The 140418-nt window shown below is 44.0% G+C and overlaps 6 protein-coding genes across 11 annotated transcripts; 4 read left to right on the top strand and 2 right to left on the bottom strand.

Annotated features, from left to right (window-relative positions):
- Positions 1-11519: 11519 nt before the first annotated feature.
- Positions 11520-15029, top strand: LOC135541218 (T-cell surface antigen CD2-like). The gene is made up of 5 exons (XM_064967318.1): positions 11520-11656; positions 12818-13096; positions 13188-13433; positions 13630-13788; positions 13922-15029. Exons 1-5 carry the CDS (start codon positions 11596-11598, stop codon positions 14218-14220), a joined length of 1044 nt encoding a protein of 347 aa, XP_064823390.1. The 5' UTR covers positions 11520-11595; the 3' UTR covers positions 14221-15029.
- A 6315-nt stretch (positions 15030-21344) lies between these two features.
- On the top strand, positions 21345-77187 carry LOC135542745 (prostaglandin F2 receptor negative regulator-like). Its single transcript, XM_064969918.1, has 11 exons — positions 21345-21668; positions 27045-27413; positions 32374-32784; positions 33960-34316; positions 41568-41887; positions 42008-42128; positions 49330-49549; positions 49663-49847; positions 50727-50834; positions 74335-74640; positions 74738-77187. Exons 1-11 carry the CDS (start codon positions 21629-21631, stop codon positions 74899-74901), a joined length of 2601 nt encoding a protein of 866 aa, XP_064825990.1. The 5' UTR covers positions 21345-21628; the 3' UTR covers positions 74902-77187.
- A 9424-nt stretch (positions 77188-86611) lies between these two features.
- Positions 86612-99414, top strand: LOC135542744 (sodium/myo-inositol cotransporter-like). Its single transcript, XM_064969917.1, has 2 exons — positions 86612-86693; positions 96242-99414. The coding sequence occupies exon 2, from the start codon at positions 96489-96491 to the stop codon at positions 98601-98603; it is 2115 nt and encodes a 704-aa protein (XP_064825989.1). The 5' UTR covers positions 86612-86693; positions 96242-96488; the 3' UTR covers positions 98604-99414.
- A 1852-nt stretch (positions 99415-101266) lies between these two features.
- Positions 101267-107979, bottom strand: LOC135542743 (integral membrane protein GPR180-like). The gene is made up of 9 exons (XM_064969916.1): positions 107714-107979; positions 107029-107178; positions 106549-106749; positions 105782-105962; positions 105569-105618; positions 105300-105457; positions 104609-104800; positions 103201-103278; positions 101267-103111 (listed from the first exon to the last, which is right to left on the bottom strand). The coding sequence occupies exons 1-9, from the start codon at positions 107850-107852 to the stop codon at positions 102959-102961; spliced, it is 1302 nt and encodes a 433-aa protein (XP_064825988.1). The 5' UTR covers positions 107853-107979; the 3' UTR covers positions 101267-102958.
- Positions 107980-108121: 142 nt separating this feature from the next.
- LOC135542742 (dTDP-D-glucose 4,6-dehydratase-like) lies at positions 108122-116827 on the top strand. Its single transcript, XM_064969914.1, has 12 exons — positions 108122-108513; positions 108678-108744; positions 109382-109450; positions 114600-114690; positions 114820-114962; positions 115130-115228; positions 115331-115390; positions 115619-115662; positions 115781-115946; positions 116068-116123; positions 116270-116367; positions 116469-116827. The coding sequence occupies exons 1-12, from the start codon at positions 108467-108469 to the stop codon at positions 116546-116548; spliced, it is 1020 nt and encodes a 339-aa protein (XP_064825986.1). The 5' UTR covers positions 108122-108466; the 3' UTR covers positions 116549-116827.
- Positions 116828-116857: 30 nt separating this feature from the next.
- Positions 116858-138534, bottom strand: LOC135542740 (ATP-dependent RNA helicase DDX3X-like). Of its 6 annotated transcripts, none has more exons than XM_064969908.1 (18): positions 138202-138534; positions 131498-131549; positions 129454-129504; positions 128844-128891; positions 127486-127810; positions 127242-127349; positions 126955-127054; positions 126577-126712; positions 126240-126436; positions 125747-125907; positions 124339-124483; positions 123953-124097; positions 121925-121975; positions 120927-121108; positions 120581-120698; positions 120315-120468; positions 120066-120196; positions 116858-119896 (listed from the first exon to the last, which is right to left on the bottom strand). In XM_064969908.1, the coding sequence occupies exons 1-18, from the start codon at positions 138244-138246 to the stop codon at positions 119700-119702; spliced, it is 2346 nt and encodes a 781-aa protein (XP_064825980.1). In that variant the 5' UTR covers positions 138247-138534; the 3' UTR covers positions 116858-119699. The 6 variants fall into 6 exon arrangements, with proteins under 6 accessions (XP_064825980.1, XP_064825981.1, XP_064825983.1 ...); XM_064969909.1 differs by having other exon boundaries at positions 128844-128888; positions 138202-138533; XM_064969911.1 differs by lacking the exon at positions 121925-121975 and having other exon boundaries at positions 138202-138533.
- Between the last annotated feature and the right edge of the window lie 1884 nt (positions 138535-140418).

Raw genomic sequence — 140418 nt, 5'->3', positions numbered from 1 at the left:
TGATGGACCCTCCACCTCCAAATCGATCCCGCTCCAGAGTACAGGCCTCAGTGTAACGCTCATTCCTTCGACTATAAATGTGAGTCGAAACTGTGACTCGTCAGTGAAGAGCACTTTTTGCCAGTCCTGTGTGGTCCATCAACCGTGGGTTTGTGCCCATAGGCGACGTTGTTGCCAGTGATGTCTGGTGAGGACCTGCCTTAAAACAGGCCTACAAGTCCTCAGTCCAGCCTCTCTCAGCCTATTGCTGACAGTCTGAGCACTTATGGAGGGATTGTCCTTTCCTGGTGTAACTCGGGCAGTTGTTGTTGCCATCCTGTACCTGTCCCGCAGGTGTGATGTTCGGATGTACCGATCCTGTGCTGGTGTTGTTACATGTGGTCTGCCACTGCGAGGACGATCAGCTGTCCAACCTGTCTCCCTGTAGCACTGTCTTGGGCGTCTCACAGTACAGACATGGCAATTTATTGCCCTGGCCACATCTGCAGTCCTCATGCCTCCTTGCAGCATGCATAAGGCATGTTCATGCAAATGAGCAGGGAGCCTGGACATCTATCTTTTGGTGTTTTTCAGAGTCAGTAGAAAGGCCTCTTTAGTGTCCTAAGTTTTCATAACTGTGACCTTAATTGCCTACCGTCTCTAAGCTTGTGCTAGTGTCCAACCGTTCCACAGGTGCATGTTCATTAATTGTTTATGGTTCATTGAACAAGCATGGGAAACGCATGTTCAAACCCTTTACAATGAAGATCTGTGAAGTGAATTGGAATTTTACAAATTATCGTTGAAAGAAAGGGTCCTGAAAAAGGGACATTTTTTTTCTTCTTTTATGAGGCCGGTTGCGGTTGTGAGGCCAGTACTGCCAAATTCTCTAAAATTATGTTTAAGGTGGCTTATGATAGAGAAATTAACATTAAATTATTTGGAAACAGCTCGGGTGGACATTCCTGCAGTCAGTATGCCAATTGCACGCTCCCTCAAAACTTGAGACATCTGTGGGATTGTGTTGTGTGACAAAACTGCACTTCTTCAAGTGGACTTTTATTATCCCAAGCACAAGGTGCACCTGTGTAATGAGCAGGCTGTTTAATCAGCTTCTTAATATGCCACACCTGTCAGGTGGATGGATTCTTTTGGCAAAGGAGACATGCTCACTAACAGAGATGTAAACTAATTGGTGCAAAGATTTTGTGAGAAATAAAGCTTTTTTTCTGGGATCTTTTATTTCAGCTCATGAAACATTGGACCAACATTGTACATGTTGCTTTTATATTTTGGTTCAGTATACATAGGTGAACATTATAGTAGCCTAGGCTTAACATGACAGGCCATACATGATAACCAAGAAGATGTATGAGTTTACTGAAGACAAACCTTCCCTGAAGAGAATCTAACTATTTGTCAAACAAACTATATATTCTACAAGTGCTTTTCAACTGGTTTCTTCTGGTACAGGGGCTGTAGCTGTACTGGTCTCTGTTGGTACAGAGGATTTACCTATACTTCCCTGTGAAGTAGACAAAGTATCTGAGCTACTCTCTATTGGTGTACATGCTGTATCTGAGCTGGTGTATACTGGTCTGGAGGGTGCACCTGAACTGTAGTTTACTGGAGTAGATAATGTATCTACATGCTGTGGCTCTGAGACCAGCTGACAATCCTGGACTGCTTCTATCTGGAGTGTCTGTACTCTCTGACACTGAGCTAGTGGGTCCTCAGACCTGATAGGCCAGGTGTTCCTCCCTCTCTGTCTACCTGACTACTGCTCCTCTGGGTTCCCATTGTTTCCAACACACTTCCTTGTTCTACACCCATATGATAGCCATGAGAGTGTCTTATACTTGATGATTTTGGGGCAAGAGGTTGTGGGGCGTTGTTTTAGGAGAAGTTGGGTCTTGATTTATGGAAATTTAGAATGGAGGTGTTTGTTTGGAATAAGTTAGGTTCTTTCACCTACTCTCTCTCTCTGGACGCTCCATCTTAGTCCATTCTCTGAGGGGTTGGTGGAGACCTCTGACCGTCAGTCTGGCTGTTCTGTGTGTTGCTCTGCTGGATTCCTCCTCTTGCTCCTCTGACCCTGGCTCCACCTCAGATAGGATGTCCTCCTGTTGTTGGTAGTCACCTTCTTATTTTCTATATCCCTCTTCTTCCCTTGCTTCCTTCTGTGTCTCATCGTCTTCCTTTTCCCACCTCGCTGCATATCATCTTCCCTCTGTCTCTCCCTCTCCCTCCCTCTCACCATTGACATCTCTCCTTTCCTCTCCATCTCTCTCCCTCTGTCTCTTCCTCCCTCTCTGCATCTTATCTTCCCTCTGTCTCTCCCTCCCTCTCTGCATCTTATCTTCCCTCTGTCTCTTCCTCCCTCTCTGCATATCATCTTCCCTCTGTCTCTCCCTCTCCCTCCCTCTCACCATTGACATCTCTCCTTTCCTCTCCATCTCTCTCCCTCTGTCTCTTCCTCCCTCTCTGCATCTTATCTTCCCTCTGTCTCTCCCTCCCTCTCTGCATCTTATCTTCCCTCTGTCTCTTCCTCCCTCTCTGCATATCATCTTCCCTCTGTCTCTCCCTCTCCCTCCCTCTCACCATCGACATCTCTCCTTTCCTCTCCATCTCTCTCCCTCTGTCTCTTCCTCCCTCTCTGCATCTTATCTTCCCTCTGTCTCTCCCTCTCTCTCTGCATCTTATCTTCCCTCTGTCTCTCCCTCCCTCTCTGCATCTTATCTTCCCTCTGTCTCTCCCTCCCTCTCACCATCGACATCTCTCCTTTCCTCTCCATCTCTCTCTCCCTCTGTCTCTGAGTCATTTCCTTTGTCACTTTCCTTATGTAACTCCTGGTCAGCATGGTTCCCCCACTGTTTATCCTGAACCTGTTGAGTGTTAGATTGTGGTTCAGACTGTACCCATCGCTGGCACAATACATCTGAGGGGTCTTTGGAAGGGGTGAGATGAGTCCCTCTTCTTCCTCTCCCTCACTTTCTTTCTTCGCTTTCCTCTCTCTCCCTCCCCCTCTCCGTCTTCACATTCCTTAGTGAGTGGTTTTATGCAAGGTACAGTATCTTGAAAGCATTTTGTGACAACTGCTGATGTAAAAAGTCTTTTAAAATATACATTTGAATAGAAAGGATTGACTTGGTCATTTGGCCTCCATATCCAACAGAAACATTTCCACCTGTACATGAAATACCGTGAGTGTTATTATCACCCAGTTAAAAGCCATTTTTGTTTAAGTGATTAGCAAATATAATGCCATATAAAAGGTGTTGAATCAATGGCTCATTTGTTTGGGGAAGAAAAGAAACAGTAAAAGTGTCAGAACCAGTCAGTTGGGGCCCACTGGGCAGCTGGGGTGCTTTTAATCTGAAGCATAGGAAACATAGCAAAGTCCCCCTCTGACCGGACCGTTCAAGTACATGACATTGCTAAGTGAGACTTACTGTTATAGGAGTGTTTAAACATACGTATTTTCCCCTGGCAGTAAGGACATTGGGGTACCTTAATAGAAGATGCATACAAGATGTGAGAAAATGTTAATGTGACATTAGTCAAGCCTCCACATTCTCTGTAAGGGCACAGCAAATTAAAAAATGCACTTCATATTTCATGAATAACAATTAAAAAGAGTTTCAGTGGTCATAGTAGTGGGAGTAACACCTATCGATTGCAATGTCAGCAGACATCCCTGGACAGTAAAATCTGTCCCCAATGGCCACCATGTCTTGTGGACTTTACAATGAGCCCCATGTGGGCTACTGTGAGAATCCACCTCAGGTATTCTGATCACTTTGGCCAGGTGTGGAGTCTTAGACCCGGGTGAACTTATAATGCAGTTCACCATCTGTTGAAATTCGCTTAACACCAGAGGGAAATTTTCACACAAAGTATGTTTATGGATAGTATTAAGCAAAGGGTTGCAATTAATCTTACCCTTCATCTCAAATGTTTTATTCCTCTGTGTAATGACAAACCGTTCTGTTTTAGTTGCATTGTCCGGGTATCTGCCGTGGACTTTAAAGTCCATAAAGAACCTATACAGCTCTGGATCCATTGTCTTACCTACTACTGCAACAACCTGCATCAATTATTTGCCCTTTTATAGAATACCCTTTTTTGCTAATGACTCAAAGGTGCGTGACCATTAACATTGGCTGCATATAGGTTTCTACCAAAGTGTGGACTTGCACATTTCTTCTCGTCTCAGGGTTTTAACAATGTTGTAAAGTAGCTCAAGCCAATGCTTACACCTATCTAATGCTTGGATATCCACGAGGAGAGGGATGGATAATTGGTATGCAGCCATTGATTTCAGGTGGCTTCATCAATTGGATTTTATTGAACCTTTATTTAACGAGGCAAGTCAGTTAAGAACAAATTCTTATTTACAATGATGGAAGACCCCAGCAAAACACAATCAACAGATGGAATGTGTTCTAAATTTTGACCAGGGCCCATAGACCTGTGACTATAATTAATGTAGTAAATTAATTTTCCTATTAATAACTATATTTGATAAACTTCCTTTATTATATAGGTGTGTGTTGCTTTTGAAGGTTGAATAAAACATGAATTCAGCCAAGAAATCCATATTTTCATTGATGGCATATTCAATAAACTGAACATTCATGTGCTAATGAGGTTAATTAGTTGCATTGCAGTTATGTATGGTGTTGTTGCTATTCAGCCTTGGTATGGAATAACTGATAACTGACAAAATACCTCAGCCTTAGGAAATGATTAGGGAAAGAAGTCATGGTTTGCACTAATCTTTATTTAACTTGCTGTAATACAGATATCAATCAATCAAATGTATTTACAAAGGCCTTTTTAAATCAGCTGATGTTAAAGTACAATACAAAAACCCAGGCTAAAACCCCAGACAGACTAGGAACCTAGGAAGAAACCTAAAGAGGAACCAGGCTCTGAAGGGTGGCCAGTCCTCTTCTGGCTATGCCGGGTGGAGATTATAACAGTACATGGCCATTAAGGCCAGATTCTTCTTCAAGATGTGCAAACGTTCATAGATGACCAGCAGGGTCAAATAATAATCACAGTGGTTGTAGACGGTGCAACAGGTCTTTACCTAAGTATTAAATGTCAGTCGAGACAGCAGGCGTGGTAGAGAGAGAGAGAGTCGTAAACAGCAGGTCCGGGACATGGTAGACGTCTGAACAGGTCAGGGTTCCATAGCCACAGGAGAATTACACCAGATATAACAGACTTACCCTAGCCCCCCGGCACATAGACTATTGCAGCATAGATACTGGAGGCTGAGACGGGGGGGGTCGGAGGTAACTGTGGCCCCATCCGACGATACCTCCGGACAGGGCCAACCAGGCAAGATATAACCCCACCCACTTTGCCAAAGCACAGCCCCCACACCACTAGAGTGATAGACCACCAACTTACTACCCTGAGACAAGGCTGAGTATAGCCCACAAAGATTTCCTCCACCACACGAGCCTGAGATACAGACTGTATAAAATCATTTTATCTATAACTTTGTCTTCAAGTATTTGGGTTTGTGGGGAGGGGTCAGTGACTTGAGGAGACAAAATCAGTGGAGGCAGTTAGAGGGGTCCAGGTGGCGTTGGGCCAGGCAGGCAGGTCCAGGTGTCGGTGTCCTCAGTCGCGGTCCGAGAGTCTCAGGCCGTCCCGAAGGGGAGACAAAGAGACAAGATGAGGGTTAGTGAGAGCATGGCTAAAACCATAGTACACCACATACACTGGGGGTAGAGAACAATCAATAGTGTTTCAGTGGACACTGGATAATCTGACTAACACACACACCATTTGACCTTGCTGTGATACTGTAGGACATTTATGTTACTTTTCTGAGTCTATTTGGGTAGCATTCAATATCCTGCATGTATTTTTGTTAACCATGGCAACCAGCATTGCACATATTTATTTTATTTTTATTTCACCTTCATTTAACCAGGTAGGCAAGTTGAGAACAAGTTCTCATTTACAATTGCGACCTGGCCAAGATAAAGCAAAGCAGTTCGACACATACAACAACACAGAGTTACACATGGAGTAAAACAAACATACAGTCAATAATACTGTATTAACAAGTCTATATATGAGGTGAGATAAAGGGAGGTAAAGGCAAAAAAGGCCAAAGAGGCAAAGTAATTACAATATAGCAAGTAAAACACTGGAATGGTAGATTTGCAGTGGAAGAATGTGCAAAGTAGAAATAAAAATAATGGGGTGCAAAGGAGCAAAATTAATAAATAAATAAAATAAATACAGTAGGGAAACAGGTAGTTGTTTGGGCTAAATTATAGGTGGGCTATGTACAGGTGCAGTAATCTGTGAGCTGCTCTGACAATTGGTGCTTAAAGCTAGTGAGGGAGATAAGTGTTTCCAGTTTCAGAGATATTTGTAGTTCGTTTCAGTTATTGTTAGCAGAGAACTGGAAGGAGAGGCGGCCAAAGAAAGAATTGGTTTTGGGGGTGAACAGAGAGATATACCTGCTGGAGCGCATGCTACAGGTGGGTGATGCTATGGTGACCAGCGAGCTGAGATAAGGGGGGACTTTACCTAGCAGGGTCTTGTCGATGACATGGAACCAGTGGGTTTGGCGACGAGTATGAAGCGAGGGCCAGCCAACGAGAGCGTACAGGTCGCAGTGGTGGATAGTATATGGGGCTTTGGTGACAAAACGGATTGCACTGTGATAGACTGCATCCAATTTGTTGAGTAGTGTATTGGAGGCTATTTTGTAAATGACATCGCCGAAGTCGAGGATTGGTAGGATGGTCAGTTTTACAAGGGTATGTTTGGCAGCATGAGTGAAGGATGCTTTGTTGCGAAATAGGAAGCCAATTCTAGATTTAACATTGGATTGGAGATGTTTGATGTGGGTCTGGAAGGAGAGTTTACAGTCTAACCAGACACCTAGGTATTTGTAGTTGTCCACGTATTCTAAGTCAGAGCCATCCAGAGTAGTGATGTTGGACAGGCGGGCAGGTGCAGGCAGCGATCGGTTGAAGAGCATGCATTTAGTTTTACTTGTATTTAAGAGCAATTGGAGGCCACGGAAGGAGAGTTGTATGGCATTAAAGCTTGCCTGGAGGGTTGTTAACACAGTGTCCAAAGAAGGGCCAGAAGTATACAGAATGGTGTCGTCTGCGTAGAGGTGGATCAGAGACTCACCAGCAGCAAGAGCGACATCATTGATGTATACAGAGAAGAGAGTCGGTCCAAGAATTGAACCCTGTGTCACCCCATAGAGACTGCCAGAGGTCCGGACAGCAGACCCTCCGATTTGACACACTGAACTCTATCAGAGAAGTAGTTGGTGAACCAGGCGAGGCAATCATTTGAGAAACCAAGGCTGTCGAGTCTGCCGATGAGGATGAGGTGATTTACAGAGTCGAAAGCCTTGGCCAGATCAATGAATACGGCTGCACAGTAATGTTTCTTATCGATGGCGGTTAAGATATCGTTTAGGACCTTGAGCGTGGCTGAGTTGTACCCATGACCAGCTCTGAAACCAGATTGCATAGCGGAGAAGGTATGGTGACATTCAAAATGGTCGGTAATCTGTTTGTTGACTTGGCTTTCGAAGACCTTACAATGGTAGGATAGATATAGGTCTGTAGCAGTTTGGGTCAAGAGTGTCCCCCCCTTTGAAGAGGGGGATGACCGCAGCTGCTTTCCAATCTTTGGGAATCTCAGATGACACGAAAGAGAGGTTGAACAGACTAGTAATAGGGGTGGCAACAATTTTGGCAGATAATGTTAGAAAGAAAGGGTCCAGATTGTCTAATCCAGCTGATTTGTAGGGGTCCAGATTTTGCAGCTCTTTCAGAACATCAGCTGACTGGATTTGGGAGAAGGAGAAATGGGGAAGGCTTGGGCAGGTTGTTGCAGTGCTGTTGCCCAGGTAGGAATAGCCAGGGGGAAAGCATGGCCTGCCGTAGAAAAATGCTTATTGAAATTCTCAATTATACTGGATTTATCAGTGGTGTCAGTGTTTCCTATCTTCAGTGCAATGGGCAGCTGGGAGGAGGTGTTCTTATTCTCTATGGACTTTACAGTGTCCCAGAAATTTTTTTAGTTAGTGTTGCAGGAAGCAAATTTCTGCTTGAAAAAGCTAGCCTTGACTTTTCTAACTGCCTGTGTATAATGGTTTCTAGTTTCCCTGAACAGCTGCATATCACGGGGGCTGTTCGATGCTAATGCAGAACGCCATAGGATGTTTTTGTGTTGGTTAAGGGCAGTCAGGTCTGGAGAGAACCAAGGGCTATATCTGTTCCTGGTTCTAAATTTCTTGAATGGGGCATGCTTATTTAAGATGGTTAGGAAGGCATTTTTAAAAAATAACCAGGAATCCTCTACTGACGGGATGAGATCAATATCCTTCCAGGATACCCCGGCCAGGTTGATTAGAAAGGCCTGCTCGCTGAAGTGTTTCAGGGAGCGTTTGACAGTGATGAGTGGAGGTCGTTTGACCGCTGACCCATTACGATTGAAGGCAATGATCGCTGAGATCTTGGTTGAAGACAGCAGAGGTGTATTTAGAGGGCAAGTTGGTTAGGATGATATCTATGAGGGTGCCCGTGTTTAAGGCTTTGGGGAGGTACCTGCTAGGTTCATTGATAATTTGTGTGAGATTGAGGGCATCAAGCTTAGATTGTAGGATGGCTGGGGTGTTAAGCATGTTCCAGTTTAGGTCGCCTAGCAGCACGAGCTCTGAAGATAGATGGGGGGCAATCAGTTCACATATAGTGTCCAGAGCACAGCTGGGGGCAGAGGGTGGTCTATAGCAGGTGGCAACGGTGAGAGACTTGTTTTTAGAGAGGTGGATTTTTAAAAGTAGAAGTTCAAATTGTTTGGGTACAGACCTGGATAGTAGGACAGAACTCTGCAGAGTATCTTTGCAGTAGATTGCAACACCGCCCCCTGAAAATGTTGTAGTTTGGGATGAACATTTCAGAATTGTTGGTGGTCTTCCTAAGCCAGGATTCAGACACAGCTAGAACATCCGGGTTAGCAGAGTGTGCTAAAGCAATGAATAAAACAAACTTAGGGAGGAGGCTTCTAATGTTAACATGCATGAAACCAAGGCTATTACAGTTACAGAAGTCATCAAAAGAGAGTGCCTGGGAAATAGGAGTGGAGCTAGGCACTGCAGGTCCTGGATTCACCTCTACATCGCCAGAGGAACAGAGGAGGAGTAGGATAAGGGTACGGCTAAAAGCAATAAGAATTGGTCGTCTAGAACGTCTGGAACAGAGAGCAAAAGGAGGTTTCTGGGGGCGATAAAATAGCTTCAAGGTATAATGTACAGACAAAGGTATGGTAGGATGTGAATACAGTGGAGGTAAACCTAGGTATTGAGTGATGATGAGAGAGATATTGTCTCTAGAAACATAATTGAAACCAGGAGATGTCATCGCATGTGTGGGTGGTGGAACTAATAGGTTGGATAAGGTATAGTGAGCAGGACGAGAGGTTCTACAGTGAAATAAGCCAATAAACACTAACCAGAACAGCAATGGACAATGCACATTGACATTAAGGAGATGCATGCTTAGTCGAGTGATCAAAAGGGTCCAGTGAGTAGTGAGGTTGATTGGGGTCACGGCGATTTAGACAGCTAGCCGGGCCATCGGTAGCAAGTTAGCATAGGATGGAGGTCTGTTATTAGCCACCTTGTGCGTTTCCGTCGGTAGGATTAGTGTGGTTCCGTGTGGTAGAGGGGATTAATCCAATTTGCAACAACAACAAAAATATATATATAGTTATAGAGGCCCAAGAAAAAGAAAAAAATATATAGATAACATAATAACAATAACATAAAGAGATGTGCAGAAATATAATCATCCTCTGTCTGTAGATCATTTTCCCTTCATGTATTTGTCATGTCAGCCAGGCCAATCTTTTCAAATTAACAATATCTAGTTGAGTAAAATAAGGAGTCTATGGCTTCATTCCTTGTTTCGTTTTAGACTTGTTACCTGGTAAATAACCAACAACCATCATGAGGAAACCGTCCATGTCAGGTGAGGAAACAGCCCATGTCAGCCTAGCGCATCTTTTTAAATAAACACAATTTTTGTTCTGATTAAAAGACCATACAGAAAATTGCTGTAAACAGTGCCACGCGCAGGCAGAAAACTCAATGTTCTATTCTATATCTATTTGAAAGCAATTAGTTTTGTTGTGGTCACCAGGAAATTCGAATAATTAAGGTAAATAACGCCACAGTAGGGCAGAAAAAACAGCATGTTCTATCAAAGTGAGTACAATTAGTTTCCATGGCTGTCACTTTGAAATACTATAACAGTAAATGAATAGGTGACATTCGACGCGATAAACCTTTCTCCAATACAATCGCATAGTTTACCGACCCACCGCGGGCCTTTGACAAATACATCTTCGTGTAAAAAGGCCCACCATGGCCTGTTTTGTCAACGAGCTCATCGTATAACCAGGTAACCAGATGACTCCAATAGTTAAGGTAGTAAACGATGGCATGCTCTATTGCGAACTGTCTGGGACTCGTTGTTGTTTCCCTGTTTACTACTCAAATATATTTTACGTATTAAGGCAAACGAAATTAACAAAAATACACTGGTCTAAAATATATTAGCTACACAGAACCATGGCGGACCGACTGTAACATTATAGGCTTTTTGTATTAAAATTCGTCCCCGTCCAACATGCCTGGCTCTGCCCACTATGGCGTGGTTTACGAAGCGCTCGCTGAAATAAGCGTTCGGATCGTCGTATTCCACTGGATCGAGTTATCTCATCACACCCGCAAGGTGTAAATTCTCTCGTAGCATAGGATGACTAAAACTACCGGTAAACTGACTGTTTCAAGTTGACAAAAGGCAATTGGAATTCCCAAAGTGCAGCGTGATGCAAGTAACACTAGATGTCAGCATAGTTCTACAATCCATGAAAATTGTTGTTCACTGGCTTGCCCTATTCCAAATCAAGCCCAGTCACCTACACCTGGGTACTTCTGGTAGATTGAGGAAAGGAAAGATATCAACACGTTCTGCCATATTGCTTTCATTTGTCCGATCCTTTCAGATCTACTCTCGAGCAGGTATATAGGGCTCAGTTTTGAATTGGTAAGTGACTACAGTGTATGAGCTTGCCACCTTTAAGCAAAGACCCAGGGTCCGTTTTGTACGGTGACCTAGCCTATAGGTTGAGTTAGGAAAAGCTGATCTGAAATCAGTATCATAAGTCAACTTATATGACTAATGTACTTATTTTTCTTACATCATCATAATTTATGAGAATGTCCTAATATGGAGTTTTGTGGCATTTTAATGCCACACAATGAATGTAGCCTAGATGTCTATTTTGGCAGATATTTTATAAGAGCGTTTTGTTATGTTTAGGATGTGCCTGAGAAAATGCCTGTGTTGATACTGATGAGAAGATGAAGAGTTTGTTTGAAGCTTATTTTAAGATATGGCATCTCTGCACTGCTGAGGGAGTAGATACACACAGGGCCTGCTGGTTGGATCATTTCCTCTTCTGAGACACACACAGTGAGACCAAGGAAAGAGTCTGACAACTAAACTGAAACCTATACATTTTTCTCACAGTACATGTAGTAACAACACAATGGCCTGTGCATTACCACTGGCAGTCCTTGTCCTTCATGGATTTCTCTCTCTTTCAGCAGGTAAGACTCTCTCCCTCTATCCCGCACAAGCCTGTGGATTGGCTGAGGATGTTTTGTTTAGTCTGTTTGTTTTTACAGTAAAAAAAGATGAGTAATTGTTGGATCAGTTATTTGAGAAGAGGATGTCTATTGATTTTAAATAGCATACTTTTCATTTAAATGATCATCAAATAGGGTCAATCTGGTAAATAAAAAGGTATTATCCATTGATTGTCACATTCATGGATTGCTATTGAATCTGTACATTTGATCACAATTGATTTGAGCAATGTTAGGGAGAAAATGAACAATGACATGGGCATGAAAAATGACTTTGAAAATGTATCTTCTGTGGTGCCTCTGTGTTATCTTGTAAATGTAACAATGTCATCTATTTTTTTAACAACTTCCTTTGCATGATTTGATATTGCAATTTTATCTCATTATGAGAATGATTTGTATGGATATTGTAAATGCTATTTAGATATTTTAAGATCAATATGTGGGACAATACTTATTTCTTTACTTAAGTGTTTTTTTCCATGCCAATGTAATTTATTTGACTTCAATTACCATTGATATATAAATGTATAAGATATCGGTCATTTGACCAAGATTAACATCCTATTTACTCAAGGAGAAGGCTTAATCTGACCATCTGTCTATGAGATTGTCCCCAGATCAGCCATTTGTTTTAAAGAGGTCCTGTTATTTTAGTATCTGTGGCCTTTCAGAGAGTTGTAATTTTAGACATGTTCTGTTTCAAACACCCAGTACACAAAAACAGGAAGAGTTAATAGAATGATCTGGGTTACTGTGGCTAACCCAACCAGTTGAACACATATTTTCATACAGTAGCATTATTTGAATTTGATCCAAGTTAAAAACACTTGGTAGAAGCTGTTTTAGAGCATATTTGCCAAGTAGTTGTCCTAACTGACAAATGATGAGAAACTAACAATGGACAATTGTACTTGAAATTAACTTATTTTACTTTGAAATGTAGCATGCATAATTGGTCATGTATAGTGTAAATGCATGCTTGACCAAAAATGTCAATAACAAGATTTGAATTAGATCACATTTTCTCACTCTTTATTGACCCCAAAACGTAATAAAAGTATGTTACCGTCAGCAACAACAGATAATTATTCTGATCTCTTTTCTTCTCTTCTATCACAGATTCATGCAATTATTATTTCCAACATGGATCTTTCTTCTCCATTCCTCTGAAATACACTGACTTGAGTTCGAAAGAAATAACCTGGAAACACAATGAAAAAGTTATATTAAAAAGAAAGAATGGAAAGTTCAAACCAGGCAAGCCTGAGGACATCTTAGATGATGGGTCTCTCCAACTCAAAGGCCTGGTGTCAGCAAACGAAGGTACTTACAAAGCAGAGGTGTTCAACAGCGACGGAAAAAGCATCAAAGAAGAGTCCTTCAGCCTGTGTATGAAGGGTAAGTCTCTTTCTCTCTTTCTTTCCAACCATACAAGTACTGTATCCTCTCCTTTAGGGACACTGATGGCGGCCATTTTGTTTCTCTCCAGAAAAAGTCTCCAAGCCCTCAGTGCAAATTACCTGTTCTGATAAGGACGTCACCTTTACCTGTTTCTTGACTAACACTGAGGGAGTGACTTTCAAGTGGAGCAAGAACAGACAGCCTTTAAATGGGGAAAAAACAACAACCTTGATCATCGGTCTGAAACAACTGAAAGAGCCGGACACCTTCACCTGCTCTGCAGTCAATGAGGTCAGCGCGGAGACAAGTGACATCATCAAACCAACATGCAATGGTACAGTATGTTTTGAAGGGCTCAATTGCAATTCTCTGCGAATCTCTGTCTTTCTTTTTCTCTCTATTTTCTTCTGTTTTCAGGAAAAAAGTGACTCATGTTTAATATTGGTGGCGCAACAAATAAAAAAGACAAAGAAAGTAAAACATCTCATTTGTCTCTCTGCTCCACCCCTCATCCCCCACCCTCCTCTCAGCTGTCTCAAAATTGGGTGATCTGCGTTCACTGTTTGGTTTGGATTTCTGGACCATGGTGGGCATCCTGGCCGGGGGAGGGGGCTTGGTACTCCTCCTCATCATCATCACCTTGGTGTGCTGTTGCCTCAGCCGACGCAAGAGCCAGATGCGCTTTGAAGGTAATCGCTTCAGACCAAAGCTCAAATGTCTATGGCTATTGTGTTGGTGTTCTGTGCACAGAAACATTTATGGTGTCTACAGTATCTTTATTTTGTTCCCTCCCTCATTTCATCTGTTCATTCTCCTTCACAGAGGAAAGAGAGTTGAGACTAGCCCCCCTGACCAAGACCCAGCATCCTTACCACCCAGAGGGCCAGACAAAGCATCCTTCTCACCCAGAAGGCCAGAAGCAAAGGCAGAGACCCCCCGGTGGGGCCCCACCTGGTTCCATGGGCCCCAGGCCCACAGCCAGAGCCTCCAGCCAGGCTGCGCCCCAACCCAGAGCCCAGGCTCGAGGGAAGCCTCCACAGACACCAATGGATGATGATGAGGAGCAGCCCCCACCACTACCCCAGCCTAGGAAGAAAGGCTCTCACCCCGCCAGGCAATGAGTCTGGAAACAGGTTTCGCCTGTATACTTTCTGATCCAAGGAAAGGAGTTCCAGCAGTCTACATGTTGTAGATGTTGAAAATGTTGTTACCTAAAGAATAGAAAAGGAAGGGAAAAATACCCACACAGTGTTCTTTTCTTCCAATGCCTTTTCAAAATTCTGTTTCATTGTTTTTATGTTCGGTAGGCTACAACTCATCTGTCCACCTCCTCTTGAAGTAGTGACCTTAACTTGATGTCTGTGTGGTTGTCAATAAAAACTAAATAACTGCAGGCACATAGTCATTGATGGGCAACATTATTTGAAAATACTCAAATACACAGGAAATAAGTATTTCAAATACAAATAATTAAAATGCATATGTATTCGAACCCAGGTCTGATAGCTAACAATTGAAAGATGATAATAATAGTGTAAATGTTTCCATTCACATCATTGTGCATTTGAGTCATTCTCTGTATTCACATCTCTGAGTAAAGCTCTCATGTAATGTCTTGTTTTCCTGTTACATCGCTGAGGCCTCTTGGCGGTGGTTTTGGCACGGCACCAACGAATAGCATGCAGGGAGCAAAGATGCTGAAAGGAACACTTAACTGAAGCCCTCGCTTCCACACATCTTACCTCCTTTTCCTGTGTGTGTGGGAGGGATGTGTGTGTGTGTGTGTGTGTGTGTGTGTGTGCACATTTGCGTTTGCTGAACTGCACATGACTGCTAACACAGGTTTTTGCACCCATTTTATTTACAAGCATTTCGCTACTCTCACATTAACATCTGCAAGCATGTGTATGTGACCAATAAAATGTTATTTGAAAAAACCTCTCCATCACACGCCTGTTCACTATATAAACCCTAGATGGCGCTTTGCTTCCATGTTCATTTAATCTGCTCGAATGACTATTCAACAGTAATAGTGGAAGTGGGTGGGCCAGGGACCTACTTGTGGGCCATTAACGTTTTCCTTTGAATCACATTTAAACGAGTTAGTTGACAGAAATCTGAATATGTTCCTGAAAGACTTTGGCTGGGTCACTGACAGCGAGTAAACGTTTGGGAACCAGTTTGATGACAGACCGACAGGAGTCACAATAAAGTTAACCGAACGTAGCAGGCGTAAGAGAAACGCCTGAACGGAGTTCCCACATCCAGATTTTCAGAGGAAAAGGAAGCTAGGTTGAAAATAGCTGTATCCCTGATACACACTGAGGCTACAGTAAACTCAGGTTTATCACTCAGAGCCATGCTCGACAGTCTGAACTCTGACCCCTAAACAAATCACTTCCCGTCCCTGGGTTAATTCATTGTGCCCTTAGGCACAGATCTAAGATCAACCTACTGCCTAAAACAAAGTGAAAAGGCTGTGGTTTGACCTTCAGTTTCCTGTCTGGGTTGTTAATATTGTACAGTCAGTCACTTTCAGTTCTTCACACTGAGGTACTAAGGCTTCAGCCTTCAGACAGAGACGTTATTCACACTGAGGTACTAAGGCTTCAGCCTTCAGACAGAGACGTTATTCACACTGAGGTACTAAGGCTTCAGCCTTCAGACAGAGACGTTATTCACACTGAGGTACTAAGGCTTCAGCCTTCAGACAGAGACGTTATTTACACTGAGGTACTAAGGATTCAGCCTTCAGACAGAGACGTTATTCACACTGAGGTACTAAGGCTTCAGCCTTCAGACAGACACACTGAGAGCCTTCAGACGTTATTCACACTGAGGTACTAAGGCTTCAGCCTTCAGACAGAGGTACTAAGGCTTCAGCCTTCAGACAGAGACGTTATTCACACTGAGGTACTAAGTTTCATTCACACTGAGGTACTAAGGCTTCAGCCTTCAGACAGAGACGTTATTCACACTGAGGTACTAAGGCTTCAGCCTTCAGACAGAGACGTTATTCACACTGAGGTACTAAGGCTTCAGCCTTCAGACAGAGACGTTATTCACACTGAGGTACTAAGGATTCAGCCTTCAGACAGAGACGTTATTCACACTGAGGTACTAAGGCTTCAGCCTTCAGACAGAGACGTTATTCACACTGAGGTACTAAGGCTTCAGCCTTCAGACAGAGACGTTATTCACACTGAGGTACTAAGGCTTCAGCCTTCAGACAGAGACATTCACACTGAGGTACTAAGGCTTCAGCCTTCATTCAGAGCTAAGGCTTCAGCCTTCAGACAGATTCACGTTATTCACACTGAGGTACTAAGGCTTCAGCCTTCAGACAGAGACGTTATTCACACTGAGGTACTAAGGCTTCAGCCTTCAGACAGAGACATTATTCACACTGAGGTACTAAGGCTTCAGCCTTCAGACAGAGACGTTATTCACACTGAGGTACTAAGGATTCAGCCTTCAGACAGAGACGTTATTCACACTGAGGTACTAAGGCTTCAGCCTTCAGACAGAGACGTTATTCACACTGAGGTACTAAGGCTTCAGCCTTCAGACAGAGACGTTATTCACACTGAGGTACTAAGGCTTCAGCCTTCAGACAGAGACGTTATTCACACTGAGGTACTAAGGCTTCAGCCTTCAGACAGAGACGTTATTCACACTGAGGTACTAAGGCTTCAGCCTTCAGAGACGTTATTCACACTGAGGTACTAAGGATTCAGCCTTCAGACAGAGACGTTATTCACACTGAGGTACTAAGGCTTCAGCCTTCAGAGACGTTATTCACACTGAGGTACTAAGGCTTCAGCCTTCAGACAGAGACGTTATTCACACTGAGGTACTAAGGCTTCAGCCTTCAGACAGAGACGTTATTCACACTGAGGTACTAAGGCTTCAGCCTTCAGACAGAGACGTTATTCACACTGAGGTACTAAGGCTTCAGCCTTCAGACAGAGACGTTATTCACACTGAGGTACTAAGGCTTCAGCCTTCAGACAGAGACGTTATTCACACTGAGGTACTAAGGCTTCAGCCTTCAGACAGAGACTTTATTCACACTGAGGTACTAAGGCTTCAGCCTTCAGACAGAGACGTTATTCACATGCATTCAATGTTTAAAGATAGGTAAGGAGAAAATGGGTCAGAAAGACAAGAGCCGTGTGTGGACAGTCACTCTGTTGTGTGGCCCAGTATAAATAGAGGTCTGGGTGACTGTGTGTGTGTGATGTGACCGTGAGCCGATACATCCACCATTTGGCTTTGGGCACCTGCCAGCCGTGCGCCTGTCCCCAACACACACACACTTGTTGCACACACTTAGACCCACAAACACACACCAACGCCCAAATCAAATGTTATTCATCACATTCTTCGTAAACAACGGGTGTAGACGAACATTGAAATGCTTAGTTACACACACATGCACACATACACACACACACACACACACACACACACACACACACACACACACACAGAGTCTTGTACAGCTAACCAAAAATTCAGTCCCATTCAAAATCCTATTTTCTCCAATCCTAAACCTAACCCGTACTCTTACCCACTAATTGTAACCTTAACCATAAACCCCCTAGAAATAGCATTTGACCTTGTGGGGACCAACAAAATGTCCCCAGTTGGTCAAATTTTTGTTCGTTTACTATTAATGTGGTCCCCCCCACACACAGAGGTAAAAATAAATGCATCTTAATGCAGAATCTTGCACCCATGTCCCATTCAACCACTGACACCCCCTTAACCCCAGTCCCCAGGGGTCATGAACCCTGACCTTTCACCAGCACTTCTGTCCACCCACTGGCTTTCCTAATACTCATTGGCATGTATGTGAGTGAGTGAGTGAGTGAGTGAGTGAGTGAGTGAGTGAGTGGAGTGAGTGAGTGAGTGAGTGAGTGAGTGTGTGTGTGTACATGTGTGACAGCCGTGAACTTTAACCCTTGCCCTCCCTCACACAGCGTGACTTTGTAAACTATACCTACAGCAAATACAGTGGCCAGTCTTCAGAGGTGTCAGGTTCTTCTGCAACCCAGTCCCAAAATCAATCCCCAGCACCAATCACTATTAATTTGGTCACACACACAACATTAAAAATATATGGATTTAACTAGGCAAGTGAGTTAAGAACAAATTCTTAGTTACAATGATGGCCTACCCCAGCCAAAACCTAACCCAAATGACACTGGGCCATTTGTGGGACTCCCAATCACAGCCAGTTGTGATGCAGCATGCAATCAAACCAGGGTCGCTAGTGACACCTCTAGGACTGAGATGCAGTGCCTTAGACAGCTGCACCACTCAGGAGCCCAAAACATACACACACATTTATACTGACTCTACACATACACACACTGACATACAATCATCATATACTTTGCTGCTACTCTGTTTATCATATTTCCTGATGCCTAGTCACCTTACCCCTATACATATCTACATCTATCATTCCAGTATCCCTGCACATTGTAAATATGGTATTGGAACTGACCCTGTATACTGTATAGGTTACTTACTTCTTGTTTTCTTATTTCACGTGTTTTTGGTATACCTTGTGTTATTTTTAACACTAAATTGATATTGATTACTGCATTTTGTGGTTTAGAGCTTGCAAGAAAGGCATTTTACTGTACTTGTGCATATGACATTAAAGGGGAATTTCACTCAGAAACAAACTTTTGATATTTTTTTCATTAGTCCACTGTTGATACGCTCCCAAAATGTTTTGCATGTGAGCAGTCAAGTTTTCAAGATATTGAACTTAAGAAAAAAAGTGTCTCCAGCCACATCATCATCCAACTTGGGGCAGCAGGTAGCCTAGTGGTTAGAGTGTTGGGCCAGTACTTGAAAGGTTGCTGGATCAAATCCCTGAGCTGACAAGGTAAAAATCTGTTGTTCTGCCCCTGAACAAGGCTGTTGAATCACTGTTCCCAATTAGGCTGTCATTGTCAATAAGATTTTGTTCTTAATTTTTTTTATTTCACCTTTATTTAACCAGGTAGACTAGTTGAGAAAAAGTTCTCATTTACAACTGCGACCTGGCCAAGATAAAGCATAGCAGTGTGAACAGACAACAACACAGAGTTACACATGGAGTAAACAATAAACAAGTCAATAACACAGTAGAAAGAAAAAAGAGTCTATATACATTGTGTGCAAAAGGCATGAGGATGTAGGCAAATAATTACAATTTTGCAGATTAACACTGGAGTGATGAATGATCAGATGGTCATGTGTAGGTAGAGATACTGGTGTGCAAAAGATCAGAAAAGTAAATAAATATAAACAGTATGGGGATGGGGTAGGTAAATTGGGTGGGCTTTTTACCGATGGACTATGTACAGCTGCAGCGACTGACTTGCCTAGACAAATAAAGGTTAAAATAAAAAATAATGAGGCATGCCAATATATCTTCCAAACACCAGCTTCGAGGGCATTATCACTTTTATACAATGGATTACCAACATATTCAAATAATCATTTACATATTTTAATAAAAAAATATATTTTGATTAATTTATTCATACTATTTCATCCTTCCATCCACAAGATATAGTCCCGACATAAATCCGGGGTTGCTACCCAAGCCGGCTGGTAGTTGCCAGAGACGGTAGTTGCCAGAGACGTGACCCAGTAGTTAAGTCTTTCTGTTCTGTATCTATGTACGTGACCCAGTCAATAGAAATACACAAGAATTATGCTGATTCGTGATTTCGACTGGCTGAGAAAAGGTGCCTGCCTGTCTGTCTCATCCCGACATGTTCCTTACTATGCGACAATTAGAGAACTAATTTCAACATTGAAACAATATTGCAAATGTCGGAGAGACAGACAGCAAGGTTTGTACAAATCTCCGCTGTTGATAACTAAATGTTAGTCTAAAAGAAATGTGAGATAATATCTATATGCTTTTTATAGTGGAGATCATCTTTATAAATTGCCTGGCTGGGCTAATGAGACAATGGATTGCGCAGTCAGATGGAACACAGTAAATAGGCACTTTAACATCATAGATGTAGCTTGTAGTAACTTGTGGAATAGACACCGGCTGGAATGCGGTTTTACCCAATCAGCATTCAGGATTAGACTCACCCTTGCATAATATCTTGACAACATGACTGCTGACATGCCAGAAATTTTAGGACTATATCAACAGTGGATTAATGAAAATGTCATTTTTGAGTTAAATTCCCTTTAAAACTTGAAACTACACACCTCTTAGTGGCCCCTTGTAGATGTGAAATGATCTGACAGCATAATTTCAATAGGCTAATACCCTGACTACACTGCTAGCTTTGCAAATAAATGTAAGAATCTATGTTAATCAATTATTGCACCCAGCGTCTGCAATGCCAAGGGCTAAAATAGAAGTCATTCCTATTTCTGACTCAGATCTTGCTGAAAGTCCGGCCTCTCCCATCTCCTCATTGGTTTATAGAAGTAGGTGCCTATGTGCCATCTCCTCATTGGTTATGGGGTGGCAGGGTAGCCTAGTGGTTAGAGCATTGGACTAGTAACCGGAAGGTTGGAAGTTCAAACCCCTGAACAGACAAGGTACAAATCTGTCCTTCTGCCCCTGAACAGGCAGTTAACCCACTGTTACTAGGCTGTCATTGATAATAAGAATTTGTTCCTAACTAACTTGCCTAGATAAATAACATAAATACCCACGTGGGTGAATTAAAAAATTTGCTGGTTGTCGTGGTAATACTATGAAAGTTTAGATGCAATCACTATATAAATTCAAAGATTGAAAAGCCTGGGAGGAGAGATGACTCGAAACGATTCGGTTGACTGTTTTATGTGTGGATTAATCCTCGGATTTCAGGTAAAATAACAACTCAATGTTTACATCCCAGGACAAATGAGCTTGCACCAGCAAGCTAGCTAAATAGGACAAATTGGCGAGCAAGTGCAAGCTAACTAGCTAAATTGCCATACATGTTTAATGCTTTTCGACCTGTCCCCAAATTAATGGCATTGGTTGAGTTTGTTTTGATATTATAACCTGCGTATCGTGATCGCGTTTGGTGTAGAGGGACAAAATAAATGTGTGCATGATAGCGCCTGCGCGCAGCCGGTTTGGGTTCCGTGTAACGTTACACATACTGTATCGATGATGATGATGATATTCTGTAGGCCTATTATTCAACTCTAAATAGCCACTACTAGTGAGACCACATGAGATGAGACTTGGGACAGAGCTACCTGTAAAAATCCCTCCGCTACTCCCCTCCTCCAAAAACTGACTTCCGGACACGGCAACGTTGTTCCCTCCCTCTCCAAAACCAAACCAGTGGACTTTCACTGTACGCACGTCCATTTAACGGATATCCGAACGTCTACTCGCAAGTGTCGGTTCTCGTAGACAGCGTTTTGGGGATTTCTGAGCGGTCGCCGGTGGTTGGGTTTTTGAACTGAAGGTCCGAGAGGACTCCTTTCACCCGTGGCTGATTTTAATGACAAAGGAAAGAACTGGGAGTTCGAAAGACGCGAATTTGCAGGATGGAACACCTATCTCTTCTACTCTTGTTTTTATCGATGGGTAAGTTATATTTGAAAAAGGGTTGTCAAACGGTCTGATAATATCGTCATAACGCGTGTGCTGTCGTTTAGTGGAACATATTAGACTGACATGTACACGCGGGCACGTTTTCACTTCACCTGAATCTCCATTGACAAAGCAATTAGTCAAATTAATTTAAAGGTAACGCTATCAACATATTTTTACTGATCATGCTGTTTCTCCTAAATTTAATGACATGACTGAGTTTTTTTCCAAAACGTACCTTTTTTAATATATGAATAGATTTTCCCACGCCCAACTTCCTAGTTACATGTAGGCTACCGTGGTTGGTCACAGATGAGGGTGTGTGGCAATTTTCCATTTCAGCTCTTGAGCCTTAAATCCCAGTCGAAACTTTTAATGGCTCAGTCGGTAGAGCATGGCGCTTGCAACGCCAAGCGTCGTGGGTTCGATTCCCGGTAGGGCCACCCATATGTAAAAGTAGTGGCCCCAGCCGACTTGTAAGTCGCTTTGGACAAAAGCGTCTGCTAAATGGGATTTATTATTATTATATTAATCGTTCAATCAAAGGAGAACAAGCGAGATAATTGATGTCATTAAATGAATCAAAAGAACCCTGACAATGGTCCAGTTACATGGAGGCAGTATAACGCGATGGGTAGCCGTCCAATTCGCATAGATCCCCTTGATCAGTAGACAATTTAACTAATGTAGTTGAATTTGGACTGGAGCACTGTCCACCACTGATGGACTTGTGCTAACCAATGACTAATAACAGATCTCCGTGATCAAGGCAGGAATATCCTTTTCGTTTAGTTGACCGGACCCATTTTATTTCACAACGGTGTCAGATTGTGTAGGATGGGGAGTGTGTGTCTGGCAACGTATACTCTGCGTCGCATAAGGAAGGCTTCCCTGTGCCATTGTTTGTGTGAGCGGCTAAATTTAAATTAGTGTGGTGCCTTGAGATTATCAAATGTCTCCAGTTAACATGTCTCCCACCTTCATGGAGCAGGGGTGTGTGCCCGTCCGCCCTTTCCTACGGCTTTAAAGGCTTCCGCATGGTTCCCAGCCGAAACCGTTCAGAAGAGTTCGTGCATATTATAACGATATTTTTTTCTTTCTTTTGGGATTTTTCTTGAGGCAAGCCGGAGTCTACGCCATTTCGTCGTGACTGGTCAGTATGGATTCTGCAGGAAAGTCTGTCATTCAAAGTGTATTCATACACTTTATTTTAACTGAAATACTGCACCAAACAGCGTAGTAATGTCGCGTTTACATTTTTGTTCAGTGTCCATGTAAAGTGTTGGCCCTATGTTTAATGATCAAAAATAAAAGATCCCAGAAATGTTCCATACACACACACCTTTTCTCTCAAATTTGGTGCACAAATTTGTTTCCATCCCTGTTAGAGAGCATTTCTCCTTTGCCAAGATAATCCATCCGCCTGACAGGTGTGGTATATCAAGAAGCTGATTAAACGCCATGATCATTACACAAGTGCACCTTGTGCTGGGAACAATAAAATGCCATTTTAAAATGTGACGTTTTGTCACACAACACAGGGCCACATATGTTTTGAGGGAGCGTGTAATTGCCATGCTGACTGCAGGGATGTCCACAAGAGCTGCTGCCAGAGAACTTAATGTTAATTTCTCTACCATAAGAGCCTATTTCTGCTGTGATGCAATTACGATGGCACACAGAGGCCAAATTGAGCTCGTACTGGCTTTCCGTGCACCACTCTGCGCTGTTCGGCGAACCGCAAGGAGTATGAATGCCCAGACTTCTGCAGAGGCCATATCACTGTAAATACTGCACGGCCAATGCAGATGGTGGATTGTCCATGCATCGAATTGCCGTCGACATTAAGCCCCTCCATTGTCCTCCATCCGGGCCTCACCGCAGACCACGCGTATGGCATCATGTGGGTGTGTGGTTTACTGATGTCAATGTTGTGAAGAGTGCCTCGTGGTGTTGGGGTTATGGTATGGGCAGGCATGAGCTACGGACAACGAAAACAATTGCATTTTATCGATGGCAATTTGAATGCACGGAGATACCGTGACGAGATCCTGAGGCCCATTGTTGTGCCATTCATCTGCCGCCATCACCTCATGTTTCAGCATTCTAATGCACAGCCTCATGCCACAAGGATCTGTACACAATTCATGGAAACTGAAAATGTCCAAGTTCTTCCATGGCCAGCATACTCACCAGACATGTCACCCATTGAGCATGTTTGGGATGCTCTGGATTGACATTCATGATAGCGTGCTCCAGTTCTCGTCAATATCCAGCAACGTTGCACAGCCATTTGAGGAGTGGGACAACATTCCACAGGCCACAATCAACAGCCTGATCAACTCAATGTGAAGGAGACGTCGCACTGTGTGGTAAATGGTGATCGCACCAGATACTGACTGGTTTTCTGATCCATGACAGATGCATATCTGTGTTCCCAGTCATGTGAAATCCATATATTAAGGCCTAATTCATTTATTTAAATGGACTGATTTCCTTATGAACTGTAACTCAGTAAATCATTTTAAATTGTTGCGTTCATATTTTTCTTTAGTATAAAATTGCGTGACTAAGATCTCCATGGCAAAAACGTCAATTAATGACAGTTTTTCAAGCTAAGGTCTTTATACGGGAGTACATGAGCACACATTTGATTTTTCCTAACAGTTTGGCTTGGCACCAGTCGATATGAAGCATGCTGCTGATTTTTAGGTCTATAGCCTAAACCAGGGGTGTCAAATATACTGCACACGGGTGGTTTGAGTAAATGTATTTAATATACAAACTTAATATATTAATATACTTTTATTACTAAAACCATCGAAACTGTAGAAATGATAATGGACCTACATTAATTTATTGGCTCTCCAGTTCGCAGAATCACAAATGAAGTCTAGACAGTCAGAGTATCAAACTCCAAAAACAATGAAAATGAGTTTGACAACCCTGTCCTAAATAATAAATACATGCACACCTCCCCAAACATGTTGATGACGTACTACTGCCCTAGCTCTCCAAAACCCTCTGTGTGTGTGTGTGGTTTCAGCAGTGTTTAAACAATTTTTGCAAAATATGCTCATATGCCCCTTATCTTTCATATTGGCAAGAAATAATTTTCCAAATAAAGAAAGATGGACTTCGTGCAGCAGTTTTGCACAGATCAACAAACTGTGTCTCCAGTTGACGAACTATACTTCCTCAGATTACAAACAGGTGTTCGTTCGGGGATGCTAGACTGCTAATTAGCATAGGTGGCCACTTATGTCTTCCGTAAACAAGTGATATGGCCATGTGGGAACATTAAATGACTACACACCTTTTTGGGGTTAAACTTTTTAAATGATATATTTATATATGAAAGATGCGTTATGTCGACACAACCATACCGCAAGCGATGCGTGTTAATGTTTGAGCAAGCGTCGGGGCTCTGAACAACTCCACGGGTCAGAAGATACTGTAGCGACCCGCACAGACAGCTGTGTGTTATGTGTTAGGCTAGGAGGTGGTTGTGTTGTACTGACCAGTACCCGGTGTTCGCGGGGTCCGACATGTCAATCAACCTGCTATCTGCCAATCACGGGAATGCCTGGAATGTTCTGATGCCGGGCATCCTGGTGGTTGGCGGAGTGGCGTGGAGGGGGGGTGGAGCATTGGAAGTTAAGACCAGGTTCAGCTTTTTGTTCTCTCTCTCTTACGTCTGGGCTTCCCAAGAGAAGGTCACGATTGGCTTGTGGGTTATCTGTTATCTTTTTGGCGTGTGCTACGGCCCAAACAGTAGCCTGTGTAAAGTTGGTTTAATAAAACGTCAATTCGCAAACTCAAGCCTCTGTCTGGACAATTGCTCATTTATGATCTAGTCAGGTCATTACAATACTATCGTGAATAGGCCCGAAAGGAGTTGGCGCCTATGAATGGGGTACTACTGCCCATTCTTCCATTTGTGTGTGAGCGAGATTCCGATAGCCTGCATTATTCGGGTTTGTAGAATGAACACAGCAGGAAGACTGTTCAGATGCTGTATGATTCCGTTGGTCTTTCTGATGCGGTAAATCCATGATCTACTACTCATAGACCACCTGACCAGTTAAGTCTCTCCACTTTCCTCTCCTTAACTGGGCTGTCTCATGTTGCTTGTTTACTCTGTGGCCCTACGACTCCGACTGTTTGTTTGGATAAGAGTGACTTAAGAGTTGCGTGCTAATATTAGTCACACTCCTAAGTGGTGTCCGGACAATATAATATCCCTTCTCTTATGACGTAGGGTAAGTCAGAGATGACACCCCCAGAACCAGACTGTTCCAGCAATGTTTTATGGACCACATTCCCTCAAGCGTCTATTTCTCCAGTTCCTTGAGTGTCCCAAAATGCTAGGACAGGAAAAAGGGTTAAGTATACTGTGTGTCAACAAGGTGTTTTGAAGTGCTATGTTAATCACTAAGGGTCCAAGTAAGGCAGTGGTGTAGGATCATATTGGAATGCTGCCAACGTTACCATTAGGAGTAGAGTGTGATGGAAATGTTCCCAGAAGGCTTTGCTCTTTGGTTGTTCCAGTTGGGATTTAACAGGGACTATTTCTGGGCTGTGGGGTCGTTCTTTTGAAAGCTGCTGGTGCATTGTCACTTTGTTCTTTCCAAATGAGCTGACCTCTATCATTTTTCCTGATACTGTTCTTTGGTTTGTGGTTTGTGGTGTGTGTGTGTGTGTGTGTGGGTGGGGGAGCATGTGTTGCTCCATGCTGGCCATGGCATGTGCACGCTCTTCCCCTATGCCCATCCAAACAAGCCTGTACTTCACCAATTTGTAAGTCGCTCTAGATAAGAGCGTCTGCTAAATGACTTAAATGTAAATGTAAATATAGGTGTTTCTCTCTAGCTAGAGTAAGTGGTCTAGGCTGTTCCTTTCTCTAGCAAGACTGTCTCTCTATGCGTGTGTCAAAATGGTCTGTAGTGGCTTTCCTTCTACTCCAGTTTAAAAATGTTACCATCGGCTTTGCTTTCACCTGTTACTATATGTCAGTGGGAATAAAGGAAAGGAGACAAGGAGAGCAACCACTTCAGATTATTGATTCACCCATTGAGTGCAGCGACGCTAGGGTTCAGGTGTCAATATGTGGGCGTTTTTATAGAACACAGACCCACGCACACTGTGGGTTTGGAATCACAGAGGAATCAAACCAAAGGTAGTATCTAAGTGTATATTTAGCCTGCCCTGTGCTAAATATATCCATGTATCTCTCAACTGTATGCGTATAGTTAAGCAGAGAGACTTTCAAGAGGTTAGCTAAGGAAGTCTGATGTGGTAGGAATGCTGTCATTGTGTGGGGGATTTTGCTGATTTTATGTATCTGTCAATGACGTGTGTTCTCTCTAGGTGTATCCCATGCCAGGGTGGTGTCTGTGTCCCCTGGCCCTCTGCTCCGTGTGGAGGGCCAACCTGTCTCACTGCGCTGTGATGTCACTGACTACGAGGGGCCCAGGGAGCAGGATTTTGATTGGACTATGCAGCAGGGGGAGGCGGGGTCTATTCATGTAATCTCCACCTTCGAACCAAAGTACTCTGACGTGTCGCTAAGCGACCGGGTGGCCAGTGGTGACCTGAGCGTGGTGCGGCTGGGGGACAGTGTGGTGGAGCTGAGGATACGGGAAGTGAGGTCTTCAGACAGCGCCACGTACCTCTGCAGTACACCCAGTACGGACTCTGTCTTCAGCGGGAACTACAACGCAGGGGTGACGCTCAAAGGTGGGTCAGACACGAGTATGAGAGAGACTTATAGACTGTCTTAACCATCAGTGTGGAATCACCGTATATCCATTTAGGAGAACTGTATTAACTTCAAACTAGATTAGTCAGACCTCCATTATGACTTCTAGTTTACATACTGAGGTTGGCTGGTTGTGAAGACCCATACAGCGTGTGTGTTCATGTCCTCTTGCTGTGATTGTGGTTCGTGTGATCTATTGAACACGGCTCATATCCCTTGCTTACACATGGCTCGCTCTCTTAAGCTGGTGTGTTTGTCAGACCACACACACACACACACACACACACACACACACACGTCTGCTTATATACTGTTTACACTACAGTACACTTACATGGACACAGCTGCACTTTCCTTAGATGGACTGGTTCAGGATCAGCTATGTAACTTTTAACCCCAATTATGCTAATCTGCTTTGGGGAGGGAAAACCGGTTCCTAGATCTGCTGCTTTGGGGAAACACTAGTGAGAGGTGATCAAGTGTTGATTTCACTCATGTTCACACATGTTCAGTCTTCTAACACACACACTTGGAGAGCAGATGCCAGATGGGTGTATTTATCTTATGTCAAATGGGGGTTGTTATTTCTGTTGAGCTGACTATAGCACTGTTCTGAACAGTGTCTGAATAAGCTGAGGGAGAGGAAAAGAAAGAGGCTTAGTGGTGAATTGTGCTGACGAGGAGAGCTGGAACAGGTAGCGGGGTGAGATTATATTGTAAAATCTAAGTGCTCTTGAACTAGTAGGTGATTTTTAGTGCTGCTTGTAGCCGTGCTGTAAAACAATGTTTCATGGTGGTGTAGTTGAACTAGTAGACGGTTTGTATACACAGTACAGTGAGATCCATTGATGTAACACCATGTAGTGTAAATTAGTTTACTCTGGTATGAAGTCACCTGTGTAGGTGAGGCAGTCCACTGACCTCTCCTATGGGTGTGTTGACACAAACCGCATTCTCCACCAACACTTTCAGTTTTGTGTTTGCTTGACTCGCTTGTCTAATTTTTTTCTTCCAACTAAAGTGGCCTTGACATGTATACAGTGCATTCGAAAAGTATTCAGACCCCTTGACTTCTTCCACATTTTGTTACGTTACAGCCTTATTCTAAAATTGATGAAGTATTTTTTTTTTCTCAATCTACACGTTACCCCATAATGACAAAGCAAAAACAGGTTTTTCATATTTTCACGTGTGTGTGTGTGTGTGTGTGTGTGTGTGTGTGTGTACGTACAGTTGAAGTCGGAAGTTTACATGCACCGTAGCCAAATACATTAAAATGCAGTTTTTCACAATTCCTGACATTTAATACAAGTAAAGATTCCCTGTCTTAGGTCAGTTAGGAATACCACTTTATTTTAAGAATGTTGAATGTCAGAATAAAAGTGTGATTTATTTCTTTCATCACATTCCCAGTGGGTCAGAAGTTTACATACACTCAATTCGTATTTGGTTTTATTGCCTTTAAATAGTTTAACTTGGGTCAAATGTTTCGGCTTGCCTTCCACAAGCTTCCCACAATAGGTTGGGTGAATCTTGGCCCATTCCTCCTGACAGAGCTGGTGTAACCGAGTCAGGTTTGTGGGCCTCTTTGCTTGCACACGCTTTTTCAGTTCTGCCCACACATTTTCTATAGGGTTGAGGTCAGGGCTTTGTGATGGCCACTCCAATACCTTGACTTGGTCCTTAAGCCATTTTGCCACAACTTTGGAAGTATGCTTGGGGTCATTGTTAATTTGGAAGACCCATTTGCAAGCAAGCTTTAACTTCCTGACTGATGTATTGAGATATTGCTTCAATATATCCAGATAATTTGCCTCATTTGCCATCTATTTTGTGAATTGCACCAGTCCCTCCTGCAGCAAAGCACCCCACAACATGATGCTGCCACCCCTGTGCTTCACGGTTGGATGGTGTTCTTTGGCTTGCAAGCCTCTCCTTTTTCCTCCAAACATAACGATGGTCATTATGGCCAAACAGTTCTATTTTTGTTTCCATCAGATCAGAAGACATTTCTCCAAAAAGCATGATCTTTGTCCCCATGTGCAGTAGCAAACCGTAGTATGGCTGTTTTGGTGCAGTGGCTTCTTCCTTCCTGAGCGGCCTTTCAGGTTATGTAGTCATAGGACTTGTTTTACTGTGGATATAGATACTTTTATACCTGTTTCCTCCAGCATCTTCACAAGGTCCTTTGCTGTTCTGGGATTGGTTTGTACTTTTTGCACCAAGTACGTTCATCTCTAGGAGAGAGAACGCATCTCTTTTCTGAGCGGTATGGCGGCGATGTGGTCCCATGATGTTTTATATTTGCTTACTATTGTTTGTGCAGATGAACGTGGTACTGTCAGGCATTTGGAAATTGCTCCAAGGATGAACTCCCAAGAGGTCTACAATTTTTAGTTATTTTTTCCTGAGGTCTTGGCTGATATCTTTTGATTTTCCCATGATATCAAGCAAAGAGGCACTGAGTTTGAATGTAGGCCTTGAAATACATCCACAGGTACACCTCCAATTGACTCAAATTATGTCAATTGGCCTATCAGAAGCTTCTAAAGCCATGACATTTTTCTGGGATTTTCCAAGCTGTTTATAGGCACAGTCTACTTAGTGTATGTAAACGTCTGACTCACTGGAATTGTGATAGATCATTTCACTGTCTGTAAACAATTGTTGGAACAATGACTTGTCCTGCACAAAGTAGATGTCCTAACCAACTTGCCAAAACTGTAGTTTGTTAACAAGAAATTTGTGGAGGGGTTGAAACACTTAGGTTGTAGTCATTAACTCATTTATGTAAACTTCTGACTTCAACTGTAAAATATATAATATGTGTGTGTGTGTGGAAACAGGATGCACCTGAGCTCAATACTTATGCAAATAAAGTGTTTCCGTTTTTTATATAAAAATGGAAATACCTTATTTGCATAAGTATTCAGACTCTTTGTCATGAGACTTGAAATTGAGCTGAGGTGCATCCTGTTTCCATTGATCATCCTTGATGTTTCTACAACTTGATAGGATTCCACCTGTGGTAAATTAAATTGATTGGCCATGTCTGTATAAGGTCCTACAGTTGACCGTGCATGTCAGAGGAAAAACCAAGCCATAAGTTCGATGGAATTGTCTGTAGAGCTCTGAGACGGGATTGTGTTGAGCCACAGATCTGGGGAAGGGTACCAATATATTTCTGCAGCTCTGAAGGTCCGCAGGAACACATGGAAGAAGTTTTTGGAACCACCAAGACTCTTCCTGGGCCAAGCGGACAGCTCTATCGGGGAGAAGGGCCTTGGTCAGGGAGGTGACCAAGAACCCGATGGTCACTCTGACAGAGTGCCAGAGTTCCTCTGTGGAGATGGGAGAACCTTCTCTGTAGCACTCCACCAAACAGGCCTTTATGGTAGAGTGGCCAGACGGAAGCCACTCCTCGGTAGAAGGCACATGACCGCCTGCATGGAGTTTGTCAAAAGGCACCGAAAGACACTCCGATCATGAGAAACAAGATTCTCTGGTCTGATGAAACCAAGATTGAATTCTTTGGTCTGAATGCCAAGCATCATGTCTGGAGGACACCTGGCACCATCCCTACAGTGAAGCATGGTGGAGGCAGCAGCATGCTGTGGGGGGATGTTTATCAGCGGCAGGGACTGAGGGACTAGTCAGGATTGAGGGAAAGATGAACGGAGCAGAGTACAGAGATCCTTGAAAACCAGCTCCAGAGTGCTCGGGACCTCAGACTGGGGGCAAAGGTTTGCCTTCCATCAGGACAATGACCCTAAGCACACAGCCAAGACGACACAGGGGTGGTTTCGGGACAAGTCTCAATGTCCTTGAGTGGCCCAGCCAGAACCCGGATTGAACCCGAGTTGAACATCTTTGGAGAGACATGAAATGGCTGTGCAGCAACGCTCCCCATCCAACCTGACAGAGCTTGAGGATCTGCATGGGACCAACTCCCCAAATACAGGTGTGCCGAGCTTGTAGCATCATAACCAAGAAGACTTGAGGTTATGTCATTATGTGGTGTTGTGTGTAGATTGAGGGAAACAAACGATTTAATCCGTTATAGAATAAGACTCTAACGTAACAGAATGTGGAAAAGCGTGGAAAAGTGTTCTGAATACTTCAGAATACACTGTACACTCACACACACACCACTGACAATTATTTGCTCCCGCCCTGAACAGACTGAATGCTGCTTCTGCTATGACAACTGTTCATGATCCACTGAATGGCTTTCAGCACATTCAACATTAATAATGGTTTTCTGACAGGAATATGTTTAGCTAGTTGAGGGGGGGGGGGTGTTTAACTGATGAGTGTGACTGATTTGGCAGCTCCAGGACACTAAGTCCAATATCAAAGACTTGGTAGAATGGCAGCTTACTGAGCTTAGAGTAAGAAAGTTCATCAGAATATGAACACTTCAAAGCACAGTATCATTCTTGTTTAGAGGCTGAGGGAGTGAGGAAGAGGGTAAGAGAGGGAGTGAGATGAACAGACATTGCGACAGGCATACATTGCCTGTCTCTCGCTCTTTCTCGCCCCCCCCTATTTCTCTTCTGTTTATTCAGCTGTGAGGTTCAGAGTAAACAGGGCTTCTCTCTCCTCTGAAGTGATTATCAAATCTAAACGCTCCTTACACATACTGTTGACAGCCTAAACCGTGTGCTTTTTTTGTGTGTTGGAGAGGGGGGTTAGGAAAAGGGGCAGATAAGGAAGATGCGCATATGTAAGCTTTACATCGGTATTATATTTTTCATGGATTATAAAAGCAGTAATGACTCTTGAAGATGAATGAACATGATGAAATGTTGTTGGTTTACGGCAACATCTGTTAGCGTTCTCTGTCACTATGACATTTAACAGTAAAGAACCACGTCGCTGTAGTGAAGCAGCAAATTAACGACGCTAGGAGTGTAACTGTCTGTCCTTTCCCTACAGTCATTGCTAACACCCTGAAGGTGGCCCCGGAGGCCCCAGAGCCCGTGGTCCCCGAGGGTGGCGACATCACCCTCTCCTGCAACGTCACCCGCCACTTCACTGATCCCACCTACCTGTCCGTCACCTGGTCGCTACGGAGACCAGGTATCCCATTGGTGGACATCCTGACCGTTGGCCCAGATGGGGATGTGGTCGCAGGAAGTGCTTCCGCCCAGCGCTACGCTAACGGAGGGCTCCGATTGGCTATTCGCAGAGATGGGGCGTTTGGATTGGTTGTTGCTGGGGTGACGCAGGCTGATTCAGGGATGTACGTGTGCACGGGGAGGCAATGGATTCACGAGGAAGGGGGTCAGTGGAAGAACATCGTGGAGAAGGCTGTGGAGATGGGAGCTGTGGCAGTCACACCTACAGGTAAAGGGTGTGTCTTGTATGTACTTTAGTATGTGAAACGTTCAGCCGATCCTGAATCACTCCCCTTTGACCCTAACCCCGAAATATTTGCAGATCTGTACGGTCTGGATTGGTATAAGCAGTTCAATGGAGCTTCCACAATATGGCTTCCACCTTACAGACGTAAAAATATTGAGGGTTAGGACCAGCTGAGAGAGAGGGATCTGGGGGATGGTTGAGTGGTTTCTATGGCCCCTACTTTGTTTTAGACTAGCAGCATTTCTTTGTGTTGGAGAGGCTCTTGACCTAGAGATCCATCTCAGGCCCTCCCCCTGTCAGGCCTTTATCCCTGGGTGTGTGAGGAACCCCTGACACACGAACACACACACAGTGGTTGCCTGGGACACCATATCCCCCAAAACCTCTCCTACATGGTGAGTGATTTTAAAATGGGGTGAGAGACAGAGGGACTAGCTTAGCAGGAAGACAACATCCTTTACATGCAGTATCTAAGTACAGACTAGTGTAGCCATGCAGCCACTATTGACTGTCTACTGAGATGCTAAAGTAAAGAGGATCGGAGAAGTCTAACAGGGGCCTTTGTCCTGGCTCTCTTGTCTAAATATGCATAGTGACGTCATCTCACCTACCAGATATCCCAGTCTCCTATAGTAGCAGTATCCAGGATTTAATTTGAGAAATATAACCCCCTCAAAATGGTTTCGCTTCTGTTCAGTCTCTGGAGTCATGAGTCGTATCATGTTTTAATTTGACTTTTCCTTCCATAGCTTTGAAACTCTTAACATTTAGCCTCAATCATTCTTGGCGTATATTCACTTTTAATTGTTACCCATTTATACTTGACATTTTGTGGGTTCTAAAGCTTTTGAAATTGGCTTTTTAATAAATAGTAATCCTTGATCTTCTTCTATATGTGGGTCTTTCAACTTCTCACTGTTGGTTCTTTTGATCTGGATGGTTTTAATCAAGTTTTACATGTTGAATCCCTTCTACTCCGTCTTCTCTTGATGTGTAGAGTACTTGTATCTCCATATCCAACTGTGCTGGAGTGTTCTATAGTTTCACCATATTGCTTCTACTTATCCAACCGGTCCAGTTCTACAGGTGTCTAGGGGTTGTTTCCTTGTTTATTGGTTCTAACGGCAGCCATTTTGTCTTCTCCCTGCGCCTTCCAGCTCGTTCCCTGTCTGTTGTGGCCAAGTCCAACACCACGCTCAACATGGACGACACCCTGACCCTCACCTGCCTGGTCTCCGCGGGTAACTTGGCCTCCCTGGCCCTGGAGGTCACCTGGCTTGTGGACGGACGCACAGCGGTCAGCCTGGGCCGTGACGGGGTGGTCTCAAACGGGTCCCCCTCGGTGGGGCTGGAGCGGATGGGGCCAGGGGAGTTTAGGCTGGTGGTGAGGGGGGTAAGGGGGTCTGACAAGGGGATGTACTCCTGTAGGGTCCGGGCCTGGGTCGGAGGAGGAAGATGGTACCAGGCTGCAGAGAAGACCTCCAACCCAGTACAAGTTCTAGTCACACAGATCAGTGAGTGAAAGTGCTGTTAAAATATCCACTATCTTTTTCAGGTCTTGAAATGCAGTCCAACCAAGATTACCATATCTAACATACTATTAATAGCATTGGCCTCTCACTAGGCTTACTTTGAACACACATGCTTCACCATGGCAGTACATTAGTGATGCCTTGTCCTACACAGGGACACACAGGAACGCATCACACAGGCACCCGCAGAGTGAGCCTATCCATTAGACAAGCCTTTTTTCTGACATACCTGCCCCCACAGTGAAAAATATTGATTATTCATGCCTGTTAAGGCCTAGCTAACTCCTTTCTCTAGTTTTACACCCTGTTTCGCTCCCTCTATTTAACCAGGCAAGTCAGTTAAGTACAAATTCTTATTTACAATGACAGCATGGTTGCTCTGGGACCTAAGCGGTTGTGTAGGGTGTATATGACCTGACAGGTTCAAGGTGCCGTGGGATCACTCATGCCATCCTGTGTGTGTGGGTGGTCGTGTAGGAATTCATTAGTGACCACTGTTGAACTTATCCATTGCAAAATGTTTTGCAATGGATAAGTTCATGTCATCCCTCTAAGTTTGGTATAGATTTTCATGACCTTTTTGGCCAGTGGTTCTCAACTGGTTTTTCCTCGGGTTGTCTCAGTCCCGACCCAATATTCTCATGGCGAAAAGAATTGACTAAATACAATCTGGATTTTTAAAAATGTTATATAGATAGTAAATATAGCAATTCTATGAAAAGGGAACAACATTCCAACCTCTCACTGTCATTAATTAAATATTGCCCTATATTCTTGATGAGGAATGTTAATGACAGGGTTGGATTTCTGAACTTTAAATGTTGTTCATCATTTGTTGTACTATAGACCTGAGGAGTGTCATAGCTGAGGGGCTACACCAGAAGTTGGTGTTTAAGCTTGGAATGTACGGAGTCTAGGGAAAATGATCACGTGGCAGGCATTGATAAGGGGAGAGAGCCATGGATTAGTGATGGAAAGGGGCCCAGGTCACGCTAAGGGAGAAAGAAAAGTTTATGGCCCGTATCACTTTGTATCTTTCTTGCTAGGCAGGAAACTGTTTGCTCAGATGTGTAGGGGTAGGCTCAACATAGGAGAAAGGGTTCAATATCAGTGCTTGTGTGAAGTATCTTTGTCTAATGCAGCTGTATTGACCCTCTGGGAAGAATAAACTTGGTTTGAGCTTTTATAGTGAGTTTTTACACTGAAAATTAGAAGCTAACAGTAATAAACTAACTGGTTTGAGACTTCCAAAATCAACCAAAATAGTATTGCTTATAGAGTTTTATATTAACACTCTGAAGAAACCTCCTGTGACCCGACTCCAGCAGTTGAGAATCGCTGCTTTAGGCTACGTGTTGTATTTCTGTGTGAGGAAATGCCATAAAGTCCATTGGGTGATAATAAGCAACCCCACTGCTCCTAGTGTATGAAACCATCTTAGAAATCAGATCTTGAATGCTCCACACAGCAGCTGTTTGTGCTGCAGTAGCTGTGGGGTTAAATCTGCTCTGGAACTAGGTCTGCCTGGTGCTGGTTCTCTAGAGTCCCAAACCTGACGCTCCTCTTGACACACACACACCGCTGTGCAGTGAAAACGGTCATGGAGGAAAGGAATGCGTAGCCAGAGTGTAGGAGTTCCCCTCTAGCACCACAGAGCCCTACACCAACAGACTCACCAACCGAATGTAGGTGTTGGTGGATACTAGCTGTCTGTTTTCTGTCTGCCATTGTGCATGTTGAGAGAAGTGCCCTGGGTTAAGCCTAGTGGGAGAGGGTCGTAGGCAAGGCCAGACATCAATGAAAGATGAACTGTGCCTATGTCTGGAAGACCGACGCACGCACACACACCCAGACATTCACACTCGCACCCAAATCCCATGAAATTCAGACCTACTACGCTGAGGAAATGGTAGTATACAGTGCCTTTGGAAAGTATTGAGACCACTTGACTTTTTCCACATTTTGTTACGCAACAGCTTTATTCTAAAATTGCTAAGAAGCTTTTTTTATTTAATCAATCTTCACCCAATACCCATGACAAAGCAAAAACATGGTTTTAGAAATGTTTGCACATTTATTATACATTAAAAATACCTTATGTAAATAAGTATTCAGACCCTTTGAGCAAAGTACAGAAATCCTTGTTGAAAACCTGCTCCAAAGCTCTCATTACCTCCAGACCTAGGTTGAAGGTTCATCTTCCATCTGGACAATGACCCTAAGCACACAGCCAAGACAACACAGGACAAACCAGGAGTGGCTTAGGGACAAATCTCAATGTCCTTGAGTGGCCCAGCCAGAGCCTTGACTTAAACCTGATCGAACATCAATGGAGACGTGAAAATAGCTGTGCATCAACGCTCCCCGTACAACCTGACAGAGCTTGAAAGGATCTTCCGAGAAGAATGGAAGAAACTCCCAAAATACAGGTTTGCCAAACTTGTAGCGTTATACCCAAAAAGAATCGAGGCTGTAATCGCTGGCGAAGGTGCTTCAACAAAGTACAGAGTAAAGGGTCTGAATACTTATGTAAATGTGATATTTGTTTATTATTTGTTTTTGCTCATTTATAAAAAATATAGCAAAATACCCCATAATGCTTTGTCATTGTGTGTAGATTGAGGGGGGGACTATTTAATACATTTTAGAGTAATGCTGTAACCCAACAAAATGTGGAAAAAGCCAAGGTCGGAATACTTTCTGAATGCAATGTATGTAGTAACGTGCGCACACACACTATCCAGGATACCACTATAAACCTCTGTCCAACAGTAGAGGTGTAGTATAAAGAGTTGGAAGTCACTGTGTCCTTCTAATCCCTATTGGAGCTACAGAGGGGGCTACCCTGGTGAGTCTTTCCTTGACTGATTGGTACTATTCTTTGACTCTATCTGCAGTCCATCACAACCATAGGTACTGTTATGTCACAACGATGACGGAAGCATGACACACACACACCACAGGTGGCACGGCACCTTAGTTGTGGAGGACGGCTCATAGTAATCACTGGAACGGATTCAAAGGATTGGTAACATAAACATGGTTTCCAAGTGTTTATCATTCCATTTATTCAATTCCAGCCATTATTATGAGCCGTCCTCCCCTCAGCAGCCTCCTGTGGTTACACGCGTGCACACACACACTTAATGAACTTTACCTAAAGGTGCAATATGCAGAAATCCTGTTTGCTAATATTCAAATAGTTCGCCTAATTTCAGTTTGTGACAAAGCAAGCAGTTATTCTGTAGATAATCACACTGTACCACACCTTTTCAATAGCCCAAAATCTTGTTTTTAGTTGTTTTAGGCTGTTGCACAAAACCAAAATTAAAAGATGCCAAAACTTTCAATGAGGATGACAGATCTATAACTCATATTTCTACGTGAATTTGGTCTTTTCGCCCAAAAAGTGACATGTTTACAACTTTAAGTTGCTGTTCTTCCTCCGTCCTACAAACCCCCCTGTGGTGTTAGTGCTGTGTCACCTCTCCCATAGAATCACCCAGAGTCACCATGGAGTTCAATGGGTTTTCTCCAGTGGAGGCTCCCGAGGGGAGGGGGAGGACCATCCTCAGTGAGTTTCATAAACATGAATGTTACACTTTTTAGATAAAACAATACAAAATATATCCACCAAATCATTGATTTAAACATTGTTTTGCAATGAAAGTCTACAGTAGCCTCAACAGCACTCTGTAGGGTAGCACCATGGTGTATGAATGATTCACACCCTAGATCAGCTAGATGCAGGCAAGAGTGTGGAAGGTGGTATTGAATGCGTCACTGTCTCTCACCTTGATTACAAAAAATGACCTCGACCTGCGCACCTATGTTGACTTTCAGTCATAGGCTAGGTTGTGGCAAACTCATGATGGGGATAGGGAAGATTAGAGTATCATGTAGTAGCCTAAACCTATCAATGTTACATTGAGCTGGGTGAATCCAATATGCTGTAACAGAAAATAAGGAGCTTTGATCATTTAATAAATGATCATTCTCCCTCATCATAAATGGCACCGACCACCACTGGTTCTCTCTCCATGTCACCTTCATGTCTGAGTCAGGCTTCAGAATGCTCAGTGGCTGCTTTCAGCTGAGGGAGTGGAGGAAAAGTGATGATGGAGGGTGTTGACAGGGTGGAGACTGAGTGGAGGAATGCACTCTGGGTCATATCTGGTTCAACACAGACACACACCAAACACCCCAGTGAAACCAGAGACCCTCCGGTGAAGGCCGGAGCTTCTTGGCAGTGGCGAGGGTCCTCTGAGAACATTCATTGGAACATGCTTAGTCCCTTTTCTTTCTCTCTCGCTCTCCTTTTCTCTCGCCTCGCTCATCCATCTCTCTGTCTTCACTCCAGATAGAACACCTGCTTGCTCTGTCCGAATAATTAAATCTCCCCTTGGCGTTTTAGTTTGTGTCCCTGTGTGTGTGACACAAACTACATTAGGTGTGTGTGTGTGTGTGTGTGCAGACACGTACGCTTGGGTGTGTTTTTATTATTTATCGGCACCAATGTTGAACTATTTTCATGATATATACAGCATTTCATTAGTTACGTCTGGTTTGTGTGGTAGTCTGTATGAACAGGTGAACTCTAGTACGTTAGTAAACATCTTTCGAGTTCAGATGGTCAGGTAGTTCCTGTCTGTAAGTGAATGGTATCTCTATGGTAACACACCAAAACACTTGAAAACGGAGCAGAACTCCACACTCAAACGTCACACACTGTGTCGCACTCTTAACTCCCAGGGAAACATGGTGGCTGAAGTATATTGTTCCCTCACTGTACGAGGTCAAAGTACAACTCATTTTATGTTCTTACCTGAACTTTGTTCTGACGTAAGATTGAATGATCTATTTCAAACACAGGCCAGGCTGTGTTTACCGTTGACACTCCAGACCTGTATTAACAGTGAGTCTCACACACACACACACATCCCCCCCCCCGAGATATCTGGCAGTTAACACTGCGTCAGCTTGCCCATGCTGACACAACCCTAAGACAGGTCTGATCCAAATCAATTGAAACGCAAACTGGTTTTATCAGAGCTTTTAATCAACTGAAATGTCCTCCGAAGTGTCTGTCTGTTTAGTGAATGTGTGTGTGCTTGTAGTTTTTTTTTTATAGGTCACACTCTTTAAGGCAAGCAAGCACATAATCCTGCATATGGTTAGTTTGTAGATCAGTGGTTGTCAATCCCTATGCTGTGCTAGGCTATACCCAAACCATGTCTGTTTTTCAATACAACCTTTCAAGTAAACAGAACTGTGGTTCTAGCTAGAATGCATAGCATCCCAGTGTTTAGCCACAACCACAACACAGCAGTAGGTCCATATAATTACATGCATATATGTATGAAGAACATTTAATGTATTCTACATCTCTATGGTCCATACCAACCAGTTGGGAACCACAGCCAGGCTAATGGAAACCTAGTGCTGTTCGGTTTCAAAATGTGCATTAGTCTTTTGTTTTTGTTGAGGGCCATTACCTTCTTCATCAGAGCAGAGTAGTGTTCTTCAGTGCCTGATATCAGCTCTACTGGGTGGACTAGATTTCAGCTTTCTATTCCCTTAACAAATGGCCCTGGAACAGCTCTTGTCCTGTGCATAATGCCTCAGTTTAAACAGTCTTGGGTAAGTAGGGGTGGGTGGGTGTGCACCTGTGTACTTGTGTGGGCACATGAGTTTGTTCAAATGTATGTTTCGTTCCATTTGTAGGCCATTAGCAGGAAATGTGTTTGAGTCGTTCTGCAGTGTGTCTTCCTTTGGTCTATTAATGGAGCTACGGTGTGTGTGAGAGAAAGGGGGATGAAAGCGGAGGAATGGGCACATGGGTAATTGGCGGGGATTCTCTCCTCACAAAGGAAGGAGGATTTTCACAGATGATCTTGTGATGATCCTCACAGCAGTGTAGCAGATGGTGCATGATTCAGCCCCTGTGACGTCCAAATGACACAACGTGGAAAACCTACGACCACACACACACACACACTAATCGAGAGCAAGGAATATGTGTGTTCCCTGTTCATTGGAGCATAAAGGGACAATCTGTAGACTAGAGGTCTGACTGAGATACCAGCCCCATCACCTACTGAGACCCCACACACACTCCGCTACTGACACTTAACATTGATACACTGTGTGTGTGTGGTGTGTAAAAGCCTTGGTTGTTTCACACTGATACCCTGTGTTTGAGAAGCCTGACTGCCCCATTTGCGCGCGCATACACACACTAGGAATGGGGTTTAAAAATAATTTTACTATTCGAATAGTATCATGAATTTGTCAGATACCTAGATATTCGTAATACAAAAAGTATTATTTATTTATTGCTTAAGTTTTTAACCTGAGCAGTGCTGTGGGAAGGAGAGAGGCTGTTGCTCTGCTGAGGGGCCAGTGAGATGGGGGCTAGTGAGACGAGTACCCAAGGCAACGCAACTACAGCCAAGACAGGCTAACGTGTAGAAGCAATTTATCATCCCATATATCAATACCTGTCTTGATTGCAGGAGCCTAGAAGCTAGCTAGCCAGCTATAGCTAGCTAGGCTAATTGAGGCCATATGATGTGCTTTCTCCCCAACCCGTTCAGATAAAACAGCCTACCTGTTGGATATTTTTGTTCTATCTTGCGCTGCATTAGTGAACTCTCATTCCACTTGCTACACATTGAGCCTCTTTGATTGGCCAACATAAACAACAAGCTACACACGTAAAGGCTACCGGTTGGCTACCAGTCTTTATGGGGCGCATGTCATGAATTACATTAAAGTTTGTTTTTATTAAATTCATAATTTGAAAGGTCATGGTACAATAATGTCACATGGATATTTTACCTTGGAAAAATACTTTAAAAACTTTCTCTGACAATTATTGCTCCCGATTTTATTTGAATACTAACACCCGTTCGGATATTCAGATAACCATACACATCCCTAACGCGCACGCCACCCATCGGATATTCAGATAACCATACACATCCCTAACGCGCACGCCACCCATTGGATTCATGGCTACAGACAGGGAAGAGCTCTGCTCACCACTACCTTAGTGGATGTGAAGTGGCTTCCAGATTATTCATTTTTAACTGATGTGGTTCTGTATACAGCAGGAGTCAACATTACCATGGATGTTATTTCACCATGTCCCTTTACTGACATTTAGTCTGTTTTATTAATGTTTCTCGCTCTCTCTCTCCCCCCCCCCCATCTTTCTGTCCCTCCCTCCAGAGCCTAATTTTGCAGTGACCCTTACTTCCTCGTCGACCCCGCAGGTCACAGGTGACCCCACAGAGCTGGCGTGTCATGTGACCAACATCACTCACTTCCTTGCAGGTGGCCGACTGGGCGTGGCCTGGGAGTACACACCACTTCCTGGTCCACCCGGCGACCGCCTGACAACCACACAGACCACCCTCCCTATTGGTTCCCTGGATGCCCACGGCAACCTGAAGTCTGGGACGCTGTACCATGATAGGTTGGAGTCTGGTGCCATCGTTCTGACCCGAGTAGAGCCGGATACATTCAAGCTTCGCTTCCTACGCACACAGGTAGGTAGGTGTGTGTGTGTGTGTGTGTGTGTGTGTGTACCTCAAGCATAATCATTTGTTAGACAGACAAGTTTGTATTAAAGCAAGAGCTGCTAACAGGGTGTGTGTGTGTACCGTCAGGACGTGGACATGGGGGCGTATGCGTGCAGTGTGACAGCGTGGACTCCCTCTAGGCAGGGTGGAATGGAGGAGGCAGCAGAGTTCCTCACCCCCCCTCTGACTGTCCGATGGGAACCCAAACGTAAGTAGTGATGACGCTCTCATATCATCTCGCTCTTCTCCTCCCTCCTTCCTTTTTTTATTTAGCTTTTGATGAAACCACCTGACTATAGCAATGTTGCTATTTAATACATTTGTCATTCTGCTATGTTAATTTGTTTTCTATGTGATGTGTTTGAGGTAATAAGGGACGTGTGTTCTGGATGGGAGTCCAAGCTAGAGGATGTAAAACATTACCATGTAACCTTGGCTTGTTTCATGTTGGCTGCTCAACGGAATTTAACCTTTATTTAACCAGGTAGGCTTGTTAAGAACAAGTTCTCATTTACAACTGCGACCAGGCCAAGATAAAGCATAGCAGTGTGAACAGACAACACAGAGTTACACATGGAGTAAACAATTAACGACATCACACTACCACATTCCCCAAGGCCCCCCCCCCCACGCTCAACTCAAAAGATGGCGCACAGAATGCAAAAATATTCTTAGAAATATTTAACCTCCATACATTAACAAGTCCAATAGCTCAAATGAAAGATAAACACCTTGTTCATCTACCCAGCGAGTCAGATTTCTAAAATGTTTTACGGCGAAAAGATAGCACATATGTATATCAAACCACCACAAAGACACATACAATATGTAGCCATTTTGTCAAACAAAAGATGCAATCACAAACGCAGGATTAAAAGAAAAATAATTCACTAACCTTTTGAAAATCTTCATCAGATGACAGTAATAGGACATGTTACACAGTACGTTTATGTTTTTTTCAATAATATGCTATTTATATCCATAAATCTCCGTTTACATTGAGCCATGTTCAAAAAATGCTACAGAAATGTACGGAGAAATTATAGATAGCTCCGCCAGATAACAGCAATACACATCATAAACTTTGACTAAATATACATGTTCTACATATAGTTAGAAAGATACACTGCTTCTTAATGCAACCGCTGTGTTACATTTATTTTTAACATTACAGAATTCGTTCACTAGGCAATAATCTGAGGCGGCGCTCAGACGTAAGCAATATTTCTCTGCTATGTTGGAGTCAACAGAAATACAAAATTACAACATAAATATTCCCTTACCTTTGATGGTCTTCGATCAGAATGTAGTGGAAGGAGTCAAACTTACCCAATACATTGTTTGGCTTCAAGTTGTGTGTCTCTGTATTAGCATATGCTAACAGCTTCAGCTGAAATGCACCCAAAATGACTTCTGGTCCCGCACAGTTGCGCATCAAAACTTCAAAATTACATATTATATGTCGACTAAACTGGTCAAACTAAGTGCAGATTCAAGCTTTAGGATGTTATTAACGTACAAAACAATTGGCGATTCGACCGAAAGAACGCAACTCTTCTCAGACGACATGGAACAAAGGAATCACCTGTATACAATTGCGCCAGGACGCACAGATATTTTCCCGTGACACATCACTATTTTGCCTGCCAACGGGTCAAAGCTCGCGGGATTTTCCCCATTACTCGCTCTATTGAAAGAACACACCCCGCCGAAGACACAGAAACTGATTCCAGATCCGTAGCTGGTTGGGAAGGGTGGGGGCGATGACGTCAAAGTTGGCCCAACTTTCCTGATGAGAGGGAGAGTTTGGGAGAATGGCTGCCCTGCGAGTTCTGCTTTACATACAGACATAATTCGAACGGTTTTAGAAGCTTTAGAGTGTTTTCTATTCAATAATAATTATTATATGCATATATTAGCAATTTTGGACAGATTTGTTTTCTGTTTACTATGGGCACGCAATTCCTCCAAAGGGGGCAGTATTGTGCCTAGCCTTAACAGGTTTTAACAAGTCAATAACACAGTAGAAAAAAAAGTGTATATACATTGTGTGCAAAAGGCATGAGGAGGTAGGCGAATAATTACAATTTAGCAGATTAACACTGGAGTGATAAATGATCAGATGGTCATGTACAGGTACAGGTAGAGATACTGGTGTGCAAAAGAGCAGAAAAGTAAATAAATATAAACAGTATGGGGATGAGGTAGGTAAAAATTGGGTGGGTTATTTACCGATGGACTATGTACAGCTGCAGCGATCGGTTAGCTGCTCAGATAGCAGATGTTTGAAGTTGGTGAGGGAGATATGTCTCCAACTTCAGCGATTTTTGCAATTCGTTCCCGTCACAGGCAGCAGAGAACTGGAACGAAAGGCGGCCAAATGAGGTGTTGGCTTTAGGGATGATCAGTCAGATACACCTGCTGGAGCGCGTGCTACGGGTGGGTGTTGCCATCGTGACCAGTGAACTGAGATAAGGCGGAGCTTTACCTAGCATGGACTTGTAGATAACTTGTAGATAACAAAAGTTTATCTCAATACTTTGTTATATACCCTTTGTTGGCAGAGGTCAAACGTTTTCTGTAAGTCTTCACAAGGTTCCTCCATGCAGATCTCCTTTAGAGCAGTGATGTTTTGGGGCTGTTGCTGGGCAACACGGACTTTCAACTCCCTCCAAAGATTTTCTATGTGGGTTGAGATCTGGAGACTGGATAGGCCACTCAAGGACCTTGAAATGCTTCTTACGAAGCACTCCTTCGTTGCCCGGGCAGTGTCTTTGGGATCATTGTCATGCTGAAAGACCCAGCCACATTTCATCTTCAATGCCCTTGCTGATGGAAGGAGGTTTTCACTCAATCTCACGATACATGGCCCCATTCATTTTTCCTTTACACGGATCAGTCGTCCTGGTCCCTTTGCAGAAAAACAGCCCCAAAGCATGATGTTTCCATCCCCATGCTTCACAGTAGGTATGGTGTTCTTTGGATTTAACTCAGCATTCTTTGTCCTCCAAACACGATGAGTTGAGTTTTTACCAAAAAGTTATATTTTGGTTTCATCTGACCATATGACATTCTCACAATCTTCTTCTGGATCATCCAAATGCTCTCTAGCAAACTTCAGACGGGCCTGGACATGTACTGGCTTAAGCAGGGGGACACGTCTGGCACTGCAGGATTTGAGTCCCTGGCGGCGTAGTGTGTTACTGATGGTAGGCTTTGTTACTTTGGTCCCAGCTCTCTGCAGGTCATTCACTAGGTCCCCCTGTGTGGTTCTGGGATTTTTGCTCACTGTTCTTGTGATCATTTTGACCCCACGTGGTGAGATCTTGCATGGAGCCCCAGATCGAGGGAGATTATCAGTGGTCTTGTATGTCTTCCATTTCCTAATAATTGCTCCCACAGTTGATTTCTTCAAACCAAGCTGCTTACCTATTGCAGATTCAGTCTTCCCAGCCTGGTGCAGGTCTACAATTTTGTTTCTGGTGTCCTTTGACAGCACTTTGTTCTTGGCCATAGTGGATTTTGGAGTGTGACTGTTTGAGGTTGTGGACCGGTGTCTTTTATACTGATAACAAGTTCAAACTGGTGCCATTAATACAGGTAACGAGTGGAGGACAGAGGAGCCTCTTAAGAAGTTACAGGTCTGTAAGAGCCAGAAATCTTGTTTGTAGGTGACCAAATACTTATTTTCCATCATAATTTGCAAACAAATTAATTAAAAATCCTACAATGTGATTTTCTGGATTTGTTTTTTCTTCTCATTTTGTCTGTCATAGATGAAGTGTATCTATGATGAAAATTACTGGCCTCGTCTTATTAAGTGGGAGAACGAGCACAATTGGTGGCTGGCTAACTACTTTTTTGCCCCACTGTATGTCTGACAACAGGAAAGCATTGTACCATGGCACACCACAAGCCTAGGACACACACACACACACACACAGACGGATGCATCACTCTCTAACATACCAGAGATGGTGTCAGTCAGTTTGGCGTGTGAGTATTTGTATTTATTATGGAGCCCCATTAGTTCCTGCCAAGGCAGCAGCTACTTTTCCTGGAGTCTGTCAAAATGAAGGCAGTTATACAATTTTAAAAACATTACAATACATTCACAGATTTCACAACACACGGTGTGCCCACAGGCCCCTACTCCACCACTACCACAACTACATTACAAAATCCATGTGTGTATGCATGTGTCTGTGCCTATGTTTGTGTTGCTTCACAGTCCCCCCTGTTCCATAAGGGGAATTTTTTATTTTTATTTTTTTTAATCTAATTTTACTGCTTGCATGTGTTTGGTATTTTATTAGGATCCACATTAGCTGTTGCAAGAGCAGCAGCTACTCTTCCTGGGGTCCACATGAAACATGACATAAAACAGGACAAGAATAGCTCAAGGACAGAACTATATACAATAGGGAGGGTGGTCTACTAGATGTGGAGTAGAGTTGCATGTAGTCATGGCTCTATGTAGAACTGTGCGCCTCCCGTTGTCTGTTCTGGACTTGGACTGTGAAGAGACTAGAGGTCGACCGATGAATCGGAATGGCCGATTTCAAATTTTCATAACAATCGGAAATCTGTATTTTTGGGCGCCGATTTCCGATTGTTTAAAAAATATATATATATATATTTTTATACCTTTTTATTTAATTAGGTAAGTCAGTTAACCCATAATTATTTTCAATGACTGCCTAGGAACTGTGGGCAAACAGCCTTGTTCTTGGCAGAACGACAGATTTTCACCTTGTCAGCTCAGGGTTCCAATCTTGCAACCGCACAGTTAACTAGTCCAACGCTCTAACCATTGCATTCCACGAGTAGCCTGCCTGTTACGAGAATGCAGTAGAAGCCAAGGTAAGTTACTAGCTAGCATTAAACTTATCTTATAAAAAACAATCAATCATAATCACTAGTTATAACTACTAATCCAGTTTAGCAGGCAATATTAACCAGATGAAATTGTCATTTCTCTTGCGTTCATTGCACGCAGAGTCAGGGTATATGCAACAGTTTGGGCTGCCTGGCTCATTGCGAACTAATTTGCCAGAATTTTACGTAATTATGACATACATTGGAGGTTGTGCAATGTAACAAGAATATTTAGACTTAGGGATGCCACCCGTTAGATAAAATACTGAACGGTTCTGTATTTCACTGAAATAATTAACGTTTTGTTTTCGAAATGATAGTTTCCGGATACTATCATATTAATGACCAAAGGCTCATATTTCTGTGTGTTATTATGTTATAATGAAGTCTGATTTGATAGAGCAGTCTGACTGAGCAGCAGCAGGCCCATAATCATTCATTTAAACAGCACTTTCGTGCGTGTTGCCAGCAGCTCTTCGCAAGCACAGCGCTGTTTATGACTTCAAGCCTATCACCCTAATGGCTGGTGTAACCAATGTGAAATGGCTAGCTAGTTAGCTGGGTGTGCGCTAATACTGTTTCAAACGTCACTCGCTTTTAGATTTGGAGTAGTTATTCCCCTTGCGCTACAAGGCTTTTGTGGAGAGATGGGTAACGATGCTTCGAGTGTGGCTGTTGTCGACGTGTTCCTGGTTCGAGCCCAGGTAGGGGCGAGGAGGGGGACGGAAGCTATACTGTTACACTGGCAATACTATAGTGCCTATAAGAACATCCAATAGTCAAAGGTATATGAAATACAAATGGTATAGAGAGAGAGTCCTATAAACGCTATATTAACTACAACCTAAAACCTCTTACCTTGGAATATTGAAGTCTCATGTTATAAGGAACCACCAACTTTCATATGTTCTGAGCAAGGAACTGAATTGTTAGCTTTTTTACATGGCACATATTACTTTCTTCTCCAACACTTTTGCATTATTTAAACCAAATTGAACATGTTTCATTATTTATTTGAGGCAATTTATTTTATTGATGTTTTATATTAAGTTAAAATAAGTGTTAATTCAGTATTGCTGTAATTGTCATTATTACAAATAAAAAAATTGGCCGATTAATCGGTATCTGCTTTTTTGGTCCTCCAATAATCGGTATCGCCGTTGAAAAATCATAATCGGTTGACCTCTAGAAGAGACCTCTGGTGGCATGTATTGTGTGGTATGCATGGGTGTCTGAGCTGTGTGCTAGTAATTTAAACCGGCAGCTCAGTGCATTCAGCTTGTCAACAAGCTGAATACAAAAACAAGTAGTGATGAAGTCAATATCTTCCACTTTCAGCCAGGAGAGATTGACATGCATATTATTAATGCTAGCTCTCTGTGTACATCCAAAGGCCATCTGTACTGCCCTGTTCTGAGCCAATTGCAGAAGTCCCTTTTTGTGGCACCTGACCAGAAGACTGAACGGTAGTCCAGGTGTGACAAAACCAGGGCCTGTAGGACCTGCCCTGTTGATAGTGTTGTTATGAAGGCAGAGCAGCGCTTTATTATGGACAGACTTCTCCCCATTTTAGCTACTGTTGTAAACTGTTTTGACCATGACAGTTTACAATCCAGGGTTACTCCAAGCAGTTTAGTCACCAACTTTCTCAATTTCCACATGATTTCTTACAAGATTTAATTGAGGTTTTAGTGAATGATTCTGTCCCAAATGCATTGCTTTTAGTTTTAGAAATATTTAGTCCTAACTTATTCCTTGCCACCCACTCTGAAACTAACTGCAGCTTTTTGTTAATCGTTGCAGTCATTTTCAGTCGCTGTAGTATCTGCTGACGTGTATAGTGTTGAGTCATTTAGTCAAATGACTTGAGTAAAGTAAGGGACCTAGACAGCTGCCCTGAGTGACACCTATGAGTCCTAGATTCCTCTGTTGATTGAGTCTAAATAGTTCTCAACAGTTGCCTTTCGGCATTCACACACACAAACTGAACTCTGTGAACCCTGTAAGGCTGGTTAGATGATGGTGATCTAGTGTAATAGCTACTGAATAGCGATGTGATGAGGATATACAGTAGGGAGTTTTTGTCTTTCTCCCTCTAGTTCGGTCTTCCTCTGTTTCCTCCCACCAACTCTGGGATTCCCCTTCTCTCTCTGTTCATCTCTCTCTGTCCATCTCTCTGCAGAGCTCAGTCAGTGTCTTTGTCCATTCATGAAGTCCGGACTTTCCTACTGATGGTCTGTCCACTCAGTCCCTGTGGTTACTACAGACAGCTGGTTGTTAGGTTACGAGTGTCTGTCTGTAGTCCTGGTTACTCCCTACCACTCTACTAGCTTCAGGCTCTATCTTGATTGATTGCACTGCTTCCATTGCCATTACCTCGGTACCCGGCCCACACTATCGCACAAATCCCAGCTGCTCTCATGGTCCTTGATTTAGGTTGCACTCCAGGTAGCTTTCTAAGTCCTAAGGATGAACATTTTGGTGATTGACTGACTCACTGATTATTAATTGATTGATCTGTCTCCCTCCAGGTCCTTCTCTTACCGCCGTGGCACAGCGTGTGCGTGAGGCGGTGGCGGGCGGAGCCACCTTTGAGATGAGCTGTACCATATCCCATGTGCACTTGCAGGACCCGGGCTACTCTGTGCTGGTGCAGACTCAGGACAGTGTGGACTCTGCCACTAGAACCGTCCTCTCTCTCAGTCCTGACTCTGTACTACAACATGGAGGGGCTACAGACCCTAACCGCAGGTAAACACACACATACACACACAGTACTGAGCAGTATGTATCATAAGATGAATGAAGTTGTTGTGTTATTACTAGTGACCTATGTTGAAAGTAAACTGTGTTCTGGCTCCCAGGGACAGCCTGGTTCTGAGTAAGACGGGTCCGGCTGAGTTCCGCTTCCGTCTGGCCGGAGTGCAGCAGGCTGACAGGGGCTTCTACTGGTGTGACATCACCGCCTGGACCAAACAACCAGGCCAGGCCTGGACCAAAGCTGTCAGCGCCAAGTCCAACAAGGTCCAGATCAACTTCCAGGAGACTGGTACGAGGATAGAACACACACCCTGACCACCACTGAGTTACATGTGTCCTACTGAGTCTATACCCACTAGACTTTTACTGAAGCTCACACATGAACCCTAAATATGCTCTCGCACATGAACCCTAAATATGCTCTCGCACATGAACCCTAAATATGCTCTCGCACATGAACCCTAAATATGCTCTCGCACATGAACCCTAAATATGCTCTCGCACATGGACCCTAAATATGCTCTCACATTCCCTGCATCGGCCTAGTTGGCTGTGCTTGATGTTCGTGGGAGAGAGATGTAACTAGTTACTGAAAACTCTACTACGATCTCTGGGGAGGTAGACCCCTTGAGCTCTCTCTCACTGTGGAAAGACACGCGCGCTCTCTCTTACATTTGAGTAATTTAGCAGACGCTCTAATACAGTGCATCTTAGAGGAGCAAATATAGTGAAGTGCCTTGCTCAAGGGCACATCAGCAGATGTTTCACCAAGTCGGCTCGGGGATTCGAACCAGCAACCATTCGGTTACAGGTCCAACGCTCCTAACCGCTAGGCTACCTGCAGCCCTTCTTCCACTCTGTGGGGTGGAAGCTTAAAAACGGCACCCCATAACCAACCTCTACTGGACAAATCAGTTAGAAGCCGCAATGATCCGTATCACTGGCTCTCTTTATCGTGTGTGTGTGTTGAACATGTGTTAGAGGAGACACCATACTGAGTCCCTCTGTAGGTGCTTATCCACACACACACACACACTCTGACTGGCTCAGTGAGCTGAGAGGAGCTGTTTGGATGAACACCTTTGAAAGACCTGGTGAAGGACCAGTGTTTGGGGTGATAAAACAGTGAATGTAACCCCTGACCTCTAACCACTGTTCCTTCCTGTAGGCCCCTCGTTCGCTGTGGCCATCCGCTCTGACACCACCACTTTGTATCCCTGGGAGACCGCCAAGATGGTGTGTGCCCTCAGCATCTCTGGAGCATCCCCCAAGTCAGGTAGGGGACGACACACACACTCTCATCAGGTGATAGCTGTATCCATAAGACACAACCTTCCAGTGTTGAGAGTTAATTAGTTTCTTATCAGCTGCCCTGTTCACATCTCTCCATCCTCTCCTCCCTTCCTCCTGCCTCTCTTATCACTGTTCTTTCTGCACTTAATCTCTCCCGTTCTCCCAGCTCAGGGAGGAGTGCAGTGTGATCTCTTATTGGAAGTCATTCTGTCTCATTCTCTCTTACCAACTCTCTCTATCACTTTGTCTTCCTCTCCCTCCCTCAGACAGACAGAGACAGAGTTATGTAATCTAATGGCTGTCGGTCTCTGTCTCCTTTCTCCTCCTCCTCTCTGTCTCTTTCATATTGTTATCTTTCTATATTCTTCAGTCCAGTCTAACACGAGACCGGTCAGAGATAAGAACAAAGTGTTCTGCTCATAGCAGCTGTGTGTTTGTCTGAATGTGATTGTGTGATTATGCAAGTGGGGGGTGTCATTTTTCAGAACCCCAGCTGTCTGTATGTGTGTATTCACATGCGTACACACATACGCCTTCCTGTTATTCACGTGCATATCAGAGAACATAATGGAATGTCATGGTAATCTTATGGTCAGTTGCAGCTTCTTTTCCTGATGGTGGAACATAGCAGTTAACTACAGGGAGACAGCTGGAAGGCTGCAGATAAAGGTATTACTGAACTACTCAGTTAGTTACCTACAGGGAGACAGCTGGAAGGCTGCAGGGGAATGGTATTACTGAACTACACTGTCAGTTACCTACAGGGAGACCGCTAGAAGGCTGCAAGGGAATGGTATTACAGAACTAAACTGTTAGTCTGTCAGTTAGTTACCTACAGGGAGACAGCTGGAAGGCTGCAGGGGGAATGGTATTACTGAACTACTCAGTTAGTTACCTACAGGGAGACAGCTGGAAGGCTGCAGGGGAATGGTATTACTGAACTACTCAGTTAGTTACCTACAGGGAGACAGCTGGAAGGCTGCAGGGGAATGGTATTACTGAACTACACTGTCAGTTACCTACAGGGAGACCGCTAGAAGGCTGCAAGGGAATGGTATTACAGAACTACACTGTTAGTCTGTCAGTTAGTTACCTACAGGGAGACAGCTGGAAGGCTGCAGGGGAATGGTATTACTGAACTACACTGTCAGTTAGTTACCTACAGGGAGACAGCTGGAAGGCTGCAGGGGGAATGGTATTACTGACCTACACTGTCAGTTAGTTCGATACCTACAGGGAGACAGCTGGAAGGCTGGAGGGGAATGGTATTACAGAACTACACTGTTAGTCTGTCAGTTAGTTACCTACAGGGAGACAGCTGGAAGGCTGCAGGGGAATGGTATTACTGAACTACACTGTTAGTTAGTTACCTACAGGGAGACAGCTGGAAGGCTGCAGGGGAATGGTATTACTGAACTACACTGTTAGTTAGTTACCGACAGGGAGACAGCTGGAAGGCTGCAGGGGGAATGGTATTACTGAACTACACTGTCAGTTAGTTACCTACAGGGAGACAGCTGGAAGGCTGCAGGGGGAATGGTATTACTGAACTACACTGTTAGTTAGTTACCTACAGGGAGACAGCTGGAAGGCTGCAGGGGGAATGGTATTACTGAACTACACTGTCAGTTAGTTACCTACAGGGAGACAGCTGGAAGGCTGCAGGTGAATGGTATTACTGAACTACACTGTCAGTTAGTTACCTACAGGGAGACAGCTGGAAGGCTGCAGGGGAATGGTATTACTGAACTACTCAGTTAGTTACCTACAGGGAGACAGCTGGAAGGCTGCAGGGGAATGGTATTACTGAACTACTGTTAGTTACCTACAGGGAGACAGCTGGAAGGCTGCAGGGGAATGGTATTACTGAACTACTCAGTTAGTTACCTACAGGGAGACAGCTGGAAGGCTGCAATGGAATGGTATTACTGAACTACTCAGTTAGTTACCTACAGGGAGACAGCTGGAAGGCTGCAGGGGGAATGGTATTACTGAACTACTCAGTTAGTTACCTACAGAGAGACAGCTGGAAGGCTGCAGGAGAATGGTATTACTGAACTACACTGTCAGTTAGTTACCTACAGGGAGACAGCTGGAAGGCTGCAGGAGAATGGTATTACTGAACTACACTGTCAGTTAGTTACCTACAGGGAGACAGCTGGAAGGCTGCAGGGGAATGGTATTACTGAACTACTGTTAGTTACTTACAGGGAGACAGCTGGAAGGCTGCAGGGGAATGGTATTACTGAACTACTGTTAGTTACCTACAGGGAGACAGCTGGAAGGCTGCAGGGGAATGGTATTACTGAACTACTGTTAGTTACCTACAGGGAGACAGCTGGAAGGCTGCAGGGGGATGGTATTACTGAACTACACTGTCAGTTAGTTACCTACAGGGAGACAGCTGGAAGGCTGCAGGGGGAATGGTATTACTGAACTACACAGTTAGTTACCTACAGGGAGACACCTGGACGGCTGCAGGGGAATGGTATTACTGAACTACACTGTCGGTTAGTTACCTACAGGGAAACAGCTGGAAGGCTGCAGGGGGAATGGTATTACTGAACTACTGTTAGTTACCTACAGGGAGACAGCTGGAAGGCTGCAGGGGGAATGGTATTACTGAACTACTCTGTCAGTTAGTTACCTACAGGGAGACAGCTGGAAGGCTGCAGGGGAATGGTATTACTGAACTACACTGTCAGTTAGTTACCTACAGGGAGACCGCTGGAAGGCTGCAGGGGAATGGTATTACTGAACTACACTGTCTGTTAGTTACCTACAGGGAGACAGCTGGAAGGCTGCAGGGGAATGGTATTACTGAACTACACTGTCTGTTAGTTACCTACAGGGAGACAGCTGGAAGGCTGCAGGGGAATGGTATTACTGAACTACACTGTCAGTTAGTTACCTACAGGGAGACAGCTGGAAGGCTGCAGGGGAATGGTATTACTGAACTACACTGTTAGTTACCTACAGGGAGACAGCTGGAAGGCTGCAGGGGAATGGTATTACTGAACTACTCTGTTAGTTACCTACAGGGAGACAGCTGGAAGGCTGCAGGGGAATGGTATTACTGAACTACTGTTAGTTACCTACAGGGAGGCAGCTGGAAGGCTGCAGGGGAATGGTATTACTGAACTACTCAGTTACCTACAGGGAGACAGCTGGAAGGCTGCAGGGGGAATGGTATTACTGAACTACTCAGTTAGTTACCTACAGGGAGACAGCTGGAAGGCTGCAGGGGAATGGTATTACTGAACTACACTGTCAGTTAGTTACCTACAGGGAGACAGCTGGAAGGCTGCAGGGGAATGGTATTACTGAACTACACTGTCAGTTAGTTACCTACAGGGAGACAGCTGGAAGGCTGCAGGGGAATGGTATTACTGAACTACACAGTTAGTTACCTACAGGAGACAGCTGGAAGGCTGCAGGGGAATGGTATTACTGAACTACACTGTCAGTTAGTTACCTACAGGGAGACAGCTGGAAGGCTGCAGGGGAATGGTATTACTGAACTACACTGTCAGTTAGTTACCTACAGGGAGACAGTTGGAAGGCTGCAGGGGAATGGTATTACTGAACTACACTGTCAGTTAGTTACCTACAGGGAGACAGCTGGAAGGCTGCAGGGGAATGGTATTACTGAACTACACTGTCAGTTAGTTACCTACAGGGAGACAGCTGGAAGGCTGCAGGGGAATGGTATTACTGAACTACACTGTCAGTTAGTTACCTACAGGGAGACAGCTGGAAGGCTGCAGGGGAATGGTATTACTGAACTACTGTTAGTTACCTACAGGGAGACAGCTGGAAGGCTGCAGGGGAATGGTATTACTGAACTACACTGTCAGTTAGTTACCTACAGGGAGACAGCTGGAAGGCTGCAGGGGGAATGGTATTACTGAACTACACTGTCAGTTAGTTACCTACAGGGAGACAGCTGGAAGGCTGCAGGGGAATGGTATTACTGAACTACACTGTCAGTTAGTTACCTACAGGGAGACAGCTGGAAGGCTGCAGGGGGAATGGTATTACTGAACTACTGTTAGTTACCTACAGGGAGACAGCTGGAAGGCTGCAGGGGAATGGTATTACTGAACTACACTGTCAGTTAGTTACCTACAGGGAGACAGCTGGAAGGCTGCAGGGGAATGGTATTACTGAACTACTCAGTTAGTTACCTACAGGGAGACAGCTGGAAGGCTGCAGGGGAATGGTATTACTGAACTACTCAGTTAGTTACCTACAGGGAGACAGCTGGAAGGCTGCAATGGAATGGTATTACTGAACTACTCAGTTAGTTACCTACAGGGAGACAGCTGGAAGGCTGCAGGGGAATGGTATTACTGAACTACTCAGTTAGTTACCTACAGGGAGACAGCTGGAAGGCTGCAGGGGAATGGTATTACTGAACTACTCAGTTAGTTACCTACAGGGAGACAGCTGGAAGGCTGCAATGGAATGGTATTACTGAACTACTCAGTTAGTTACCTACAGGGAGACAGCTGGAAGGCTGCAGGGGGAATGGTATTACTGAACTACTCAGTTACCTACAGGGAGACAGCTGGAAGGCTGCAGGAGAATGGTATTACTGAACTACACAGTTAGTTACCTACAGGGAGACAGCTGGAAGGCTGCAGGGGAATGGTATTACTGAACTACTGTTAGTTACCTACAGGGAGACAGCTGGAAGGCTGCAGGGGGATGGTATTACTGAACTACACTGTCAGTTAGTTACCTACAGGGAGACAGCTGGAAGGCTGCAGGGGGAATGGTATTACTGAACTACACAGTTAGTTACCTACAGGGAGACACCTGGAAGGCTGCAGGGGAATGGTATTACTGAACTACACTGTCGGTTAGTTACCTACAGGGAAACAGCTGGAAGGCTGCAGGGGGAATGGTATTACTGAACTACTGTTAGTTACCTACAGGGAGACAGCTGGAAGGCTGCAGGGGGAATGGTATTACTGAACTACTCTGTCAGTTAGTTACCTACAGGGAGACAGCTGGAAGGCTGCAGGGGAATGGTATTACTGAACTACACTGTCAGTTAGTTACCTACAGGGAGACCGCTGGAAGGCTGCAGGGGAATGGTATTACTGAACTACACTGTCTGTTAGTTACCTACAGGGAGACAGCTGGAAGGCTGCAGGGGAATGGTATTACTGAACTACACTGTCTGTTAGTTACCTACAGGGAGACAGCTGGAAGGCTGCAGGGGAATGGTATTACTGAACTACACTGTCTGTTAGTTACCTACAGGGAGACAGCTAGAAGGCTGCAGGGGAATGGTATTACTGAACTACACTGTCAGTTAGTTACCTACAGGGAGACCGCTGGAAGGCTGCATGGGAATGGTATTACTGAACTACACTGTCTGTTAGTTACCTACAGGGAGACAGCTGGAAGGCTGCAGGGGAATGGTATTACTGAACTACACTGTCAGTTAGTTACCTACAGGGAGACAGCTGGAAGGCTGCAGGGGAATGGTTTTACTGAACTACACTGTTAGTTACCTACAGGGAGACAGCTGGAAGGCTGCAGGGGAATGGTATTACTGAACTACTCAGTTAGTTACCTACAGGGAGACAGCTGGAAGGCTGCAGGGGAATGGTATTACTGAACTACTGTTAGTTACCTACAGGGAGGCAGCTGGAAGGCTGCAGGGGAATGGTATTACTGAACTACTCAGTTAGTTACCTACAGGGACACAGCTGGAAGGCTGCAGGGGGAATGGTATTACTGAACTACTCAGTTAGTTACCTACAGGGAGACAGCTGGAAGGCTGCAGGGGAATGGTATTACTGAACTACACTGTCAGTTAGTTACCTACAGGGAGACAGCTGGAAGGCTGCAGGGGAATGGTATTACTGAACTACACTGTCAGTTAGTTACCTACAGGGAGACAGCTGGAAGGCTGCAGTGGAATGGTATTACTGAACTACACAGTTAGTTACCTACAGGAGACAGCTGGAAGGCTGCAGGGGAATGGTATTACTGAACTACACTGTCAGTTAGTTACCTACAGGGAGACAGCTGGAAGGCTGCAGGGGAATGGTATTACTGAACTACACTGTCAGTTAGTTACCTACAGGGAGACAGTTGGAAGGCTGCAGGGGAATGGTATTACTGAACTACACTGTCAGTTAGTTACCTACAGGGAGACAGCTGGAAGGCTGCAGGGGAATGGTATTACTGAACTACACTGTCAGTTAGTTACCTACAGGGAGACAGCTGGAAGGCTGCAGGGGAATGGTATTACTGAACTACACTGTCAGTTAGTTACCTACAGGGAGACAGCTGGAAGGCTGCAGGGGAATGGTATTACTGAACTACTGTTAGTTACCTACAGGGAGACAGCTGGAAGGCTGCAGGGGAATGGTATTACTGAACTACACTTAGTCTGTTAGTTAGTTACCTACAGGGAGACAGCTGGAAGGCTGCAGGGGAATGGTATTACTGAACTACACTGTCAGTTAGTTACCTACAGGGAGACAGCTGGAAGGCTGCAGGGGAATGGTATTACTGAACTACACTGTCAGTTAGTTACCTACAGGGAGACAGCTGGAAGGCTGCAGGGGAATGGTATTACTGAACTACACTGTCAGTTAGTTACCTACAGGGAGACAGCTGGAAGGCTGCAGGGGGAATGGTATTACTGAACTACTGTTAGTTACCTACAGGGAGACAGCTGGAAGGCTGCAGGGGAATGGTATTACTGAACTACACTGTCAGTTAGTTACCTACAGGGAGACAGCTGGAAGGCTGCAGGGGGAATGGTATTACTGAACTACTGTTAGTTACCTACAGGGAGACAGCTGGAAGGCTGCAGGGGAATGGTATTACTGAACTACACTGTCAGTTAGTTACCTACAGTTGACAGCTGGAAGGCTGCAGGGGAATGGTATTACTGAACTACTCAGTTAGTTACCTACAGGGAGACAGCTGGAAGGCTGCAGGGGGAATGGTATTACTGAACTACTCAGTTAGTTACCTACAGGGAGACAGCTGGAAGGCTGCAGGGGGAATGGTATTACTGAACTACTCTGTTAGTTACCTACAGGGAGACAGCTGGAAGGCTGCAGGGGAATGGTATTACTGAACTACTGTTAGTTACCTACAGGGAGGCAGCTGGAAGGCTGCAGGGGAATGGTATTACTGAACTACTCAGTTAGTTACCTACAGGGACACAGCTGGAAGGCTGCAGGGGGAATGGTATTACTGAACTACTCAGTTAGTTACCTACAGGGAGACAGCTGGAAGGCTGCAGGGGAATGGTATTACTGAACTACACTGTCAGTTAGTTACCTACAGGGAGACAGCTGGAAGGCTGCAGGGGAATGGTATTACTGAACTACACTGTCAGTTAGTTACCTACAGGGAGACAGCTGGAAGGCTGCAGTGGAATGGTATTACTGAACTACACAGTTAGTTACCTACAGGGAGACAGCTGGAAGGCTGCAGGGGAATGGTATTACTGAACTACACTGTCAGTTAGTTACCTACAGGGAGACAGCTGGAAGGCTGCAGGGGAATGGTATTACTGAACTACACTGTCAGTTAGTTACCTACAGGGAGACAGTTGGAAGGCTGCAGGGGAATGGTATTACTGAACTACACTGTCAGTTAGTTACCTACAGGGAGACAGCTGGAAGGCTGCAGGGGAATGGTATTACTGAACTACACTGTCAGTTAGTTACCTACAGGGAGACAGCTGGAAGGCTGCAGGGGAATGGTATTACTGAACTACACTGTCAGTTAGTTACCTACAGGGAGACAGCTGGAAGGCTGCAGGGGAATGGTATTACTGAACTACTGTTAGTTACCTACAGGGAGACAGCTGGAAGGCTGCAGGGGAATGGTATTACTGAACTACACTTAGTCTGTTAGTTAGTTACCTACAGGGAGACAGCTGGAAGGCTGCAGGGGAATGGTATTACTGAACTACACTGTCAGTTAGTTACCTACAGGGAGACAGCTGGAAGGCTGCAGGGGGAATGGTATTACTGAACTACACTGTCAGTTAGTTACCTACAGGGAGACAGCTGGAAGGCTGCAGGGGAATGGTATTACTGAACTACACTGTCAGTTAGTTACCTACAGGGAGACAGCTGGAAGGCTGCAGGGGGATTGGTATTACTGAACTACTGTTAGTTACCTACAGGGAGACAGCTGGAAGGCTGCAGGGGAATGGTATTACTGAACTACACTGTCAGTTAGTTACCTACAGGGAGACAGCTGGAAGGCTGCAGGGGAATGGTATTACTGAACTACTGTTAGTTACCTACAGGAGACAGCTGGAAGGCTGCAGGGGAATGGTATTACTGAACTACACTGTCAGTTAGTTACCTACAGTTGACAGCTGGAAGGCTGCAGGGGAATGGTATTACTGAACTACTCAGTTAGTTACCTACAGGGAGACAGCTGGAAGGCTGCAGGGGGAATGGTATTACTGAACTACTCTGTTAGTTACCTACAGGGAGACAGCTGGAAGGCTGCAGGGGAATGGTATTACTGAACTACACTGTCAGTTAGTTACCTACAGGGAGACAGCTGGAAGGCTGCAGGGGAATGGTATTACTGAACTACACTGTCAGTTAGTTACCTACAGGGAGACAGCTGGAAGGCTGCAGGGGAATGGTATTACTGAACTACACATTTAGTTAGTTACCTACAGGGAGACAGCTGGAAGGCTGCAGGGGGAATGGTATTACTGAACTACACTGTCAGTTAGTTACCTACAGGGAGACAGCTGGAAGGCTGCAGGGGAATGGTATTACTGAACTACACATTTAGTTAGTTACCTACAGGGAGACAGCTGGAAGGCTGCAGGGGAATGGTATTACTGAACTACACTGTCAGTTAGTTACCTACAGGGAGACAGCTGGAAGGCTGCAGGGGAATGGTATTACTGAACTACACTGTCAGTTAGTTACCTACAGGAGACAGCTGGAAGGCTGCAGGGGAATGGTATTACTGAACTACACATTTAGTTAGTTACCTACAGGGAGACAGCTGGAAGGCTGCAGGGGAATGGTATTACTGAACTACACTGTCAGTTAGTTACCTACAGGGAGACCGCTGGAAGGCTGCAGGGGAATGGTATTACTGAACTACTGTTAGTTACCTACAGGGAGACAGCTGGAAGGCTGCGGGGGAATGGTATTACTGAACTACACTGTCAGTTAGTTACCTACAGGGAGACAGCTGGAAGGCTGCAGGGGGAATGGTATTACTGAACTACTGTTAGTTACCTACAGGGAGACAGCTGGAAGGCTGCAGGGGAATGGTATTACTGAACTACACTGTCAGTTAGTTACCTACAGGTGACAGCTGGAAGGCTGCAGGGGGAATGGTATTACTGAACTACTGTTAGTTACCTACAGGGAGACAGCTGGAAGGCTGCAGGGGGAATGGTATTACTGAACTACACTGTCAGTTAGTTACCTACAGGGAGACAGCTGGAAGGCTGCAGGGGGAATGGTATTACTGAACTACACAGTTAGTTAGTTACCTACAGGGAGACAGCTGGAAGGCTGCAGGGGGAATGGTATTACTGAACTACACTGTCAGTTAGTTACCTACAGGGAGACAGCTGGAAGGCTGCAGGGGAATGGTATTACTGAACTACACATTTAGTTAGTTACCTACAGGGAGACAGCTGGAAGGCTGCAGGGGAATGGTATTACTGAACTACACTGTCAGTTAGTTACCTACAGGGAGACAGCTGGAAGGCTGCAGGGGAATGGTATTGCTGAACTACACTGTCAGTTAGTTACCTACAGGGAGACAGCTGGAAGGCTGCAGGGGAATGGTATTACTGAACTACACTGTCAGTTAGTTACCTACAGGGAGACAGCTGGAAGGCTGCAGGGGAATGGTATTACTGAACTACACATTTAGTTAGTTACCTACAGGGAGACAGCTGGAAGGCTGCAGGGGAATGGTATTACTGAACTACACTGTCAGTTAGTTACCTACGGGGAGACCGCTGGAAGGCTGCAGGGGAATGGTATTACTGAACTACACTGTCAGTTAGTTACCTACAGGGAGACAGCTGGAAGGCTGCAGGGGAATGGTATTACTGAACTACACTGTCAGTTAGTTACCTACAGGGAGACAGCTAGAAGGCTGCAGGGGGAATGGTATTACTGAACTACACTGTCAGTTAGTTACCTACAGGGAGACAGCTGGAAGGCTGCAGGGGAATGGTATTACTGAACTACACTGTTAGTTAGTTACCGACAGGGAGACAGCTGGAAGGCTGCAGGGGGAATGGTATTACTGAACTACACTGTCAGTTAGTTACCTACAGGGAGACAGCTGGAAGGCTGCAGGGGAATGGTATTACTGAACTACACTGTCAGTTAGTTACCTACAGGGAGACAGCTGGAAGGCTGCAGGGGGAATGGTATTACTGAACTACTCTGTTAGTTACCTACAGGGAGACAGCTGGAAGGCTGCAGGGGGAATGGTATTACTGAACTACTGTTAGTTACCTACAGGGAGACAGCTGGAAGGCTGCAGGGGGAATGGTATTACTGAACTACACTGTCAGTTAGTTACCTACAGGGAGACAGCTGGAAGGCTGCAGGGGAATGGTATTACTGAACTACACTGTCAGTTAGTTACCTACAGGGAGACAGCTAGAAGGCTGCAGGGGGAATGGTATTACTGAACTACACTGTCAGTTAGTTACCTACAGGGAGACAGCTGGAAGGCTGCAGGGGAATGGTATTACTGAACTACACTGTCAGTTAGTTACCTACAGGGAGACAGCTGGAAGGCTGCAGGGGAATGGTATTACTGAACTACACTGTCAGTTAGTTACCTACAGGGAGACAGCTAGAAGGCTGCAGGGGGAATGGTATTACTGAACTACACTGTCAGTTAGTTACCTACAGGGAGACAGCTGGAAGGCTGCAGGGGAATGGTATTACTGAACTACACTGTTAGTTAGTTACCGACAGGGAGACAGCTGGAAGGCTGCAGGGGGAATGGTATTACTGAACTACACAGTTAGTTAGTTACCTACAGGGAGACAGCTGGAAGGCTGCAGGGGGAATGGTATTACTGAACTACTGTTAGTTACCTACAGGGAGACAGCTGGAAGGCTGCGGGGGAATGGTATTACTGAACTACACTGTCAGTTAGTTACCTACAGGGAGACAGCTGGAAGGCTGCAGGGGGAATGGTATTACTGAACTACTGTTAGTTACCTACAGGGAGACAGCTGGAAGGCTGCAGGGGAATGGTATTACTGAACTACACTGTCAGTTAGTTACCTACAGGGAGACAGCTGGAATGCTGCAGGGGGAATGGTATTACTGAACTACACAGTTAGTTAGTTACCTACAGGGAGACAGCTGGAAGGCTGCAGGGGGAATGGTATTACTGAACTACACAGTTAGTTAGTTACCTACAGGGAGACAGCTGGAAGGCTGCAGGGGGAATGGTATTACTGAACTACTGTTAGTTACCTACAGGGAGACAGCTGGAAGGCTGCAGGGGAATGGTATTACTGAACTACACTGTCAGTTAGTTACCTACAGGGAGACAGCTGGAAGGCTGCAGGGGGAATGGTATTACTGAACTACTGTTAGTTACCTACAGGGAGACAGCTGGAAGGCTGCAGGGGGAATGGTATTACTGAACTACACTCAGTTAGTTACCTACAGGGAGACAGCTGGAAGGCTGCAGGGGAATGGTATTACTGAACTACACTGTCAGTTAGTTACCTACAGGGAGACCGCTGGAAGGCTGCAGGGGAATGGTATTACTGAACTACACTGTCAGTTAGTTACCTACAGGGAGACAGCTGGAAGGCTGCAGGGGAATGGTATTACTGAACTACACTGTCAGTTAGTTACCTACAGGGAGACAGCCAGAAGGCTGCAGGGGGAATGGTATTACTGAACTACACTGTCAGTTAGTTACCTACAGGGAGACAGCTGGAAGGCTGCAGGGGAATGGTATTACTGAACTACACTGTTAGTTAGTTACCGACAGGGAGACAGCTGGAAGGCTGCAGGGGGAATGGTATTACTGAACTACACTGTCAGTTAGTTACCTACAGGGAGACAGCTGGAAGGCTGCAGGGGGAATGGTATTACTGAACTACACAGTTAGTTAGTTACCTACAGGGAGACAGCTGGAAGGCTGCAGGGGGAATGGTATTACTGAACTACTGTTAGTTACCTACAGGGAGACAGCTGGAAGGCTGCAGGGGAATGGTATTACTGAACTACACTGTTAGTTACCTACAGGGAGACAGCTGGAAGGCTGCAGGGGGAATGGTATTACTGAACTACACTGTCAGTTAGTTACCTACAGGGAGACAGCTGGAAGGCTGCAGGGGAATGGTATTAATGAACTACACTGTCAGTTAGTTACCTACAGGGAGACAGCTGGAAGGCTGCAGGGGAATGGTATTACTGAACTACACTGTCAGTTAGTTACCTACAGGGAGACAGCTAGAAGGCTGCAGGGGAATGGTATTACTGAACTACAGTTAGTTACCTACAGGGAGACAGCTGGAAGGCTGCAGGGGAATGGTATTACTGAACTACTGTTAGTTACCTACAGGGAGCCAGCTGGAAGGCTGCAGGGGAATGGTATTACTGAACTACTGTTAGTTACCTACAGGGAGACAGCTGGAAGGCTGCAGGGGGAATGGTATTACTGAACTACTCAGTTAGTTACCTACAGGGAGACAGCTGGAAGGCTGCAATGGAATGGTATTACTGAACTACTCAGTTACCTACAGGGAGACAGCTGGAAAGCTGCAGTGGGAATGGTATTACTGAACTACACTTAGTCTGTTAGTTAGTTACCTACAGGGAGACAGCTGGAAGGCTGCAGGGGGAATGGTATTACTGAACTACACAGTTAGTTAGTTACCTACAGGGAGACAGCTGGAAGGCTGCAGGGGAATGGTATTACTGAACTACACTGTCAGTTAGTTACCTACAGGGAGACAGCTGGAAGGCTGCAGGGGAATGGTATTACTGAACTACACATTTAGTTAGTTACCTACAGGGAGACAGCTGGAAGGCTGCAGGGGGAATGGTATTACTGAACTACACTCAGTTAGTTACCTACAGGGAGACAGCTGGAAGGCTGCAGGGGAATGGTATTACTGAACTACACTGTCAGTTAGTTACCTACAGGGAGACCGCTGGAAGGCTGCAGGGGAATGGTATTACTGAACTACACTGTCAGTTAGTTACCTACAGGGAGACAGCTGGAAGGCTGCAGGGGAATGGTATTACTGAACTACACTGTCAGTTAGTTACCTACAGGGAGACAGCTGGAAGGCTGCAGGGGAATGGTATTACTGAACTACACAGTTAGTTAGTTACCTACAGGGAGACAGCTGGAAGGCTGCAGGGGGAATGGTATTACTGAACTACTGTTAGTTACCTACAGGGAGACAGCTGGAAGGCTGCAGGGGAATGGTATTACTGAACTACACTGTTAGTTAGTTACCTACAGGGAGACAGCTGGAAGGCTGCAGGGGGAATGGTATTACTGAACTACTGTTAGTTACCTACAGGGAGACAGCTGGAAGGCTGCAGGGGAATGGTATTACTGAACTACTGTTAGTTACCTACAGGGAGACAGCTGGAAGGCTGCAGGGGAATGGTATTACTGAACTACACTGTTAGTTAGTTACCTACAGGGAGACAGCTGGAAGGCTGCAGGGGGAATGGTATTACTGAACTACTGTTAGTTACCTACAGGGAGACAGCTGGAAGGCTGCAGGGGAATGGTATTACTGAACTACTGTTAGTTACCTACAGGGAGACAGCTGGAAGGCTGCAGGGGAATGGTATTACTGAACTACTCAGTTACCTACAGGGAGACAGCTGGAAGGCTGCAGGAGAATGGTATTACTGAACTACACTGTCAGTTACCTACAGGGAGACAGCTGGAAGGCTGCAGGGGAATGGTATTACTGAACTACTCAGTTAGTTACCTACAGGGAGACAGCTGGAAGGCTGCAGGGGGAATGGTATTACTGAACTACTCTGTTAGTTACCTACAGGGAGACAGCTGGAAGGCTGCAGGGGATTGGTATTACTGAACTACTGTTAGTTACCTACAGGGAGACAGCTGGAAGGCTGCAGGGGAATGGTATTACTGAACTACACTGTCAGTTAGTTACCTACAGGGAGACAGCTGGAAGGCTGCAGGGGAATGGTATTACTGAACTACGCAGTTAGTTAGTTACCTACAGGGAGACAGCTGGAAGGCTGCAGGGGGAATGGTATTACTGAACTACTCAGTTAGTTACCTACAGGGAGACAGCTGGAAGGCTGCAGGGGAATGGTATTACTGAACTACTCTGTTAGTTACCTACAGGGAGACAGCTGGAAGACTGCAGGGGAATGGTATTACTGAACTACACTGTCAGTTAGTTACCTACAGGGAGACAGCTGGAAGGCTGCAGGGGAATGGTATTACTGAACTACACTGTCAGTTAGTTACCTACAGGGAGACAGCTGGAAGGCTGCAGGGGAATGGTATTACTGAACTACACTGTCAGTTACCTACAGGGAGACCGCTGGAAGGCTGCAGGGGAATGGTATTACTGAACTACACTGTCAGTTAGTTACCTACAGGGAGACAGCTGGAAGGCTGCAGGGGAATGGTATTACTGAACTACTCAGTTAGTTACCTACAGAGAGACAGCTGGAAGGCTGCAGGGGGAATGGTATTACTGAACTACTCTGTTAGTTACCTACAGGGAGACAGCTGGAAGGCTGCAGGGGAATGGTATTACTGAACTACTGTTAGTTACCTACAGGGAGACAGCTGGAAGGCTGCAGGGGGAATGGTATTACTGAACTACTGTTAGTTACCTACAGGGAGACAGCTGGAAGGCTGCAGGGGAATGGTATTACTGAACTACTCAGTTACCTACAGGGAGACAGCTGGAAGGCTGCAGGAGAATGGTATTACTGAACTACTGTTAGTTACCTACAGGGAGACAGCTGGAAGGCTGCAGGGGGAATGGTATTACTGAACTACTCAGTTAGTTACCTACAGGGAGACAGCTGGAAGGCTGCAGGGGAATGGTATTACTGAACTACACTGTCAGTTAGTTACCTACAGGGAGACAGCTGGAAGGCTGCAGGGGAATGGTTTTCCTGAACTACTGTTAGTTACCTACAGGGAGACAGCTGGAAGGCTGCAGGGGAATGGTATTACTGAACTACTGTTAGTTACCTACAGGGAGACAGCTAGAAGGCTGCAGGGGAATGGTATTACTGAACTACACTGTCAGTTAGTTACCTACAGGGAGACAGCTGGAAGGCTGCAGGGGGAATGGTATTACTGAACTACACTGTCAGTTAGTTACCTACAGGGAGACAGCTGGAATGCTGCAGGGGGAATGGTATTACTGAACTACTGTTAGTTACCTACAGGGAGACCGCTGGAAGGCTGCAGGGGAATGGTATTACTGAACTACACTGTCTGTTAGTTACCTACAGGGAGACAGCTGGAAGGCTGCAGGGGAATGGTATTACTGAACTACACTGTCAGTTAGTTACCTACAGGGAGACAGTTGGAAGGCTGCAGGGGAATGGTATTACTGAACTACACTGTCAGTTAGTTACCTACAGGGAGACAGCTGGAAGGCTGCAGGGGAATGGTATTACTGAACTACACTGTCAGTTAGTTACCTACAGGGAGACAGCTGGAAGGCTGCAGGGGAATGGTATTACTGAACTACACTTAGTCTGTTAGTTAGTTACCTACAGGGAGACAGCTGGAAGGCTGCAGGGGAATGGTATTACTGAACTACACTGTTAGTCTGTTAATTAGCTCATGGCTTTTTTTTGGTTAGAATGGCATTTTGTCTTCTCAATCGACGGCAGAATTTTCTCTGACAGTGGTGAGAGCTTTCGGGTGTAGCCTAGGCTTTTGTTCCATCACAGCACTGACATACCCAATTCAACCAATCAGCTGATTATCAAGACCTCTGATTTAGTTGAATCAGGTGTTAATTAATTAGAGCTCGGCTGGAGTGAAAGCCTGCAGACCCTGACCTGTAGTTTTAAGAATTCCATGAGCCAGACTTACCTTCTTATTAACTTGGTCATGATGCCTCACAATAGGTATTGTGATCTACTATTCAAGCCAATTTGTTCCAACTAATCCTACTAATACTAAAACCGATACATCTCGTTTCCTTCAGGTGTGGCAGTGGTTTGTTTAGTTTCGTCATGTGCCGACTGATACGGTATTGCCCAACCCTGACGTCTGCGGTGTCCTAACCTCACATGGTTTGGTGTGTGTGTTCTGTTTAGTCATGCACCGGATGGTGTTACCCAACCTCTGTCTTAGCGCGCGTAATAATTTAGCACACCCAATTTTTCAGTTTTTGATTTGTTAAAAAAGTTTGAAATATCCAATAAATGTCGTTCCACTTCATGATTGTGTCCCACTTGTTGTTGATTCTTCACAAAAAAAATACAGTTTTATATCTTTATGTTTGAAGCCTGAAATGTGGCAAAAGGTCGCAAAGTTCAAGGGGGCCGAATACTTTCGCAAGGCACTGTATTTAAGACTGAGACCCTCTCCAATACAACCCAACATTGCAGAGTTATGTGCATCATTTCAAGCACACCCTTCTCATTAACCTGTGGTGAGTTACGGTACTCACAATTTTCGATGACTTAAGGTTTTATATGTAAAATGTTTAAATAAAGAGAAAAATGGTTGTTGATTATTATTTGTGCCCTGGTCCTATAAGAGCTCTTTGTCACTTCCCACAAGCCGGGTTTTTGATGACAAGTTTAATAAATGGATAGTGTGTGTGGCAGGCTTCCAATGATGCCAAAAAACAGTGTGCTGACCCTGGTGCTAGAGGGGGTACGCAGCTGGAAGTTGAATGTTTGAAGGGGTGCGGGACTATAAAAAGTTTGGGAACCACTGCTCTATAGAAAGGAGAGGGACTAGATGGTACCTGACAGGACTGATGGTTTGGTGTAAGTGTTGAGTAATCCACAGTGATACTCTATATACAACATGTGCAGGAACAAGCCTGAGCAGGAGAATCACATTCCTATGCAGCACTGGAATGGACCTACCCACAAGACCTAGCGTCACAGAGAGACCACAAGATGACACAAAGAGCCACCTTTCCTTGTTTCCTTTCCCAGCTGATATAACAGACCAATATTATTTTTTAATCCATCATGTCCTTTCAGATTAGTGGACATCAAGGAAATACATGTATATTAGACCATTAGGACGCAGCCGGTGTGGTGATTGTGTGAGACCGACAGACTGCACATGTGTTGGTGGGAATGTTGCACTTGATAACTGATGCTGTTGAGAAAGCTAGCTAGCTGTTGGCCTGGCATGTTGATGCCTGCTGACCAAAACTAACGGGAGACGTCAGATGTTCACAACGTGAGAAATGCACAGCAAAGGTATAGTGTGTGTGAGAGGTTGGGACACGAGGATGTTGTCATCAGAGCAGAGTTATGTGTTTGTTTGTATGGCAGCAGTTGGAGCTGAAAAGCAACAGCTGCTTTTCTCAGATGCTGTCGTGTCTCTGTACCCAGAGGATGGAGTCTGTTTCCTTAGGGGAGACACTGAAGACGTTGTCCCTGCTTGTGCCAGTTGCTGCCATGAGAGGACATAACATAAAAAGGACAACAGGAGGTTAAATTAAGATCAAGAGAAAGGTGGAACATAAAATAGTTTATTGGTTTTAATTTTCTTTGAATGGAGTGGAATATGGACTCGGCCCAGTACCGCATCACATCCGGCCGTGATTGGTAGGCCCATAGAGCAGCTCACAATTGGCCCAGCGTCGTCCGGTTTTGGCCGGGATATGCCGTCATTGTAAACAAAAATGTGTTCTTAACTGACTTGCCTAGTTAAATATAAAAAAAATGTAAACCCACTAAAGAAGCATGTAAACATCTGACTAGGATTGAACCATCCTTTACGACTAGAGCACTTCACTGAGTCTCTAGTCTCCTCTCCTAGCCTGCCCCACAGAATCTAACTGGCCTGCTAAACCTGTTCTCTCCTAGCTTGCCCCACAGAATCTAACTGGCCTGCTAAACCTGTTCTCTCCTAGCCTGCCCCACAGAATCAAACTAGCCTGCTAAACCTGTTCTCTCCTAGCTTGCCCCACAGAATCAAACTAGCCTGCTAAACCTGTTCTCTCCTAGCTTGCCCCACAGAATCAAACTAGCCTGCCAACCCTGTTCTCTTCTCGTCTACAGCCAGTAATTAATAGTTCTATTCCATGGTCCATTTCCCCCTCACAGGGGGAAGAGGAGACTGGAGAGACCTAAAGGACTGGTGAAGAGAGAACGGTCTAACTCACTGGTGCGGGGAAAGAGACTCACTCAGGCCATTAAGTCCTTCTGGTAATAAAGGGGAGGACGGCCTGAGCATAGAAATAGAAGGGGTAACAGAACAGACATGAGTTGTGTGTGAAATGGCACCCTACTGCACAAAATGTCTCTTTAGATCAGCCCATAACTAAGAATTACAACATTTTTCACATTCCAACCAAATATTGGCGACACAATAGAATTTACGCGACGTCGTGACTTGTTAGCGTCAATTCAAAATGAGACACCCAAAATGGCTGCTGACCGTCGGTTATGGCCCATTGCTCGTAATTGGAATGGCCGTTCTGCTCATTGTGATTCTACGAGGTCCATGCAGTGTTTAGTATTCCTGTGTGCTGTGTTGTAGCAGCGCTTTATGGCCCACGTGTAATAGAACAAAGTCTATTAGACATCAGTGGCAGTATCCCTGTTGAGTTCTGTGTTCTGGATGACTGTAGTGTCTCTACCACTATTGGTCTTTACCTTCTGCTGCTGCTGGCAAAACTAACTAACTCCCCCCTCTGGGGATCAATACATGGAATGAACCAATCAAATATATTTTATTCAGTTCATTTCGATGTGAAGACAATCTAGTTTTATTTCTCCTTAGCGGATCCTGGTGTTGATGAGGTGGAGGGGAGGATAGAGGAGAGGATAGAGGTGGAGGGGAGGATGGAGGTGGAAGAGAGGATAAAGGGGCCAGTGGGAGGAATCTTAGTGTTGTGGTGGGGATCAAGCTTGTTAATGCGAACACTGGTGATAATGTATTTGTTTTGCCGTCTTGGTTATTGTTGCAACGCATGTGGTTCAAAGAGCAGTGTATTCAAGGAATTACAGTCCACTGAAACAGCTGGGACCAATCTGAGGCTGTGTGTGTTCGCAGGCATGTGTGCATGTGCATGAGAGAATGTTATCTGCAGTGCCTGGTACAGGGGTCTTGGCAGGTACCTTTTTGTTTCTCCAAGGTGTGGTGGGTCACCTTAATTCCTCTTTAGATATCTTCTATTTGGATAGTGTAATGGGTGTTCATACAACTCCAGGGATGTGTTGTTGTTTCAATATCTTCGTTCTCGCTTCCTGTCCTTTGTTATAATTGTATTCAATGTCAAAGGAGGCAAACGGTAGCTTTATGAGGCTTTATAACTTAGGAGATCCTTTCAGATAGGAACTGAGTGGCTTCATAGAAACACTGCTTACTATTCAATATAAAAGGCCCAGCTACCAAACTATTAACCCTTTACACTCACAGCCCCTGTCATCCTATATACTGTTTGAAAATGGCAGATTTGGTCATTAATGAGCACCTCAATTGGAATGCAGGGGCTGTACAGTAACATGTTGTATATGACGTCAGAGCTCAAGCTGTCTGCTTTACAACGTTGTATGAGTTTCAACTGGCAGACGTTCTAAATGTGTTTATACGACGGGTGGTTTAGAGTTCCCATTGTTAGAGCCTCTCCTATCCATGATATGAGATGATATACACATGGTCCCGTTCATATAAAGTGGCATTGTTTACATTGTTACCTAGCAACGTACTACCACTACTACTTTTTACAAATAGTAGTCTCAGCACCTGTAACTCGTCGCGGATGATTTTGGCTACTTTAGTAATTTAGTTTGTAATCTGAGCGAGGGGAATGCTGTAAATCTAGAGGAGTCCATGTGTTCTGAAAGACGAGACGTTGAGGATTATAATACCGGTTTGATGTCATAATGTGTACTTCACATTTCCATATTTTAAAATGTATTTATTTACAGTGTCAACGTTTATTAGCTATTTTTGGTGTAAAATGACAAGATTACATGTTATACCCTGGATTGTTCTGAACAGAATGAGCCTATATTTCTCGTATTGTGAAGAAAATTTGCAGCCGAACACGCAGGGAACTACTAATGTTGGTAATAGAACAGGCTTTCAAACGATGCACACCTGAACCATGTTGAGCTTTATAATGGGCCGTTTTTTGATTGACATGCATGTAACTGACACTTTCCCTGGACCTCTTCCCATTCAAGCAACCATTTTCTATGTTACTGAATGTATCCAGAGTATTTTTTTGATTTTCGTTATGAGAAACCCTGCAAAAAGTACTTTAAATGTAAAATGCACATAAAGTGAAGTGTACAGTCGTGACCTAAAGTTGAGAATGACACGCATATTAATTTTCACAAAGTTTGCTGCCTCAGTTTGTATGATGCCAATTTACATATACTCCAGAATGTTATGAAGAGTGATCAGATGAATTGCAATTAATTGCAAAGTCCCTCTTTGCCATGCAAATGAACTGAATCCCCCCAAAAAAACATTTCGACTGCATTTCAGCCCTGCCACAAAAGGACCAGCTGACATGTCAGTGATTCTCTCGTTAACACAGTTGTGAGTGTTGACGAGGACAGGGCTGGAGATCACTCTGTCATGCTGATTGTGTTCAAATAACAGACTGGAAGCTTCAAAAGGAGGGTGGTGCTTGGAATCATTGTTCTTCCTCTGTCACACACGTGCCATCATTGTTTTGCACAAAAAGGGCTTCACAGGCAAGGATATTGCTGCCAGTAAGATTGCACCTAAATCAACCATTTATCGGATCATCAAGAACTGGTGTCAAGAAGGGCAGCAAAGAAGCCACTTCTCTCCAGGAAAAACATCAGGGACAGACTGATATACTGCAACAGGTATTGGACTACTGAGGACTGGGGTAAAGTCATTTTCTCTGAATCCCCTTTCCGGTTGTTTGGGGCATCTGGAAAAAAGCTTGTCCGGAGAAGACAAGGTGAGTGCTACCATCAGTCCTGTGTCATGCCAACAGTAAAGCATCCTGAGACCATGTGTGGGGTTGCTTCTCAGACAAGGGAGTGGGCTCTCACAATTTTGCCTACGAACACAGTCATGAATAAAGAATGGTACCAACACATCCTCCGAGAGCAACTTCTCCCAACCACCCAGGAACAGTTTGGTGATGAACAATGCCTTTTCCAGCATGATGGAGCACTGTGCCATAAGGCAAAAGTGATAACTAATTGGCTTGGGGAACAAAACATCAATATTTTAGGTCCATGGTCAGGAAACTCCCCAGACCTTAATCCCATTGAGAACTTGTGGTCAATCCTCAAGAGGCGGGAGGACAAACAAAAACACACATTCTGACAAACTCCAAGCATTGATTATGCAAAAATGGGCTGCCATCAGTCAGGATGTGGCCCAGAAGTTAATTGACAGCATGCCAGGGTGGATTGCAGAGGTCTTGAAAAAGAAGGGCCAACACTGCAAATATTGACTCTTTGCATCAACTTAATGTAATTGTCAATAAAAGCCTTTGACCGTTATGAAATGCTTGTAATTATACTTCAGTATTCTGTAGTAACATCTGACAAAAATATCTGAAGACACTGAAGCAGCCAAATTTGTGGAAATTAATATTTGTGTCATTCTCAACTTTTGGCCACGACAGTATAATGTTTGGATTCAGTCTTGTCAGGTGAACTGTTGTGTTCTCACCTTTTGGTCAGATAATTTCCCCTTAATCTCTAAACTGTTCCCTTATCATTGGTTATGCATATTATTTTTCGTATTTCCTCTGTTAAAAACATTTCAAATTGGCCCTATCCATACAGTCCCAATTCTAGGAGTGAAAAGGGTTACGACTGACAACAGCCCAGCTACCAAACTATCCCCTTAAGACTAACGTCCACTGACCAGTCCTCAATTAGGTCTGCAGGAATCGGCCTGATTGGTCCGTTAGTCCTGTGGTCCTCTACGTTTAGGCTCGTGTCACATCCAGTCACCTCTTGAATCCGGACACTGAGGTTGTGGAAACGAGGGGTCGTGGTGCCCTCCGTTCCATCTCTATAAATATAGATGTGTCCCTTCCTGCCTTTCCCCATCTTATTCATCATCATCATTACCATCAGCATCTTCATATTTTTTACTAAGTAGGCCTTGTATTAGCAGTTAGTCACACATTGATGCGAAGTGAAAATGTTACTTAGTTAGGATTCACCCCATAGTACCTAATGATTTATTTTGACTTCCAACTCTCCAGTGGCGAACTCTGTATTGGTGGTTAAGATGTCCAGTCATTAGAGGCTGCTGGACAGGATAGCAAATCTGACTGAAGAAGTCATACCACATTCTGGATCACTAGCACTGCCCTCTCTCTCGTTTCTTGCTCTCTCGTTTCTTGCTCTCTCGCTCTCTCGTTGCGCTGTCGCTCTCTCGTTGCGCTGTCGCTCTCTCGTTGCTCTGTCGCTCTCTCGTTGCTCTGTCGCTCTCTCGTTGCTCTGTCGCTCTCTCGTTGCGCTGTCGCTCTCTCGTTGCGCTGTCGCTCTCTCGTTGCGCTGTCGCTCTCTCGTTGCGCTGTCGTTGCTCGCTCTCGCTCGCTCTCTCCCTCACTCTCGTTCTCTTTTTTTTCTCCATCTTCTCTAGAACATCTTCTTTATTTTCTTGTTCCTTCCCTCTTTCTCTTTCTGTGAGATGTTCTCTAAAGGTGGCTGTAGAGACACACACATAGTATTGATGTGTAATCTGTGTGTGGGTGGGACAGTAATGATAGTCCCTTTTAGACACATTAATGACTGGTTAAAGCTGCTCCTCTTTAGACCTTTGCTAAGAGCCCATAGCACAGAAACACAGATATATGGATAGAGAAACAGTTGTATCCATATGGAAGATGTGTACTGTGTTCTATGTTCTCTCAGTGATAGCATGTCTATTCACATGTAGAGTTTTCCTTCAGATCATGAATTCCCATCACAGATCAACATTGAGACGGTGGCAACACCAGACACTAACTGTAGGTTCAGCGATAGACTGATAAAACCTTCGGCCTCAACCACATGGAAAAGATTTCTATAAAATACTTTACATTTTCTCCTCCCCCTTCTACTTCTGTGTCTCTATCCAGTCCCCTCCCCCTCTATTCTGTCTCTCCGTCCCATTCCCTTCCCCCTCTCTTCTCTCTCTAGCCAGTCTCCCCTCAATGTCTTTCTGTTGCTCTATCCAGTCTCCTCTTCCTGTCCCTACATCCACAATTTCAATCTGCTGATGTTAGCTCTATTACATAAACCCAATGAAGTGGTTTTAATAGAATTCTTCCTCCCTCTGCTCAGATGACCTGTCCTACGAGGTGCGTTGGTACCTCACGCGGCTGAGAGGGGGGAACAAAGGCACCCTACTGGCCAGCGTGGACCGCTTCGGTCTGGTCAAGAAGGAGGCGCGCAACGCCAGCAGTGACGTGTCCCTGGAGCGCACAGACACACACACCTACGCCCTGAACATCCACGCCACCCAGGACAGCGACAGCGGGGAGTACCACTGCCAGGCCACGCCCTGGTACCTGTCTGCCTCCACAGGGGCCTGGACACACGGGGCAGAACTCACCTCTACCAGGGTGTTCCTCACTGTACGATTCCCCAGTGAGTAAGGATGGGGGGGCGTTGTGTTGTGTGTGTGTGTGTGTGTGTGTGTGTGTGTACAGTAACTAACACTTTCTGTCTCTCTGTCTCCCTCCAGTGTGGGACTCTCTGAAGCTGCCTCTGCTGTACGGTTCTGTAGCCTCTGTGTCCGTGGGGCTCTTCTCTCTCCTCCTGGGTTTCATCTGTGCCCACTGCTGCTGCCGCAACACCACACACACCCCCCGCTCACGCAACAAACTCATGGACCTGGAGATGGATTGACTAGCACAGGCCCGCTGGAGCGACCACCGCTTCTCCAGCTGATGAACTACCAGCACGCGCACGTTACCGCGCCGGCACATGACCACGGCAACGGCAGACAATTGACCAATCACAGCCCTTCGGGTGCGCTCCGTGGAGCTTTTAAGAGCACCAACGGGAGAGGAGGAGAGACAATAGGACATTTTACTATGGAGCTGTAGAGGGGAAAAAAACACTGAACTGAATCAACTGCTAAAGAAGAGTGCAGGATATCTAGTCTGCCTATGTGAACATATTGATGTTAGGTATTGCACAAAACAGCCCTGGAGTATTCCTACCTTAGTGGACTTTGTCTACGTTTGTCCTCATCACTAGTTTTTGAAATGAGACTGCTTTTAAATGGAGATGTGTGTGTACCATATTTGTGCTGTTTGCCACACCTGAGGCTGGGAAAGAGAGCCACTTTACCCGTTTTGTCCTGCCCTGTTCCTGGTGAGATGTCATTTCAGTAACTCAACAGCAACTAGCCAGGTTCCCTGGTGCACGTTGATGACCTCAGAGGCTCTCCTCTAGAGCGAGTGAAAGACACTTAAGGACCCAGAGCTCACCTGCTGTAACCCCCTACACTGACACTGGTGCTACCCCCACTGTGAAGGACATTGATGTTATGTTGGACCTAGCGTTTATATGGGGCAGGTTGAGGAGCAAGCTGGCCAATAAGAGTGGACTAGTGGTGGTGACTGAGAGGAGTGGTATTATATGGACTGACACAGTCAGAGGGAGACATTGTTTATATAGGTAGCATACTGGATTAATGCGTGGAACCTGCAGTGCTCCACACACACTCCCAGCCAATGCCTGGCTCTAGCTGAAGAGTCCCAAAGTGGCTTCCTCGTCCCCTCTCCTTCATCTGCACTGATCAATAAACACAGGATGGATCTAAGCAATATAATGTTTGAAGCCTACCCGGTTCATTCACATCAGTGCAGATGAAGCAAAGAAGACGGGACGAGGAAGCCAGAGCATGGAGATAGACCCCTGGAATGCAATGGAGAAGGATTAGAGAGAACTGTTAACAAACACATTCCTGAAAGCAATCTCCATGTCACCTCCCAGTTTAGTAGGGCCCAGTCCCTTAGGGAGTCTTCTTCCCCTGTCTCTGGTACAGTACAATAGCTGTGTGTCCATAGAAAGGACTATGCTGTGTTTGAGGCTGGGGCTCTCAGGGCTGTTGTGTGTGTTCCTGGGGTTAGTGGTTGGCCCAGCAGTATTCTGCCCAGTGACAAAGACCAGCCCTACCCTCTGCTAATTACCCCAACCTAGACCCAGAAGGCCTTTTTAGAATGGTCCTGTACCTGATGTCAACTACCACCCCTGAAATGCTACCCTGTCTATACACACGCTCCATATACTGCCAACACTCAACATACTGACATGCACAACAACAGTAAACACACTGCCTGATGGAGCACTCCTCTTACCCAATGCCATGTACCCCAACATCTACAAATAAAATCACACTCCTCCTGCACACACACATACAACCCTACACACACACACACTGTCCTGTATACACACTGCCAATGTAACCCTGTGAGAGGCACCAGCTGTATCTAGGTTCTGGCCAGGTACCAACTGGGGCTTTGGCTCTGGGATCTGACCTGGTTTAACTCACTAGCGCCCCCGACGGGAGAAGAGCTGCTGTGTGCCAATCAATAAACCAGGGCCCTGTTAAAATACTTAGAAATTGTATCCTTCCTTATCTGACATGACTGGATTGGTGAAAGATGTGTAGTGGAACCTTGGCTATCAGCTGCCATACATCTGTATGAGATCAGACATGTACTTGAAGGAAAGATGCATTTTATAGTATTGTTATCAGGCCTCGAACTGTCCCACTGTGTGGGTGAAAGGTGCCCCTAAGCACTGACCCAAGGTCTGTTCTGTGTGCAACCTCGTAATTATTTAGTTCAGGTTTGGACTTGGGGAAGCTGATCCAAGATCTATTCGAAGAACTTCCCTAAAGTCTAGAACCACAGACCGATAGGACAACAACCAACACAAAACACAAGTTATTTTTAAAGATCCTTACTGTCATTTTATTTTTTGTAATTTGAAATAGATTTCTAAGTCTTTTTGTAAATGATTGTAAAGCCCAATATGGATTTTTATCTGACATGAATATCTTATTCTGTGCCGATGTTTCTCTGGGTAACGATCAATCAGGGTTTTTTATGATTCGCCTCTGCTTCCAGGCCTCTGAAAAACTTCAAATATTTCTGCCAGAATAAATGTTTTATAACAGTACCACGACTGAAGCTGGTTTGTTGTATCCCTCCTTCCTTCCCTCCATCTCTTGTTGTTCTTCAGGGAATAGCTTGTGTCCTCTCTCGCTCTCTCTCTCAATTACAAATGCAGATGAGTGTTATGTTTAGAACTGTCAGCCTCCCAGTGAGTCATTTTCCTCACCTTCTCTCACGTTCTCTCTTCTTCCCCTCTATCTTTTTCACACCGGTTTTTCTTAATCCCTCACTCTCCTTTACTCCCTAAATGTTTCTTTCTCTTGCTCTCTTCTCCCCTCTTTCTCTCCCTCCATCTTCCTCTCGCTTTCAAAAGATTGACCCAGATATTGGTGCTGTATCCTCCATGCCCCCTCTGGTGATGAGTGTGTCTGTGTTTCATCTGGTCACATCCTTTAAGGCCTTCTTTGATCCTCATTGGTGGTTCCTGTATTAGACATATCATTTCTGGGATCTGTTGGTTGGGCCTGATGGCTCAGAACAACCGTTTACAACAACTCTAGACCTGGGTGGCCAGGTTGGTCTGATTGCAATTGGCTAGAATTAAGCAATGTGGTCAATTGTGTGATATGCTTAAGCCTAATCAAATCCTGCTTCTTAAACCATGTACATCCCTTGTCAAACTCATTCCAACGAGGGGCTGAGTGTCTGTGGGTTTTTGCTCCTCCCATGTACTTGATTGATGAAAATGAGGTCACTAATTAGTAAGGAACTCCCCTCACCTTGTCTGGCTTAATTAAAAGGAACAAAACTAAACCTGCAGACACTAGGCCCTCCATGGAATGAGTTTGACGCCCGTGAGGTACAGGTTAATGATTCTGGTATGTTGGTTGTTCTAGCTCCTCAGCAGCAGCAGGAGGGGACTGCATGAGTACACACCCTAGAGTAAATGTTAAACTTGAGAGGAGGCGAGTGTCCAGAGGGGAGAGCCATGCACCGGAATGTGGCGATGACTCTTCAACGCCTCGCCATGGCAACTGTCTACAGAGGGGGGGGGAACAAGTTGGGGGTGTGATATCTGATCTGCCTCCACCTCCAAACGCTCTTTTTCACACACACACACACACGTAACCTATATCTATGTTTAGTTTCCCCCTATCCACAGTTATATTCTGTCAATACTATACACACAGAATACTTGCGCACACACACCTCCAGTAGTGTCATACTCTAGGAGTTGGTTGGAGCATGCTTTGTCCTTGTAAGGCTGTGTGTGTTCTCCAGGGTGACCGTCCCTCTGTGCCAACTTCCTCTGTGTCCTCACCCATCACTGTCACAGCACTCAGGAGGCCCTGGCTCATAGAAATGAAATCAATCAAACAAACACAACCCATGGATGTGAAAATTGATTGGATTTCAGTCACATGGCCATTTGGTTCAATATCTCCCTCCCATAATCCATATACATCTTCACTGATTATCTTGCAGTATTTTAACCTCTGCCACTACGGCTGCTGGTGTGCTTCTAAGGCTGTTTATAGATCCGTTCATACGGCTGTCATAACCTGTTATGTATGCTCTATGAATGCTCACAGCCTGCGGGAAGCTACATTGAAGCCCTTTAGTTATTCTGTCTGTTGTATCATTCTAGAGGGGACTGAAACCTGACCCTTTCTAAAACCACCAATATGCTTCTCATCACTAAGTATCCCTGACCCCTGACCTCTAACCCTTAATTAAGAACACATATACCATCAGCTCTGACTGCATCACCCCGTTTGTCCATCCATGCTGGCATAGCCATCTTTCTGAGTGACTAACATTGTAATGCCTATTAGCTCTGCTCATGTTGATTTAGCACAGCCATACAGACACTATAATAAACACAGGACGGAGCCACAGAGACTTCTGCCAACGTGGAGCAGACTTTATTAGCCTTCAATCAGCCTACATTAAGGCCCTGCCTGCGGTCATCTAATCTAGGGATTCCAAAACTCGGCCCTGGGGCCTCCCAGCTTGATGAGTTGGTTATTTGAATCAGCTGTGTAGTGCTATGTCAAAAAACTAAACATGGCCCCAGAACCGAGTGTGGGTAACCCTGATCTAGTCCATTGTTATGCATGCTAGCCCCATGGAGCTATTTAGGTCAGGTCCCCTCGCATTGCCATACAGCTGCTGGCATTGTGGTGTTGCATCTCCAAGATGCTCAGGATGGCTCGGTGAAGAATGGCCGAATATTGAATTAACCCCATACCCATACATCCTACACACACAGCAGGGCCTCTGTGGTCGTATTCCATTCCACTGTCATAGATACCTTGGTTTTTCTCCTTTCCTTAACAACCACTGATCTGACGCTGTGACAGACGAGAGCCTAAAGGATGCATCTCAATAGCCTAAAGTGGCTTCCTCTCGTCTCCTGCTCTCCCTCGTGTTCTGGTCTGAAAACACACGGTGATTGAAAGCAATATGGTGGATGGATGCCTACCAGGAATTTGCTTTCAATAATTCAGTGCTGCAATCTAATGGCTGTTTTTGTTTGTTGACCTAAAGGGTAAAGAACTTCCATCAGGATATATATGTAACTCATGTAATCTCCTCCTCCCTCCCTCTTTGTCCCATTCTCTCTCTCTCTATCCCTCGATCTCTCTCTGGTTACGGCAGTCTCAGCTGTTTTAACAGAGAGAAGTCTAAGCTTTATGTTCCTTAGGTCAGTGAACAGATCAAATGTCTCCAGACAATAAGACGCCCTCAGTCCCGCCTCTGTTACACACACAGCTACTCTGCCTGACTCAATCCCCCCACCATTTGTAGAACTACTCTGCCTGGCTTAAGGAACAGAATGAGGGAGGACAAAGTTCTTTCCAACCTCATCAGTCTCCTGTTTCACCACATACATGCATTAGGAATGCCTATCCTGGAGAATCTTATAGTCTAGCGCTGCCATTGTGAAGAGGGATTTAGGATGTTAGTATTGACGATGGGTTTCAGGCTCCTTATTTAAATAAACTTATGTTAAGTCCCTCTGGATAACACAAGTCAAATGACTGGCTAAAATGCCCAGCTAATTGTACATTTTAGAACTTTGTCCTTAAGAATACAATACTGTAGTGTAGGCTGTGTGTCTTTTTAAAAATCAATCAGTTATCAGAATCAACTAGTCTGTGACACAAACGAGGCTAAAGAAGATTCCTAACAGTGTAGGAAATTACTTCTGGACTGGCTTCATTCAGGTCAAAAGCTTTTGTCTCTTCCTTTCCCAGACTGAGAATCAATACAGTCCATGTTGAATCAACTTTTCTGTTCTTTCTTTCCTTCTTCTCTTCCTTCACTTTTCCCATAGGGCAAAGGTTGGGGTATAATGTAAATATTCTCATCTCCATGGTTACAATTGGGCACTTTAGAGTTTTGTGACCTTTTGGTTGATCTTTTTCTTTGCCTGTCAGAGTTTGGAAAACATATGTAGCAATTAGAATCACTCTATTCTAGCTATAATCGTCTACAATTCTAGAAGATCATAGGTATTCTATTTCTATTGTCTGCAGTGGCGACGTGACCTGTTACCTTGACAATAGCCTTGAAATGAACAGCTCTGATCTGGAAACAGTTGTTTGGGCTGGAGAGTGACTGGAGCATAGAGATCCTATTACATTACTCAAGGGGCTATGTCATAAAAGTTTCAGAATGGGGTTAAAACTGCAGCCACATTGGTCAGGGAGAAAAACAAACCATTCTAATGTGAATGAATGGCAGTAGAGCATAATGCTGATTTGACTTATGCAGGAAAATAAAAGTAAGGCGTGTGATATCTACCATTCCAGTGTTTTACTTGCTATATTATATTCACTTTGCCACCTTGGCCTTTTTGTTGCCTTTACCTCCCTTTACCACTTGTTTATACTGTGTTATTGACTGTATGTTTGTTTTACTCCATGTGTAACTCTGTGTCGTTGTATGTGTCGAACTGCTTTGCTTTATCTTGGCCAGGTCGCAATTGTAAATGACAACTTGTTCTCAACTTGCCTACCTGGTTAAATAAAGGTGAAATAAAAAATATCAAATTGTGTAATAGAATTGTCAACCTAAAATATTGTTATATAATTAGAAATGTATTTTATTGGGGGTTTATACACATTGTGTATAAATAGCCTCTAAAATATCTAAACAGGTGTTTTTTTGGAAAGCTGTGAGTTCTATGATATGATGCAATATCAGTAAGTCCTATCATCAACTGATTTCAGACAGTATGGCTGTGGATTGACTGCATTGTTTGAATATTGGCAGTTAATTTTAAGTATTTACGGAATCATTCCTCTAAAATTGTCTGGCTAGCTAGCGAATAAACATTCCGTGCAGATACATTATTCAAATTCATTATTTTACACTATCACAGCACTGGCAAACCATGGCTGACCTTTGGACCATCATAAGAAGGTTGATGTACATTCTATTATTCTAATTCTATGGACTGGAGCACCTTTAACAACTGGCTCACTATTCTTCACCTTAAAGACAGATCTCTATCAATTCCACAGACATTTAGCTTCCTTAACCGAATAACCGTGTTAAGTTAAAAATAGTATCTTCCTGTTTGTGGTTTGTGCTTCCTGTCTGCTCCATTCAAAGTGTTATCATTTCAAAGTGATTTACCAGTATATGCATTCAGTGACATTTAAGGTTTGACATCTGCATTTTATAGTGTTAGAAATGCAACATTGCCACCTAGTGTCTAGACACTACATCAGACCTTCATTACATAGCAACCCTAACCCTGGTTATGAGTAAATCTGCAATTTAGAATAGAATGTTGCAAAATCACCATCTGACAATCACCAAGACTGATGAGAAAACTGTAAGATAAAGCAAATACAATGCTTGATGGACAGAAAGCTCAAAGAAAGATTTCCAAAGATCATCAGGGTTTTATTTGTCAATGCATTTGCAGATTATAATGCCCTTGGGTGCAATGTAAAGCCTGTCTTTACACAGTACAACTGTAGCAATTAAGAGCAAAGAGCCAGAGTGGGATTTGATTGAACCAGCGACCCTGCTGGTAGCCCACGGGACTCTGCCTCTAGCGCAATAAAGGTCCAGACCACTTGGCAGAGGACACACAACAAAATTGGCTCATACTTTGTAGCTGCTACTAATATTGAAGCAAAAGTGCATTATTTTGATGAGGTAAACTCACACACATCAATTCCGTGAATGACAGTTTGATCAAAATCAGTTTTTTGCATGGATCTCTGCGATGTACACACACAGCTCTAGGGAAAATTGCTGTCTTGGTCAAAGCCAGCAATGATCAGGGTCTGTGCTATCGGGATCCATGGAACGGCCCGACCCCATTGAAGTTTACATTTTAAAATGGTAAAGTTAAGCGATAACGGACGTCTCAAGGATCACGGCTAGCAGGGAGGAAAAGTATCAAATTGTCATACTTGAGTAAAAGTAAAGATACCATAATTAATAGAAAATGACTCAAGTGAAAGTGAACGTCACCCAGTATCTGGTTGTAAGTATCTGGCAGGTAGGGGTAGCCTAGTGGTTAAGAGTTAGACCAGTAACTGAAAGGTTACTGGTTTGAATCCCTGAGATGAGTAGGTGTAAAATCTGTTGGTAAACCCTTGAGCAAGGCACTTAACTGTTATTGCTCCGAATACGAGCTTCTGCTATAACGTAAAATAAACGTAGCCTACTTAAGTACAGTGGTGGAAAAAGTAGTCGATTGTCAAACTTCAGTAAAAGCTATACTTCAAAGTATGTTTTAATTAAGTAGCCTTCTTTATACCACAAGCAGTGATTTAAGGGATGAAAAATGTAATATTCATGGTGTCTTTGCAGAAAATGACTGCCACATCCCTGGTCCACATCAGGGTAATGGGCAGCCTAATAAGATATTTACTAATTACATGTCTGTCACTCAGGGAGTGAGTGCTTCTGGGGGTTTCATAGGTGACAGTCCACGACATGTGGACAGTATTTACATTTACATTTAAGTCATTTAGCAGACGCTCTTATCCAGAGCGACTTACAAATTGGTGAATTCACCTTCTGACATCAGTGGAACAGCCACTTTACAATAGTGCATCTAAATCATTTAAGGGGGGTGAGAAGGATTGCTTTATCCTATCCTAGGTATTCCTTGAAGAGGTGGGGTTTCAGGTGTCTCCGGAAGGTGGTGATTGACTCCGCTGTCCTGGCGTCGTGAGGGAGTTTGTTCCACCATTGGGGGGCCAGAGCAGCGAACAGTTTTGACTGGGCTGAGCGGGAACTGTACTTCCTCAGTGGTAGGGAGGCGAGCAGGCCAGAGGTGGATGAACGCAGTGCCCTTGTTTGGGTGTAGGGCCTGATCAGAGCCTGGAGGTACTGCGGTGCCGTTCCCCTCACAGCTCCGTAGGCAAGCACCATGGTCTTGTAGCGGATGCGAGCTTCAACTGGAAGCCAGTGGAGAGAGCGGAGGAGCGGGGTGACGTGAGAGAACTTGGGAAGGTTGAACACCAGACGGGCTGCGGCGTTCTGGATGAGTTGTAGGGGTTTAATGGCACAGGCAGGGAGCCCAGCCAACAGCGAGTTGCAGTAATCCAGACGGGAGATGACAAGTGCCTGGATTAGGACCTGCGCCGCTTCCTGTGTGAGGCAGGGGCGTACTCTGCGGATGTTGTAGAGCATGAACCTACAGGAACGGGCCACCGCCTTGATGTTAGTTGAGAACGACAGGGTGTTGTCCAGGATCACGCCAAGGTTCTTAGCGCTCTGGGAGGAGGACACAATGGAGTTGTCAACCGTGATGGCGAGATCATGGAACGGGCAGTCCTTCCCCGGGAGGAAGAGCAGCTCCGTCTTGCCGAGGTTCAGCTTGAGGTGGTGATCCGTCATCCACACTGATATGTCTGCCAGACATGCAGAGATGCGATTCGCCACCTGGTCATCAGAAGGGGGAAAGGAGAAGATTAATTGTGTGTCGTCTGCATAGCAATGATAGGAGAGACCATGTGAGGTTATGACAGAGCCAAGTGACTTGGTGTATAGCGAGAATAGGAGAGGGCCTAGAACAGAGCCCTGGGGGACACCAGTGGTGAGAGCGCGTGGCGAGGAGACAGATTCTCGCCACGCCACCTGGTAGGAGCGACCTGTCAGGTAGGACGCAATCCAAGCGTGGGCCGCGCCGGAGATGCCCAACTCGGAGAGGGTGGAGAGGAGGATCTGATGGTTCACAGTGTCGAAGGCAGCCGATAGGTCTAGAAGGATGAGAGCAGAGGAGAGAGAGTTAGCTTTAGCAGTGCGGAGCGCCTCCGTGATACAGAGAAGAGCAGTCTCAGTTGAATGACTAGTCTTGAAACCTGACTGATTTGGATCAAGAAGGTCATTCTGAGAGAGATAGCGGGAGAGCTGGCCAAGGACGGCACGTTCAAGAGTTTTGGAGAGAAAAGAAAGAAGGGATACTGGTCTGTAGTTGTTGACATCGGAGGGATCGAGTGTAGGTTTTTTCAGAAGGGGTGCAACTCTCGCTCTCTTGAAGACGGAAGGGACGTAGCCAGCGGTCAGGGATGAGTTGATGAGCGAGGTGAGGTAAGGGAGAAGGTCTCCGGAAATGGTCTGGAGAAGAGAGGAGGGGATAGGGTCAAGCGGGCAGGTTGTTGGGCGGCCGGCCGTCACAAGAAGCGAGATTTCATCTGGAGAGAGAGGGGAGAAAGAGGTCAGAGCACAGGGTAGGGCAGTGTGAGCAGAACCAGCGGTGTCGTTTGACTTGGCAAACGAGGATCGGATGTCGTCGACCTTCTTTTCAAAATGGTTGACGAAGTCATCTGCAGAGAGGGAGGAGGGGGAGGGGGAGGAGGATTCAGGAGGGAGGAGAAGGTGGCAAAGAGCTTCCTAGGGTTAGAGGCAGATGCTTGGAATTTAGAGTGGAAGAAAGTGGCTTTAGCAGCAGAGACAGAGGAGGAAAATGTAGAGAGGAGGGAGTGAAAGCATGCCAGGTCCGCAGGGAGGCGAGTTTTCCTCCATTTCCGCTCGGCTGCCCGGAGCACTGTTCTGTGAGCTCGCAATGAGTCGTCGAGCCACGGAGCGGGAGGGGAGGACCGAGCCGGCCTGGAGGATAGGGGACATAGAGAGTCAAAGGATGCAGAAAGGGAAGAGAGGAGGGTTGAGGAGGCAGAATCAGGAGATAGGTTGGAGAAGGTATGAGCAGAGGGAAGAGATGATAGGATGGAAGAGGAGAGAGTAGTAGGGGAGAGAGAGCGAAGGTTGGGATGGCGCGATACCATCCGAGTAGGGGCAGTGTGGGAAGTGTTGGATGAGAGCGAAAGGGAAAAGGATACAAGGTAGTGGTCGGAGACTTGGAGGGGAGTTGCAATGAGGTTAGTGGAAGAACAGCATCTAGTAAAGATGAGGTCGAGCGTATTGCCTGCCTTGTGAGTAGGGGGGGAAGGTGAGAGGGTGAGGTCAAAAGAGGAGAGGAGTGGAAAGAAGGAGGCAGAGAGGAATGAGTCAAAGGTAGACGTGGGGAGGTTAAAGTATCCAGTCAGTCTGTTATTCAGACAATCCTGAGCCAACTAGGTGAAAAATCTGTTGATGTGCCCTTGAGCATGGCACTTAACCCTAATTGCTCCTATAAGTCGTTCTGAATAAGAGCCTCGGCTAAATGACAAACGTAATTAAAAGGATGTTTGGTTTAGTGATTAAGCCCTTAGAGGGAATGAGGGTGTTCCACATGAACTATTAACTAATAGAGCAACAACATGGGCTGGTGTGTCATCGCTGGCTGCAGGTAGGGCTTTTATGAAAAATCAATAGGATATAATGTGCAGGGCTAACTGAAGAATGATGTAGCCTACCCCTGAAAGTGTTTTAATTTCATGCATCTTTGGAACTATCGATTGCCAAAGGCGTTGCACCCCTGGAGTGTGCACATGACCTCCAGAGCACAAACACACTTCCAAGTCATATAGACGTATAAGGAAGTGCTTGCAGAACTTCATCAAATCAACGTTAAGTCAAGTAGACAGTTTAGAATATGTTATAGCGGGTGCAGCGAAATGCTTATGTTAGTTCCTAACCTTGCAGTAAAGTATCTAACGAGTACACACACGTAAAAGGATTCAAGAAATCTCGGAATGAGTTGTTGGCTAGCGCGCACATGCATTACATAATGCAACATTTTTAGTTTCAAAAGCATCAGTAGAGTTGAAAATGCAATGGAAACCTATTTAAACTTGTTTAATTATTTATTCCGGAAATGGGACTTTAACTGCGAAAGTTACTTGTGTGCACGTCACGCAGACTTCACATAAACTAGTCAATTTGATGGGAACATCTGATGGGGAAATGCTAATTGGTTGGAAAGCGACTAATAAATCCGTCGCCAATTATGCGAAAACTTGAGGCTAGAGCGTGCATCTACGCCATAGGCAATGTAGGGGGCGTGTTCATAGAAATGGCACTATGCTGTCAAACCAAATCTGGAATGCAACCTGTGAAAAAAAATACACCTATTCTACCTGCCTAGGAAGGAGCGTGATTGATGCCGCGAGTCCGGTGGAGAGATTAGTCAGAGAAGGGCAGCTGGAAATGGTAAGTACAAGCAATGTCATAATTATATTATGGAGTCAGACTGTAAAACAATACTAAACAGTGGTGCGTTTGTCACGTGGAAAGTGACCGGTTCTAGGTCTTAGTTGAGCAGGCAGCGTGAAGTTAGAAGCAGACAAAAGTGACTTATTTTGTAAGGCATGCTTTTCTATCAGTTTCAGCACATTCTCAGTACTGGCGCATTCTCAATTTGGTTTCACAATTCAGTTATGTTAATTTCGATGTCGTTACCGTTACTTTAAAATCAAACTCAAACAAAAAGAGGCACAGCAAGCCCATCAGTCAGGTGTCTATTTAGATTTAGTCAGTGTAGCAAACCTCGCAACACAGTCTCCATTTGTACTCTCACCAAACATATCAGCCTGTCGTAATACGCTTTCAGCGAACAACGATTAACCATGCCTCGGGATAGCGTCACTTCATGTGGGCAGCTGCCTGGGAAAAAAAATAGTTTTAAATACTATCATTTAGTTCATGACCAGGCAATTAACCAATAGAAAATGCTACTCAGGTTAAACGTGCCAATAAGTCACAGGTGACATTCTCACTCACTTAATGAGCTTTTCCTTGCACTTGATAGTGAAACTCTGCAAAAGTACATGTTCAATAATAGGTTTTACACACTGGTTAAAAAAGGCAAATATTTCACACACAAATTGATAAACTCCCTGAAACTCTAACTATACAACAAAGTCCCTATGGAAAAATTGACTCCAATACCTGCTAGCAACTCTACCACATGGTGTCCTGAGGCAGCCAGGGCTCCCATAGTGGTGTTGACCTGTTCTATTGCTGGCACATTGCCCTCAGATCACCAGACCACACACCTCCAACCAGTTCCTTAGAGCAATTTAGCCTTCACCCACAAGGCACCTTAACATGCTACAGGCCAGTGAGTGTCTCTCGGACCAGAAGGGGAGAGACTGGCTTCCTCACCTGCACTCAGACCCACCGATGGGAGAGACTGCAAAACCTATGAGGGCACAAAGAAACACCAGACCATGAAACTAAAATGGTCCCTGCTCCACAACTGCGCATTCGGTGGCTCAGACTCAGCTGATGCTACATCAAATGTCACAAGGTGGAAAGTGACACATTCACCTGAAAAATGAGTTGAAACCTGTTAGTTCACCTTAAACCTGTTAGTCTAGTGACCACTTCTGGATTGTGCGCTAGTGCACCTCACTTTACGCACGGAATTTCCACCGTTCTAATGGAGTGTTCCAGTGTCTAGGGACCTTCATGCGCTTCAACCATACATTAGATTACTCTCCAGTCTTTAGAGAAACATTATGAATACTGTATCATAATGTTGGAATCACCAGATAAAGCAAGAGAGAAAGATGAGCCTTATTGACACGTGTGCAAAGTTTGGATAAGAAATGATTGTTCAAACATTTTGTTAACTTATTAATCTTTACTGTCTGTCACTTATGGTTATCCTGCAAGTAAATATGGTAAGGCAAGGTTTTCAATCAGTTTAAGCAAGTTCTCAGTTCTGACACATTCTCAATATGGTTTCACTATAGAACCCCACAGTGGAGGTGTCATAATACCCATTAAACCTAGTGGTCAAACAGGAAAATGGTTCCAATTGTTTTTCCACCATTCATTTTTCTCATTAGGACATTTTTAGGAACACTTAAAATAAGGGCTGTGTTTCGTTGGAAAAATGAATGGTGGAAAAACGATTGGAAACATTTCCTTGTTTAACCGCTAGGTTTTATGGGTATTATGACTCGTACTGTGGTACTCTATTCAGTTAAATTGTATATGGAAATTAAAATTTTCTCATTAACTTTTCTTTAAAAACCATGCTACTTAAAATCAGAATCATCCAAACCAAACAAAAAGGGGCACAGGAAGCGACGCAGCCCAGCAAACAGGTGTCCATCTTCAGCGCTAAGACAGGTCAAATTTGTGCTGTAATTAACTAAGGGCGTGTTCCTCTGTCCAGACGTTGCTGACGCATACCAGATCTTACAACGCCTGGACAGGTATTTTATGTATCAACTAACCACATCACATGTTATAGCAATCTGTCAGTCGATCACGTGGCACGCAACCATTGGTTGGTGGATGCAATGCCTGAGCAGGGGAACACAACCATGTGGTCTACTGATTCTTAAAAAATCTATTCAAGAATTATAAGATCTGGCATGCGTCAACAACGCCTGGGCAGAGGAACGCGTCCTTAATCAATTACAGCACAAACTCTGTTTACCATGTACTTTCTTCAATTGTATCAGCCTGCCATAATAAGCTTTCAGCAAACAGTGATCCAACATGCCTCTGTACTGGATCACTTCCTGTGGGCAGCTGCACATAGGGCTTGTTAAACATTGCAGGTGACTGCCTACTGACTGATCAATAAAAATAATTACTCATAAATAACTACTTCATATTATTTGTAGATCAGTCAGTCCCAATTTATCCATGATACAGTGGCTTGTGAAAATATTCACCCCCCCTTGGAATTTTTCCTATTTTGTTGCCTTACAACCTGGAATTAAAATTGATAATATTTTAGGGTTTGTATCATTTGATTTACATAACATGCATACCACTTTGAAGATGCAAAATATTTTGTGGCGAAACAAACAAGAAATAAGACAAAAACTGAGAACTTGAGCGTGCATAACTATTCACCCCCCAAAGTCAATACTTTGTAGAGTCACCTTTTGCAGCAATTACAGATGCAAGTTTCTTGGGGTATGTCTCTATAAGCTTGACACATCAAGCCACTGGGATTTTGCCCATTCTTCAAGGCAAAACTGCTCCATCTCCATCAAGTTGGATGGGTTCTGCTGGTGTTCAGCAATCTAAGTCATACCACAGATTTTCATTTGGATTGAGGTCTGGGCTTTGACTAGGCCATTCCAATACATTTAAATGTTTCCCCTTAAACCACTTGAGTGTTGCGTGAGCAGTATGCTTATGGTCATTGTCCTGCTGGAAGGTGATCCTCTGTCCCAGTCTCAAATTTCTGGAAGACAAACAGATTTTCCCTCAAGAATTTCTTTGTATTTAGCGCCATCCATCATTCCTCCAATTCTGACCAGTTTCCCAGTCCCTGCCAATGAAAAACATCCATACAGCATGATGCTGCCTCCACCATGCTTCACTGTGGGGATGGTGTTCTCGGGGTGTTGAGTTTGCACAAGACAAAGTGTTTTCCCTGATGGCCAAAAAGTTAAATTTTAGTCTCATCTGACCAGAGTACATTCTTCCATATGTTTGCGGAGTTTCTCACAGGCCTTTTGGCAAACACCAAACGTGTTTGGTTATTTTTCTGAAAGCAATGGCTTTTATCTGGACACTCTTCCATAAAGCCCAGTTCTGTGGAGTGTACGGCTTAAAGTGGTCCTATGGACATATACTCCAATCTCCGCTGTGGAGCTTTGAAGCTCCTTCAGGGTTATCTTTGGTCTCTTTTTTGCCTCTGATTAATGTCCTCCTTGCCTGGTCTGTGAATTTGTGGGCGGCCCTCTCTTGGCAGGTTTGTTGTGGTGCCATATTCTTAAAAAAATGTAATAATGGATTTACTGGTGCTACGTGGGATGTTCAAAGTTTTGAATATTTTTTTATAACCCAACCCTGATCTGTACGTCTCCACAACTCTGTCCCTGATCTGTTTGGAGAGCACCTGGGTCTTCATGGTGCCACTTGCTTTTAGTGGTGTTGCACACTCTGGGGCCTTTCAGAACAGGTGTATATATACTGTGGGGCAAAAAAGTATTTAGTCATCCACCAATTGTGCAAGTTCTCCCACTTAAAAAGAGGAGAGAGGCCTGAAATTTTCATCATAGGTACACTTTAACTTTGACAGACAAAATGAGAAATCTAGGAAATCACATTGTAGGATTTTTAATGAATTTATTTGCAAATTATGGTGGAAAATAAGTATTTGGTCAATAACAAAAGTTTATCAATACTTTGTTATATACCCTTTGTTGGCAATGACAGAGGTCAAATGTTTTCTGTAAGTCTTCACAAGGTTTTCACACACTGTTGCTGGTATTTTGGGGCTGTTGCTGGGCAACACGGACTTTCAACTCCCTCCAAAGATTTTCTATGATGTTGAGATCTGGAGACTGGCTAGGCCACTCCAGGACCTTGAAATGCTTCTTACGAAGCCACTCCTTCGTTGCCCGGGCGGTGTGTTTGGGATCATTGTCATGCTGAAAGACCCAGCCATGTTTCATCTTCAATGCCCTTGCTGATGGAAGGAGGTTTTCACTCAAAATATCACGATACATGGCCCCATTCATTCTTTCCTTTACACGGATCAGTCGTCCTGGTCCCTTTGCAGAAAAACAGCCCCAAAGCATGATGTTTCCACGCCCATACTTCACAGTAGGTATGGTGTTCTTTGGATGCAACTCAACATTCTTTGTCCTCCAAACACGATGAGTTGAGTTTTTACCAAAAAGTTATATTTTGGTTTCATCTGACCATATGACATTCTCACAATCTTCTTCTGGATCATCCAAATGCTCTCTAGCAAACTTCAGACGGGCCTGGACATGTACTGGCTTAAGCAGGGGGACACGTCTGGCACTGCAGGATTTGAGTCCCTGGCGGCGTAGTGTGTTACTGATGGTAGGCTTTGTTACTTTGGTCCCAGCTCTCTGCAGGTCATTCACTAGGTCCCCCTGTGTGGTTCTGGGATTTTTGCTCACCGTTCTTGTGATCATTTTGACCCCACGGGGTGAGATCTTGCGTGGAGCTCCAGATCAAGGGAGATTATCAGTGGTCTTGTATGTCTTCCATTTCCTAATAATTGCTCCCACAGTTGATTTCTTCAAACCAAGCTGCTTACCTATTGCAGATTCAGTCTTCCCAGCCTGGTGCAGGTCTACAATTTTGTTTCTGGTGTCCTTTGACAGCACTTTGGTCTTGGTCATAGTGGAGTTTGGAGTGTGACTGTTTGAGGGTGTGGACCCGGTGTCTTTTATACTGATAACAAGTTCAAACAGGTGCCATTAATACAGGTAACGAGTGGAGGACAGAGGAGCCTCTTAAAGAAGAAGTTACAGGTCTGTGAGAGCCAGAAATCTTGCTTGTTTGTAGGTGACCAAATACTTATTTTCCACCATAATTTGCAAATAAATTCATTAAAAATCCTACAATGTGATTTTCTGGATTTTTTTTCCCTCATTTTGTCTGTCATATTTGAAGTGTACCTATGATGAAATTATCAGAAAACCAGTCAGTATCTGGCATGACCACTATTTGCCTCATGCACCGTGACACATCTCCTTCGCATAGAGTTGATCAGGCTGTTGATTATGGCCTGTGGAATGTTGTCCCTCTCCTCTTCAATGGCTGTTCGAAGTTGCAGGATATTGGTGGGAACTGGAACACGCATCCCAAACATGCTCAATGGGTGACATGTCTGGTGAGTATGCAGGTCATGGAAGAACAGGGACATTTTCAGCTTCCAGGAATTGTATACAGATCCTTGCGACATGGCCGCGTATTATAATGCTGAAACATGGTGGCTGATAAATGGCACGACAATGGCCCTCGGGATCTCGTCGCGGTATCTCTGTGGATTCAAATTGCCATCGATAACATGCAATTGTGTTCGTTGTCCGTAGCTTATGCCTGCCCATACCATAACCCCACTCTGTTCACAACGTTGACGTCAGCAAACCACTCGCCCATCACGACTCCATACACTCTATCTGCCCGGTACAGTTGAAACTGGGATTCATCCATGAAGAGCACACTTTTCCAGCAGCGATCAACGGTGAGCATTTGCTCATTGAAGTCCAGTACAACGCTGAACTGCGTTCAGGTCAAGACCCTGGTGAGGATGACGAGCACGTAGATGAGCTTCCCTGAGATGATTTCTGACAGTGTTTGCAGAACCTACAGTTTCATCAGCTGTCTGGGTGGCTGGTCTCAGACAATCCCGCAGGTGAAGAAGCCGGATGTGGAGGTCCTGGCTGGCGTGGTTACACGTGGTCTGCGGTTGTGCGGCTGGTTGGAAATACTACCAAATTCTCTAATACAATGTTGGAGGTGGCTTATGGTAGAAAAATATACATTCAATTATCTGGCAACAGCTCTGGTGGACATTCCTACAGTCAGCATGCCAATTGAATGCTCCCTCAAGTTGAGACATGAGAGGCATTGTGTTGTGTGACAAAACTGCACGTTTTATAGTGGTCTTTTATTGTCCCCTGGCACAAGGTGCACCTGTGTAATGATCATGCTGTTTAATCAGATTCTTGATATACCACACCTGTCAGATGTATGGATTATTTTGGCAAAGGAGAAATGCTCTCTAACATGGATGTAAACAAATTTGTGTACATTTGAGGGAAATAAGCTTTTGTGCGTATGGAACATTTCTGGGTTCTTTTATTTCAGCTCATGAAACATGGGACCAACACTTTACATGTTACGTTTATATTTTTGTTCAGTGTATTTAATTTATATCACGGGACCAGGCAATTAACCAATAGAAATGCTACTTAGGTTAAACATGCCAATAGGTCACACTTGTGTCATTCTCACCCATTTAATGAGTGCTTCCTCACACTTGATTGTGAAAAACACTGCAAAAGCACACGTGCAATAATAGGTTTCACACACTGGTTAGAAAAAGCTATTATTTCACATAAATTTGCACTCAAAAAGAAACTCCCAGAAACTCTAACTATACATCAAAGTCCTCTTGAAAATAAAGGCCTCCGATACCTGCTAGCATCTCTCCCACATGGTGTCCTGAGGCAGCCAATGAGTTCCAGTGTCTAGGGGACTTGGGGTGCTTCTAATCAAAAGTGTTGGGGAAGCTTCTCTGACAATATAGTTTACCAAGCTAACAATTACTTCATACTCAAAGAAATTAAGCTATACTAAAGAGACCCTTAAGAAAAATATAGTTTTCTTAACTAAAGTTGCTTTGAAAAAGTAGTTCACTACATCCAAACTACTTTGAAAACTTCTCATATGTATATCTGAAACGTCATAGACTACAAATTGCAAGAACAGATCATTCTGGAGTCCGATGTTTACGGAATGTGTAATTTAGCCTATTGTTAGGTTCTAAATGAACCTAGTAAAACTTACGGACGCTTCATAAAGCTCAAACCAAGTTTATTCAGCCACTGGGTCATACAGCTGCATAAGACAAAGACATGGTTCCACCAGTGGTAGTATATAAACCCCAATTTGGGTGACGTCCTCCTTCTCTCTAAACATTAATTTCCTGCCTAGCAATAAAGATGTAAGTGATGCGGCCATAAACTGTCCTTCTCCCTTAATATGACCTGGTCTGACCTCGGCCCCCTTCCTCACTAAACCACATCTCTTCATCTTTATCAGTGCCTGCCTCGTGATTGCCCTTCCTTTACTCAATACATTCCAAGCTTAATTGCCTCCACCATATTCATTCCTCCTACAGATAACCATTAACTTCTGGTCTAGACCCTAGACTATAGCACTCAATATTCCAATAGGATACCTGATAATTAACACTATTCCAAGTTTGAGTCAGAACCCAGAATCCATCACTATTAAACACATAAACTATGTTTCAAGTGAGAATTAGGCAGGTCTGATTCAGAAAAAGGAAATTCTTGCCTACTTCACTCATTAAAAAATAGTGTAGTTTCAGTAGTTAGCTACACCGTTACATGGCACAAAAGTAATTAACTATTGAAAACCCTACCGACATTTGAATTAACTACATTTTTCAGGAGGGTAGTGGTAAACTACATTTACTATGTAGTAATTTAAATTACTATATAGTAAATGTAGTTAAATTACTGGTAGAACTACGTGTAGTTCACTACTCCTCAACACTGCTAATCAATCATATATTCTGTCTAACTATAATTCTGGAATCACCAGATAAAGCCAGAGATAAAAACGAACCTTAATGACACTTTTGGAAAGTTTGGATCAGAATTAGTGATCGTTCAAAACTGTCCTTAACTTATTCACCTTTACTGTCTGTCAAGTCTTTCGCTTGGGGTTAACTTATTCACCTTTACTGTCTGTCAAGTCTTTCCTGGACACATTTAGAATGAATGTTAACAGACACATCCTCCCATAGCCCTTTTGCCTGGACACATTTAGAATGAATGTCAGTAACAGACACATCCCTATGTCCATAGCCCTGCGAGGCTTTGCCTGGACACATTTAGAATGAATGTCAGTAACAGACACATCCCTATGTCCATAGCCCTGCGAGGCTTTGCCTGGACACATTTAGAATGAATGTCAGTAACAGACACATCCCTATGTCCATAGCCCTGCGAGGCTTTGCCTGGACACATTTAGAATGAATGTCAGTAACAGACACATCCCTATGTCCATAGCCCTGCGAGGCTTTGCCTGGACACATTTAGAATGAATGTCAGTAACAGAATGAATGTCACATCCCTATGTCCATGTCCATTTAGCCCTCCCTATGTCCATAGAGGCTTTGCCTGGACACATTTAGAATGAATGTCAGTAACAGACACATCCCTATGTCCATAGCCCTGCGAGGCTTTGCCTGGACACATTTAGAATGAATGTCAGTAACAGACACATCCCTATGTCCATAGCCCTGCGAGGCTTTGCCTGGACACATTTAGAATGAATGTCAGTAACAGACACATCCCTATGTCCATAGCCCTGCGAGGCTTTGCCTGGACACATTTAGAATGAATGTCAGTAACAGACACATCCCTGTCCATGCCCTGACACACATTTAGAATGAATGTCAGTAACAGACACATCCCCATAGCCCTGTCCTGGACACATTTAGAATGAATGTCAGTAACAGACACATCCCTATGTCCATAGCCCTGCGAGGCTTTGCCTGGACACATTTAGAATGAATGTCAGTAACAGACACATCCCTATGTCCATAGCCCTGCGAGGCTTTGCCTGGACACATTTAGAATGAATGTCAGTAACAGACACATCCCTATGTCCATAGCCCTGCGAGGCTTTGACTGTCCCACAAACACACCAGAGCTATTGGTTGTGGAAGGAGCACACATTTGGGCGTACAATAACTCAGACACATCCGTCCCTTTGTGACATGCATCTCTTCAAAATAACCCAGATGAACAAACGAGACCCTATGGAACTATTTGACATAAATCTGAGTCAAACCTGACGACCACAAATATGTACACCAATCTGACACACGAAGCTCCAGCTACTGCATGTTAAAATTGGATGATTGTTTACACAGCTATAAAGCGTGAGGGTGGGACTGGTAGGGGTAAGTATGCATGCACCCATTGAACTGTGCAAAACTCATACAAGACTCGTACGACTATACTGTTAGCTATGTGTTATAGATCAGTGGTTCCCAGATGCCTTTTTCACCGTTACCCTTTTATAGCTTTTGAGGTTTTTTAGTGGCCAACCAAGTCAGCAAAACCAATGTCCTTGCCAGGACCCAGCCACGACTTAATTAAAAGACTTTTGCCACAACTCACAACCAGTTTATCTTTACCTGCTATTTCTTTGGTTTTTCCAACCCTGATCTGTTGTGTTTTTATGCTCTATTGTAGGGGCATCGATACAGATGAGTTGCTACCTCAAACCTCCAGTATTCCCCTTCAACCCTTAGGGTGCCTTGCTGTGGGAATACCTCACCAAGACCTGAACTGGACCAGACTCGCCTGCAGCATCCCAGCATTGTGTCTTAGAATCTCTCATAATCAACTGAAAGACTGGAACTTAAATTGAAAGGGTACTGATCACTAGCAACCATATCACGTAACTCCTCAATAACTGTCTTTAGAAGTATTATCCAAGATGGCTCCCACCACCATGGAGGCGGCTGACATCGTTGTTGTGGTGCTGTACTTCATCCTGGTCCTTGCCATTGGCTTCTTCGCCATGATGAAAGCCAATCGGAGCACTGTGAGCGGTTACTTCCTGGCCGGCCGATCAATGAACTGGGCTATGATTGGTGCCTCTCTGTTCGTCAGCAACATTGGCAGCGAGCATTTCATTGGCCTTGCAGGGTCCGGGGCGGCCAGCGGGTTCGGAGTCGCCGCATGGGAGTTCAATGCCCTCCTGCTCCTCCAGCTCCTGGGCTGGGTTTTCATTCCTGTTTACATCCACTCTGGGGTCTACACAATGCCAGAGTACCTGGCCAAGCGCTTCGGCGGCCGACGGCTCAAGGTCTACTTCGCTGCTCTCTCTCTGCTGCTCTACATCTTCACCAAGCTCTCTGTGGACCTGTACTCCGGAGCGCTCTTCATCCAGGAGTCACTGGGCTGGAACCTCTATCTGTCCATCATCCTCCTCATCACTGTGACCGCGCTGCTGACCGTCACAGGGGGCCTGGTTGCGGTGATCTACACCGACACCCTCCAGGCGTTCCTGATGATTGGCGGCGCGCTATGCCTAACCGCCATTAGCCTGGTAAAAGTGGGTGGCCTGGAAGGGGTGCGGACCAAGTACATGGAAGCCAGACCGAACATCACAGCAATATTAGCATCCTCCAACTTCACCTACATCCCCTCCTGCCACGTGGAGCCCAAGCCCGACTCCCTGCGCATCCTAAGGGGCCCGCTGGACAAGGACCTCCCCTGGCCGGGCTTCCTCCTTGGCCAGACCCCGGCCTCCATCTGGTACTGGTGTGCCGACCAGGTCATCGTCCAGCGGGTGCTAGCCGCACGGAGCATCTCCCACGCTAAAGGCTCCACACTGATGGCCGGCTTCCTCAAGATCCTGCCCATGTTCATCATCGTCATTCCCGGGATGATCTCCCGCATCCTGTTTGCAGATGAGCTGGCGTGTATCAGCCCAGAACACTGCATGGAGGTGTGTGGATCCAGGGCCGGGTGTTCTAACATCGCCTACCCCCGCCTGGTGATGTCCGTCATGCCGCTGGGTCTGCGTGGCCTGATGATGGCGGTGATGATCGCAGCTCTCATGAGCGACCTGGACTCCATCTTCAACTCCGCCAGCACCATCTTCACCTTGGACATTTACAAAATGGCACGGGAGCGGGCGTCGTCGAGGGAGCTGATGGTGGTGGGACGTGTGTTCGTGGTGTTCATGGTGGTTATCAGCATCGCCTGGGTTCCTGTCATCATCGAGATGCAGGGAGGCCAGATGTTCTACTACATCCAGGAAGTGTCTGACTACCTGACCCCGCCCATCGCTGCCCTATTCTTGCTGGGCGTCCTATGGCGGCGCTGCAACGAGACTGGTGCGTTCTGGGGTGGCATAGTGGGGTTCGCGTTGGGCGCCACGAGACTGGTGCTTGCGTTCGTCTACAGAGAGCCCCACTGCGACGAGCCGGATGAGCGGCCATCTTTTGTCAAGGACGTCCATTTCATGTACGTGGCAGCCGGGCTGTTCTGGGTCTCAGGCCTGGTGGCTGTGGTGGTTAGCCTCTGCACCCCTCCACCCAGCATAGAGCAGGTCCGCACCACTACCTTCTGGGGGCTACGCCAAGGAAACACAACCCTAAACATAGAGAGAGACGAGGAGATGAGCAAGCTGAACCCCCAAACTGAGACCCATGTCAATGGGAACGGCTGCATGGACAAGGAGACGACCAAAGACCTCCATAATGGGGTGGAGGCTTTATCCTATATGGAGGCTCCATCTAATCTCCAAAATGGCGGCCACCCGACCTTTTCAAGCACCGGAATGGCAGTAGACCAAGAAAAGCCTTGGGTGGTCTGCTGTGGAGGAGTAGGAGGGGAGAAGGGGAGGTGTGTGAGGGTTCTAGAGTGGTTCTGTGGGTTTAAGGAGGAACCGGCTAAGACCCGGCCCAGATCAGCCGAGGAGGAAGAGAGGCTTTTGCAGGAGATGCTCCAGGAGACCCCCAGAACCAGACTCATCCTCAACATGGGCCTGGTGCTGGTCTGCTCTGTGGGGGTGTTCCTCTTCATCTACTTCTCTCTGTAGGAGGGGATCTCAACCTGTGACATACACAATATAGTTTATATGTAATATGTCTACATGTGACATCTAAAGAAGTGTTTCTTAACTTGTGTTTCTTACGCCACCCCAAAAGTTCAAGTCCAGTGAATCAGGTGTGCTTGAGCTGGGCTAGAACAAAAATGTCTAACCTTGGTGGTACTCCAACATGGACTCAGGGATAGACTAGTATGTAATGTTAAATTTCGTATGGTACAGTGCCTTAAAGTATTCACACCGCTTGACCTTTTTCAAAATGTTGTTACAAAGTGGGATTAAAATAGATGTAATTGTCATTTTTTTTGTCAACGATTTACACTACATACTCATGTCAACGTGGGAAAAAATTCACAAGTTAAATGGAAAATTAAACACTAATATATTTTCATTAGATAAGTATTCAACCCACTGAGTCAATACACGTTAGAATTACCTTTGGAAGCAATTACAGCTTTCTGGGTAAGTCTCGAAGAGCTTTGCAAACCTGGATTGTATAATATTTGCCCATTCTTCTTCTTTTAAAAATGATTCAAGCTCTGTCAAATTGGTTGTTGACCATTGCTGAACAGCCATTTTAAAGTTGATTTTAAGTCAAAACTGTAACTAGGGCACTCAAACATTCAATATCGTCTTGGTAGGTAACTCCAGTGTATATTTGGCCTTGCGTTTTAGGCTATTGTCCTGCTGAAAGGTGGATTTGTCTCTGTGTCTGTTGGAAAGCAGACAACCAGGTTTTCCTTTAGGACTATGCCTAGCTCTGTGCTTAGCTCTATTCCCTTTCTTTTAATCCCAAATAAAACTCCCAAGTCCTTGCCGATGACAAACACATTCATTAATTCATTTAGCAGACAATTGTATCACACCATAGTGCTATCAGACTTCTGATACCAACGCAGGGTGAAGGAGGGGTCACAAAATGTGAACCGCTATCAAAATCGTATAGAAAAGTATTTTTTATTTTGACAATCCAAATTACAGTATTTTGAAAATACAAAATACATTGGATTGTAGTTCAGCCCAGTGTAAGTCAAATGACAAAATACTCTGAATTCAAATAAGTATTTCAAATACATTAACAGAAACTGTCCATCTTTGCCTGTGGTTTCATGCTGCCAGCTACGCTACTCTCTACCTGACCTAGATATAGAATACATAGAAACCCCCTTATCTAAAGGAACACTATTAAAAGAAGTCCCCCCTGTAATGGAATAGTACTGCCTGAATTGGTACTACTTTCTGTGGTAGAGTCAAAAAAGGTGCAAATGAATGTTACAGTATTAGCCCAAGCACGTTCCTGTTGTCAGACTATTTGCATAATACAAGAAAGGGAGTTAGTTAGTGGTGGTATTGCAGGAAAATAAGTCCTGTGTGTATTCATCCCCCTCAGCCCACAGTGTCCTGGTGTGCCTGAGGTCAGAAATAGCCCAGTGGGTAACCAGTGTCCTGAAAAGACCCAAGATGGACACCATGGTCTGGTCTGTAGGGAGCCACTGATGTGTGTAAACCAGCACAGGAGCACCTGGTTAAACAGCAGTATGGGACTGGTATGGGAGTGAGCACTACTTTGCTGCTGGCCTAGTCCTCATTGTCACTCATAGCCCACCATTCTCAAATAGTTTTAATTCATATAAGGTTCAGTGCCATATAGGCTGTGTTTACACAGGCAGCCCAATTCTGATCCTTCCCCACACACTAACTGGTCTTTTGATCACATCACATCTTTTCCAGATTGGTCAAGACAGATTAGTGAAAAAGTAACAGAATTGGGCTGCCTGTGTAAACAGCCATCATAGTTCATGGTATGTTCTTGATCTTTTGCAACATGAAGGTAAAATGAGTGAAAGAAGAGCATCCAGAAAACAAGGATTATAACCAGCTAACTAACAGTGACTCCGAAACCACCAAAGAAGAAAACAGGCCATCAGGCAGGTAGTGGAGAAACATCAGTAACATGACTCCTCCCCTTTTCACTGTTTAGAAGTCTGGGGTTAGTTTAACCACATTCCACAACATGTTTCCACAACTTTGACTGTGTTGTGTAGGCTACTATTTATATTGGCCTATTTAGTGTCACATACGCGAATCCATAGCAGCCGGACCGAAACCAATGGCCAACCAAAGATGATTATCTATCTGCAAGCAACTACCCAAATAAAGTGAGACTGACTTGGTTTAGCTCTGATGTTAGTGTTTGATATTAGCCTCTCAGATCCATTTGAGGAAGTGGAGAGCCGGGAAACTGTTTGTGTACTCAAGGTGGAGCGTCGTGGTGGCATTTCCTAGCAACCGTGACATTGTGGTTTGTCCTTCCATGTTTGAATTATCCAGAATTATCATGCGTTTAGTTGTTGAATGAGAATGCAGGCAGTTTGAGCAAAGACACCGGTCACTTCTATGGTTTGAGTGTGCATTGGTTGAGAGTAGTCTACAGCAGTGTCTTTGCTAAAATAAATAGACCGTTTCGTTGTTGCCCTTGACAAACACACCTCATTCAACTCATTGAGGGCTTGATGATTAGTTGACAAGTTGAATCAGGTGTGCTTGCCCAGGGTTACAATACAAATGTTCATAGTTGGGGATACTGGAGGACCAGGGTTGAGAAAGCTGGTCAACATAAGCTACTGTAACAGATCAAGAGAACTGCTGCCCCCTGCAGACATTTTCTTGTATTGCATTAGCATCTGATAAAGACTTATTTTACAAAAGTATACAGTAATGAATTTAAACAGTGTTATAAACATGCTTAATAGGAACATTACACAGGCACTGCTCTGTTGACCATTCCCCCCCCCCCCCCCAATATCTCTGCATAACTTAACTATCAGACTGGTCATGTATGTCAATGTGAAACCCATATTTTCATAGACAAACACAGGTACCTTCTACTAGCAAAGGGATTGTCTTCTCAGGCACTTACGACGATTGAGAAAGAAAATAAAGCTGCATTTAAACATTGCACATGTCTAGCTCCAATGTCAGACAAAACAATACCAAGTGTTCATATTCAAGTATAATTCAATAAGTACACAAATAATAATAGTAATACGATTCTCACACATGCAACTAGCTGCAGTGTTGGAGTGCTGGGGATGACACAGATTCCATGAGTTCCATGTGATTTCTGTAATAGCTTCAGCACACCCTAAACCTGAACCTCGCAGAAAGAACGATCAATTGACGACAATAGAATGAAACGGCTGTAAAACAGTGTGAAGCAACTCTGTTTAAAAAGAGACCCAACTTTCTATTTCTAACAGTTAAGATCAGACTAAATTATTGGTTTGAGATTTACCACACTGAACATGGATCCATATCTCTATGGATCAACGGTATTTCAGTCTGAGCCTGGATATCTTTATCGGCAATGAATTTGACAAATCGGTAACCTTTCATTGTAATCTATTATAAACCTATTAAACATCTTGGGAGTCTTATACTCCGTCAGACAATGAAAAAGAGACATCAAATCCAGCCCAAGTTTGACATTTAAAATAAAACAGTAAACCACAACTTCACACATACTACAATTGTAAATAACATACAGGTAACTGCCAAAATAAAGAAAACACCAACATAAAGTGTCTTAATAGGGCGTTGTGCCACGAGGCAGAACAGCTTCAATAAACCTTGGCATAGATTCTGGAACTCTATTGGAGGGATGCGACATCATTCTTCCACGAGAAATTCCATCATTTGATGTTTTGTTGATGGTGGTGGAAAACACTGTCCCCGGTTGAGATCTGGTGACTGAGACGACCATATGGTTTACATAGTTTTCATGCTGATCAAACCATTCAGTGACCACCCTTGCCCTGTTAATGGGGGCATTGTCATCCTGTAGGGCCACAGCCATGGCAGACAGAATTTTTATACATGACCCTAAGCATGATGGGATGTGAATTGCTTAATCCAGGAACCACACCTGTGTGGAAGCACCTGCTTTTAATATACTTTGGATCCCTCTTTTACTCAAGGGTTTCCATTATTTTGGAAGTTACCTGTGTCCACATCTGTTGTATACTAACAAATGAGTCTCATTTACATACATACTTTATGTGCGCTTAAACCCGGGTCTCACTCTCATCCTATTTGGGAGGCTATTAAATAGGTGTGCTATCCAGCTACATGAGCAGGCCATCATTCCTCTCCTCTTCTATATTTGTGGGTGTACTTCCTACTTCTCTTCATCCCACCCTCCTCTTTCCTCACCCGTCTGTGGGGGAACCTTCGCAGTGAGTGAGCAGAGAGAAGTGGAAGTATTGTCCCTTTAAATGCAGGTGTCACTGTGTATCCCTTCGCCCTCGGCGTGTGTCACAGTGAAAGTGTTCCCCCTGCACGTGGGGTCAGTAGCGTCCCCGGCCCCCTCTGGACATGGTGAGGGGTAGTGAGACAGAGGAGAGAGAAGATACTTCCCAGTATAAGCTACGGGACAGGAAAAGCTGGTAGAGGATCACCACCGAGATAGCCTGGCATAGAATCACACCAATTGTCACAACCTACAAACACAGACACACAAATCAACACCAAAAACCTTCCGAATGACTCAGTACAATATATATACATATCTATAGTGTCATCCTCTCACCTTTTCTCTCTGATGCTCGTTGAAAACCACAGAGAGTAAGACCAGCACAGGGTGGCACAGGAACCAGATAAAACAACCCTGAGAAACAAACTAGTGAGACTGGAATAACCAATATTATAATGCAATGGAGATGGCACTATAAACACATGGAAAGGGTTACCAGCTATTCTGTGTTGTATTTCTACTAGAGGTCGACCGATTAGGATTTTTCAACGCCGATACCGATTATTGGAGGACTATAGAAGCCGATACCGATTAATCGGCAGATTTTTAAAATGTATTTATTTGTAATAATGACAATTACAACAATACTGAATGAACACTTATTTTAACTTAATATAATACATCAATAAAATCAATTTAGCCTCAAGTAAATAATGAAACATGTTCAATTTGGTTTAAATAATGCAAAAACAAAGTTTTGGAGAAGAAAGTAAAAGTGCTATATGTTCCATGTAAAATATGTGCCATGTAAGAAAGCTAACGTTTCAGTTCCTTGCTCAGAACATGAGAACATATGAAAGCTGGTGGTTCCTTTTAACATGAGTCTTCAATATTCCCAGGTAAAAAGTTTTAGGTTGTAGTTATTATAGGAATTATAGGACTATTTCCTCTCTATACCATTTGTATTTCATTAACCTTTGACTATTGGATATTCTTATAGGCACTTTAGTATTGCCAGTGTAACAGTATAGCTTCCGTCCCTCTCCTCGCTCCTCCCTGAGCTCAAACCAGCAACACAACGACAATTAGCGCGCGCTAACTAGCTAGCCATTTCACTTTGGTTACACGAGCCTCATCTCGGGAGTTGATAGGCTTGAAGTCATAAACAGCGCAATGCTTGACGCACAATATGAAGCATATGCTCAGTCAGATTATATGCAATGCAGGACACGCTAGATAATATCTAGTAATATCATCAACCATGTGTAGTTAACTAGTGATTATGATTGATTGTTTTTTATAAGATAAGTTTAATGCTAACTAGCAACTTACCTTGGCTTACTGCATTCGTGTAATAGGCAGTCTCCTTGTGGAGTGCAACGAGAGAGAGGCAGGTCGTTATTGCGTTGGACTAGTTAACTGTAAGGTTGCAAGATTGGCTCCCCCGAGCTGACAAGGTGAAAATCTGTCCTTCTGCCCCTGAACAAGGCAGTTAACCCACTGTTCCTAGGCCGTCATTGAAAATAAGAATGTGTTCTTAACTGACTTGCCTAGTTAAATATAGATTAAATAAAAGGTGTTTAATATATATTTATTTATTTATTTAATTATATTATTATTATTATTATTTTTTATTATTATTTTTTATTTTTTTAAACGGCACCCCAAAATACCGATTTCCGATTGTTATGAAAACTTGAAATCGGCCCTAATTAATCGGCCGACCTCTAATTTCTACGCCTACCTTGGCGAAGCTGAGGTAGAAGTCTCTCTTGAGGGCGCTCCTCTCTGTGCTGATGATGGTGTAGAGCACGGAGGCCAGCAGCAAGGCCAGGATGATACGTAGAGATATGAGTAACAGACCCGCTATGCTGCGCTGGGCGTGGTAGCTGTGGTGCTCCGTCTCCTCATACTGCTCCCACAGCAGTAGCACCCCCTAGTGGTCCGGCAGTGACATACAGGGAGTCAGTGGAAAGGTATTTAGGTCATTGGTATTGAATGCGTTTTTATTGACTGATCCCAAAGGGGAAATTGAGAGTTAATAGGGGGTTACAGTATTGGTCAGGACAGGGGGTTACAGTATTGGTCAGGACAGGGGGTTACAGTATTGGTCAGGACAGGGGGTTACAGTATTGGTCAGGACAGGGGTTACAGTATTGGTCAGGACAGGGGGTTACAGTATTGGTCAGGACAGGGGGTTACAGTATTGGTCAGGACAGGGGGTTACAGTATTGGTCAGGACAGGGGGTTACAGTATTGGTCAGGACAGGGGGTTACAGTATTGGTCATGATAGGGGATGGTGTGAGCAAAGTAGAGGTTAGTGCGAGTAGTAGGCACTACTGTATCCATTGAGATAGAAGTTAGTGTGAGGGTCAGGGCTTAGTATTTTGGGCTAAGGGATTAAAGGTCATGGATAGGCTGATGAGGCTCTGACCTGTGTGACGACCCCTCCCATAGCGAGGGCTTTGGAGGCGGGGGAAGAGTCCCACTGGAGAGGTCTGCTCTGGGGCTTCCTGTTCTTGCTCAGGGTCCAGCCCACACACAGACTCAGCAGCATGTACAGCATGGACACCTGGGATACCATGTCACAGACTGCAGCATGGGAGAACAACAACAGGCAACAGTCAGCACAGTCACAAAGGAAGAACGAAAGACAATACGAAGAAAGAAGCAAGAGCGACAGAGTGAGAATACAACACTCACACTCAGCCAAGCTGCCCATGATAGGAATGCCCACTCCATCCCTGGCATACCTGTGGAATGAGAGCAACAGGTGTGTGTTTTTACACAACAAGACTGATATTCACTTATCCAAATATCCTGATATACAGGATAATCCTGTAATACAGTAACTGATGTAAACCTGAGCAGGGCTGCTGAAAGGTGACTGTACCAATGACCGAGAGTCTCACTCACCTGGCCAGGTGGATGTAGTTGAAGAGGGCAGAGATCCCCTGTAGGGCCAAGGCTGTGGAGAGCACCTTCAGCACCGTTTGCATGGGCCCACCCTTTCTCAGGGCCATCCACAGAGGCTGAATGTAGATACAGGATGCCACAAAGTAGGCCAGGATCAGCAGACAGTAGAAACTATGCAGGCCTGGTAGGAGGGTGGGTCAGGTGGGTAGGGAGGAGGGTGGGGGTATAGGGAGGAGGAGGGCAGGGGGCCAGGGGTAGGTAGGCAGGGTGGGTTAGGCGGGCAGTGGTAGCAAGGAGGGTGTGTCAGGGGTAGGAAGGAGGGTGGTTCAGGGGGGCAGGGGTAGGTAGGAGGGTGGTTCAGGGGGGCAGGGGTAGGTAGGAGGGTGGGTAGGGTGGGTCGGGGGGCACGGAGGAGGGTGGGTTAAGGGGGCATGGAGGAGGGTGGGTTAGGGGGCAGGGAGGAGGGTGGGTAGGGGGGGTTAGGGGGCAGGGGGGGGTCAAGGGGGGCAAAGGAGGGGGGGGCAGGGGGGGGGGAAGGAGGGGGGGGGTCAAGGGGACAGGGGTAGGAGAGGGGGGCAGGGGTAGGAAGGAGGGTGGGGCAGGGGTAAGAAGCATTCAGTCAAGCATTCAGTGCAGTCCTGTCTGGAGCCCTAGTCATATCTTAAATTTAGAAGTATAAAATTGTGTATTATGACTAGCAGACGCTTTCATCCAAAGACATTTACAGTGCACCAAATGCATATATTAAAGTATGTGCATGTACTGACCTGCCTCCTCAGCGCTGAAATGTTCTAGGGGGTTGCCTGCCGAGTCAGGGTTGAACAACAGGATGGTGAAGGTCAGGTCCCCGTGGGCAGGGATGATGCCCCCCTCCCCACAGGTGTAGCGGTCTGCATACAGCGCCAACCAGGCCGTGGGGGAGTGAAGGTGGGGGATGCTCTGGTTGTGCTCCTCCTCACTCAGACGGACTGAGCAGAGAGAGGGAAACAACGTTAGGAGGGAGACAAGGCCTAGGCTTTCGCTCAGAGGGCTAATGTGACCTTAAGTCATGCAGGCAACCAAGGTTTGATAACCAGTTACATATGCAGATAAAACATACTGCAAGTACATTCAGAATATGTCCTGTAAATGATGGTATTTATGCCACTTTCCCAAATGCCTCTTGTTTATGAATGCATGTTAACTATGAGCCAGCAGGACATGAATGCAAACAACAATACACGTGACAGTCACAGAGACACACTCACTGGAGAGCTGTGCCTTGGAGAGGCGGTCGTGGCAGCTGAGGTTGTCGATGTCAAAGCCGTCCTCCGTCTCCGGGAAGAGCAGCAGTCTGGACTCCTTCTCCATGGCCAGGGTAGCATTCTCCAGCCTGCACACCACCAAACCCCTACCCACTGGGGAAGAGACAGACAGAGGGAGAGACAAGAGAGGGTGTGAGAGAAGAAGAGGTAGTGGAAGTAGAGGGGAGGAGAAAGAGGGAAGAGATCTGACAGGACACTAAATCCACCTTTCAGAGGATTTGGTTTCATTCGAACCTACAGAATATGCAGACCGTCTGTGATGAAGGAAGGCGCTCTATTGATTCGAATGTACTGCCTGGCAATCACATTTGGCAACATGTTGTACCTGAGAACAGAATGACATTGCCGATGCTCATGGGTCTAATGTAAGACTGAACCAACCTATTATTAAGACACTGCATAGGCCTATGTGGTTTGATCTTTGAACCCAATAACACCATGCATGAGATTAGCACTTTCCAGACTAAGAACACATGTTCTGTTGCTTCCGTATGTACATTAGCATTGCAATTATAGCCTATATAAAACTTCAAATAATAAAACGCATCACGTCATCTTGGTGCATGTGTATCCATCCACGCAAGCCTCCCTCCAGAATTTGTCGCTAGCTTCAGACTGCTACACCTACCGTTGTACATGAATTTTGTGATGTACTGTCCATTCTGCTCTCTGGCTGCATCGCTCTTGAAAACTCCCGACACAGTTTTTCCAAATGTAGCTGGAATGCATAGTAAGAAGGCTGTAAATGTGAACATTAACGGATACATTGTCTCCTAAAAGCGACGTATCAAATTAGATATAAAGAAGGTAATTTATTGTACGACAACAATGAATGATCTCGTCAAAAAGGGCGAGTTCCATCTGCACTGAAACGTTTGATTGATTTAGGTTTCACCTAATCATAAAAGGACCTCTACTCACGTCAAAGCTGCAAGCCAATCAGAGAGCGATAAAAGGGTGGGCACTAAAACGGCCCAACTCAACGCAGGCCTCTGATACGTGTCAACATTGCCATAAAGCGACAAAAGACTGTCGCAAAAGTTGCACATTACATTTTGCTGTTGGTTTCTACTGTATCAACTGCTTCTGACATGAACTGGTGACAACACAAACATCTGAGTAATGTAATCTAGCTGTTCGTTAACGTGTTGTCGATGTGCTTCGCTTTAGAATGGCCTCAATCATTTAAAATCAGTCCTGCATATAGTTTATGAGATTATCTCTTGTTTACTCAACAATAAGACACACTCCAGCACAGGTAAGCTAGTTAGCTAGCTAAGGTAGGCATAATTTATGTCACTAGGCGAGCGCCTTTGGGCTTCAATGAAAACTGAAGATCCAGGAGAAAAGTTGTGAGGAGACATCAACAGGTTGTGCGAGGATGGACTTTGTCAAAACGGTCCTGGTGACTGGAGGGGCAGGTTTCATGTAAGTAACAGTTAGCAAATCATCATCATCATAATGACAATCAGTAGTGTTCTGACAAAGACTTAAACTACAGAAAACAAGCAAGTTGAATCTACAATATATGTAAAATATGAGATTTCATTGCATACTATACATGTTTAATCTGTAACTCTTTCCCAATACAGTGGGTCCCATTTTGTCTGCTCCCTCGTCAACAGGCACCCAGATTGGCGTATCATCAACTTTGACAATGTGAGTAGGAGCTAAATGTGCTTTCCTGTAAGACAGATTCAAGCCCTGTTCAAGCTGGGGCCTTTTGTTCCCTTTGCCGCCGAGGTGCAACATAGACATGGAACACTGGTCACTTTAATAATGTCTACATTCTGTTTTACCCATTTCATATACTGTATTATAGTCAAGGTCTATCCTATTCAACTATTGCTGTACATAAACTATTCTATCCTATGTATTCTTCAGATATACTGCATATTCTATCCATATACTGTCCATAATTACAGTAGTCCAGCTGTCCATATATTTATACTCCGGACTCCGACATTGCTCGTCCTAATATTTCTATATTTCTTAATACCATTCTTCTACTTTTTTAGACTTGTGTGTATTGTTAGATATTACTGCACTGTTGGAGCTAGGAATACAAGCATTTCGCTACACCCGCAATAACATCGGCAAAATATGTGTATGTGACCAATAAGATTTGATTTGATTTGACAACACATTTCACTGCACATATCCGGTGTATGTGGGGGGAAAAACGATGTGAAGCTTATTTCCCATACACCCTAACCACCACATTATGTGACTGTAGAATTCCAAGTTGTCATAATTTCCTGTGAGTGACTGTGTAACTTTTCCTGGTCCCGTACAGCTGGACTACTGTTCCAATCTCAGGAACCTGGAGTCTGTAGAGGAGAATGAGAACTACACCTTTATCAGGGTGAGAGAACTGCCAAGTCCTGCTGTTATGTAACATCACTGTATATGGAGTGCCAGTGTCACGAGACAGGGATGTCCTCTCTCCCCTCCTGTTTGCACTGGCAATTGAACCTCTTGCAGAAATAATTAGACAGGACTCAAATGTAACAGGTATCCGTATTGATAAACATGAATATATATATATTAATTTGCCAAAGATCTTCTGATATACCTGACTAATATTTTAAACTCAATGTCTCCCTTGTTCAAAATATTTTCGGAATACTCAAAAATCTCAGGATATGAAATTAACATTGAAAAAAACTGAAATAATGGCAATTAGAAAAGTAATAACTCATGAACTACAGCAATCCTTTGTGGACCATAAAAAAGATGAAATACTTAGGATACTTAATAAGTGACAACAAACAACAAATATATAAAGTTAACTTTAACCCATTACTCAACAACATGAAAGCATATCTAATTAAATGGAACAATCTCAACATAAATCTTACAGTTAGATTAACCTCTTTGGAATGTCATAGCTCCCAAAGTTTTATATTTTACTGAATATAAATATGAACGCAACATGCAACAATTTCAAAGATTTTGCTGAGTTAAAGTTCATGTAAGGAAATCAGTCAATTGAAATTAATTCATTAGACCCGAATCTATGGATTTCACATGACTGGGAGTACAGATATGCATCTGTTGGTCACAGATGCCTTAAAAAAAGGTAGGGGTGTGGATAAAAAAAAACAGTTAGTATCTGGTGTGACCACCATTTGCCTCATGCAGCATGACACATCTTCACAAAGAGTTGATCAGGCTGTTGATTTTGGCCTGTGGAATTTTGAATCCATGTTCAAATCCAGGCTGTATCACATCTGACCGTGATTTGGGAGTCCCATAGGATGGCACACAATTGGCCCAGCGTCGTCCGGGTTTGGCCGGGGTAGGCTGTTATTGTACATAAGAATTTGTTCCTAACTGACTTGCCTAGTTAAATAAAGGTACAAATAAAATCAAAATGATCATACTGAAATATGAGGGGATGGCGGCGGATGAATGGCACAATGGGCCTTAAGATCTTGTCATGGTATCTCTGTGCATTAAAATTTCCATTAATAAAATGCTATTGTGTTCGTTGTTCGGAGTTTATGCCCATACCATAACCCCACCGCCACCCATGGAACACTCTGTTCACAACGTTGACATCAGCAAAACACTCACCCATACGACTCCATACATGTGGTCAGCAGTTGAGGCCAGTTGGACATACTGACAAATTCTCTAAAACAACATTGGAGGCGGCTTGATGAACATTCAATTATCTGTTAACAGCTCTGGTGGACAGTCCTGCAGTCAGCCTGCCAATTGCACTCTCCCTCAACATCTGTGGAATTGTGTGGTGTGACAAAACTGCACAATTTAGAGTGGCCTTTAATTGTCTCCAGCACAAGGTGCACCTATGTAATGACATGCTGTTTAATCAGCTTCTTTATATGTCACACATGTCAGGTTGATTATCTTGGCAAAGGAGAAATGCTCACTAACAGGGATGTAAACAAATGTGTGCACAACATTTGAGATAAGCTTTTTGTGGGTATGGAAAATTTCTTTTATCTTTTATTTCAGCTCATGGAAACAACATTTTACACACATATATTTTTGTTCTGTGTAATTTCAGTTATATACCAATTAACCCACCGAAGACATTATTTACAAATGTATACTCGGCCATAACAGACTTCATATGGGCAATTACCACTGAATAAAAATGATAGTTTAACATCTTCCTAAGTCTGAGGGTGTTTTTTAACTTTCCAGATTTGGAATGATATCAACTCGCCACCTAAGGCTTTTACTTGCAACATGTTGTTAAACACAGTAAAGAGGAACAATGGGTACATATTGAAGATGCACATGTCTTCCCCAGAATTTTCTTTAAGTGTCTGTTTTCAAAGGATGGAGCTAAGAACATGAACAACTTCATAGTTAACAACACTGTAACAACATGGAAGAAAATGAAACGTATTCTACAAGAACCAATTTCACTCCCTCTGGAACAATCCTTGGATAGCTTTTCAGAGTTCACTGACTCCCTCTGGAACAATCCTTGGATAGCTTTTCAGAGTTCACTGACTCCCTCTGGAACAATCCTTGGATAGCTTTTCAGAGTTCACTGACTCCCTCTGGAACAATCCTTGGATAGCTTTTCAGAGTTCACTGACTCCCTCTGGAACAATCAGAGTTCACTGACTCCCTCTGGAACAATCCTTGGATAGCTTTTCAGAGTTCACTGACTCCCTCTGGAACAATCCTTGGATAGCTTTTCAGAGTTTACTGACTCCCTCTGGAACAATCCTTGGATAGCTTTTCAGAGTTCACTGATAAATTGGCCCACATGGAAAATTGAAGGCATAGAAACCATAAATTACACGGGAATAGGAAATACAATTATTTCCATGACTGAATTAAAAATACATTTTGGACAGACCAATGTAGACAATTTCAAATAAATGCAACTTAAAGGTTTTATATCTTGAAATTTTGACCTGAAAGCTTTTGGACATCAGAGCAATGTTGAGGGAATCCTATTTGTGTCAGGAAAAGATAAAGATACTATGAAAGGCAATACACTGCTCAAAAACACAAAGGGAACACTAAAATAACACATCCTAGATCTGAATGAATGAAATATTCTTATTAAATACTTTTTTCTTTACATAGTTGAATGTGCTGACAACAAAATCACACAAAAATGAACAATGGAAATCAATTTTGTTTTTTTACCAGGCAAGGCAGTTAAGAACAAATTCTTATTTTCAATGACAGCCTAGGAACAGTGGGTTAACTGCCTGTTCAGGGGCAGAATGACAGGTTTGTACCTTGTCAGCTCGGGTTTGAACTTGCAACCTTCCGGTCACTAGTCCAATGCTCTAACCACTAGGCTACCCTGCAACCCATGGAGGTCTGGATTTGGAGTCACACTCAAAATTAAAGTGGAAAACCATACTACAGGCTGATCCAACAAGTCAAAATGAGGCTCAGTAGTGTGTGTGGCCTCCACGTGCCTGTATGACCTCCCTACAACGCCTGGGCATGCTCCTGATGAGGTGGCGGATGGTCTCCTGAGGGATCTCCTCCCAGACCTGGACTAAAGCATCCGCCAACTCCTGGACCGTCTGTGGTGCAACATGGCGTTGGTGGATGGAGCGAGACATGATGTCCCAGATGTGCTCAATTGGATTCAGGTCTGGGGAACGGGCGGGCCAGTCCATAGCATCAATGCCTTCCTCTTGCAGGAACTGCTGACACACTCCAGCCACATGAGGTCTAGCATTGTCTTGCATTAGGCGGAACCCAGGGCCAACCGTACCAGCATATGGTCTCACAAGGGGTCTGAGGATCTCATCTCGGTACCTAATGGCAGTCAGGATACCTCTGGCGAGCACATGGAGGGCTGTGCAGTCCCCCAAAGAAATGCCACCCACACCATGACTGACCCACCACCAAACCGGTCATGCTGGAGGATGTTGCAGGCAGCAGAACGTTCTCCACGGCGTCTCCAGACTCTGTTACGTCTGTCACATGTGCTCAGTGTGAACCTGCTTTCATCTGTGAAGAGCACAGGGCGCCAGTGGTGAATTTGCCAATCTTTGTGTTCTCTGGCAAATGCCAAACGTCCTGCACTGTGTTGGGCTGTAAGCACAACCCCCACCTGTGGACGTCAGGCCCTCATACCACCCTCATGGAGACCGTTTGGGCAGACACATGCACATTTTTGGCCTGCTGGAGGTCATCTGGCAGTGCTCCTCCTGCTCCTCCTTGCACAAAGGCAGAGGTAGGGGTCCTGCTGCTGGGTTGTTGCCCTTCTACAGCCTCCTCCACATCTCCTGATGTACTGGCCTGTCTTCCTGGTAGCGCCTCCATGCTCTGGACACTACACTGACAGACACAGCAAACCTTCTTGCCACAGCTCGCATTGATGTACCATCCTAGATGAGCTGCACTACCTGAGCCACTTGTGTGGGTTGTAGACTCCGTGTCATGCTACCACGAGAGTGAAAGCACCGCCAGCATTCAAAAGTGACCAAAACATCAGCCAGGAAGCATAGGAACTGAGAAGTGGTCTGTGGTTATCACCTGCAGAACCACTTCTTTATTGGGGGTGTCTTGCTAATTGCCTATAATTTCCACCTGTTGTCTATTCCATTTGCCCAACAGCATGTGAAATTTATTGTCAATCAGTGTTGCTTCCTAAGTGGACAGTTTGATTTCACAGAAGTGTGATTGACTTGGAGTTACATTGTGTTGTTTAAGTGTTCCCTTTATTTTTTTGAGCAGTGTATATACATTTAAGTCATTTGGCAGACGCTCTTATCCAGAGCGACTTACAAATTGGTGAATTCACCTTATGACATCCATATACAAAACCTAGCACAAAAAAAGCCTAATGAACTAACAATGTCTTAGAAAAACATAATGAACAAAATTACAGTTAATGACAATATATGCTTAATCCAGTTTAAACTAATGTATACAATGTATTATACGAGACAATTCACAAATTCTACAGCACAACAGCAGAGTTATGTCTTAAGTGTAAAACTAACAATGACTCAATAATTCATGCCTTCTGGGAGTGCTATGGTCCAAAAGTTATGGGTGAAGTTGGAAAGCTAGTTGTCAGAAGTTGTACAATGTAAATGTACTTTTAATCCGTCTTTCTGCATATTTCAAGACATGGCATATAGGGGTGCGGTCAGATACCGAATGGGTTGGACAATTATATTGAATAAACTATTACTTAAATACTGGCAGTATAATGATACTCCAACGTTAAGAGAATGGAAGAATCAAATGCTTTATTATTTAAATATTGAAAAAATCTGTCTAGGACAGAAACAACATAACACAATTTGAAGTCATATGGGGCAGAGTCTTAAAAGCGATACAAGCAACATATTGTGTGGTTACGGTGGGAACATTTGGGTCTGAGTACGTATGGTGTGATTCATGTTTGGAAATGTATGAATGTTAAGTTGTTTATTGTTTTTGTCTATGTATGTTTTTGTTTATTGTAAAAAAAATTTTTTTATAAAAAAAACATCATAAAGACTGTTTGCTTGAATGTGTCATGGTTTGTCCCTTTTCTTTAACAGGGGGATATATGCAATCCACGCTTGGTAAACCACATCTTTGCAACAGAAAGCATCGACATTGTCTTTCACTTTGCGGCTCAAACACATGTTGGTAAGAAATTACGTTTTACTGTTTAGATTGTGTTGTTACCATGCCAAAACAATCAAAGGCATTGTTGACAACACTCAGTGACCCATAGAGCAAGACATTCATCCATATGTTTCTTTGCCCCTTTTTCAGAGACGTCCTTTGTATGGCCGTCCAGATACCACATGGTGAACGTGGAGGGGACAAGGGTGCTACTGAAAGCAGCTTTTGAGGCCAAGGTGGAGAAGTTTATTTACATTAGTACAGATGAGGTGTATGGAGAGAGTCTGTATAAGGTCAGTCCACTCATATCATTTTCACTGATATCCTGATATCCTTTTTGTAAGGTGTATGCCACATTTACATTTGAACTCCAAGTTTTTGGGTGCCACTTTTTAAGGTTCTTTGTTTGCAGTACTGTCAGTCCCCGGTGTTAAAAGCAGTATTTTTTACCCCCATGCAGGAATTAGATGAAACCAGCCCAAGAAGACCCAACAACCCATACTCGGTGTCTAAAGCAGCTGCTGAGTGTCTTGTATTGTCCTACAGGGAGAGACACAAGGTAGTAAATACTGTCAGACATACCAGTTATAACCAAGTTTTTCGGTGAGGCATGTACACATTTTTGTATTATTTTGTATTAATATTTGGCTTTTTCTTTCAGTTTCCTGTTATAATAACCAGGAGCAATAATGTATATGGACCCAGACAGTACTTGGAGAAGGTCAATATAGTATCTATATTTTATATTAGTGGTTCCCAACCTTTTCCATTACTGTACCACCAACTGAATTTTGCTCTGCCCGGAGTACCCTCTAATGTGCATTTTACCAGTAACCCTATGGTTTCATGAGTCTTCAAGTACCCCAGGTCGTGAACCACAGTTCTATATATTTCTGTTGTGTGTCTGGTCTGTTAAGAATTCTCAACAAACGTTCTTTTTCACCCCCAGGTCATTCCAAAATTCGTGTCCTTCCTTCAGCTGAACAAAAAATGGTAAATACTTCAACTTTAAGAGAGCACTGACATCATCCCAGACTATGTGGACATCTTTTACTTCATATGTTATCGTTTCAAATAAAGCCTACATATCCCATGCTCCTCTCTGCCACAGTACCATCCAAGGGACCAGCCCCCAATCTCGCCACTTCCTGTACGTGGATGATGCCATTGAAGCATTCCACACCATCCTGGAGACGGGGACAGTGGGAGAAACCTACAACATCGGGACCGACTTCGAGATATCCATCATTCAACTAGCCAGAGAACTTATCAAAATGGTAGGAAACCCATCATTCAACTAGCCAGATAATTTATCAAGATGGTGGGTGAAGTGTGTGTCTGGTCACTGTTGTCCTCTTTACTGAGCCACTGAAAGACATCTAATAATGTGTGTTTCAGGTCAGGCATGTACCTGATGCAGAACTGGATGACTGGCTGGAGTTTGTGCCTGACCGGTGAGTGAAGTATAATCGGATCACACTAAACACTGAGCCTTTACTTCCTTTGAGCACATCTTTGCCATGGAAACCAGTGTGAGAAAGGCAAGCTGGGTGATTGGCTCCTAAGACACTGACATTGTTGAACCTCTCACCCACCCAAGGCCAGTGGTTGACCTCAGGTACCCTGTGAACTGTGAGAAGCTGTGGAGGCTAGGCTGGAAGCCTGCAGTGTCATGGGCAGAGGGCATCAGAAGGACAGGTACAGTACATGAACACATTACTCTATGAATTCCTTAGATTGACTTTCATATATTTTAGCACAAGGGGTGAATCTCTAAATCTCCTTCATTTGTTTTTCAGTCAAATGGTACCAAGAGAATCCAGACTTCTGGCCAGATGTCAAACCAATTACCTTTGAGCCCGATACCAGAGACCAATAAGCACAGATCCTCTTCCTGTATTCGTGGTCACCAACCCTGTTCCTGGAGAGCTACAGGGGGTGCTGGCTTTTGTTCCAGCCCTGTATTAACACATCTGGTTCAATTGATTAATCTTACTTAGGGTTGTTGACCTCCACTAGTCAAACCAGCATCTCAATCACTGTGGGTGTGCAAGGGAACACTTATTTTTGTAAATGATTTACTAATGAAGGTGGAATGGAATGTATTTATCATAGTCAATAAATAACTTCATAGCGCAGGCTTGAATGTTAAACTCTGGACACATGATATACAAAAGTTGGTTAAGTATTTGCAAGTCAAAACTTTTTTAATTTTGGTAAAATCATACAATAAATGCACAGGTGTTTTCTCGTGCAGTGCACAGCCTCTAAACTAGTACATAAAGCAAATACGAACTAGTGGGCGACGCAGTTGCGTTCAGGAGTGTCTGGCCAGCCGAAAGCTCTCCAACCTCTCCTCTCTGCAGCTTCACATTTCCATTCATACGTTTCATCCAAACCTTGACTTTTCAGACTCAGTCAGCCAATGTTACTGTAAGACTCACCACACACTCCACAGAACACGCACGGAGGCCCAAATATGCAAATACAACAGAGCAGAGCCACATGTTTTCTTTCTTTAAGATTGCCATGTGCCAGACATTTGCTGGGGGAGGGAAGAAAACCCTCAAAAACAAGGAAAAGCTAATTGAATTGGAGAGAATCTGGACACTTCTTGCACTGGTACAATATTTTTTAGAAAATGTTATCACTTTTATCCAAACCTTGGCATTGGTTGTTTGTTTCAAATTTTGTTCGCCAATTAAATGTTAAGGTTGATTAGACGGTGTGGCCAGTACTACTAGAAGTAACAGGTGTGGATTTTGATTTGAGTCCAATATGACTGACATTAAAAAGCTCACACTACCCCGAAAAATATAAATTTCCACGCATACCGGTGACATTCAACATTCAAGTGCCAGTGTTTTTGTACTGTCTTTTGGTCAAGTTCCTTAAACTATCACTTTAGGCTTATAAAAATAAATATTTCTCAAAAATGCTTAATAAATTACACAAACTAGCAGCAAAAGTAGAATCTAGTAATCTGTGTGCAAATAGCTCAATTCTCAGACTGCTACTGAACTAACACCTGGTCCCAAATAAATCCTGGTTTAAATAGTGATAACCCTTCCCCTTTCGTAAACAAGCTGCGTTTTTCACAATCTCCTCACACAAAATTCGGAAGCTTTAAGGACACACACTCAAGACATTTATATAAAACTCTAGATGTGCAATAAAATGTTTGTTTTTTTGAAAACTTGATGGCTGTTAAGTAACATCACAAAGGGGCATAGACCTAACTTAGGTAGCACCATTCAATCTTAAATTAACACAATACTGTCAGTGCATCTGCTTCATAACCACTTATTCATTCAAAATGTCAAGGCACGACAGACACACTGAGAATATATACCTATTGCACTTAAAATGCCATTTTCTAGCCAACATTGGGCCTCCCTCCTATATAAGGAGGAAGCCTGGATGCCAGCTATAGTAGTAAACTGGCCAGTGGTTTTACATAATACATCAAGGCGGCCCAACCCTACAAAGGGAAGAATAGCTGCATTGGTTCTGTGTCAGAAATCAAGGATAGTTAAAGCACCCCCGTCTTTGGCCGGGTCGCGTGGGCTAGATACACCAGCCAGGATACACAGGAAAACCACATTGCCTCTTAAAATGTTGCACTGGTAAATAAACTGCACTTCCCATCACCCTTTGCTACGTGTGCAATTCAGTTTGCTCGTCTGTACATTGCTGACCCTTAACTTCTGACCTTCCTACGCTCTCCGAGGACGAAGAGCTTGTGTCTTTAAACAGTTAACCCGAGAATGTCCTTCGGATTCGAACGCAGCTTGAAAAAGAGAACTAAATTAAAGGTGTAAGAGAACGACATTTTGTAATGAAATAAAAGCCTGCTGCAGAATTTCCTTTTGCATTTTGTTTTTAACTCCTTGACCAAAAAACAACAACACTTGCATGCGTATTTCATCCCAGGATGGCCTTGACAAAAAGCAAAGCCACCCAGGTTACTGTGTGGTCCTATGGCAACCATTCAAACTTCACTTTCTATATGGCAAGTGCTGTTTTAGAATTGACAATTTTAAGAAACATTCTCTCAGAAGGATGGATATTTGTCAATTGCCATCCTCCAAAATGTTTAAGTAAAAAAGCTCAATCGAAAACTAAATTCACCCACCAGGCAGCTAGAAGTTGCTTCACTAGGTGCCACAATGCCAAGTCAATTTGTTAGTGGGGAACTGAACTTTGAGCGTCGACTTGCTCAAATAGCTTGTATGTATGAACATACCATTTAAATATTCAATTTTAAAATCGTACAACTGGAATGGCTCGTTTAGTGAAGACTACCATATTCCTCTCCAGGATAGAGTGAGCGAAAAATATTTTGAACTCTTTTTTCCCTTGAAGTGCACTTTCGTCACACAAGGGTTTGAAAACCTATAGTGGAATTCTCATTGGATGGCTGCAACATGCGGTCGGAGCTAGTTTGAGCCATCAGATTACCCTGTGACAAATTTGAAGCTCAAATGGACAAATGACTCACTCAAAAGTCATGTCATCTCAGTGTTTGCCAAGGTTGGATATTTAGTTCAAGCTTATTTTGCTTTCCTTCCGAATAAAATAACAAAACCACATTTAAACCCCAAAACAAAAAATATATAATTTAGTTCGTTGGCCAGGTTTCAGCCAGTTATGACGCTTAAAAGAAAATACAGATAAAACAATCTAATTGTTAAAGGCACAGTACATTTACAAACAAATGATCCTCAGTTTGTTTTGTTACAAAGAAAGAAAAAGCAGTTGTCGTGAAAAAAAAAAAAAAAAAACTGCAAGTCCCAAGACCCTAAATACGCTATAATCACTTCGGGCGGCCACACGATGATTCCAGAGCCTGGCGGTGCCATGTTTCTTTAGGAATCGCTCAGTGGCTCCAGCTTTCCTCTTGGTCAGCTGTCCTCTCGGTCCCCTGTCTCTCAGCTCCATTTTTTGGATAAGCAGTCAGAGAATCACAGCTGGTAATGTACTGCAGTCTGTTTGGAAGCTACACGGGGGTTTATATAGTCTGGCTTAGGTTACACATGTGGTTTCCTCATCAGTGAGTTTGGCATGGCGTGACCCATTGCGATGGTAGGGGGGTGGGGGGGGGGGGGGTGTAGGTAGATGGGGATAGGGTTGGAGGAACGTTTAGTTGCCCCACCAGTCCACTCCCCCTGATGAGTGTAGTTTCCTCCATAGCCGTCACTGGTGTAGAAGTTTCCTCCAAAGCCACCTGTGATGTGGGGGGGGGATCAGGACAGTGTTAGGAGAATTAGGACTGTGTGGAGCATGGTTGGAATTAAACACTAACTATTGGACTTGTGTCCTAAGAATTGTGGGATAGACCAACAGTAATATTTATACCCAAATGTTGCTCCAGTATGAGGTTAACTGATATTTACCGCCGCCACCGAATCCACGGTTTCCTCCATGTCCACCGGGCTGGCGTCCACCACGACCCCCGAACCCTCCAGTGCTGCCGCCGCCACTGGTCTGACGGTAGTCCCTGGCTCCGAAGCCACCAGAGGTGAACCTAAACAGAGAGGATGAGTCAGTGATTAAGAGAGTGAAACGTCTCTAAACCCTTGTACTTCTGCTTCTTTATGTAGGTGTGTGTGTGTGTGTGTGTGTGTGTGTGTGTGTGTGTACACCTCTTGGAGCGTCCGCGGGTGTTGCTCTTGTGCTGGTGTTCATAGGCCAGGCTCTCCAACCAGGAGGGTACTTCCTGTTTGGCCTCCACTAGGATGTCCAGAAGGTCCTTGGTGATGTTGCCGTTCTTATCGTTGAAGAACGACGTGGCCAGACCTGGGAGAGGGTTCACCATGTTACAGTCAAATAGTTATCTAAATAAAAAAAAATGTGCATTACGTGTCGTTGAGTGGTGAGTTGAGAGTTCTTGAATGTTGTAGAGGCTTACCCAGGTTGCCTACACGTCCAGTACGGCCAATACGGTGGACGTACTCCTCTATATCGCTGGGCAGGTCAAAGTTGATGACGTGCTTGACATTGGAGATGTCCAGGCCACGGGCAGCCACCTGGTACAAGAGACCGAATTCAACTATTGGCCGCCTTGTTGGAACAGAAGCATGTTAGCTCCCTTTTTAAATGACCCCAACATGCAACCATATTGCAAAACAAACACCAGGCCTTGAACAGTATTGAACAAAGACCTAGTGTGTTTGGCTTTATCATTTGTCAACCAATATATTTTACCTGTCACAGAGCTGTAGAATTCAAACCAAAATGTCAGCTTGCAGACTCACCGCCGTGGCGACCAGGATGGGGCAGCGTCCCGAGCGGAACTGGTGCAGAGCCTCCTCTCGGTCCCTCTGGGAGCGGTCGCCATGGATACTGGTGCAGGCGTAACCCTCGCGGTACAGGAAGTCCTCCAGGGCATCCGCTCCCTTCTTGGTTTCCACAAACACCAGCGTCAGAGAGTTCTTACCTGGGGAGGAGAAGGATGACCGGTTAGTCACTGCTTAAAAATGTTCAGATATACAGAATCTATTTCTAACAGACATGGCCTCAGTTTCTGATATGGGAGGCTTAGCGTCAGGTCTATTCATGGCATTTCTATCTGCAAGGTTCAGCGCTTGCTCAGTACCCTCCTAAACGAGCCCTAGGGGAGACATTACAGGTATGGAAACAGCATCTACCCACTACCCCCTGTGGGAGTAGGAGAGAGGAGAAACATCCATAGTGTTGCTAAGAAATGGAAGCTCTGGCAAAGAAAAGCTGCATATCTAAAGCTGTGTCGGGCTACTCTACAGTGAATCGTGATGCATGATGACCAGAGGGCTTCTTCAAAATGTTTAAAATGTTACAGCCCATTCAGATGAGATATGTTTGAACATGTATCTCCGTCTGGTAGAATAGTGGATCATGTTATTGATTTTTCTACCTGCAGTGAACATTTTGCAGGCTGCCGTGGTCATCATAACAAAAGCATACGTGTAGGAAATGGCAAACGGTTGCAGTAGCAAGCAGGGTGTGGGCTAAACAAATCAACCCCCCCACACACACACACACACACACACACACACACACACAAAGGAGACAACACCCTTCAGAACAGTTTATGACCTCACAATGACAACCACACTAGGTGGCTGATCAGAACCAACGGGACCTTCTCGTCTGAACACAAATGGATGACTACTATGGGTAACCAATACAGGCCAAGCAATAAATCAATAAACTGAAATATGAAATGAGATACAAGCTTCTACATCCACTTTAGTAATAATAAATTCCTACTTACCAGGTTTCTCTATGTTTTCACCTGCATTGTCCTGAACTTCACTCGGAATGACTTTGGATAAAACCAAACCCGATGATAAACTCATTGCAGTTTCAACAGTTCATAAGTGACATTAAAAGGGGGAGGCTAGCCAACAGAGATCAGAAAACCCAATGGCCGCCATTAACTTCTTAAGGTATAGGGGGCAGCATTTTCCCTTTTGAATAAATAGCGTGCCCAATTTCAACTTCCTGCTACTCATGCCAAGAATATAAGATATGCATATTATTAGTATATATTTGGATAGAAAACACGGAGGTTTCTAAAACTGTTTGAATCATGTCTGAGTATAACAGAACTTGTGTAAGCCGACAAACCGCTCAGAATTTTTTTTTTGGGGGGGGGGGAGTCTGTCTGTTCAGTGAGTTCTCATTGGGAAACAATATTTTTAGGCACTTGTTTTCAGTTCCTACCGCTTCCACTGGATGTCAGTCTTTGGAATTTTGGTTGAGGTTATTCCTTTGTGCAATGAAGAAGTACGGCCATCCAGGAAAAGGGTAACGCTGTTGAGAGTTGGCCAAGACTTGAAAAGTAGCGTTAGTTTCCTCTCGTCCTCTATTGACAGATAGACCAGTCTTCAATTTGATCGATTATTAACGTTTAAAAATACCTAAAGTTGTATGACAAAAGTATTTAGAAATGTTTTGGCAAAGTTGACAGGTAACTTTTGAGATATTTTGTGGTGACTTTGTGCAAATTGGAAGCAGTTTTTTTCTGGATCAAACACGCCAAATAAATGGACATATATGGACGGAATTAATCGAACAAAAATAACCATTTGTGATGTTTATGGGACATATTGGAGTGCCAACAAAAGAAGCTCGTCAAAGGTAAGGCATGTTTTATATTTTATTTCTGCGTTGTGTAGTGCCTGCAGGGTTGAAATATGCTACTGTTTACCGCTGTGCTATCATCAGATAATAGCTTCTTATGCTTTCCCCGAAAAGCCTTTTTGAAATCTGACGTTGGCTGGATTCACAAGGAGTGTAGCTTTAATTTGCCATCTTGCATATGTGATTTAATGAAGGTTTGAATTTTCTAGTATTTTATTTGAATCTGGCGCTCTGCATTTTCCCTGGCAATTGGCCAAGTGGGACATTTGCACCCCCCTATCCCAGAGAGGTTAATGGTACCAACAAGTTACAATACGACCTCATTATTAGAATGTTATTGTTGAGGAACATTTTGTGCCAACATGGAGGATGGATTCCTGAACTCTGTGTGTACATGGCTCTGCATAGGAGTAACTGGGGGTTGGGGATACTAGGCAGGGTCAGTTTATGATAGCCAACATACCTAAGCTTGAGTACAAGTCTTCACCTCACATCTGACCCTATGACACTACCAACACTGGGTCACGTTCAACACACAAAAACTGCCCACTGAACACAACCCAGGCTTATGACCATCTGAAAGAACAGAATACCTAATGCAATCAATACCTAGACCCTCACAGCTGAATGGTTACCCATCTTCTACGATCTATAGCTTACATCTGACAAGCTTTAAAAATCAGGAACTAGCCTAGTGTTAGGAGCAGGTGGAATCTGCTGGGAAGATGTCCTATCAAAGACATGTCTGCATATTCAATCAATGATTAGCTTCAGGATTTAGTTAGATTTGAATAAAGACAGCTGATGTTGGGAAATCATGCCGTTTCAGATTCCACCTTGCCCAACTGATCAAGTCAACATATTCATAAGACACCAAGGGGCTATTTAAACACAGGGTTTCTCAACTCCAGTCCTTAAACACCCACTGTCCATGCAGGTTTTAATTTCAACCAATCAAAGCTTCCTTCAGATAACTCAATGCCCTTACCAACCACATATCAATGTATATACAATTGTTGCTTAATTGGAGTAAAATCCAGAACACATTGAGCAAGTCCCCAGGATGAGCTTTGAGAAACCCTGCACTACAAGTAAAAGTTCCAGTAAGTAACACACACACAGGGACAGGAGGGTTGAGCCAGCGACAGGTAGTTACCTGTAGCATTGAGCAAGTCCAGGAGGAAGGACCTCTTGTCACCGTCCTCCACCCACACCACCTTCTGGGTGATGTTCTCAGAGGTGGAGCCCACTCTTCCCACCGCCAGGAAGATATACTCCTCCAGGAAGTCACGCGCCAGGATCTGACCGAGGGGTTTGTGTTATTGTTGTGGAACCACCGTGGAGGACAGTTTATTAAATGTGTGTGGAAAGGTGGGTTAATACACCATAGAGAGGACATATGGCAAATAACACCTTTCCTCATTAAGCACAATACTTTTGACAAATACATAAGCAATTGTGGGGACTGGAGTGTAAGAATTATTGTCCATGTAACATGATCTCTTTAGGAAAGGGAGCTGAACACCATGTGGGTGTGAGTACCTGGATCTCCTTGGGGAAGGTAGCGCTGAACATCATGGTCTGACGGATGCCTTTAGGGGGCATGGTGTCCTGCTCCACGATGCGTCTGATCTGGGGCTCAAAACCCATGTCCAACATCCGGTCAGCCTCATCCAGCACTAGGTAACTAACAGAGACAGGGTCAGGGATTGGCTGTAGACTGGTTTTCCCATCATAGTCGCATGGGTATGTAGGATTCCTTTCCTGTCCAGCAGGCCAATTCAACTAATCAATAGTCTGATAAGCTGCATCAGGAGATTTAGAGCTGGGCTATGCAATATGGTCTCAGCTCTTGCTTGCACTCTGATGCACTAGGTGGAATGAGTCATATTGCCCACATGTACGCAATTCACCTAGAGCTCCATTTGCACAGTGCTAGTATTACTAGAGAACATTGGTTATGTAATTTTTACCCCAGAATGTCTTATTCCAGAGGACGATTCAGATGGGTTAAGTTTATTTCCCCAAACTGCCCCGTAATTAATTATTTTCCTACTCAATAAATTGACAGTTATGACAGAAACCAGGAGGTTTTTATTCTAGGTGTGAAGATATATTTCAACATGTCCAGGTGACAACAGGCTACACTGATAACTAGAGCTTAGCTCCCAAGTTTCTAAACTATACCAAGCCAGCTTTGGATTGAGGAAGTGCAATCATTAGGGTATTTTAGCGTTCTGCAGTAGAAAATGTCGTTAAAAGGCCCCCATTCCACAGATGCGAGCTAAATAGCAGACTTGCGATGCATTTTTCGGCTATGGATGAGAAAGGGAAGTTGTCATTTCCAAAAGTTTAGCTACGTTGTAATGCTGCTTTGCGATCTATTAACAGCAAGTTAAATATAGATTAGATTAAATATGCACAAAAAAAACTATATTCAATTAATTGCCACAAAACGTATAAACAAAAGCATTCACTGAAAGTTGGTACATGTTGGCCCTTCATTCATACACTTAAAAACCCATCTAAATCAGTTATTGTTTCTTGCGCAAAACATGAGCAACGCCTGTCAAACTCAAGACATTTCTCTCAAAAGATAGGGATATCGAGTCGCACATGACTAGTATTATCAGAGTACTTTGGAGATGCTAGGTTTTTCCAGCTGGATTTACTACTCTCCTGCTACTTAAAAATGACAGACATGGAAAATTTGGACAGGACTTAAAATCACAGATGGGAATTATGTGAACAAATCACCACATCTCCCCCAGTAAAACTAACCCAATACGAATAGGGCTTAGGTTATTAATCTAGGTAAAGTGCCTAGTGACTGGGCCCTGGGGCTTTGTAACTTGTCTACACCTTTCAAAAACAATGAAGTCAAGAACCAGATGCTATGTCTGGGACAGCTCAGTCTGCCAGCAGTCCAGCATGTTGGAAGTTTACTCACTTGCAGTAGTCGAGGCCGATCTTGCCCCTCTCCATCATGTCCACCAGGCGTCCAGGTGTAGCCACCAGCAGGTGACAGCCTCGCTCCAGGTCTCTGATCTGCTGGCCAATGTCAGCCCCTCCGTACACCACACAAGGACGCACACGGGACCGGTATGCAAACTACAGCAGGAGAGAGAAGGGAGAGGGGGAATACAGGGTACAGAGAGAGAAGGCAGGGAAAGGAACAAGAGAGGAGAGAGAAAGGAGAACACAAACAGGGATTGTGTGTTACACTCCAGTTCCCTAATACCAACCTTGGCTGGTTGGCAGGCAACACAAAAACAGAGACCAAGAGACAGAGGCCCACTGGCAGACCGCTACCGACCTAGCTGGTATTGATGCTGATGGGATATCTGTCCCCTCTGTGTGTGTGTGGTCACATTGCGTGGGTGTGTCAAGCATTTTGCTACACCCGCAATAACATCCCAGGTGAGAGGAGGGCAGTTGCTTACCTTTCTGGCCTCTTCGTAGATCTGCAGGGCCAGTTCTCTGGTGGGGGCCAGGACCAGAGCGAGGGGGTACTGCTTACGGCGACCATACTTTCCGTTGTCCTGTCCTCCAGACTTCTGGGCAGCGAGGGCTTCTCCTGGGCCTTCAGTGTAGATCTGACTCAGTACAGGCAACAGGAACGCAGCAGTCTTACCGGAACCTGTGAGACCACTGTTTATATTAGTCATATACCTATACTTAAATGAACTACAGTACAATACAGTTATCGTAAGTCATATCTGCATATAGCTCTCCAGACCAATCCAATTTGAAGTGGTTCTAGTTCGCTCTGGTTCTAACCTGTCTGGGCGCAGGCCATCAGGTCCCTCTTGTTCTTGATGATTGGAATGGCGTACTTCTGGACCGGAGTGGGCCGAGTGTAGCGGGTCAGGGCAATGTTACTCATGATGATCTCTCCCATCTCCACGTCTTGGAACTGAAATATGAAGACAAACCAGTCACTCAAATGAACACCAAACAGCTTTCACGCAACTCTGTTTCAGAGGCAAGGGGGGGGGGGGTATGTGCAGGGGGATTCAACAGCACCACAAGCTGCTCAGTAGAGCCCATAGGAAACGCTTCTGGTTTTGAAGAATACCAACAAAATGCTGACTAATAGGACATGAGGGTTATTGGATCTGAAACAGAGTTATTTGGCTAGAATACTTGGGGACTCACGCTGTCAATGTGATGGGGGCAGTTTTGGCCAGTGGCCTCAACGGGAATGTCGTCGTAATTGTCAAAGTTAATCCCTGTGTTGCCACCAGCGAACAGCTCCCTGGGGAGAAGCAGAAACACAGAAGGTCAGGAAAGTGACAGAAAAAGGTCTACGTGACCATTTTTATGAGAGGGGATATTGATAAGGGACAGCGGATAGTGATGTATTGTAAAATGACATTGGTAACGCCTCATTATTGAAATATCATTAGTATGCAGAAAGGGGGGTAGGTTAGGTTACTACTCACTGTTCCAGGCGCTCATTGGCCTGAGTGGGTTTGGACCAGTCCTCATCATCCCTGGACTCCTCCACCCAGCGGCTGTTTCCACTGCCTCCAAACCCTCCACGCTGGTAACTGTCAAGCATAACATAACCACAGGGGTCAGGAAAGCTAGCTTGCTAATGAGTTGCCTCATGGTACAGCACAGAACTCTGAGGAACCTGAAAACAGCTGGCTAAGGGCTTGGGAGTAAATTCTCTAATCTTCTCACCTTCCTCGGGGTGCACTCCCGCCGTTATTGAAAAAAGCAGACTTTCCCCTGTCGGGACGTGCGCCGAAGCTGGTGTAGGCATCTTTAGTCGTGTTCCAGCCGCCGCCATCTTTGTTGTCGTAGACGCCAAACATGCCGGCATTCTGCATAGGCTGTACCGGGTTGTAGGACCCGCCCCTTCCGCCGCGGAAACCTCCACCCCCCCTGCCCCTCTCCATGCGAGGCGGGCCACTGTTGTACCTGTTGCCCCCATTCATGCGGTTGTCGTGGTAACCATTCTGCACGAAGCCATTGTTGCGTCCACCGTCCCAACCGCCAGGCGTATCTTGGGTAAAAACAGAAAGGAAATAGAGGGGAGACATGTTGACTCCCATAGTACAAGAGGGTTTCCTCCTCACACGCAGTCAATACAATACGTTGTTTATTGGTCCATTTGCACAGATATTCTTTAGTTGTTGCTGTCACAGTACCCAATCTCACAGACACCACAGGCTGGGAGCAACACAGGGGCAGCGGCAGAGCAGCACCCCTAGAGCACTTAGAGGTAGTGCCTTGCTCAAGGGCACAACGGTGGTAGGCAGTAATGGACCCTATAGGAAGAGAGATTTGGACCAAGTAGGCCTAGTTCCATTTCAGCCTCTAACTACTTCCGCTTAGCCTTTCTATGTTAACAGATTAGAACGACCTGGATGGCTGTAAGAAATGTGTTGAGGTCCTTTAGAGCTAGTAGGAGTTAGGGGCACAATGGAACCACGCCCTTCTTGATTCCTTTGGCTTTAACGTCCCAGATACCCACCACTTGTTACCTCATGGATGCCTCTGAAAAGGGAAATACTTCAATTAAAAAGGACCTGGCTTATTTTCCCAGTAAACAATGCACAAGCCATACAAAACAGTATACACAAGTCAATAATTTGGCTCATTAACTTGGGTCCCGATTAAGGAACATTTGTTATGCAAGCAGCATTAATTTGCTAATACCTACCACTTTCAATTCCACACACAAATAAATAGATACGTTGCAATTAAGCAGTATGTTGGAATGACATAACTAATGGAGGCTGTTTTTTGTTTGAACAAAATGTAAGCATGTGAGCGGCTGCCAACACCCATAATGCAGGAAAAAGCCAGTCATGTCTTCATTTCACCCATGGGAATGTGGTTTTAAAGATGTAATTTGAGAGCCTCCAGTCCCCTTGTCTAAATGCACGTGGCCTTGTTTTCTAATCGAATTGAGTGAGACCACCGTTCTGGTAGGCAATTTAATTAAAACATGCAGAATAAAATAAAGACAACATTTAAAATAAAAAAACGCCAGAGCTTCCCTCAGCCAAAGAGCGGACTGTAAAGGGACTTACAGCTTCCTGGTGCCATTGACAAGGCGCTCGGTCTAGAGAAAGCATCTGCTGCAAAAAAATAAAAAGCATCATGGGGGGGGGGGGGGGGCTTCATGATGAAAACATGCTGCCGATGTACTGCGAATGTTGGCCAGTAAGAGCAGGGAAATGGAGTGGTTGATGGTTTGTCAACGCAGTTCCCAGATGCTGTCACAAAATGGACTCCAGGACATTGGATATGCACGGTTTTGTGTCCGTCTTCCCGTAGTGTCTTTTGGGATGAGAAAAACAAGCGGCTGGCTATATAAGATGGGGATTCTGACGCAACCTTTACGCCACTGTTTCCAACTAGTGGAGAAAATCAATAGTCGGGTCACCCTCTAGCTGACCTTGTCCCAGCGAGAAGATATTGTCAAGATAAAACTAAAGCTAATTGTCTGGGTTTTTTTAAAGGGAATTTCACAACATTGTTGCTAGCTCAATCAATTTTGTGAAATGTTTATTATGGGCCACAACAATGTATTATGGCATTATTGGCATTCTTGACCACTAGGGGGCCAGGGCATTTTTACAGTGTCCAACTGGCATACCTCATAGAGGTGGTACTGTTGATGGAGGGGACGACACTTACCATTTTTGGAAGCCTCTTGGTTCCGTAAATGAGGTGGAATGTAACAGGTCCCTAGAGAGACAGACTTGTGAACACAAGGGCAGTACTGTACACAAACACGTCAAAGGTCTAATGGGTTCCTAGTCTTATTCTAGGGATGTCTCAATCCCTTTAATTTAATAGGGATTAATTTAATAGGGATTAAGTAGCCTATCTGGCCTGTTTGATTAAACAAACAAATTGGAAAACTCATGTATCCGAAATGAGGAAACTGATAATTTAAATGGCGTTTATGCGATTTCATAAATGATAAGAGCATGAATTGGCTAAAAACAAATAAGTGAAATTAAAATCACTTGATGGCATCTTATACCTAAATGAACCTAGTAATACACTGATGGAAATGTGAGTCGGTCCCAATAGTTTAAAGCTCCCTACTCTCGTCTCTTTCCCACAATGACCAGGGATGTTTCGTGGGCCTTTGATTGGACAGTAGAGGTCGACCGATTAATCGGAATGGCCGATTAATTAGGGCCGATTTCAAGTTTTCATAACAATCGTGAATCGGTATTTTTGGGCGCTGATTAAAATATATAAAATAATTATACCTGTATTTAACTAGGCAAGTCAGTTAAGAACACATTTCTATTTTCAATGACAGCCTAGGAACAGTGGCTTAACTGCCTTGTTCAGGGGCAGAAAGAGATTTTCACCTTGTCAGCTCGGGGGAGCCAATCTTGCAACCTTACAGTTAACTAGTCGAACACAATAACGACCTGCCTCTCTCTCGTTGCACTCCACAAGGAGACTGCCTATTACACGAATGCAGTAAGCCAAGGTAAGTTGCTAGCTAGCATTAAACTTATCTTATAAAAAACAATCAATCATAATCACTAGTTAACTACACATGGTTGATGATATTACTAGATATTATCTAGTGTGTCCTGCGTTGCATATAATCTGACTGAGCATACAAGTATCTAAGTATCTGACTGAGCGGTGGTAGGCAGAAGCAGGCGCATAAACATTAATTCAAACCGCACTGTGGTGCGGTTTGCCAGCAGCTCTTCGTTGTGCGTCAAGCACTGCGCTGTTTATGACTTCAAGCCTATCAACTCCCGAGATGAGGCTGGTGTAACCAAAGTGAAATGGCTGGCTAGTTAGCGTGCGCTAATAGCGTTTCAAACGTCACTCACTCTGAGCCTTCTAGCCGTTACCCATTGCTCTGCATGGGTAACGCTGCTTCGATGGTGGCTGTTGTCGTTGTGTTCGAGCCCAGGGAGGAGCGAGGAGAGGGATGGAAGCTATACTGTTACACTGGCAATACTAAAGTGTCTATAAGAACATCCAATAGTCAAAGGTTAATGAAATACAAATGGTAGAGGGAAATAGTTCTATAATTCCTATAATAACTACAACCTAAAACTTCTTACCTGGGAATATTGAAGACTCATGTGAAAAGGAATCATGTTCTGAGCAAGGAACTGAAAAGTTAGCTTTCTGACATAGCACATATTGCACTTTTACTTTCTTCTCCAACACTTTGTTTTTGCATTATTTAAACCAAATTGAACATGTTTCATTATTTACTTGAGGCTAAATTGATTTTATTGATGCATTATATTAAGTTAAAATAAGTGTTCATTTGGTAGTTGTAATTGTCATTATTACAAATAAGTAAAATAAAAAAATTGGCTGATTAATCGGTATCTGCATTTTTGGTCCTCCAATAATCAGTATCGGCTTTGAAAAATCATAAAATCGGTCGACCTCTATTGAACAGTACCAATCATTTATCTGCAGTTTCCTGCAGAACACTAACTCAGCTCGACTTCAGACCACTTCTAAGGTCTGAAAACACCTGACAGGTTTTTGACTTTGGGGTATGAATTATCCATTAAAAAGGCCACCTGCGGGGAGGGTTATATTCAGTCCTTGAACCACCCAATGGCCCTGAAGGAAAGGATAAGAGTGAGGGCTGCTTCAGACCAAGTGATCATAAAAGAAAAGGATCACCATAACACAACCTAGATGTCCTTTGGCTCAAAGAGTAGAGATCACTTACTGCCAGTGCCTCCACCCTGCCCATCAGCATTGTTCAAGCCTAGGACAGCAAGCTGAAATAGAAAATTAAAACATAGTTAAGTACTACAGTAAACACTGTTACGGATAAATGTAATTCTAAACATGCATATAGGACAGTAAGCCGCAAGACAAAGGGTGACAAAAACTGGGTAACACTCCATCTATAGATGCTCTACAGTAACATTTCAACTAACCCTAACACTTATCCTAACTCACACCAGCAGTTGCATATCAACAGATGGTCACACTATCCAAAATAAAGTGACAAACTGTTGATCTTCAGAAAGCAGAAAGACATGAATATCCCTTATACTACAGTGCTTCCCCCCATTATACAAATGTGAAGCAGGGAACTCCCCTGTCTAGTTTTGTTGCCCCCCCCCACCACAATCCGATTACAGTACGTTTCAATTGTACACTTTGCAAAGCAGTCTACCGTGGGTGTACCTTTGCAAGCAACAAAAGATACTTTCTTACAAGGCAGACACTCAAAACTGCCAATAGGCTAGATTAGATCTGGGCTGCACAACCCTCTTCCTGGAGATCTACCATCCAACTCTAATTTAACACACCTGATTCTACCATTTAGCTGCTCAACAAGACCTTAACTAGCTGAATCAGATATGCTAAATTTGGGTTGGCCTCAAAACCTACAGGACAGTAGATCTTCAGGAAGAAAGTTGGTGAAAAGGAATACAGACCCAAAACTAGGGTGTTCGGTGAGGGAGAAATAATGGACCAATGTAAAAAATAAAAATGTAAAAAATAAAAACTTTTTATTTATTTAAACTGAGTAAACAAATCAGTTTTCACTCAAATAAAAACGTATAGCCTTTTTTAAACAAAGTATCAGCTGTTGCCCAATGTCCAAAAATCCAAATATACTTTATGTTACACTATAATAAAAAAGTGTGGACACCCCTTCAAATTAGTGTTTTTCAGCCACACCCGTTGTTGACAGGTGTATAAAATCGAGCACACAGCCATACAATCTTCATAGACAAACATTGGCAATAGAATGGCCTCACTGAAGAGATCAATGACTTTCAACGAAGCATCATCAAGTCAGTTCGTTAAATGTCTGGCCTGCAAGAGTTGCCCCGGTCAACATTAAGTGCTGTGAAGTGGAAACTTCTAGAAGCAAGTGGTAGGCCACACAAGCTCAAAGAACAGGACTGCTGAAGCACGTACAAATCTGTTCTCGGTTGCAACACTCACTACAGAGTTCCAAACTGTCTCTGGAAGCATCAGCACAAGTACGGTTAGTCGGGAGCTTCATGTAAAGGGTTTCCATGGCCGAGCAGCCGCACACAAGCCTAAGATTCCCATGCGCAACGCATCGGCTGGAGTGGTGTAGAGCTTGCCCCCTTTGGACTCTCGAGCAGTGGAAACGCGTGCATTGGTTTGATGAATCATGTTTCACCATCTGGCTGTCCGATGGACAAATCTGGGTTTGGTAAATACCAGGAGAACACTACCTGCCTGAAAGCATAGTGCCAACAAAGACTTGGTGGAGGAGGAATAATGGTCTGGGGCTGTTTTTCACTGTTTGGGCTAGGCCCCTTATTTCCAGTGAAGGGAGATAACGCTACAGCATACAATTACATTTTAGATGATTCTGTGCTTTGTGGCAACAGTTTGGGTAAGGCCCTTTCCTATTTCAGCATGACAATGCCCCCGTGCACAAAGCGAGGTCCATACATAAATGGTTTGTGGAGATCGGTGTGGAAGAACTTGACTGGCCTGCACAGAGCCCTGACCTCAACTCTTTTGGATGAATTGGAACGCCGACTGCGATCCAGGCCTAATCACCCAACATCAGTGCCCAACCTCACTAATGCTTGTGGCTGAATGGAAGCAAGTCCCTGCAGCTATGTTCTAACATCTAGTGGAAAGCCTTCCCAGAAGAGTGGAGGCTGTTGAAGCAGCAAAAGGGGGACCAACTCCATATTAATGCCTATGATTTTGAAATTAGATGTTGGGCGAGCAGGTGTCCATATACTTTTGGCCATATAGTGTACGTTATTGGACTATTTTTTATTTTACCTTTATTTTACTAGGCAAGTCAGTTAAGAACAAATTCTTATTTTCAATGACGGCCTAGGAACAGTGGGTTAACTGCCTGTTCAGGGGCAGAACGACAGATTTTGTACCTTGTCAGCTCGGGGATTTGGTTCGGTTACTAGTCCAATGCTCTAACCACTAGGCTACACAGTCGACTAGTAGCTTTCTGTGATACAGTTCAGACTTAGTGAGAAGTGTGTGTTGGGTAACTGTGTGGGGATGCTGAGAAGTGTGTATCTTAAGCCTTCCGCATGCCTTCGGCAAGCCGAACGAGTGTGCTCATATATTCCCTTAAAACCTTTTAGGGATAGGGGGCATCATCTTCACTTTGGATGAACTGCGTGCCCATAGTGAACTGCCTCCTACTCTGTCCCAGATGCTAATATATGCATATTATTACTACTATTGGATAGAAAACACTGACGTTTCTAAAACTGTTTGAATTATGTCTGAGTATAACAGAACTCATAGGGCAGGCAAACTTCCAAACAGGAAGCGGAAATTCTGGGGCTGTTTGATTTTCAACTCATCGCCTACTCACACCCCAATAATACATGGATCTGTTCGCACTTCCTACGCCCTCCACTAGATGTCAACAGTCAGTAGAACGTGGAATGAAACCTCTCGTGTGATGTGGGACCAGATGGCAGCTATTTGAGTCACTGGTCTGGCAGAATGCCAGTTACTGGTTACGCACAGTACTCATTATATGCCTTGCGTTCCATTACTCTGTAGACAAAAACGAATGATCCGGTTGGAACGTTATTGGATATATATGATAACATCCCGAAGATTGATTCTCTACTTCGTTTGACCAGTTTATTCGACCTGGAATATAACTTTTTGAAGTTTTCGTCCGAGTTCGCCTGGACCAGCGCCAGCTTTTGGACATGTGAACTAAACATGCAAGCAAAAGTAGCAAACTGGACACTAGTAATGGACATTATCGAACAAAACAACGATTTATTGCGGAACTAGGATTCCTTGCACTGCATTCTGATGAAAGATCATCCAAAGGTAACGGGAATATTTATGATGTAATTTCGTATTTCTGTTGACTTCCAACCTGGCGGAGTAATATATTTACGTCTGAGCGCCGTCTCAGATTATTGCATGGTATGCTTTTTTTGTAAAAAATAAAATAAAAATCTGACAGTGATTGCATTAAGAACCAGTGTATCTTTAATTATATGTAAAACATGTATCTTTCATCAAAGTTTATGATGAGTATTTCTGTTATATGGCATGGCTCTCTGTAATTACTCCGGATATTTTGGAGGCATTTCTGAACATGGCGTCAATGTAAACCGAGATTTGTGGATATAAATATGAATATTATCGAACAAAACAAATGTATTGTGTAACATGATGTCCTATGAGTGTCATCTGATGAAGATTATCAAAGGTTAGTGATACACTTTATCTTTGGCTGGGAAAAATGGCTGCGTTTTTTTGGATTTGGTGGTGATATAACAAATATATGTGTTTTCGCTGTAAAACATTTTAAAAATCGGACACGATGGGTAGATTAACAAGATTTTTATCTTTCATTTACTGTATTGGACTTGTTAAAACCTGTTGAACCTAGGGGGCACTATTTTTATTTTTGGAGAAAAAAAAGTTCCCAAAGTAAATGGGCTATTTTGTCAGGACAAGATGCTAGAATATGCATATAATTGACAGCTTAGGATAGAAAACTCTAAAGTTCCTAAAAATGTAAAAATATTGTCTGTGAGTATAGCAGAACTGATATTGCAGGCGAAAGCCTGAGAAAAATCCAATCAGGAAGGGAAAGAAAGCTCTGCGTTCCTATGCGTCCCTATTGAGCAGTGAATGAGATATCAACCAGATTCCTTTTTCTATGGCTTCCCTAATGTGTCTAGTGTCACAATACATCGTTTCAGGCTTTTATTTTGAAAAATGAGCCTGACGTCAACATTGAGTCAGTGGTCAGCTGGAGTCTCAGAGTGTTTTGTGCGTAAGAGACAAATGCGGCCATTGTTTCTCTCTTTCCTACTAAGAAGCCAAGCCACCTGTCCCGGTTGATATATTATCTAATAGATATTTGAAAAACACCTTGAGGATTGATTATAAACAACGTTTGCCATGTTTCGGTCGATATTATGGAGCTAATTTGGAATATCTTTCAGCGTTGTCGTGACCGCAATTTCCGGTCGAATTCTCAGGCAAACGTGAAAAATTAACGGAGTGATTTCGGCTACAAAAATAATATTTTTGGAAAAAAGGAACATTTGCTATCTAACTGGGAGTCTTGAGTTAAAACATCCGAAGCTCAAAGGTAAACGATTTAATTTGATTGCTTTTCTTATTTTCATGACCAGGTTGTCTGCTGCTAGCTAGGCATAATGCTATGCTATCGATAAACTTACACAAATGCTCGTCTTGCTTTGGCTGTAAAGCCCATTTTCAAAATCTGAGATGACAGGGTGATTAATAAAAGGCTAAGCTGTGTTTCAATATATTTCACTTGTGATTTCATGAATATTTTCTAGTAATATTTACATTGTTGCGTTATGCTAATTAGTGTCAGTTGATGGCAACGCTCCCGGATCCGGGATGGGTAGTTACAAGAGTTAATGTGTGACAGTTACATATTTAAAAAATATATTTTGGAATTTCCCGTGCCTTTTCAGCGGAATGTTGGGGGGGTCCGTGTCCTAGACAGATTAAAAGAACATTGCTTAAAGAAAATAAGCAATAGTACCTTTGTCCATCTTGAGACACCATAGCCAGAATACACTTGGTCAAAATAGACAACTCAGGAAATCTGTAAATCATTGAGGTCGTTGCCAAAGACGTGTCCCCCCAACCCTCTTATTTTCCATTTTCTTTTTTTAAAATCTAACAAATAATTTCGGTGCATTATTTCTAAAGTGAAAAATATTACTCTCATTGGAATGTCAACACACTTCATTGAAGAATCCATACTGCTGACCATTCACAGACGAAGGGGCGTGAACAGCTGAAAACCAAAATGAACAAAAATGTAACACTGTTATAATAAATGCATAAACTGTTCCAAATGATTGTGGGTGAGAAGCATGCAGACACCATTAGGCTGTGAGTGTGTGAGTGTAGGAGTGTATTTAATATGTAATTTGCATAAAGTAGTGTAAAAAGTTGAAAGCTAAATACATAAATTGTTTCAAATTTTTGCCAACTCAGTTTGGTATAAAGCATTTATATATGTTAATACGACCACCCTACTTTCAATTGGGCTCAAATGACAGTAATTATGTATTCTGGTTTGCATATGAAGTGCCTAATTTGAATAAAAGCATTTAAGTTAATCATTTATTGCTTTTATTTGAATAATCTCTATTCTACATCAGCCCTGAAAATATCGTAACAGTATGACCACCCCATCTTGAAATATTGGACAATATGTGTTTAATTTAAGAATTCAGAAAAGTGATTTGGTCCTATTATTGAATACGGGTTGACAATGACCTGTCGCGACCTTTTTAAATCACTTGAACATTTGATATTAGCAATGGTAAATCCTATCATCAGGAAATAAAGTATTGTGTGTTCATGAGAAGCTTCTCTAAGTCATGGAATACAAAGTGTAACACCAGAACGAACCATAGCTTGATTTCGTTCCCTAACCCTACCAAAACACTCCAATTACAGAGTTGGACTAAGATTCTTCTCTGCTCAAATGTATATACTGCTACCGAAGTTCTTCCCCTCGAGTCCTTTGCTCGACAGACAAATACAGGTTATCAAGGAGCGTGACCAACATGGCTCAGAGATCTTATTTCCTGTGTCAAAATAAGTTGGCCCCCACCAACCCAACATCCATTCACACTGCCAAGCACATGTCAAATATGCATCTGCTGACTATCAGAAAATGTCATGACAGCATACTAATTATGTTTGGTCAAACATGGAAGATGAAACCTTATTTAACATAGACAAATGTTGCATTTGCAAATGCAGTTACAGCAAGACTCACTTTTATAATGCTTCCATACCAAATTAATGGGTGTTTTCCTGGATACTGTCGGCTGGACTAACGTTGCAGGTGACAAAAACTGGATGACTTAATAATGACAGGTTCTTTAACATGCAACAAAATCTATAGCACAACACAAAACAGTGCAGTCGTTGCTAGCCAGCAACTGTGCAAAGCATAAACACGCTTTGTTCATTCGGGAATAAAACAATGTGACAGTGACGCAGAAGAAAATGTTGCCAGCTAGCTTTCATGTTAGCGTACGTACCTAACGCTAACTAGAGGCCAAACTAGCAAGCAGGCTAACAATGAGCTCAAGTGAATAAATGCAATATTTTTTTATTTTTTTTAATGTCACCAACATTGAACATAGGGGTTAGATTGCATGTCTTAGAGGTATACTTAAGGATCAACCCAATTGTGAGAAATACTGTATTGTTGAACGTGAAGCATCGTCACCAACCATTATCACCCACCGGCCTCCATTTTACTCAAGAGATTAGACAACACACGCAGTTACAGCTAGCGAGCAAAGCTAATCAGCTAGCTTGGTATCCACGACTGCATTTTCAGACTCGTTCTACTCATTCCGACGTGTTATAGACATGAACACAAATAAAAAAGAAATACAGAAAACTCACCTGCTGTTCTAGACCGTGTAAATTTTCGACGGCCACATGACTCATAACTAAAGAATATTGAGGAAAAATGTTGTCGTCGAGAAGGGATCTCTTTGTTTGCCGGTTTGTCGACGTCCCTTAGGTTTCGCTCGTCTTTTCTTCTTTTGTCAATTTCCGAATGAATGAACCTTGAAGATACAGTTGATATATTATATTACTGTAAATTATTTTTGCTTATTTTCATGACACTATAGTTAGGTGGTCAAAAGCCTTTAAAACCGACACCGCTTACTAACTGGTGGTGGTGCGTGTCGTGGTGTAATGGAAGCTAGAAGCAGGAACTCAGAGCGAGATTTTATTGGTTGAGACAACCACAAAGAGCAGAGGACATTGCGCATATCACGACATTGTATCACCCTTTCCAAAAAGTTTTTAAAAGTCTGGCTACATTTGCATAATTTGCTGGACTATTTAATATTCAATTGTGATGTAGAATATCGACATCGTCATAGTTGAGTTAAAGATATAAAGATAAATGACAATCAATACCTCATACAGTATCAGTCAAAAGTTTGGACATACCATTCATTTAAGTCCTTTATTTTTTCCTATTTTGCCCATTGAGGACAAATACTGAAAACATCAAAACTATGAAATAATGGAATCATGTATTAAAGTGTTAAACTAAAAATATATTTTAGATTTTTCTAAGTAGATAAAAAAATTTCCAACTGTCTTGAAGGAGTTCCCACATATGCTGAGCACTTGTTGGCTGCTTTTCCTTCACTCTGCAGTCCAACTCATGCTAAACCATCTCAATTGGGTTGAGGTCAGGTGATTGTGGAGGCCAGGTGATTGTGGAGGCCAGGTCATCTGATGCAGCACTCCATCACTCTCCTTCTTGGTCAAATACCTCTTACATAGCCTGGAGGTGTGTTGGGTCATTGTCCTGTTGAAAAACAAAAGATAGTCCCACAAAGCGCAAACCAGATCAGATGGCATATCGCTGCAGAATGCTGTGGTAGCCATGCTGGTTAAGTGTGCCTTGAAATCTAAATCACTGACAGTGTCACCAGTAAAGCACCCCCACACCTCCTCCTCCATGCTTCATGGTGGGAACTACACATGCAGACCAAAGGACAGATTTCCACCGGTCTAAAGTCCATTGCTTATGTTTCTTGAACCAAGCAAGTCTCTTCTTGGTGTCCTTTAGTAGTAGTTTCTTGGCAGCAATCAGACCATGAAGGCCTGATCCACGCAGTCTCCTCTGAACAGTTGATGTTGAGATGTGTCTGTTACTTGAACTCTGTGAAGCATTTATTTGGGCTGTAATTTCTGAGGCTGGTAACTCTAATGAACTTATCCTCTGCAGCAGAGGTAACTCTGGGTCTTCCTTTCCTGTGGCGGTCCTCAGACTGCACTTGAAGAAACTTTAAAAGTTCTTGAAATGTTCCATATTGACTGACTTTCATGTCTTAAAGTAATGAGGGACTGTCATTTCTCGCTGCTAATTTGAGCTGTTCTTGCCATAATATGGACTTGATCATTTACCAAATAGGGCTATCTTCTGTATACCCCCCTACCTTGTCACAACACAACTGATTGGCTCAAACGCATTAAGGAAAGAAATTCCACAAATGAACTTTTAACAAAAGTTTATCTTCAGGCTGTATCACATCCGGCCGTGATTGGGAGTCCCATAAGGCGACACACAATTGGTCTAGCGTCGTCCGGGTTTGGCCGGGGTAGGCCGTCTTTGTAACTAAGAATTTGTTCAAACTGACTTGCCTAGTTAAATGAAAGGTTAAATATATATATATATATTTTTTTTTTTAACAAGGCACACCAGTTAATTGAAATGCATTCCAAGTGACTACCTCATGAAGCTGGTTGAGAGAGTATGCAAAGCTGTTATCAAGGCAAAGGTTGGCTATTTAAAGAATATAAAATATAAAATGCATTTTGATTTTTTTAACACTTTTACTACATGATTCTATGTGTTATTTCATAGTTTTGATGTCTTCACTATTATCCTAAAATGTAGAAAATAATCAAAATAAAAAACCCAAAATGAGTAGGTGTGTTATATTTGTTAATAAATTTTCAATCACCAACCTACTCTTTTTGTAGCATTCCCCTGCTGTTTCAAATTGTGACATTACAGTAGCCTCCAGGCAGCTACCAGTTATGACACTCCTGTTATGTGAATGCAGGGTCCCAAAATGTAGGTGTCCTGAA

This window comes from Oncorhynchus masou, chromosome 6 (genome assembly GCF_036934945.1).
Source record: "Oncorhynchus masou masou isolate Uvic2021 chromosome 6, UVic_Omas_1.1, whole genome shotgun sequence".
Lineage (NCBI taxonomy): Eukaryota > Metazoa > Chordata > Actinopteri > Salmoniformes > Salmonidae > Oncorhynchus > Oncorhynchus masou.
The sequence above is the reverse complement of the archived record's forward strand: the minus strand, read 5'-3'. Positions and strand labels throughout refer to the sequence as shown.

Excerpts from the sequence above, each read along its gene's own strand:
- LOC135541218 (XM_064967318.1), top strand. The coding sequence starts at position 11,596 with ATGGCCTGTGCATTACCACTGGCAGTCCTTGTCCTTCATGGATTTCTC. Across the intron at positions 11,657-12,817 it reads ATTTCTCTCTCTTTCAGCAG|ATTCATGCAATTATTATTTC; the intron begins GTAAGACTCTCT and ends CTTCTATCACAG. Across the intron at positions 13,097-13,187 it reads CTTCAGCCTGTGTATGAAGG|AAAAAGTCTCCAAGCCCTCA; the intron begins GTAAGTCTCTTT and ends GTTTCTCTCCAG.
- LOC135542745 (XM_064969918.1), top strand. The coding sequence starts at position 21,629 with ATGGAACACCTATCTCTTCTACTCTTGTTTTTATCGATGG. Across the intron at positions 42,129-49,329 it reads TGTCCGATGGGAACCCAAAC|GTCCTTCTCTTACCGCCGTG; the intron begins GTAAGTAGTGAT and ends GTCTCCCTCCAG. Across the intron at positions 49,550-49,662 it reads GCTACAGACCCTAACCGCAG|GGACAGCCTGGTTCTGAGTA; the intron begins GTAAACACACAC and ends TCTGGCTCCCAG.
- LOC135542744 (XM_064969917.1), top strand. The coding sequence starts at position 96,489 with ATGGCTCCCACCACCATGGAGGCGGCTGACATCGTTGTTGTGGTGCTG.
- LOC135542743 (XM_064969916.1), bottom strand. The coding sequence starts at position 107,852 with ATGTATCCGTTAATGTTCACATTTACAGCCTTCTTACTATGCATTCCA. Across the intron at positions 104,801-105,299 it reads TGGGAGGGGTCGTCACACAG|GGGGTGCTACTGCTGTGGGA; the intron begins GTCAGAGCCTCA and ends CCGGACCACTAG. Across the intron at positions 103,279-104,608 it reads TCTACCTCAGCTTCGCCAAG|GGTTGTTTTATCTGGTTCCT; the intron begins GTAGGCGTAGAA and ends TTTGTTTCTCAG.
- LOC135542742 (XM_064969914.1), top strand. The coding sequence starts at position 108,467 with ATGGACTTTGTCAAAACGGTCCTGGTGACTGGAGGGGCAGGTTTCAT. Across the intron at positions 114,963-115,129 it reads ATGGAGAGAGTCTGTATAAG|GAATTAGATGAAACCAGCCC; the intron begins GTCAGTCCACTC and ends ACCCCCATGCAG. Across the intron at positions 115,229-115,330 it reads CCTACAGGGAGAGACACAAG|TTTCCTGTTATAATAACCAG; the intron begins GTAGTAAATACT and ends TTTTTCTTTCAG.
- LOC135542740 (XM_064969908.1), bottom strand. The coding sequence starts at position 138,246 with ATGAGTCATGTGGCCGTCGAAAATTTACACGGTCTAGAACAGCAG. Across the intron at positions 126,437-126,576 it reads GATGGCCTGCGCCCAGACAG|GTTCCGGTAAGACTGCTGCG; the intron begins GTTAGAACCAGA and ends GTGGTCTCACAG. Across the intron at positions 124,484-125,746 it reads ATCGGCCTCGACTACTGCAA|TTACCTAGTGCTGGATGAGG; the intron begins GTGAGTAAACTT and ends TGTCTCTGTTAG.